This window comes from Passer domesticus, chromosome 16 (genome assembly GCF_036417665.1).
Source record: "Passer domesticus isolate bPasDom1 chromosome 16, bPasDom1.hap1, whole genome shotgun sequence".
Taxonomy (NCBI): Eukaryota; Metazoa; Chordata; class Aves; order Passeriformes; family Passeridae; genus Passer; species Passer domesticus.
The window spans coordinates 4,815,995-4,958,004 of record NC_087489.1 but is presented as its reverse complement, the minus strand read 5'-3'; the positions used below and the strand labels follow the sequence as shown (position 1 = coordinate 4,958,004).

Here is a 142,010-nt window from a genome sequence, read left to right as displayed (position 1 = left end):
TTTGCATGCAGAAAAAAAAAAAAAAAGCCCAAAGGGTTTTTTTAAAATCTTACATCTGAAAGGTACATTTTGTCCTGCCCCAGTAGTCTGTGGGACTGAGTTAAAATGTGGGTTTTTATTAGATGAATTGCATCATTAAATTACATTATAAAAACTAAAAATGCACCATTAATTTTCAAAACCAATAGTAAATACATCTCATTTCTGATACATGATTCTGCATTTAATTTTTGCCCTGGGCCACGTTTTTCTAACAGGCTCACTGTCTTCCATTATGCAGACTACACAAATGGAGCTAAATTGCTGGAGTTGTGGGGAAGGAGATATTGGTCAAATGTCTAATGTGAAAATAAATGAATTTCTAATCAGCTGTTGCAAAAAGAAAAATTACTTTTTGATCTCGGCTCAGCCAAGCAAGAATCTACCTAGCCCAAGTAATAAGATCCAATGGAATTGTGTAAGATGCATAGAGAGACAAAAGGCTGGACAGACAGACAGCCACGGCAGTAAATGAGCTTCGTGCAGTCAGTTCTGTGTGAGCAGCATTTCTTAATTAAATGCACAAAGAAATTTCCCCTGGACTGGAGCCTCACTGCTGCAGGGTCCTCACCAGCAATGCAGCTGCTCCCTGAGCACCCACGGATCCCTCAGGGTGGGAGTGTTGGAGGGAGCGTGTCTGTGTGTCTGTCTGCACGGCCATGGGACAGCAAGGGTGGGAGCAGTACAGAAACAACCACCCCAAAACTTTTACATGAGCAGTTAAGCCAGACCTTGCAGAAGGTGCCACAAGCCTGGCAGAGGCCAAGGACGTGCCTGTGCTCAGGGGCTGCTGCTGGCTCTGATGCCACATTTCTCCCTGCTGGGAAAGCTCCCTGTCAGCCAAGCAGGAGTGGGTTCCAAACCAGCCCACAGCACAGAGCTATAAACATCTTCTGGCCTAAATTGTCCCTTGGAATGGGTCCTGTGCCCCCAAATGCACCAAATCTGGCAGAAGGTATTCCCAAAGCCAGCTGGGTGGCCCCATCAATCTCCGGTTCAGGTGGAAATTCATTGGGTGATGTCCCCACCCCAAAGGGCTGTGTTTGCATTCCCAGGGAATGCAGACCAGGAGCAGGGGAGCTGGCACCCAGAGGAGCTGGCCACAGCTCAGAGGATTTCTGCTCCAGATTACTCCCATGGTCCAAATGCCCCTTAGTGGCTGCAGTCACATGCTTGAGGAACATTTCCCATTTCATTGGTTTTAGAGGAATTTAGGTCAGACACTCAGAGATGTGAAATCAAACCAAAATCATAGAAACACAGAATGGTTTGGGTTGGAAGGGACCTTAAAGATCATCTAGTTCCAACCCCTGTAAGTGGAGATAGCCAAGAGTTTTGCTTCAGAAGTGCCTCCCTGATCCAAAGCACACCCCAGTTTTAGGGTTACCCAGAAAGCCCCTGGCTGCCAACATCTCTTTGCAACCAAACACAAAGGAGACATCACTGAAAGTTTGGAGAAATGAAGAATTTAATTCCTTCAGAAGACAGGCAAGGATGACTTGACTCACAGCTTTGAACAGCCAAGTCCCTCAGAAGTGTTTTATGAGTTGTATTTCTCTGCCTCCACCTAACACTACTAAAAATTACTGGGTTTTTTAATGGTATGAATGGAACCCACCCAGTAAAATTGATAAAAGCTGTGGTGGTCAGGACTACAGCTGCAGTATTATGCAGCAATGTTATAAGATAGTTATGGCTCAGTATCATTTTACACATAAAGAGGATGAATCCTGCTTTTTGTAGGAAAGGCACAGAATAACTGCACAGAATTAGAGCACTATATAGTTAAATATTGTAAATAGTTTATGATTTATATTATTAATACTTTTTGTTAAAGTAATGATGAGGGGCCAATGCAGAATGAGCAAATAAATCCCTTTATGGTCTCAAGAGAAAGGCCAGGCTGCACAGGAGGAGGGAAGGGAGAACATGGATCAAACACAACTGCAGTCCACAATGTTTCTAACATTTTGTGCTGTTTTATGGAGCTGGAATAAATAAAAATTTATGGAATCCCAAGAAGAGAAGATGAGAATCAGAAACCAAAAAGAAGAAAAGGGTGTGTATAGAAAATTTAAAGACATCTGCTGCTGTGTTTCTTTTTTACTTGAATATTTATTTTTAATAGAAACTCAAGTTGGTGCACAAGTCAGGTGTTACTGGGAGCTCTGTCTCCCCCATCAGCCAGATGAGTGATGATTCCTTACCCTCTTAAGTTAACAACCACCTCCTGCTCTCCATCCCCCCACCATGCCAGGCAGCAGCACGATGCACCATTTTTATAATCTGCTAATGGATGAAAAATATTTACCACATTACCCTGAGGTAACCTTGTCAAACCACGACAGGAGCCACATTGCCCCGCACATCCCCGTTTAAAAACTTCTGTGCCCAGTTAATTAACATGCAACCATTTTTCAGGAGCCAGTGGTGGGAGTGGAACAGCACAGAAATGCATGTTCTTGCCCTGTGAAAATGTTCAGGGTTAAAGGAAAGAAGCGTTTTCTGTACCTGGGTGAGAAATCTTTAAAAAGAAAGAAAAAGCAGCGAGTCACAGCCTGCCAGTCCCAGCAGGCAGGGAGCTGGAGAGAAGGAGCTGCTGCTCAGTCCAGAGAGCCCTCCCCTGGCTGTCAGCTCTGCTCACTGCTTTAACAAATGAGCTCAGGATTTTAAACCATCAGATACTTACTGTAAAATTCAGAGAGAAGTAGAAAGCAGTGGTTTTGCCCCAAAACGGTCAATAGCCTCTGACAGCAGAACTCTGGAACAGCCTGCCCTGAGCATCTGAACCTGCCAGACCTCCTGCCCCAGGGAGGCTTCTCTGGGTTAAGGCAGAAGCCTAATTCAAGGCAATCCTCTGTCTATGAAACCTTCCAACTGAAGGTATTACTCAAATTGATAGATTCCTGGGGGGAAAAATACAAACAAAACAAAAAACCAAACACAAAAACAAAAAACAAACAAAAAAAGAAGAAAAAACAAAGAAAACACACACACAAAAACCCCCCAAAAAACCAAACCAAACCAAAACAAAACAACCCTACCTGTTACAAATTATCAGTGTTTTCTTCAAACTAGTTTTAACTAAAATATCTCAGACTTGCTCTGAGGATGAAGGAGGCTGACAGGACCCCAGAGGTGGCAGGAAGCAACCCAAGAGCTGGGACAAATAAAGCGAGGACTTCTGTAAGGAATGAGGAAAATAGTGGCCAAGGCCATTTCTGTGGGCTACCAAGGGACCTATGGGAGTTATTACAGTTGCTGCTTTCTGGAAAAGACATTCCAAAGTTTTACTTTCAGCTAGACTCCCCACCTGACAATATGACCAGCTTAAACATTTTTCATCCTGATAGCTCTATTTTAGCCTTATCTTCTCCTTTTATGCTCATCATATCCATTTGCAATACATTTTTCCCCATCTTTTTGACATAGAGACATTTCCATTCTTGTAGCCTTGCTAGCGTTGCTGTCAATTTGCTCCCTTTCATTTTCTTTTTAATCATAGATAAATTAATATTGCCATTTCCTATTATCCAAACTGATAATAGGGATAATTGTGGAAAGACTCCTAGTGGAACAAAAACCAACTTTTCTTTTCTTGGAACACACAAATCCTTTCCACCAGGGACATAAAGGTGCTGTACACTCAAAGAGCCTAAACCCCCAGGGTCAGTGGCCTCTTGCACAAGGCAGGGCCCCTCATTGCAGGCACTGTTTGTCCGTGGAAGGATTTGCAGAATCTGTCCCTTTCAGCTCACACTTGAACAGATCCCTTCCCAAATTCCCATGTCACTATTGGATTTTTGTTAATGCAATGCTACCAAACACATACAGCTGATTCCACATCCATTTCCCGAGCAGGAGCCTCTAGATCACTGGAGAGATTTTTTAAAGCAGACTCTTTGTTTTTAGAGTGCATATTAATTACCCTTAAGCAGGTGCAAAATCAACCTGTTCATTACTGTTTCTTCAAATCCTTAATGGTAGTTGCAAGGAAATAAATCCAGTTAATGCAATAAAAGGATTTATTGTCATCTAAATTTATGCCAACAGTTTAATCATAACACCTTTCCATCTGACACACTTCCTCGAGAACAATTTGGCCCACAATTTGTCAGCACGAAAATGGCCTTGTATAAATGCTGGGAGAAAATAAATGCTAATACGTGGCACAGTCTTTCATTCTTCTAATTGCCCAGGGAGTTTAAGGGAGACAGACTTATTTACTCACTATAGGAAGTGTGCTGTAATAAATTATCACTATTACAAGACTAAGTTAGTCCCTGACAGTGACAGAAGCAAGGGTGGAAGGGAAGCTGGGGAGGTGTGGGTATCCTGTGCTGGGTAGGGGGTGTGTGAGGGCACAAACATCCACTGGACATCCACAGTGGCTCCAGCACAAAGGGTTAATGACCAGGATCCACACAGGAGCCCTGGGAGACATTCCTTGCATTTTAAAGGGATTCTCACAGGCTGTAAGATGAGTATCTTCCTCCCAGCTTGCTCACTTGCTGAAGGATTCCTGACCCTCTCCTATCACCACACCCATGGCTGTGCAGCAGCACACATTAATTAATTTAATTAATTTTAATCGTGGCAGCTCCCAGCCCTGGCATTCCCTTTGGCCAAGGCTGGAGGTGACAGCTCTCAGGGACAAGGGGAATGCCACCCTCTGCTGAGGGTCACCTGCACCAGTGCCCTGTTTGCAGCATCTGCCTCCTTGCCACTGGGAGGCAGGACCAGGGCAGTGCTCTGAGCACAGATCTCCTCTGCCAGAGCCTGCAGGGCTGAGCTCATGGTGAGGAGAGCAGCCCCTCCATGTGAATCCAGGCATGTGTGAACTTCTCAGCTCTACTGGCGAGTGTCTTGAGAAGTTGATCTGCCCACAGGCACCTCAGCCCTTTGTGAGCTCTTTCAGATGACACCCAGGCCCCATAAATAACAGCAGGTGCCTCAGCAAACCAGCAGGGAGGTGAGGGAAGAGCAGAAACAAGCAAAGACAAACTCAATGTTCCCATGCCAGACATCTCCTCCTGGGGTCCCTAATGAATGCCAAAGACCCCAAGCCTGTCCTTGAAATGAGATTTGCCTATTGCCATAGCAACAGGCTGGTGTTGGCACAACACAGGCAAGTTTAGGTATTTCCCTCTGTTATTATTATTACTTTATTTTCTCTCTTTTTCTTTTTTTCCCCCCCTGCTTCTTTTGCTTGTGTCCCTCTCTACAAAGACTCCCTCATTTCTCTGAAACAAATTGCCTGCAGCTTGCTTTCCCATACATCACAGAGTGGGGACCAGGCCTTATCAACACTGCTCTGCTTTTCCCATCTATTACCCGGTTTGTTTGCACTTTTATCCCATCGTCCTTGCACAAGGGAGAAAACATCCATCATCCATACATCTGCCAGCTGTCACGGGGCTGTCAGCACGGTGACAGCCAACATGACAAAACTGTTGTAACGCTGCACCAGTGCTGGGGCTGAGTTGAGATTAAACAGGCAGAAAAGAAAAGAAAAAAAAGAGGTAAAAATTTAAAAGTAAATTTAGCTACAGAGAGCAAAAGCAAAAGATTAGGAACTGCACTTTGTGCAAAGAGAAGAGGGGAGTGAGGAGAAAGCAGCAAAGAGGGAGGTGAGTCTGAGTAGCAGAGTGAGGATTGTTTTAAAAGAGGTTTCAGAGAGCTGGTAAAGCAGAGGGAAGCTGAGATGTGTGTTTGTTACCTGGCTCAGATGAACATTCCTGAACCACAAGTGGGGTGCACAGCACTTCACCCTGTGTTGTCAAATCTCCTGCAGGAATGTGGCTCAACTCAGGGGGTCAGTGCCAGACCCCAGGTGACACAGGAGGGACACAGCAGCCCCCACACAGCAAATCACAGGGTTAGGGATCTTTGCTGCTGCTTTGGTTTTTGTCTCCAGCACTTTGAACAGAGCTGTAGGTCCCCCTTCCATGGCCATTTCCTTCCTCACAATTCCCTTGTAGCTGTGCAGAGCCCTTCCCAAACCTCTGAGCCAGAGTGGGAGGGCTGTGACCCAAACCCTAAGGAGAGCACTTTTCGTTGAAGCATTCCATGTCTTTAGCATGACTACAGCCCCAGTGACATGAAAATGCTTTAGAAAGCTGGAGTTAACTCCTTCTCATCAGAGCACGAGTTATACCAACAGAAAACCTTTGGCTAGTACAGCTGTACCCAACATTTCCTAACTACTGTCCAGCCATGCCCTGCTTTGAGTTCCTGGAGGGATCAAGGCATGCTGAGCATGTCTACTCATTCACTCCTCTCTGTTGTACCTTTTCCTCACCACCATTCAGAACAAGATGTGCTTCACCTCTGTCACCCCATCAGCCACAATAGGAATAAAAACCATTTATAAATCCTCGGGATGCTCTTGTGCTAAAGTGAAGAGAAAATCACCATCCATGTGGCCAGGGGCTGATCCTAAGGTTGTTAAAGACACCTTCTCCTGAAACACTCAAATGGCAACAGGTCAGAGACACAGAGCAGCTCTGATGTGCTCTGAACAGAGAATGCACAGCACTCCTAGCACCAGGAGTGCAGAGTCCAAGCCAGTTTGAGTCCAGACCTGTAGATATTTCTTTTCTGGTGATATAAAAATAGAGCTGGAAAACTTGCCCATGTTTATCTTTAACTCATTTATTCACAAAATACAGTCTGAAGTCCATGGTCTGGGAATATTAATTTAGCAAATGGAGAATTTAGCTTGCACTTACTTTTCAGAGAGTTTTGTTTCACAACCAAAACACCATTCCCTCATGAGATGTGCCTTTTCTGGTTTTGTTTTTTCAGGACTTCTGAGTGAAAAGTGTTGAATTGAGCTTTAACCCACTCTTGATGCCAATGAAAAGAGTTGCAGCTCCAGCCTCCCAAATCTGCAGCACGTGAAGCCAAGCCCACTCTGGGAGCAGCACCACATTCCCTCAGGAAGGTTTTTTCCCAAAATCAGTAATCAGCCTGGGCTTCTCCAGCTGGGAATGGGATGGCCAGACAAGACAAGGGTAGGAATCTTTAAGCTCATGGGTGCCATGGGGCAGGTGAAGGGATGGAGACAGAGCACAGCTCCTTGCAAGGCACAAAGTGGGGCAGCAGGTGAAGGGAGGCAAGAAAGGAGTCTAAAAGCAGGAAAAAAGGAGCCTTTTTTTTTTTCCATCACACCACATGTTACAGAAGGGAAGTAATGAATGTACATATGTTCAACTCAATAAATTCACAGAGGGAAAAATCCATCAAGGGCCATTAACAAATGTGTTCCCTTTGGCTCATAAGTTCCCATATAATAGATTGCTGGAAGGATATATTGAGGGAAATATGTGCATACACAGTTAGAGCATTCCACTTCCAGCCACAGTGGACCACAGGTCTGAGGCAGAACAGCCATTTTATACCAGTTTTCAAATGTCTTATTTGTACTATATAATTTTTTTAATTCCTTTGAAACAAAAATTATTTGATTTGATCTAAAAACAATCTTTCTTCCAATTTACAAATCAAATACATAATCCAAATCTCTTGAGAGCCCTTAAATATATTGAGGTGAATAAAAAAGGAAAAGCAAAAAAGGAGTAGATCATTCAAGACTGCAAAGTCCAAGTCAGAACTGAGGTGAGAACTCATTCACTGGTCCTGTCAGATTTACAGTTAACAAAGCTCTTGTTCAATGTTTCCATCTAAGCAAGGCCATCTCATCTTCTTGTGCTTTCTTATATTCAGGGATATGCAGAGCGGATCAAAGTGGACCAAGAAAATGCACTTTTGTTTTGAGAACAAAAATCTTATTTATTTTTTAAAAAATGTAAATAGTTTTTATCATACCCCAACTCAGCATTGATTTAAGCAAAACCTTCTCAAAAAACCAGTCAAGATTATTTAGCCATGGAAACATTAACAAAGGTTATGGATAAGAAGAGGAGAACCTGGATAATCTCTTTCCCCACGCCCTGGTGGCTCCACTTCCTCAGCACCAGGAGGCTCAAACTCAGCCAAGCACTGTCAACATTTAGCTTAGAATTCAGGGTTTCTTCCAATTTCCCTCTGGTTTGGGACTACAACTAACCATAATTTAGCCAAGGCAGTGCCTGACACTGCAGCTCTGCAGGAAATAAGGATTGTTATGGTTAAGAAAGCATGGAAAAGCTTGTGTGTTCCTTTCCCCAACTACTTTCGTGTTTCTGCTAAATAAAAATCCATTTTTATTCTTAAGGGAGCTGAGCAGAGAGATGTTGTTTTACGTCCTGCTTTTTGCCAGTGATGATGTATGTCCCTTTTACAAACTTATCTCTGGGTTTTTGCTCAGTTTATAAGCTAGGAGCAATCTTTCTTTCCTAAAGCTTCCTTCTCTCACAGTCTGGAGGAACCTTGAGATTTCCTGCTGGTGATTTAAAGGGCTATAATACGCGCAGGCTAGATTTGTTTTAGTGTCCATAAAACTCAAAAATTTCATAAAACAATTGGTGAAAATAAAATTACCAAAAAATGATGTACTGCCAGCAGACTGTATAATAGTTACGGGGGAAATGGAGAATATGATTCACTGGGGTATAAAAATGACAATGTATTTATTGCAGTGCAGTGACAAGAAACTAATTTGTCCCTTTTACTTTTCAGACAGGACTTGAATTCTGATTTTTCTCCTTTCCTTCTGTGGCAATGTGCCCACGGGCTGGGGGGACAGTGACAGCTGTGGCCACAATGCCAGTTACTGTGCCATTGCAAGGAGAAATGTCCAGGGGGTTGCTCTGTAGAGCTAAAAACTCAAGGAAAGTGTAGAAATGTTAACTACAAGCAAACACCTTTGGCTAAAATAAGTAATTGTTCAAGTGTTAACCCAGAAATTGATCTATTTATGTGGCTGAAATAGAGTTAATTCTCCCAAAACCATTTTCTTTTCTTGTTTAAATCAAACTTCTCCTGTGTCCCTGATGTTTTCCTCCTTTGGCTTCTCCAGAAGGTCACAGGAAAAACAAGCAGACTTCAAAAAACTCAGAGTGAAGGCACAAGCAGCAAGAGAGGGATTTGTCTTGAGGAACCACACCTTTTTCTATCCTTAAATTGTGCAATATTCAGCTTCTTCCTACCCTGCAACCTTTGGACAGTTTATCCCCTTTTGCTTTGGAATGGGGAGCTGGAAAATCTCATTAAAACACAGATTCAGAATTAGATCTGGAAACATGGAAAGCAGGTTGAGTCCTTGAAAAAAATGAAACTATGCAATGTAAAGTATACAGCAACCAAAAAGTGCATCTGGTGTTTCTGAACGAAAAATTCTTGGGGGAATGGATACACAGTAAAATTTGAACATGCTACAGAAAATTCAGCACCAGGAAGTGGAGATCTATGGCACAATCAAGTTAAATATGCTGGGAGTATCATCTTCACCTTCCTTTTTGGGGGATATTTTGGGGGGTCTCTCTTGTTTCAGCTGTGCTACCTTGTGTAAGCAAACTTTTAAAAAATCAGGTCCTGTAGAGCAGAGAAATTCCCTCAAACCTTGGGCTGCAGGGAGAGGCTCTGCCCATGCCACAGCAGGGTTATTTATGTCTAAATATCCCTTTCCTGTTGATCACAGAGGTGAGCCTGATGGCTCTGCTCTGTGTCCCAGTGACACTTCAAGTCCATGTCATAAAGTGCTTCTGCTGGCAGTCCCTGCTCTGGAAAGCCCCAAAGAGAACAGGATTGATTCCAGGATTGTATAAACAGTGGGTTTTATGAGGCAAGCAAAGCAGCTGAACACATTGCCCAGGTCATTGTCCTAAAATGCACCATAAAAGTGCTCTAAATTCTCTCTGTTTTGGGGATGGAGTAGAAAGTTCACTTCTTCCCCTCTAGCTAGCACAGGTCTCTGAAGTTAATAAGTTTCTGTGGATTATAAAACCCCAGAATTGGATTTCAGCACAATATCAATTTTTTGTTTCATTCTGTGCTATTAAATATATTTATTTTTGTGAGCCCCCTTACTCTCCTCAGCCCCCAGAAATAAAGGGCCCATCCTGCCATTTGCTCCTGGCCCATAATGCCATAACTTGGCTCCCTCCAAATCCTGCCAAGAGCTCCTGAGAGGGGCTCTGGACCAGCTGAACGTGGGCTGATTACAGGCTGATGGTCTGGGGATAGCTCCAAATGTGGGATCATAACCTCAGGAAATACAATAACTGTCTGACAGCAGCACTGCCTCTGGAAAAGGCCCTGCACACCAGCCTGAACACACATTTTCCTTGGGAAGTATGGCATGGTTCTTAGCATTTCTCCAATCTCTATTTAAATCAGCGAGGACCAGAAGAAGAGAATCTCCTGGCATCTCACCAAGCAAAGCCAGAGCACTGCACCCACCTTGTCTCCTAAACTGTGTGATTTGGGCTCGTGTTGGCCATTTCAGCACTGCCATGGACAGCAGAGCATTAGAGCCAGCTCCAGTGGGGTTGGAGTGGCAGGAAGAGATGGATCACTCACAGCAGGGTGAGAAAACACATTCTGCTGTGCACAGCTTTGTTGCAGTAAGGTAGAAAAATTCTAAAAGAAAGGCCTCACAGAATTAGGCTTACTCTGTTAGATCAGTAGCTAGCGGTTTGCAAGTTCCCACGTGGAAACAATCCTGGTGTGAGCAGTTTGTTAACATAACAATCCATTCCTGGGTGACAAACAGCTAGCACCCACATAAACGTTAAATCTGTCCCATAAGAATCAGTGAAGGAAATATGTAAACAATTTACGAATAGAGAGATGGTCAAGAACAATACCTTTTACTAACCAATAGAGTAATTGGCAAGAAAGCTACTAACCAATTGGAGTCACACAGGAGGTCTGTAAAACTGCACAAAAAAGGAGAACATACAGCAATAAAAAAAAGCCTTTGAGATGCTGCTTGGTGTGTGTCCTAGGGTGACGTTATGATGCTTGTATCCCCAATTGTGTGTTCTGTTTATGCTGGATGTTATATTCTGTGCCTTCAAGACTGGCTCTGAGAGTGAAGGCAGGGAGAAGAAGCAGCACAGGGTTTTGTTATCAGCCTGCACTCACTCTTTTGCATGCTGCTGGAACACAGAACTCCATGGAGTTGTCTGGGCACAGATGGGGCAGAACTTGGCACTTTGTGGCATTCACATTTTCTGGAGAAATCCCTTCACCCAGATTTTTTCTCCTGGGAAACTGAGAAGCCTCGGAGGAAAATGAAAACAATAATTATCTAATTTACTTCTCCTGTGTTGTGCTCCATTGGAATATGTTTGGGGATTGTTCACCCACAGGTGATTGTTTCATTGGATTCTGCTGTGAGTTGTTTTCACTCTTTGGTCAATCAGTGCCAAGCTGTGTCAGGACTCTGGAGAGAGTCTCCAGTTTTCATTATTATCTCTTTAACCTTTTGTAAGTAGCCTTTCTGTATTCTTTAGTATAGTATAATTTAGTATTCTTTAATATAATATAGTATCTTAATAAATTAGCCTTCTGAGAACATGAAGTCAGATTGATCATTCCTTCATTCTTCTGGAGGCAACTCAAATACAATAGCAGCACTTTGCTTTTTAGTTAGTTTGGTTAGCTGAGGCAGAGAAGTTCCCTGGACTTTTTTTTCTCCTTTCCCTTTTCTGGGAACTGTTTGAACCTCCTCCAGACTGGGACATGGGAACACCGAGAGCTTGCACTTTGTGGCCCACCAGGGCCCGCTCTGGGCAGCAGCCTTTCCCAGTGCCAGAGGGATTGATAACAGAGCGACCACGCACAGGAGAGACTTTCTGAATTTGTCATCTCTTCAGAGCAGTGAATGAGTTTTGGTATTGCTCATTTTCTGTGCTTTGCCCGTTAAATGAACAGGATTTTTTCCACTTCTCCCTGAGGAAATCCTTTCCAAACTGGTTGTGGGGAGCGGCCGTGTGGATTTGCTTTCTGGAAGGGGTCCCCTTTGGAGGTTTTCTCCCAAATTTGCCCTAAATCAGGATAAACAATTGCCTCCCAATGTGTGGCTCAAGAAAGTAGAAAAAACCCTGTTCTGATTGCATTTTGGTTGCAATTACTCTCTATTGGGATAAGGCAGTTAGTAGCCATGTTGTTTGAATTCATAATAGCTCTTGGGGTGGAGGCCTGCATGTTTTTCTGGTCCCTAGGTTTTTTTGAGGTCTTAATACCTCTATGGTCCCTAGGTTTATTTTGTTGTCCAGGAATAGCTCCAGTATTGTCCCTCATACATAGTTTTTGCAGTAGAGAGGCAGTGACCAGAATAGCTATTGGGCTGGGCTTGGTGGTAATGACTTGTAGGAAGTTTATAAAGGTCCTGGGGTCTGTTCCAGGTATGAATGGTTCATGGCCATGGTTATGCACCCAGTTTGTTAGAGGAGGAGCAGGGGATGAGGCTTTTCAGCCTTTGCTTTCCTTCTGCTCCTCTGAATCTCTTACATCCCTATTAGAGAATGTTCAGTTTCCCCCGAATGTTGAAGAGACCATCTTTCTGGTATTTAATCTGCTAAGCTTCCCCTGTACAGTCTGCAGCTTCTCTAGAATGAGGGCTGAGATTTCTAGAGGGGCTGATGAGCCCTTTCAAAGCAAGAATACGAAGAATTTAAAGAGCTAACCAAGAAAAAAACAGATGAAACTGGAACCAGAGCTTCAATCCCTTCAGAAAGCAAACCAGCATCTTGAAAACATTCTGGAGGCCACCAAAGCACACAAGCACTTGAGAAGTCTCTCAAGCTACATAGAGAAAGCCTCAAGAGCATAAGCACTCCAACTTGTTCTTTCCAGCTAAGGTCTCACCTTGTGCCACTAAAAAACCCAGATTATAAATTTGAGGATTTTCAGCATTCTGAAGAGATGATGGATGACATTCTAAAAGAGCCAGTTCCTCCAGAGATGAGTGTACAAGCACATGAAGCCATTGCTGAGGAGCTCAAGGTGGCACAGGAGTGTCACTGTCAAAATCCCTTCACCAGGATTTCTTCTCCTGGGAAGCTGAGAAACCTCAGAAGAGGATGAAAACAATAATTATCCGATTACTTTAGAATGTAGTCTGAAGATCGTTTACCAACAGGTACTTGTTTGATTGGTTCCATGTGAATTGTTTTTTCTTAATGACCAATTACCATCAGCTGTGTTGGACTCTGAGTCTCACAAGTTTTTATCATTCATTCTTGTTAAGCTTCTGATGTATCCTTTCTCTATAGTTTAGTATAGTTTCTTTTCATAAAATATCATAATATAATAATAAATCAACCTTCTGAGAACATAGAGGAAAGCAAGAATATGAAACTCCAGCAGCATATTAATAAATTGGAGCATCACTCTGCACAGAGTGCCTAGCCAGGTAGAGGCTAGGGAAAACCTTGTTTTTTGGACTGTGTGGATTCATTGGCCTGGCACATCGGAACCACAAGAATATAAAGCTTTAGTTGATACTGCTGTGCAGTGCACATTAATCCCATCCAGACATGTGGGGACAGAAACTGTTTCTATTGCTGGCATGACAGGGGGATCACAGGATTTTACTTTGGTGGAAGCTGATGTGAGCCTGACTGGAAATGAGTGGAAGAAACATCCTATTGTGACTGGCCCAGAGGCCCCATGTATTTTGGGGATAGATTATCTCCAAAGTGGGTATTTCAAAGATCCAAAAGGACTCAGGTGGGCATTTGGGATAGCAGCTGTAGTGACAGAGGGCATCCAGCAATTGAACACCTTGCCTGGACTGTCCAAGAATCCATCTCTCTCTAGTATAACACACTTTAAGATTATTTAGGCAGAGAATCTGGTGCTTGACATTTCAAAGCAGCTTGGAATCACAGAATTACAAAATCACTAAGGTTGGAAAGGACCTGTTGAGAGCACCAAGTCCAGCCATTAACCCAGCACTGCCAAGTCCACCACCAAACCACCACGAGAGGCACCACAGCTGCCTCTGTCAGAGCCTCTCCCTCATATAAAGACACTTCAGGACTGCACACATTTCCTCCTCACATTTTCTCCTTAGACAAGAGGTGCAGGATTTTCCTCTTACCAAATTGCTTGGCAGACATGTTTATTCTGTCATTGTCCTTGAGATTTTATTCATTTATCTGCTAAGTTTGATTCTATTTTCCACCATAGTCCTATGAGATGAAAACTTAATTGAGGCTCTTTCCTCAGCTGTAACCTGATCAGAGAGCAGATCACACTTGGCACAGGTTGCTTTTGCCAAAAGTGACTTATAAACTGGGGGGAGGCCTACAGTGTTAGCTTGTGTGTGAATTGCCATCCACACTGCTAACCGCATTTGATCTAAAATTTGAGGAAAAGAGAGTTTTTAAAATTAATTAATTCAGCTGCAATACACAGAAGGCAAGAGTCAAAAAGCTGGATATTGGCCACAGAAGACGAGTCCAGGTGAAGCTGATATCCTCACAAGTACTCTGCAAACACTCCAGAGCAATTTATAAAAGCACCTGCTTTGCCTGCAGCAAACCAAGCTTCTGACCCTCCCAAACTTTCAATCCTGTTGTGGCAAAACTTTTGCCCAGCTAGCAGGCATAGGGAGCTGTTTTGTGACTATTTCTAAGCAATGCAGAGATTTAGTCACCCATTGTTAGGGGTTTTTTCCATTACGTTTAGATAGTTTTGATTTTGGATTAAGGATTTTGGTTTTAACATTTGCTAAATTACAGACGAACCCCAATAAAGCTCCTTGCACAAAAGCATGAAGCTTTCAAACAATTAACATTTTTCTGAGATAAAGCAGTTTGGAGCATTTTAGAGGTAAATTCACTATTTCTCATGGCTGAAAATAAATCAGTCTGTGCTAGCATGTCTCTTGCTCTCCAGAACAATAAAAATAAAAGCACAGAACAATAAAAATTTAAGTTTAAAGACATTTTCACAGTTCTCAGCAAAGCCAGGAGAGCTGGCTTTAAACCCAGAGTCAGCACAGACCTGTGAGGAACCCTGGCAGGGCAGCAGTGTTGGTTCCCCCATTCTCCTCAGCCCACATCAGATTCTCTCCCTCTTCTCACTGAAGAAACTTTCAAAATTACATTTGTTCTTTTTTTTTTTTTTTTGCTCTGCTGGCCAAGGAGAACACTGGTGCACAGGTGTTATCAGATCAGCACAGATCATGGATGTACACAGTTTCTGTATCTGATGGAGGAGTTGGTAATTAGTACTAAAGCAATAAAAAGGGGCTTATTACCAAAAATCACAGGTAGCCCCTGCCTCACTGAGTATCTCACAGTGTTTTTCTGGAGGTTTTAACTTTCCCCTGCACAAACTTTTCAAGAAGTATTTTGGGATTACAGCCAAATACCCACAGCCCAAGCACACAGGCAGGTAACTCAGTGCAAATGAAACCATTGCAGGGAGGCAGGTGAGGAAGGAAGAGCTGGGGGTGACATCCCAGGCAGTCCCTGAGCCCATCTGCCCCCACTGCTGAGGCCAGACAAACCAGCTCAGGCAGGGAACATCCCCATTCCCCACCTGTCACTGCCCCAAACACTCCCTTCCCTGACACAGAAATAACCAGCAGCCTGTGGCAGGTCTGTCTGTGGTGGGTGCTCTGCACAGAGAGGTGCAATTGTGAAATTCCCCCCAGTGCTCCAACACTTGGCTGCCCTTTCCTGCTCCCTCCTCTCCCCTCCAAGAAGTTTCTTTTCAAATGTTATTGTATTTGCACCATTAATGTCACCATCTGAGCTCCTCAACCTGCACACAGCAGCCCTTAGAGCGTGGATTTATTATCCAAATGCCAAGAGTCTTGTTATCTCTAATGAACTTTGGGAAGCAGGAGGACTTGTGCATGATGGTCTGGGTTTATTTACCCAGCTGGCATCTTTTAACTACTGAAAAATGTTACCCCTTTAAATCATGCAGCCCCAGATATGTGTGTCTGCTTAAAGCTGGTAACTCTGCTGACAGAACACGTGGTGACCCTTCCCCAGCACAGATGAAGACTTTCAGATATTAAACAGGATCCAGTTTCTTCGCCTGGAATCACTTTCACAGCCAGAAGTCTGAATTATGCTAGTCCAAAGATGGGAAATCTGTGAATTTGCACTGGAGATGAATTTCCTGAAAGAGCAGGAATACATGCATGTGGACACTGAGATAAGCAAGCCATCCACTTCACTTTACTACAAAAATGAGCTGTATATTTTGATCACTTAATAATTTCTCCCATTCAAACAACTTGATTAATTTAACCTCTTTGCAGCAGCAAGTCTTGCTATCCCACAGATCCCAATTCCACAAAATATGAGGCAGCTTTGTGGTTGAGCAGGTAAGTGACACACTGGATGTGTCACATCATAAACATTGGCTTTGCTCAAAAACTGTGAACTTAATACTTTGGTTCGCACATGCAAACTATTAGTTTGGGATATGGAATACTGCTGCACACAACTTTAAACTTTATAGAAGAAAAAACTTTCATACCAGCAGGGTTTTATAGTCCCAATTTTCATCTGAAGTACTTGACATAGAGGCGTGAACACAGCTGAAACAAATTCACTTAAGATGTTACACACTTCCCTCAGATTGCACATGTGTTTAAGGGTTCTGCTGGGCTATGGACCAAAAATCCAGTCATGGAAATCCTTCTGGTTCGCTCTGAAATTGTGTTTTAGTACTTCTGGCCCGTCCACACAGAGGCTGAAGTTTCTGACAGAGGTCTGCAAAAGCGGAGATAATGTTCTCCACAAAATTCCCCCATTTACATGGTGGGGCAAGGCCAGCTGCAGAGCAGAAAAAAGGTGGTGGGAAATGTCCCATTCCAGCAATACCCCCCAAGTTCAGCCTGTTTCTCTTCTGAAACCAAAAACTTTGGAGATCAAAAACTCTTCTGCAGAGATGGCAGGTACCACAGCTTCCTCACCAAGTGAAAGAGGAGAACAGCATTTCTGTGAGCAGAAACAGCTCGCAAAGAAATTTCTGTGGACAATTAACTGCACCAACTCTGTTTTCTTCACAAGTCTTTACAACCCAGCAGGCTACTCTGACACACAGCAAGTCTTCAGCTACCTCTGTTTGTCCATACAAAGTGTAACATTGTTGAAAAAAAAAATAGAGACAGAAAAAATAATTTATACCATTTTCATGCCTGTAAGAAAACAAACAAGCCCCAAAACCAGGACTGGCATAGTTATGGCTTTTTGGATAATAACAGTTCTTTTTTGATCACAGTCGTCACCCAGCCACCACCATATCCAAACCACTCAAGGTCTCACCACCTCTTGCTCATCCCTTTAGATGCCAAGGTGCATTTCCTCAATTCCAGTAGCAGAAGTTCCTACAGCCACTTCCAACTGGACATGAATTCATCATGAAAAGTCATTTGCAAGCCCAGCATTCTTTGGCTTGCATTGGATGTGGAGCAAGTGAAGCATCACAGGAGGAAAGAAGTTTCAAATATTTTTGTTGTAGTTGATGGTAGCTGCTTGCCAATTCTTTACATTACACACAACTTTCCAAATGAAAAAAGAGAATAAAGTGAACACCTCCATATATATAATGATGTGTATATAAATTTATTGTGAGTATATTGTCCACCCTGAAAAAAAAAAAAAAAAGGACATAAGTAGCTCAAAAATTAATTTGGGTTGTTGTGCTTTTTTCACTTAAGTCTTTCTTTGTCTTCTAGTCCCTGAGTCTTTACAGTGGAGCCAGATCACATTTTAAAGCCATTCTCACAAACCACAGTTACTAGAAATGCTTCAAACAAAAGCCAAGATTCTCTTGCAGTCCCTTGCCTTCAGGACCTGGGATAATAAACACAAACCCAAATATCCCAAGGCTCAGTAAAAGCACAGGAACAAGCAGCACTGTCTCCATTTCAATGTTAAAGGTATTAAAAGCCCTGGTCACTAGAGGGTATAAACCAAACACTACAGGATCTGTGAGTGGAGATCCTATTACTCAGATGGGTTTGTGAAGCTCTAATTTTATAGCTAAAACTAGAAAAATAAATATGTCCTGCAGAGTGTTACTGGTAACTCACCCGTGGCCAGGGATCCTCCCATCTGGGCAGAGGCAGCTGTGCCAGCTGGGTGTGAGCTCCAGAGGCTCAGCTTGGCTTTTTGGGATGCAAGATCCAGGCTGGTCCTCTCTTGGACTTCATTGGCCAACTTCAAGAATTCTGACTGGTTTTCTTCCAACTCCTCAGCTTCTCTTGAAAAACAACAGAGGAAAAAATTGGGGGAGGATTTAGAACAAGATGGGTATCTGGGAAGAGTTTAAAAGCCTCAGGTAAATGAAATGGGAGTTGGCACACTCAGGTTTTATCATCAATTTCACCTTCACATAAAGTTTTACAGCTGCAGATGACCCAGCCAGCTGCCCTGTGCCCCTTGCCATGGGCGTGCAGGAGGTGCCCTGCTCCCACATCTCCTGCCTTTGCACAGGTGATTATTGACCCAGCTGAGGTGAAAACCTTGGGTCAGTTCACTGTAAGAGACGAGCAGAGCTCTGCAGGGATGGGGATTTGTCCATTTGGGATGTGAATTCAGGACTAAATTCTGCACCCTGGTGTGACAAACACCAGGCCCTGAGCATCACTTCCCACCACAGCCAGGGATGTGCCTGGGCTCAGCCACGTGGAGGGACTGTCCCCGCTCTTGTCAGTTGTTACCTGACTGACCCTGTGCCCACTGCCAGGGGTGGAATCACTGTGCACCAGCTGCCTCAGGCACTATGAGATGGACTGAGGGTTCAAAGCAGCTGATTGCAGGAGTTTGGGGAAAGAGCCAGTCCTTTCCAGCACACTGCTCTGCTGGCTGAGCTCAGAGCTGGAGCAGAGTGAAGCCATTGCCAGTAAAACCCAGCTGGCTCTCCCTGGCACTGATGGTGTGTTCAGCAGCATTAACCCCCTCCTGATCAATGGCTGACTCCAAAGGACAGCCCCTTCCCTAGAGGATCTCCAAGACCTCTGCCACCATTAATGCCTTTCACAGGATTCTCCTCTCCCCTTTAAAAGGAACAAACACAAGTTAGGAGGAGGCCAATGCTGCAGCACCATCCAAGGGAACGAGCTGGGAAGGAAAGACAAGAGCCCTGACTCGCAGCTCTGAGCTGCAGGTCAGAGTTTCAGAGGCTCAGCTCATGGCAATAAACATCCAGCCCTCCAGACTGGGTTACCCCCTGAGTATCCTCAAAGTGCTAAAAATAAATCTGAAAAATAAAAGCTCCTGCTGGGTGCACCAAAACACAACAGGCATCAAATTGCATTAGAATGTTTATATTGAGGGAAATTGCATCCTGCAAACTTAAATTATCTCTCTCCTCCCTCTCCCCTCCCACCTGCCACAGCCCATTTCCTATTATATTTTTCTAACAAACCAATAGATGCTTGAAATCATGGAAAGCCATAAAGAATTGGAATCAAATTAAGTCTACATTCTAACTGCATTAGGTGCTGTCAAGCATAGTTTACTCACTCTTCACAGTTCTATCTAGAGGCTAAACAATTTTGTACCCTTTCTCTACTAATCAAAACTGATTACTCTGATAATGGACCCCTGACGCTGAACACTTTATGAAGGTAAATTATGCCATATCGAACAGGAAGGGGAATGGAAAAATCACCCAGAGATAAATAGGCCTAAAGATGCATATATTGATCTCCCACTCATTCCTTCTCTCTCTCTCAATGTCTCTATGGCTAAAGGTTCAATCAATACTTCCAGTGCTGTAATGCCATCTTTTATAATCCCATCATAATTGGCCGTTCCCATCGCATGCCCTCAGATTGGCTTGAGCTGGGGCCTTTTAGAGCTGGGATCTTTTGTTCCTTTCCTTCCCAGATCAGGTAAGTGAAGGGGCAGATTAAACCTGGCCCCAGAGGTCTCTGAACCAGGACCTGCCTGCACACCGGGGCAAGGGGAGAGCAGGGATGTTCAGCCACGAGCTGGAATGGCTGGGAAATTCAGCCAACAATCTTCCCATTCCTTCACCAAGGAATGCTCAAGTACAAGCAGCTCTTATGCTTGAACACATTGATTTTTGACTGTGAGAGACAATACACCTTCACTCTTCTGGATCTTCAAAACCCTTCCTGTCCCCAGAGGAAAGGATGGCTTTGCTTTACAAGGTTTATCAGTTAACAGAGCAAGCTGCTCAAGGGAAAAGAAATGCTGATTTGATGCCTACCCACCATGAATTTCAATAGTTCTGGACTATTCTGTCAGAGGACAAAGAACAGAACTGCTTCCCAGCCCTGTCCAAGCCTCAGAGGTCCCCTGGGGTAGATTTATGGTTCTCAGGGATCAGGGTGTTACAGAGAGCACAGCACACACCTCTAAAGGGGAAAGGTCTCTGAGAGGGTTTGTTTTTACTGTGGAAAACCTGTGTTTGGTTACACTAGGTCTGGCTGTACTGGTTTCCAAACACCCTCCAAAGCTTCTCCTTGATATGCCACCAGAACAAAGTCACATTATGCTGGGGTAGGACCCCTCTGGTTTTGATCCATCCTCCTTCTCATTCCACTGTAAGAAGATGCTATGCTTTCACTGAAACCAAGAGCTTCCCAAAGGGTGGTTTCAGCTGCTGGGTTCACTGCTCCCTCCCCAGGGCAGAGGCACAAGTGCTGGACTGTCTTGCAAGGGCCCCACCTCACTGAGCACAGCTCTGCTCAACAGTGGAAACCTCTCTGTCAGAACAGCCCAAGATCCCCCACAGCCACAGAGGGCAATATAAGCATGAAATTCTCTATAATCACAGGTTAGGGCATGATGTGAGCTTGTGCAGATGTCAAGAAACCTCTTCTTGGGAATCAGGTGGCAAAAAAATAAGTAGAAAGATAAAACAAACCAGCAAAACTGCATAAAAGCACATGCTCCACAGAATAAAAATGAGCCTTGATAAAATTCCTGAATTGCATCTATAAATATCCCATGGAATTCCTTCACTGCACCTATAAATATTCCACATGTAACTCACATGTGAGACAGAGCCAGGTTATAAGTTGTGCAGCTTTCTTTGTCTGAGATGTTTAAGTATCACACAAAACAAGGGGAAGATTTGTGGCATCACATACAAATTCTGCTAGACAAGGTACAAACTGTTCTTTGCTACCTGGACATGGCCAAAGGATTCCACCCCCCTTATTAATTCAGAAATTTAGACTGCTGCGAGTGTTTAAAGACATCACAATGAACTTGATGAAACACAAATAAATATTAACAAAAGCTTGGCTGAACAGATACTGGGCTAAATCTTCTGACCTATCCAGACTTCTTATTTGTGTATAGTAAGAATGAATACCCCACTCTCCCCCCTCACAAAATGTCCTGTCTTCTCCTCACCCATGTAAATAAATCTCCAGGAGGCCAAAATATTTGCATTTCACTAGAACGGGATCCCTGACCCCAAATTACACCACAGGAAAGCACAGGGAGGATCCCTGTGGGAAGTCAGCAGGACCACTCTGGGAACCTCTTGATCAAGAGGAAAAAAGGAAGCAGTGCTCTCTGAAGGCAGGTTACTGCACACACACACACACACAAAATAAAAAGGATGCATCAGGGTTCTGTTTCCCACCATGGTTACACCCAGCCCACACAAGGCCATGGAATATCCTAACAAAACCATCATGCCTCAGGGGCAGATGTGCTTTACTGAACACCAATGTGCTCCACCAGTGGAAGGGTTGTTGCAGAGCTACATCTGCTCTTTGGGTAAAGATTGCTGCCCTGAAAAATCCACAGTTATCTTCGGCTCCAAGAAAAGAAAGTTACTGCTACAAAGAGTTTGATTTGTTAAAGTAACTCTTGAAACAATCGGGAGATTTTGCTTATCAAGGATGAGCACAGCAGCTTGGATCACACCTCAGAAGGCCTGTAACACCTCCTCAGGTCTCACAGGGAAATGGCTCACTTCAGAACAACTGTGGGCTTATTTGTCAGATTATGTCCTTTAATGATTTAGACATGGGGTAATTGAGAGGTGTTTTAAAAATTTTTATTCTATATTTAGACTCATGTGAAGGGTGAGACAATACAGATGTTATCATTTATGCTATTACAATTAGAAGCCAACTATTTTTTAATTACAATACACTATAAGTGTTTCTTGGCCTGTTAGTTTTGGCCAAGAAATATTTTCACTAACATCTTTATTTTCACTAATAACCTAGAGCAAGGGATTTACTTGTGTTTCCACATTTATTGGGAAATATTTAGAAATTCAATATTTAGAAATTAAAACATGAATAACTGGCACTCAGAGGTGAAAACAACCTTAAATCTCACCGCAGTCCCCTCCCAAGCAAACAGCACACACCAGCAGCTGGGGCTGCCCTGGATGCTCAGCAAGGTCGTGTCCTCCTCTCCAGGATGGGATCCCCATCCCACAAATCCCCCTGCAGCACCCCTTCCCTGCAGCCCTCCTCCATTACTCACCCACTGGAAGCAAATGCAAGGAGCAATGATAATTAGACAAGTACAAAGAGAGGGTGGTGCTGGGCACGGTGCCTCCCCCTCTAGACCTGGAAGTCCCCATGCCCACAGGACTCCAGGGCTGGCACATCAGCCCCTGCCCAGCTCCTCGTGTCCCTCAGCTTCTCCTGGGACTGGAGCTCAGGGAAAGGCTCCACGTGAGCAGCACAGGAGGAGGTGGCTCAGCTTTGGGAGGGGGCACAGATAAAGCAGTTATGGGATGGAGCCCGGCTCCAGAGGGGCTGTGGCACAGCCACACCCTCACCTGCACCTCTCAACACCTGCAGACAAGCTGAGTGGGATGTCTGAGCTGCATGGAAAAGTGGGTGCTTGAAAGGCAAGGAAAAATTCTTTATTTTAAGAGTGGATGTAACAAAACCCCTGTGGGATCCCGCTAGCAGAGTTAACTTCAGGTATTTAGGGAGAAAAGCCTTCTGCTCTTGGGTGCAGGAGCACCTTCCTGCACCTGGGCTGCTCCAGGGTCATCTCCCTCATAATATTCCCTGTCTGCCCAAGCCCCTCACCCGATTTCCTAGGGAATAAAATTATGAATTTAACAGGCTCAGTAGAATATAAAACTCAACAGGGTGGGCAAGAAATACCTGTGCACCCCACAGTCACATGCCCAGAATCACTGAGCTTTTAAAAACCTTCTGGTTGAAGGAAAACATCTGAAAACACCAAAAGTAACACAATTGTACCTTTCTGAAGGGCCAGAGGTGCAAAGGGTTGTGGTGGGGTTTTCCTTTTTTCCCCACTACATGCTCGAACTTGTAAGGCTGGAATATCCAACAGAAAAGAAAAATCCCAAAACAGACACCAGTTTTTCTATCACATGAAGGGGTGGGGAAATGGGGAGAGGAAGAAGTCAATCATTTTCTAAACCTTTGCAAAAGTATTTCATGAAGAAATGAAATACTCCATTTTATACCCTGCAAATGTAATCAATTTTTCTCTCCAAAGTTCTTATTTAAGATTTTTTATGAGGCTTAGCAATCACATATTGATTTAATTAAATTAATCTCTATTTGCTGGCTGATCTGACCTTGCTGTTTATAAAATGGGCAATGTCCCAGTTAAATTTTGCAAACATTTCTAGTGATAACCCTACCCACAAAAAAAGGAAAAATACAAAATAAAAACAACAACACAAAAAATAACCAACAAACAAAAAAAACCACAGTCTTCTGGGTTTAGGGTCTTCCAAGAGGATTTTAAGGTGCAGTTGTTTCTGCTACCACAGAAACCTGGTTAATCCAGCAATTCCTTTAACCTCTCTTTCCTACAGCTGAGCAACATAAATCCCATCTCCTCTGTCAGCTTCCTTTCTGGACTCTCCTGTTCCCCAGAATTCCCTCCTCTGGGGCCTGGCAGTTCCTGAGCTGAAGTTATTCACAGCACAAATGCTTTCAGGGCTCTACATCATCACCACTGCAGGGACCTCACGTCCACCCTCACTTAGCAAGCCAGTATTTATTTCATCTTCCCTTCCTGCTTTGCTCCACAAGGGAGAGGGGCAAAAGCCAGAGGAAAGACAGAAGACAGGGGAAGTTATCTTTCATAAAAAAACTAACAAAAGGGTGGAGTTTTTCCTTTTCTTTCCCAAGGAGCTCTGTTTTCCCAGTATTCAACCACGATAAAGGCAGGTAAAAGTGCACCAAGATAACAGTTCATGTGAACAGATAATGGTGCAAATGCTGGGATAACTAAAATAGCTCAACAAAATAACCTAATCAGACCCTCTCTGTTGTTTCTGACTGGTTCTGGGACACTGCCCTTCCTAGACACACCAAGAACTGGAATAAAAGGGAATTTGAGCATTGAAGAGGTCAGGCAGAATATTTAGTTCCTAACTCACCTATTTCTAAAGTGTGTGAAACAGCAAAGGTTTTGCTAGAAGACAAAAATAATAAACAAAAGGAGCTATTCTAATTTACTGGGTTTTTTTCATTGCACAGATGCACATCTAAGAATTATTTACTCAAAATCCACACACCTGCAAGGGACTAGCTGGACCTGTATCAAACCTTTAAGTTAGGTATTTCCCAGCAGAGAACATCCACTCAGGAACTGCACCCATTAAAAACAGGAGAGGTGAAAAGACTCTCCTGATCCCTCTAATTCCAAGAAGTGGGGGGGTTTCCTTCTTATTTAACATGCAACACCAAGACTCAAAAATAAAGTTATTCCATTCCCCCCTGTAGCCAACCACACAGCCTCATTCATTTCCTCTGGTGCCTTATCCAGGCAACACTTTTAAACATTTGCTCTTTTTACATCTCTCCTTTCACACTGTCTGCTCACCATTAGAAGTCTTTTTGAAGTGTCTTGGGGTTGGAACATTTGGACAGTTCCCAACACACAGCGGTGCCCAAACATCTTCTTATCCAGCTCTGGGACAAGTTTTAGTTCATGAGGTGGTCAAGGATGGCTGCAGGTTGTGCCCACACCAACACAACAAGCTGACCTGAGCCTATTTCAAACAGGAAATGAGAGCATTAAGTCCTCCAGGCACAATTTCAGGGATTTTAAGTGGGAGGAGGCAGGGAATAAACTGTTAATTTAATTATTGTTCCCATTAGAAATGCCTGTGTCCTGGCAGAGGCCTGTCCTCACCTGTTTCTCTCAGCCAGTGCAGTTAGAGAAAACCAAGGAGCACAAATCACCTGGTCTTCCCTGTGAGAACTGATTCAGGCTTGTGCTTTGAGGGTGTTGAGGCAAATGTGCACAGGTGTCACCACAGGTGCTCAGGTGACCAGACTGACCCATTAAGGGCCATGACCCAAAGCTCAGGTGGTTCTGCAGTTGTCCTGGCAGAGCTGCTGTCCCTCCCCAGCATCACAGGCTCCTTTTTTTTCTCTCCCTACAAAATCCACTCAGTTTTCAAATAACACAGCCAGCCTCATGCCTCTCCTCCATGCCTCCCAACAAAGCTGCTTTGTCTCCTTTGCACTTAACAAGACAAAGAAGATGGTTAACAAGAACTTTTGCAGATATGTTTTATTTTTATTTTTAAGACCTTCAGAAGCCAACTCATCTGCTCTCATGGGCTTCTTGCTGATATGTCTCACTTTATTAGTGACTTTGGCCTTGAGTGTCTCAGCTGTTTGATCAATACTGCAGGGGGTCAGTGATATTTTCTCACTTTTAGTGTCTCACTGCCTTTAACTCTGTCACCTGATGAACAGCACTACCCCTGGAACGCTTATCTCGTATCGATTTTCTCCAGGCTCCTGCTGCATTTCCAGCTGTCCCACCATTTCCCTCCCTGTCACCACATGCCCATTTAATGTTAACTTATCCCCTTTCTCCTAGGCTTTTCATTCTTATGGGGTCTTTTGCCTCCCCCCCTGCCCAACAGCAGATTGTCAAAAAAACAATTTCCTTTTTTCACCTGACTCATTGTTATCCTTCAGCCGTTCATTGTTTGTCAGCGGGTGCCCGGGGCTGGGCTCAGAGAGGGGCTGAGTTGAAGCAGATGTTTGAAATCCCCCTGCCCCAGCCACACCACCCAGCCTGGGCTGGAGGGCTCAGATTTACCATTAAAAGTTTGTCTCCCTCACCAACAGAACTTTTCCTCTCAGCTCAGAAAGCAAAACAAAATTATTTTTGCACAGCGAGGTAGAACAAGCAGCACTGGTTAATACGTTCTAAATGACACTAATTTAAAGGCCAAAGCTGGTTTTGGGGAGTACTGGAAAGCAGAGCCCTCCTTAGGAGTGGGAGTGTTTAATTCCACTGTACCTGGCCACAGGATGGAGAAATCTCTCCAGCCACGCCTCTGGAAGCAGAGAACTGCTTTCAAAACTAGCAAGGTGCTGCCTGAAAAGAATCAACTCATTCCATTCCCAGCATCTGAGAAATTTACCCTCAAAGAACCACTCCTCCTCATTTCCAGAACTCTGGCCTTTCTGCCTTGTTCATTTGCTCATATTTGGTGAGGGCAGAGTACTGTTCACATCTTAAGAGGAGACTGAGGGAATAATTTCTAGTAAGAGAACCTTTGAAACATACCTCAATTTAGAAATATCTAAAAGCAAACCAAAGTAACTCATCTAGAATAAAAAAAAAATTAAAAAAAGAAAAATCATAATATCTAAACCAGTGCTCCTGATTTCACATTCCAACAGAAAAATAAAAAGCAAAATAAGTTTCACCTGATACTTGACATATGAAAGTTCAGTTTATTAAGGAAAAAGGAGCAATGATTTACACAGTTCTATTTTCAGTGCCATAGGTGGGAGTCCATTGGTTTCAGCAGAGCAGATCTAACAGGTTTCCGTGTTGTTTCCCTGTTACCAGTTCTGATCTTCAGCCTTTCACTGAGCTCAGGGCTGGAGAGATGGTAAAAGGCAATTTCTTGCCATGTTCAACTTTTAGTGTATGTCACTGTCTTGAATTGCACCATTTTTAGGCAAATAACACAGTAAATCTCAAGGAAACTATTCCACTACCTGAATTAACATAGGAACTGTCCTCTGCAGTACTTAACCCAACATCTTCCTGATTTTTACCTTTTGGAATGTATGTATTCAATGAACACACCCCCTTTAACAGCTGAGTATCCTACCACAGGTTCAAATGCTGCCAAGGAGATCTGGGCACTGAGCAGTGAGTGGGCTTGGATCATTCCCACATCCAAGAATTAACCAGAAGGGAGAATTCATGTGTAGCCCAGGCAGGTGAAGCCATCCATTCGTAGCCCACCCCTCACTCAGGCAGCTGGGGCTCGAGGTGGAGCAGGAGCTCACCACCGTGCAGTGAAGCAGCAGGACTGCCCAGAGCACGCTGAGAGCCAGCAATTTACCAGGGAAGGGTTTCACAGGAGCTTGTTCCCCACTGGGGCTGTGGGAAAGGAACCCCGGGCACGCAGCACACTGTGCCCAGCAGGACAGGCAGAGCCCCAGGGAGTGGAACAAGAGAGCAATGGTGAGTGCTGCTGCCATCACCTGCCACCAGTGCAAGGATGCTCCACAGATCCTGGCCTCCCAGCTCCCTTCTACAGCAGCCATTCAGTCCTAAAGGAAGTACTGGACAGGTCTCACCCTCTCTTTTTCTCCTCTGGTGGGTGAGAGCAACACACACACTCGTGACTGGGGGGCAGCTTGTCCCTCTCTTGCCCATTCAAACCCCTGGGGTCTTCCTGTGCCTTCCTCCGAGCCATCCCAGAGGATGGAGCTGCATGGCTGAAGGGCCACCTGCAGGTGCCTGTCCCACACTGAGCCTTCCCTGAGCTGCCGTGCCCCCTGCCCAGCCCTCCAGTCCCTGCCATTAGCCCCTGATTTAATGCACACGTGCTTTTTTATTCATCTAACAGGTTTATTCCTTTGTCAGGTGCATCCTCACGTGGGAGCGCTGCGCTGGGACGGACACAGCGGGATTTATTGCGCTAACAGGTTTGTTCCTGGAGCAGCTATTCCTTTCTGCAGGCTCCCGAGCACCGGGGAGGCAGGAGGCTCCTGCTCAGAGCGAGCCTGCATTGCCCTCCTGCGGCCAGCACCCGGCTCCCGGAGCCCGCACATTAATCATAGCAGCAGGAGTGTAAAATTCAATTTTACCTCTCCATTCATTCTGAGATGAGTTGAAGGCCGGCCTTGTACATATAAACCACACTTTACTTCATCAGAGCCCTGGTAACAAATGGAGTGTCTTCTTCGGGGAGTTTAACCATCAAAAAGCAGCGCGCCGTTTAATTCCACGCGTGCCGAGGGTCAGAGAAGGAGCTCTTGGCATCAGCAAATGCTTCAGCCCTCAGCTGTGCAGTAAACTATGTTTTAGAGATTGTTCCTCAATACGAAATGATCAGTCCATTTATCTGCTAAAGCAGCCTGTCTCTTTGTTCAGTCTCCCAATATTTTTTCCGCTGACCTGATCTGGACAATAAACCAAAGTCATCTTAAGATATTCACTGTTCAATTTGTTACTTGAGTGGCTCTGGGTCTGCCTGGCCCTGCTGGCAGCATCCTGGGCTCCCCAGCCTTCCCCACTGACCCCAGTGCCTGTGCCAGGCACCCCTGGTCTGCACCAGCTCATGGGGCTGGGCTCTGATCCCAGCCCCGCCGTGTCCCAAACCCCCAGCCAGATGCTCTGCCCTGCATTCCTCCCACACCAAACACACCACAGCACTTGTAGAAGGATTTAGGGCTCTCTGTGAAGCTGCTTTTGCACAGCTGCAGCCACAGTCTTTCCCCAGATTGCTGTGATGCTGGTTTCCTTTATGAGGAGGAGCTCATCTGTGCTCAGGGGGTGCCCAAGTCTCCTCTTTGCACCCTGGGCCCTCTCCTGGAGCTGGTGACCCACCATAGTTTGAGTGAATGCATCTGAGCCAACATGCAGGGCAGGAATTCATCACTCACCTCCTCCTATAGCTGGAATTTTAACAGTTTTGCAGCAGTGTGGTGCAGGCGCTCACCATCCTCACACTTCTTTGCACACTCACTGGCAAAGGCCAGTGAAATGGACTGTGTCCCTCTGTCCCCCACCCTCAGGAGGGGATGTAACTCGTGCACAGCCAAACCACTGCTGGCCATCAGCATCTCACTGGTGCCTGAGTTCTGGGCTTCCAGTGTTAGAACTGCTTTGCCTCTCTCTACATCACTTTATGATGAAGCTTTCAGAAGCTGAGTTCCACAAGAGGTTTCACAGTGCCTGAGAGAGCTGAGCTGGCTCTGGCACTACCACCTCTAACTCACTTTTCCCTGGCTATCTCAGGCATCTCAGTTAGCAGACTGGGTGCACCTTATCCTTTGGCATCAGCAGTCCCTCTGCACTGCGTGGAGGATCAGACACCCACACCAGGCTGTGCTGTCCACTCAGGAGCCAGACACCCCAAAGTCAGCCCTCACAGCTCCTGACTCACGCCCTGAGCCCTTTCATGCAGGCACCTGTAAATAACTAATGCAGGTTTACACTGCAGTGATGAGGGATTTAATCTTTAAAGATGTTAAAAGAGCTTCCAAACCACTGAACCATCCTGGCTGCGCAGACAAGACACTGCCTGGCAAAGCTGCTCCTCATAATTATTAATTTTAATTCACTTGCCATTTTTCATGTTGTGTATGCCCCGTGTTGCTCATGAGGAGCTCCATATCATCTGTCCACGTAAGCAGCAAGATTTTAACAGCAGCCTGCTGACTGCAGCTTGCTCAATGCTTCCCAGCTAGGCTGTGCCACGCCAAGCCTTCAGCCAAAACAACACCAGCCTGCAGGAGCAAATGAGAGATGCTGGAAGTCTCTAGAAGGACATTTTCATTCCACTGCAAAGGCCCAGTGAGTTGGACTGTTGTCGGGGTGTGTGTGTGCAGAGCACAGCTTGGGGAGCCACACCTCAACAGCTGGGCAGTGGCAGACAGTGCCATAAGCTTCATTTGTGTTTTTTTTCACTGAAAACTTTCATTTAAAACATTTTTGATCCTTTTTCCCAAGGAAGATCCTGATCCTTTATCCATGTTTTGAAGTTTCATCCTGCTTCTTTCACAGTTTTTTGAACAGAAAGGGAGGGGGGAGGAAGCTTCCTTTGCAGATCTGCATCTTTCTGCAGTGGAAAAGCACAGCAAGGAGAGCGATGTGGCAAAATACTTTCTGCCACTCAGCCAGAGAGAGTGAAGTGAGGAAAAAAGTGCAACTGAAATCAAGCACAGCATTTAAAGATCAGTCAGCACTGAGAAATATCAGATGTCAGCAATCTGCTCCTTCCAGCTTTAGAAAGAAGAGTTTTCTCTCAAACTGTCTCAGCCAGTTTTGGCGACAAAATTCCAAACATGCAAACCCACTTGCCAAAACCATTTTTGCCTTCCAGAAAGCATAGAGTTTGTGGGTGTCAATAAATCTGACAGACACTGCAGCCTCCTACTGCTGTGGGAGATAAAATTTCACCCGTATTTACACTTCAGTAAAATGAACTACAAGTGGATTTACCCAGAGAGAGACAAAGTCAACAGCAAAATTCACATGTTCCAGTTCCTTGTTTCCAACCAAAAAGTGATTCCAGAATAAAACTCTGGAGGGAGGAGGAGAATAGTCAATGTTTATCTACCAGCTTTGGTAAAAATACACCAAGCAGCCTGCTCCAAAGTGGAGGATAGTGGCTCTGGAGTCCTTGAAGGTGTTTTTCCCTGGAGAGCCCCCCTGGGGAAGAGCTGTGATGGTGACAGGCACTGTGCCTGCCCCTGTGGCTGTGCCCTGGGCACAGCTGTCAGGCTCAGCTCCACTCTCCTCTCACTGCAGCTGATGCAGGAATTCTGGCAAAGCCTAGAACTCCTGTCTTGCCAGAAGTTATTGCTTGCTTAGGTACAAGGGCTCCTGGAAAGTTTCCAAACCCTAATGGGAACTTCACTCAAATGACTGAGTAGTGGGTTCCCACATATTTCAGCCTCCCCAGTCCCTGAGATTTCCTTCTACAATACATCTTCCCTCTGTATTCCACTCCTCACTCTCACAAGACAACCTTTAAATAGACTCAAGAGGACTTTGTGACAAAGGGACAAGAGTTAGGAGGTGTCTGTGAACAGCTTTGGATGGAGAGCAGCAGGAGGACATGGAGCAGATCCAGAGCAGCAGCTGCTCTTACCAACGTGTACCACCCCTGCTGCCTTCATTCCCTGTTCAATGATGAGTGCTCCCACTTGGACCTCCTCACTCCTCTTCACAAGCCTTGCTTGTGGTACAGCACATCCTCAGGAGGCCTCCAAATGGGGCTGAAATGGAAAGGTGCAATGATGTGGACACCAAGGGCACCAATACCCACAGAGTGACCTGCACAGAGTGGGTTTCACAGCACTACCCTGCTGCAAATCCTGACCCCAACATGGCACCAGTGGGGACAATCTGAGCAGGGGTTCATGAGGTTTGAATGGGGCCATTTGCCACTTAGAGAATTCACTGAAAATTAGCCTTTTCCATAGATGTTTTGGGGACAGGATGAGGAACAGAACATAACATGAGTCTGGACAGCTGCTTGGAATCAGTGCTAGGGGATGTGGACTTTACAAACATCACCATGTGGGCACCCTTGGCCAGACAAAGGGGCAGTGGCAGCCTGGTTCCTCTCTGCTCAGCAGGAGAGATGTGCCCTGCTGCCAACAAGCACACACACACACACACACACACAAACACACACTCACCAGGACTGTCTCCTTCTCTCCATGGTGAGCCCTGCAAGGCAGATCAGGTGTCCAAACCCTGCACTGACTCCCTGCCATGATGGTGTTCAGCCAGGCAAGCTCTGAGGGCAGGGTTTGTGCCAGAGCCAGGAATGACCTCCTCTGGAAACACCCCACTGCAGCAGGTCTCCTGCATACAGCTGCAGGGGGAATCACTTTCTGCTTCTCTAGCTGAACCAAGAGGCTTCAAGGCCTCTCTGATGGATCCCTCACCACTGTAACACACTGCTTTCCCACCTGTGAGATGCAAAGGGTTAAATCAGCAGCAGCTGCAATTTCCAAAATGACAGATTTTGAGTAAGCCAAGACTTGTTCAACAGTGCTGCAGTTCTGACACAACCCCCCTCCCTGTGCCAGGCTGCCCAGCATCCCCAGGGAGCTGCAAAGAGCCTTCCTGGTGTCCTGGCTGCTCTGACAGCTCCTAATGGCCACCACTATTTCACACTGGATTTACACCCAGAGCTGCCTCTGTGATGGATGCCTCCCACCAGCACTGCCCCAGCCTGTGCCAGCACAGCAGGGCACAGGCTGATCCTGCTCCCTGTGGCAGGACTGACCATGATCCTGGCTCTTCCAGGTCCCAGCAGAGTCCCTTCCCTGCCCTGGCTGCAGCAGGGTCTTTGCCTGGTGTCTCCCCAGACACCAAAGGGAGAAGCAGCAGGAGTTCCACAAAACCTGGCTCATGGAAGATGTTTCCTGACATCAAAACATTCCCTGTCTGACAGGGTCCTCTCTCTGCCAACAGGCATCTGCAATAAACAATCTATTTCTTGGCTGGAGGAAGCCAAGAAGCTTTTGTGATTTGCTGCTCTCTGTCCTGCTCTCTCTCCTGTAAGGTTTGGCTTTTCCAAGCAGTACAGGATGGAAAGTCTGCCAGGATCTGGTGGCTGATCCCTGCTCAGGTGGGAGACCTTGAAGGGAGCCCTGCAGGCAGAGGCAGCACAAGCAAAGCAGGACTCACTGCAGGGACCCCCTCCCACCTCCAGGCATCTGTGGGAGGACAGAAACAGCCCAAGGACAGGAAACATCCTCCTCTGACTGCTTCTGCCTCAGCTTTGTGCTGAATCTCCCCTTGTGCCTCTGCCTGCAGCACCCAGCCTGGGAGGAGAGCACAGGGAGCAACCCTGGACCTGGGAGAGCAAGGAAGCAGCAAGGGGGGATGTGCAGCTGCAGCCAGCTCCTGATCCCACCCTGAGCTCAGCAGCAGGGATTTCCTGGAGTGCTGCTCCTGATGCTCTGTGCACTGCAGGAACTGTAAGGGACAATTCAAATAAATCTGCAAGACAAGTTAAATGCATTTAGTTATTTTAAATTCTAGCTATTATTCTAGGAAGCAGAAAAGAGGGATTTTTTTTTTCTAGGAATTTTTTGATTGTTCATAATTGGCAACACAGCCAAATTCAACCTCTCCATCTCCCAGCCTTGCACATCCACAGCCCTGCAAAGCCAATTTTGGAATGGAGCAGGAAGATACTCCTGCACCCTCTGAGACAAATCACATCTGCCATGCTGCCACAAACAAAACAGGGGGATTTGTTAGTTTGGTTTGGGCTTTTGGGGTTTTTTTTGCACTAAACAATGTTAATGTTGTTTATTACAATAGTGGCTAGAATCCAACACAGCTCAAAGATTCCTTTGTAGTGAATATGAAGTGTGGACAAGCTGCCATTTTCTATGACTCAGGGTGTAAGTGAAAGAACCACTACAGAATGTCCTGGTTGGGAATTTCGGGGGTTTTTTAGGGTATTTTGTTTGTTTGCTTTTAAACCAGCATGACATTAGTGGAAAAACCTCTGGGTTTTTCACTAATCTCTGCACCTCAAATACTGCCTTTATCCCACAGCCACCGACAGATTTGTCCTTTACCCTTTCTCATCCCACTTACCATTAAACTAATTAAATGTTAAAACTAAATCATAAGGGAAACTTTTGAAGAATTGGCAAATTAGTTTTTCCCCAAGATACTTTTTGAAACCGGTGCCTGCCATCTACTGGCACTTTTCTCAAAATGCAGCCAAAAACTGGGTATAAGAACCGTTTTTCCACAAGCTACTTTTGTTCATCTTGCAACTTGTTTATTCCAAGCCCCAGCAAAGTCACTTACTCTAAATGCTGAGTTGGGGTGTCGACTTTCTTTGCCAATTGTTGATTGTATGATCACTTGATACAGATGACAGTTATGAATTTAGAGTAATAAACCTGTTTCCAAGCTGTTTGCAGTAAAATTGCCTGAGCCCAGTGACAATTACCAGAATCCTGGGATGAGCAGTTATCTATGACACTGATGCTCCCAAAAGAAGGGATTCTGAAAGGCTCTCTGCTTCCCTGCTCTCTTCTCTCCCTCTTTCCCTACAACCCAAGGCTCCCAGCTTTTAATTACTTGTCTCTTCAGATTAACCAGAAAGAGCTGTGACTGTTTTCCCATTAGTTTATCAGAATTACTTTTACTCCACAAGGTGGGAAACATATTTCAATTAATATTTTCTTGGCTGAATCTTTCCAGTCTAATTTGATTTTCTTCTAGAGCTGACAATACTGAAGTCCTGAGTAGAAACCCTGGCAGCACTTTCTAAGGGGCTTGAGGTGTGCACCTTTTTTCACCCCACAATCATTTGATGTCAATGGGTAGCAAATTTACTTTTTAAAAAAATCTGTCTCCTTGCCAGCAGTGGAATGACTTCTATTCCAAGCAGTATTTTGATTCAACAGACTGATATTTTAACCTCATTCTCTAAAAACCAGGGTTCAAATCCTTATATGTTTCCTAAACTCCTGACAACCATCTTCAAATGACTCCCACCTTCCCCACAAGAGCCTGTTAATGCAGCAGAGCCACCACCAAGGCAGTGAGCCACCTCCTTACACCAAGCTATTTAAAGCAGAATGCTCTGTACTAATCTAGCAGGGAGCTGGAGGCCAAACCTTTACAAAATAAAGAGATTTTCAGGGGTTTTTTTTAAGTTTTCTGTCTTCCAACACCTTTCAAGGGCCCACATCTCTGATACCAGCAGTGTTTCTCTTGGTCTGGATCCTAATAATACTTGTTCTTAGCCTGCATCTCTAGTGTAGGGTCTGCCTCTTCTGGGGGTGGTGATAACTCAAGTTTGTAAAACTGCTGAAAAGTCTCAATTTTTTGTTTGTTTGTTTGTTTATAAAGACCTACTGCACTCATTCTTACATAACTACAATGTTTCACAGTGTGTGACAAAGCTTGCACATCCCTGGGTTCTGACCTCAGCAGGAATCACAATCATTCCTAGAGGAGATTCTGCAGCTGTGCAGCCAGGTAAAAGAACATCTGGACAAGACAGGTCTCCAGAGCCACCCAAAATTCTCAGAGCTAGCAAATGCAGTGGCCACCCACTGCAGCCCAGCCCAACACACCCACCCAGCACCCCCTGCTCAGGCCCAAGTGATGCACTCCCAAACTTCCTCAATTCAACAGTTTTATTTTTCTTAAGAATACTTCCAGAGGACAGAGAAACACAGACAATTGACAAGTCTTCTTATTCAGTTCTTTCTCCAATCCTTTAAGAGAAAAAAATCCTGCAAATTAAATCTTTTTAGTGAGTTCCAACACTGCTCTCAGCTCTGGCTAGGAGACAGTCCCTGCCCCGAGGAGCTTCCAGTCTAACAGAGTGATACAAAGGTGAGGGGCACAGGGACAACAAGGAGGAAGGTGACACAGTTTTTATGCTGCTGGTGCCATTCCTGGAGACTGGTACATGTGTTTGTGCTGGCAGTCAGGATGGACACACTGAGGAGACCACACAGTGCACGTGGCACAACGTGCTCTCTCTGCAGGGATTTGGAAGGGACAAGGTAAAAAGCTCTCAAGAAAGTTTTCAAGGCAGTCCTGTGATGAGGAAGGCATTTGTTCTATATAGAAATTTTTGCCTATTTACATCTTTTTTTTAAGAAGAAAATAAAACATTTAAAATGCCAAAAAACACATTCATCAAATCAGTTGAATTACAAAAATAAAATTTTCAAGCGATGTCTTTCGAAAATAAATATCAATAGGTAAAAATGGAAATAAATAAATACATGTATCCAAGCTGTCTTGTTAAAACACAAACAAGCATAATTCCTTACTGAAAAGTAGCCATGGAATCCCAATTAAAGCAGCAACTGTTCAGAGCATCCTTCTCAGTAACAGAGGAAAATGAGTCCCAAGCCTCAAGCAGCAAAGAACAGATTTGTAATAAATGAAATATAAAGGACTGTGTTCTTTATAGGAAAGTATAGAACATTTCCTTCTTTGCTGATCAACAGAGGCTAAAAAACAGTCTTCCATGATATTCCCCAATGAAATTTACTGGTATTTCCAACCAGTGGAAGGTTATAATTTTTTCTCTCATAGGATAAAAAAAGAAAAGCCCTGTCTGTGAACTTGATTGATTGATTGTGAACATACATATTTAGTCCCCTGATTGAGCAGAAAATTAATCCATCTTAAAAATACTGAGCTGCTCTTTCTCCCCCTCCCCAAACAGCAACTCCCATGAGCAGAACCCAGACATGTCAGTCCTTGGGGACTGCTCAGCACAGTGAGCTGGGCCAGCTCCGCCTCGGGCAGGACACTTTTACTGCTTGGGAGCACAAGCTGCACCAGTTTAGGATGGTCCAACAGGAGATGCATGTTTCCATGGCAGCACCTTGCATTTCAAGGGGTAGTTGATTGCCCTGAGCTCCTGCTGGCAGGAGCCAGGCTCAGTTTGGCCGGTGTAAGTCACAGTGCTCTGGGTGACAGGAGGCAGGGTACCCTACTCCCCACGCTCATAAGGCAGTACCACTCCAGGAAATCTGTTTCTTTCTTGAAGGTTTCAGGTTTTTTGTGGTCCTTTATGTCCTCTTACTTTTTAAGTTGTTTTTCTACCTATTTAAAAGGAGCAACATGCCCAGATTAACAACAGAGGTCAAGTAGGCAAAGATTAAAATGTCCACAATGCAAGCTCTAGGTTTACAATGTACTGGTCATGCATAAACCCCTACAGATCCTGGCAGGCATTTAAACATTTAGGTTGATGGAAGATCAAATTGCTAATGAACTGACTGCTGAATGGACTGTAGCCAGCTTGAAATCACTGGTAGGTTCTGCTTCTGATGTCACAACAACTGAAGTCATGTCAGTGGTCATCTACTTTAGCCCTTTTTGCTTTCAAGGAAAGATGCTGCAAGAAAAGAAAAGAACAAAAAAACTGCTTAGCAGATCCACCAAAATTAGGAAAATAATCAACTACAATGATTTCTATCCTTAATCATAATTTAAATAAATTCTAACACAAATATCCACACCTCTCCAAGCTCTGCTAGTTACTGACATAACTAAAATAAACCCATTAAATAAAAACCCACATGTACCCCAAAGTGATATTCTGGCTTGTAATAAAATACCTCCTACTTTTTCTGTACTAGCTGCAAGCACAGGAACAATTTCCCACTGGAAGCAATTTTCCAGGTGTAAAAAAAGATGTGCTCCCAACAATACATCTGCAAAAACCACCAGGAGAATGTACGTGAAGAACAAGATTTTAACAACTGTATTAATCCTGAAGTTGCACTGGATCTTTGGAACCTCTGTGCCCTTAAAGACCAATAAATGTGGAATAAAATATGACAGGAGTTCTGCAAAACTTGGAATGAGAAATAACAGACCAAGATCAAGCTGTAGAACAATATTTTTTAACATAGTCCTATTCAGTGGTAATTTGTTTGTAACTTGACAAAGGAATAAAACCTTTCCTTCCTAGCACAAAGATGTATCCTTCAGTAGAAAAAGGGTCTGAGTATCTATAAATTAACATAAACGTGTGATTTGCAACAGTTCACTTATTCAAATTTCACATGTATGACTCAAAGTTTTACACAAGATAAATATTTTTAATTTTCAAACATTTTATAAGGACACCCAAGACTCTTGGCTGATATGGATAACTGACCAGGCTGGAAGAGAGAATTTTCCTCAAAACCAGTACCATCCTTGAGAGCTACCATTTATTTTAGGATGAAAGCAATGATTTGATAATACTGCAAACTAACTTCACTTGATCAAAAGGTAAAAGACTTGGTGAAGATTGGATTTTGATGTAATTTCCTAGAATATCTACAGCAGTAGTAGCACTACCCTGAAAAACATGTTCCCTCATTCAAGACAAGTCCATTTTGCTACCACCTACCTAAAGGAAAACCTCACCCCAAACTTCAGCCCATGGAGAGGTCACAACAGGATTTTGTGTGGGTGTGGGCTGCTAAATGTAAATTGTGTGACAACTGTAAATATGTGAGTCAAAGGACTAATTATCACAGGAGCAGATTTGATACAACATTGGCTCAGCTCCTCTTCACACCATGTCTGCAGATCATCTCCCAGCAGCTGAAGGCTCTGCCCCACAGGGGCATCACTGCCTTTGTCAAATGTCTTATAGGAAAAAGGCAGAAAATATTCAGCTACTTAGTAAGTCCATTTATAGATGGGAATTGTCTAGATAATTGAGACAAATTATCCAAGATGAACATAAAAAGCCCCTCTCTTGAGTCAGTCACATGAACAGATGCCAAACTGGTGGGAACTGTAACCCACAGAGGTGTCCTAAGGTGCTCCCTGCAGCACAGGATTCTCCATTTTGACAAAACCCCAAGGAAGTAAAGAAAATAAACATCAGATTCTCCAAGACGTCAAATAGTGAAGCAGATGTATAAATTAGAAACACACCACCTTTTTCATAGGTCTGATATGCAAATGCATTTTTTCATTCAGATTTGGAAATATTTCATTAATTTAAAATATAAAGCCCAGTAGATATTAATGTCCCATGAGAAATTCAAATACAAGATCAATTTGGTAATCTGCACAGTATTTATAGGCTATGTGGTACCAACAGCCCCAGCTGAACTAACATTTAGATAATATTTAATACCAATTCAGTTCTCAGAATGACCAGTAAATAAATCTGGATTGACAGATTCACATGAGACAGTCAATAGAGGCTGATGACAACTACTAAAAGATACTTATAAATAAAAGGTATCTGTATCACACACAGCAATTTGCAATAAAGCTTTGCACAAACAGCAGCCATTCTTTGCCATTTCACATTTGAACAGATCAGAGCTCAAAAAAAAAAAAAAAGGCTCAGGATTTTCACAAACATTTGCAAAACATGCAAAGGCTCTCCTAAAATTATTATGCAAAGTGTGACCACTGCCTACCTACAGTGCTGCTCAGGGAAATGCTACCAAGGGCCTGCATTGAAGTGCAGAATGGCTGAAGGCTTCACTTCCCAATGTGATATGATGGTAAATGCAACTTTACCAGCAAATGGATCTCATGTTGTAACTCTGAGATCCACTGGCTGGATCATAGGGAAAAACATTTCATGCATCAACTTATTATCCTCTTCCTTTATATTAAAACCACTACAAAGACCAGAGCCAACTTAATTTCTGTCCCATTAGACCACAGCAAAACAGAAACCCTGAGAAAGTTCAGACACAAGAGCTGCTCTGCAGCAATGGTACCGTTTGGCCTTTATGCCGATTCCGTACCGTTCCTTGCTGGTAAAAGTGAGGTGCCAGCTCCAGCAGCCAGGAGGATTCAACAGCTGTCACATCTCTCATGTAGTATTTAGCAGTCTGTATGACTTCATTGTAGACTACCCTGGGAGAAAGGAGACAAAAATGAATAGTGTTTGCTGTCAAGCAATGAGGGAGAGCAGATTAACACATACTTAGACATATTTCACATACGTGCTGCCAGAGGTGGCACTTTCAGAGTGACAAGAGAGTCCTTAAGCTGTAATTCAGCCTCTTGCCTCTTTCTCTGTGGTTGTTCAGAATCGTCGACATTAAAAAATCTTCAGATTGCCATGAAAACACCCTCACATACTACCTGACTATATGGGTGCAAGGTATACATGAAAGAATGTTTCTTATAATAGGGTCAAGGGGGACTCACAACTGATGCTTTGGAAGACAGAATATTAATTACTCTGTGATATCATAAGGGAAAATGTCCAAAGCACCAAAACCCTGCACCCACAACAAGGAGGGCACAAACCCCAGCATGACTACCCCTGGCGCCAGTCTGCAGACAGGTGAGATAAGCATCAGAGGAAGAAATCAGCTTTAACTCCTGCCAGAACATCTCCTGGGAAGAGATTTAGGAACATCCAACCATGTGGACTCATCCCCACTGCCAGCACAGTCAGGATGCCAACATGGACAATCTATTTCTGAGGTCATCTTCAGTAGGTAAGGTCTTTTACCCCAAGGAAGTGCAAACCCTTGCACTGAAGGGGCAGCTACCAAATCCTTAAGTCACCATCTGCCTTCCACACACAACAGAGCTGCAAACACCTGAGGTTTGTGGTTTCTCATTAATTGGTATTTAGCTCTCAAAAGCAAAGAGCAAAGAGTCCAAAATTCTCTTTGTCAAGTGCGTCCTGAGATGTGGCAACTAACACAGCTAAAAATAAATCAGAGGAAAACAAACCAGAATGAAAACACATTTCCTATATACTTTTAGCAGAGAGAGAACTGAAGCCCTCAACAGAGGATGATTCCCCTGGCTGCAGCAGCACTGAAATTTAGGCTGCTGACTAAGTTAACTCCTATGTGACAGGATGCCATGACACCAGGCCAAGCTTATCCTTCTAAGTCTCAGCAGCAGGCAGTGCAGGATGGAAGTTCAAATACTCAGGCTGATCATGCTGACCTGAGAGCTCCACAAACATTTCTGTTTGTTATCTGAGGACCTTTTGCCTGCAAATGGAATGACCATGACCCAGCTGATGGGAAGCACAGCCAGTTCTTTCCTCAATCTGCAGGACAGCCATAACTTTTCACATCATGATTTTATGTGTAAGCCCTTTCCCTAAAATCCATTTGCCATTTCTGCAGCACCTGTTTGACAGGGTATTTCTTTAATAGGCTTAATAAAAGTAAATTAACCCTAGCTCTGTTTAGGTACAGAGACTACTTGGAGAACAATTTGCAGTGCAAGATGTGACAAAGATGTGATGCCCGCTAAACCTGGCTCTGCTTTCCAACCTCTGCAGGTTTCTTTGACAGTTAAACATCACTCTATTCCCCTTATTTATTTGGATACTCCCAAAAAAGTTGCAAAGGAAATGCCACTTGGATTCTCCCTGTGGGAACTACGACTTTCTACATCTATTCCTCCACTGATGGGGAGATCCAATTCAATTTGGATGGTGCAAATCCCTTAAAAAAACCCCAAAGAAGAGAAAGCAGCTCTAACTTACCAGCGTGGAGGTTTCTCTGCATACAGCACTGAGCTGGGGTGGATATGAAGCTCGTGGTCATCACGGATAGTCCTTGAAAGCAAGATACTATTTCAGATTGTGCCTCTCTTTATTGCTTAACATTTGGTTCCTTTCTGCCCCAGTATGAATGCTTAATAAAGGCAAGAATGAAAGGGCTGGAGTAAATTAACATTTGCATTTAATGAACAGATAAAACCAGGCTTAAATGCTGGAGAAAGGAACAATCAATAATTTGATGTCCTAAAAGAGTTTTACCTACATTAAATGAAAAAGTAGCATTTCAGGCTTTTACTCAGTGCTCTGGGAGTGCTGTAGCACTATTGCACAACTGTACTTGCTTAACTTAAAGCAATCTAATGCCTACTGGTAGCAGTTTCCCACTATTAATAATTTTAGTTCTATTTGCCAAGGAGAAGAGATAAACACTGAGGCAGTTTTCAAATACAGAACTTCAAATATTTAGTACACTGATTGCCACATGTTCCTAATTGCAAATTAGAAGAAACATCTGCTTGTTGATTCAACTTAGATTTATTCATCAGGGGAGCTTTCCAACCAAGCACCAGTTGTAGTGAAACTGTACATAGTCACCTGTAAGCTCCTGTGGAGTGGAATTTAGCTGCATTAGCAAAGAACCCAGAAACTATGCACCTCAAAACAGGATCTGGATCACCTGGAAAGAAGAATTTTTCTGTAAGATGAGTCAATGGAAAGGTAAAAGTCCCTAAAATACCACTTAATCATCTCAAACAACTTTTCAGAGTGTATCAGGCTTTGACAGCAAAGGCAGGAGAGCAGACAAACCCTGCAATTCCTTTTGACTCCAATTTCACAGCAAAGCAAAAATTGCTGCCTGAAAAACTAATGTTGCCACCTGTGTCTCCATGAAGAGTTTCACAGTCCCTAAAGCAGCCCAGTGTGACAGCTGAGCATTGAAGGCTGATTTTTCAGAGCAGAGAGAGACAAGAGCTAAGAACCAGCCCTGGCACCTGTGCACACACAGCACAGCTGGAAAGCACATCCCAAAGGCTGAACAGCATTTTGAACAAAAATGGCCTTTTTGAAAAGACAAAGAGGGAACAGGGTGACCTATTTATGAGTCTTTTGGAAAATCTGTCCATTAAATAGATAATCACTGGTTTAAACTTTTGCTGGAAATCTCAACTAATGAAGACTGGACTACAATTCAATTGTGCAAATAGGCTAAAGTACTCATCTGCAGCCATTTTTAGGAGAAAAATCTGGTCTAAATTAACATTATTTTGAGGCCAGGATAAAAATACTCCAAAGGTTACAAGAAAAGCAGGGAGCAGACTGACAGTTTGGAAACTACCTTCGTTATGTACTGGATAAGAGCTTAAAAACAATCACCTTCACTGGACTTCTTTGGCACTTTAAAGCGGACGAGAAGTTTTTTCAGCTGCTCTCTTACAACAGAAGCTCTCACAAGCCCTTTGTAGTTCAGAAAGTGCTCCTGACACCACTGGGAGCTCTTGCTGTGCTGTACAGTGAGAAGAGAAAAAAAATCTCAATGAGATACCATCAGCAAAGCAAACCCAACCTCTTTTGGATAGCCTTGTTCTGTTTTAATTCTGGTCTCCTACAACACATTTCTTGTGGTCTTCCCTGAAAATTACCTATTTACAGAGCAACTAACAAGGGTATGTAGCACTAGTAACTAAAAAACGTGCCTCAAACAACTTGTAAAGAACAGCAGATCAAATGCTATGGGTTATTTTTAAACAGATGTGCTTCATTTCTTCATATGTGGTGAAAGAGAAGAGCATCAGTCATTCCATTTAATTCTCTCAGATCATAAACTCATCTGTTTTCAACCTCAAAATGTAAACAACCTTTTCAGTGCTGTTTTCATTGGTCTGCTCTCTGCAAAGAGCTGCTTCTCCAGAAAGCAGCACTCCCTCCAAGAGCCCTTGCATCTGACTGTTTCTAAGAGAATTAACACAGATACAAAATGTGAAGGGCAACATTTCAGTTGGTGCCTGCCTGGCTGCTTTGTGGCTGGTTAAAAATAGTCATGTTTGAACACTTGGGTGGTTATACTGCTTCAACTCAGTACTGCTGCAAGTATTTTGTTACAGAAGTGGTTTATATCAGCAAAATATACTTCTCCCAAATAGGTGAAGCAACTTCAAAACTATTAAACAAACCTCAGCTTACAGAGCAGTACTAAGGTTGGGGTTAGACCTCAGGAAATGATGATCAATTAGGTAATTTAACACTAAAAAAAAGACTGCTAGATTTAAATGCAGATTACCATCAGTAAAACATGGGAAAAATACTAATTTCATTGGAAATTTGGACATTTGTTTTTCCCCAAGCCCCAAGACCAAATCCCTGTCTCCTTGAAAACACAGCTGTCTACCCTTGAGATTTCAATGCTGTACCCCAATAAAATTCTATTTTACTCCCTGTTCAGAGGAACTGTGGAAGATCTGTGGCAAACTGTGACCAGAGAGTCTTTTAATGTAGACTTATCACTTGATAGGCTTGCTAAGTCCTCAGCTTTGAGGACCTTTTGTATCCAGAACTTCCAGATTCAGAAGTGAGAACCTCAGCTTCCTCCTGTTCCTGCAAATCCATATCCACTTGAACTGACTTACTTTGACAAAGGCTTCATAAACATTCAGCATGGTCAGATGATCACCTTCCTCCACAGCAAACTTCCTGTGTTGCCTGGCCTGCAGAACAAGAAATACCATTTTATAGGCAGATTGATTTTTGCTGAAATCATGTCTGTCATGCCCAGTTCCTTTCAGTTCTGTATTTCCTGGGGACTGTAAAATTCTTACCATCTAGGGCAGCTCCTCTGGGCAATAGCAATGCTTTCTAGTCCCCCTAAACTCAGGAACACTTCTAAAACTGAAATTGGAAAAATGACCAGCACAAGAATCTCCATTCATTAAAAATAGGCTATTAAGAATTTGCTACATCCTTCCTGTTTTGTTCAGCTCAAAAGGAAATGGTGTGTGGGAAGGTTTTGGGGGATTTTTTTTGCAAACCCTTCCACAGACCAATATTGGTTTACAACCTTTCATGTTCCTGTACCTCAGAAGGAGGATTTTAGCACTACTAAATACTCCAAGGTTCCCCCTGTTATTTGGTTTCTTCTTTTACCTACAACAAACAGATACAATTCCAGACCTTATTTTATTTTCACACAAAGTTGCAGTCTGTAATAGGCACCAGTAAAATACTTGCCAGAAGTCCAGAAATGTGGAACCAACAAACAGAAAAGGAGACACAACTGAACTTACAGCCTGGTTTTTTTGATTTGGAGGGATCACAAAGATGTTTTGAATCTGCATCATGGCAGCAATTGTCAAAATCTCTTGGGAGCAGCCAAAATTTCCTGAAGAGTAAATGAAGAAATTCAATAAAATAAATCTTCCATTCAACTTACCCCACAGAGAATAAAATTAAAAAGAAGCAGAATATGTTTTTATGGTCTTTAAAACAAAAAAACCAAACTCCTGTATTTTTTTCATATAACAGTGAATGTTTTCAGTGGAAAACAAGAAGCAAATGTTAAACTTATTAGACTGTGAAATGTCTTAGACTAATTATTTAATAGAGATTTGTCAATTCTTTTCACTGCAGACCACACCAAGATGAAGTATGGTTTGAGCTTAGCAAATGTCTAGCAATGCATTACAACTACATGACTGTGAAGAAACTGATCTTTTTCCTCCCACCTGATTCCAGAAGCATCTTTGCAAACATAGGATTCAAAGGAAACTCTGCTATTCTCATTCCAAGAGGCTCTGTCAATCGGCAGTGCATGTCCAAACCTGCAGCACATTAAGAAATGTAGCTGGGACACAGGCAAAACAGCACAGCAAGGCTTCTTTTACACTGAAACTGCACTAAAGAGCAGAATTACAAGCTAAAACATAGCAAATGCAACTTAGAGTTGCTGAATGTATATTACACTAAGCTTAAAGGCAATCCATTATAGCCATTTACTCTCCCATGGGTCACCAGATTTATTTTCAACAATACTTGAACACACAAGTTTTTTTTTTAATTTTGACCAAGTTTCACTCTTATTGTCAATAATTTAAAAAAAACCTGCAGTCCAAGTCAATGCCATGGCCAGAGGGGATATTAGCTGTTAGACCTCTGATCCTCTTTTTAAATATTCAGTAACATCTTTGTTCATGGGGGTGTAAAGCAGATGAGAATGAAAATGGGGAGAAACATGGAACAGGCATTATTGCAGGAACAGGAAGCACTGCTGATGGAAGGGTGTCATTTTTCTAAGCACATTTACTTAGGTCACGGAGAAAAATAATGTATTATTGACTTAACAAGAGATGCACAGCTGATAAAGCTTTTCTACAGTTTAGTCTGGCTCATGTATCATCCACTCAACTGCCAGTCAAGTTCCAGCTGCAGCTTTTTCCCTGGAGATGGCACAGGAGGGAGGCCTGACAGCTTGATCTGTGATGGCCAGAGCAACCCAGAGCAACCCTGCACATTTACCATTTTAGAGGTTTGGCTCCCTCCAGTCAAACCCCTGCAGCAAGCGTGACCCAGGCAAAGCACAGGTCACAGTCCAACTCTGAGCTTTATGCTGAGATTTCAGAGAAAGATTTAAGTGGAAAAGCCTTTCCTTTGCAAGAGGACATAGAATTTTAAAAATGCAATACACAGTGAACAATAATAAGGAATAAAAGCTTGCTAAGAAAAGCAGCAAAGAGTGAAAACCGAAAGAGAAAACTTCAAGAGGCTAAGTTGTATGAGGTATGACAAAGAGGTAAAGCACAAGAGAAAGGCTACACAAGCAGGGGTGAGTGAGAGCCCAGTAGCAGGACTTTGGGGCACTGCAGGTTGCATAACCAACCACAGCAAAGAGACCTGAGGAAACACAAGCACAGCTCTCACATTATATAAACACATTATTTGTCAGACTGTGTGCTGGTAACAAAGCCACAGCTGCACTGCAGCTCTGTTTCACAGAGAAAAGCAAAACCACAACTCAGGTCAAGGAATGAGATCTCCTATAACTCATGTCAGCATATCTTAACCCACAGATCCCTCCAGCCAGTGTTTATTTTATTATTTGATATGCTACCAACTCATGACAACGTAGTAATTCACTCACACACTCCTACACTGTCCAACACAACAAGGCTTTTCACATAATGTCAGTGTTTTCCACAGACACAGGCACCAAAGGCAGCTTTTGTGCAATGGTGAACTAACATATTTAAACACTAAGTCACAGCACCTGCAAAAATTAAGGTATGATAGTTTTCATTTGACTAATGCCATATGAGAAGTTTCAGTTCTACCACAACTAATAGCTTAGATAGGTTTTCATCTACAAAAAGACAACTGCATTCCTAAGTAGGAAAAAGGAGAAATTTCCAAATATTTATGCACCACTTTCTACAGGTGCACCAAGCCAAAATCCTTTGGCTTCTGCTGCATGCTACAAACATCAATACAATCTGGCATAATCTATATATGGGTTGTGCACAGATCTATTTGTAGTAATAAGCTTGAATATAGCCTGCAATGGATACTAGTTTGGAACAGGTGAAAGTTTCCTTCAAATAATCCTGAAAGCAATCAGTGAATCCACATATATACAGGAAATTAAATATCTTGGAAAAAGATATTACAAAGATTTTAATTAGATATGCCCAGGAGAGATTATTCAAGTACCATGGCACTAAAATGTTTCAAGTAACAACCACTGGTGTGTGACAGGCTGAGGGATTAAAACTATCCTTTTGAACTTAGTTAAAGTGGCTGCTTCTGATAGGTGACAACTCTCAAACAAATCTTTAACAAAGACCTGAAATAACCCTAAAAATAAATCCACTTTTTGTCTGCTTATTTACTTCTTAAATTATGCTTAAAACCAATAAACTCCAACTGACAACTCAGGCTCTCAAAAGGGCATCAAAGGAGAAGTCTGAGGAGAGATGTAATCAGTTTGCACCACTGTAAAAATAACCCCTCTACAAACAGTGAAGTGTTTATTCAACACAGCTATCTCAGCCTTAGGAGCATCTGCCCTGCACGAGTTGGCACCACGCTGGCACAACAGGGGCCTGACCCCAAACTGCCTTTTTGAATGTGGCTGCAATGCCAATGATGAAATTCATGTTCCTACTTGCACAAGAGAAATTTAATCCTCACTGCACCTGCAAATGCTTGAGCAGCTTCATCTCTGCACTTTTATATAAAATCTTCATAATAAACCACTTAAAACTTAACTTCACCTTAAATTTCAGCAAAAACTGAAGAGTGTATCTCACACATTTCCTTCCATCTGAAACACTAAGATCAGCACTTCTCTGTTCTGCTACAAAGCTGTGCAGCCAAGAGAATAAGAGCTCTTTGAAGCTACACGAGCAGAACACTTATGCCAAAACATCACCCATCTAATCAGTGAGTTTATTGAACTTTCCTCTCCATTTCCCTAAGGTGGTTTTGGCTGTGAATTCATCCTTGCAACACATTCCTGAGCCACTGTGAAGGTCCTTGTTCCAAGCTTGCAGAGGTTGCCAAGAACCAAGGGTCTTAAGTGAAACCCTCCTTTGCGAGATGGAGCAGAACCAGCACAGGGCAAAATCCTGGCCAAGCAGAGCTACAGCTCCATGAGAATAAAAAGAGAGCAGACTGCCACAAGTTACAGCACAGCATCTGTGAGTGGTCTAAAAAGAGCCACAAACCTCTGGAAGCTTCCAAAACTTACACAATCTCCTTTATGCTGCCTCATGTTTACATTATGGAGCAAACATTGTCAACTTTGAATTAGCTACAAACAAGGAGCTGAAGTCAAACACAGCTTAGTTTTGACTACTTGGCCTCCCATCAAGTTTCTGTTTTGTTTAGTTTATTGCATTCAAAAAGATTACACAGCTGTCAAAAAAAACTCAACAATATAACAGTTCTTCCTATAAACAAAATTAGGCAGCAGGCATCCCACTCACCACACAAAAAGGAGTTGAAAACTGTGTATAAAAACATATTACTGCAGTGTGATCTGAGTGTTAAAAGCATCCAACAGCAACATAATGAAAAGAAGCAGAATGAACACACTTAGAATCAAAGATTATCTCAAGTTGGAAAGGACCCACCCATAAGGCTCAAGTCCAAGTCCCTGCTCCTCACAGAACCACCTAAAACCAAACCATATGCCAACAGTGTTGTTCAGACTCCAATGAACTGGAGAACAAGCTGTGATTAGTAACACAGAGAACAGAATTTTTAAAAAGATACTCTTTTCAGTAGCTAAATAGTAGAAAAGTACTTTGAATTATGTTCTCAAGATCTGTCAGTCTAATATTTTCTTTTCATTACAAGTTTGTTACATTAACAAGGTTTTTGTTAATGGTTGTATCCTGCAATCACAGCTAATAGAATCAGAATAGTTCACTTGCTGTGGGTTTGAACTTTGCCTCAGCTGCAGGACCAACAGCACAAACATGAAGAGCATTACACTACAGCAAGTGTAATGCCTTTCAGCCCCAGCCCATCCTGAATCCAGAGCAGAGAACAGACTGGAATTCATTTTAAAAATTATAATTAAATTAGCTCTTAATAACTTCTGTCAGTAAAACCCTCAAAATCATAGCAAGGAGGCAGTTTGAAAATTACCCAAACTCTCTGTGGGGTTTCATGCACAGCCTCCAGAGACTGAGCTCTCCCAAATTCAGGCATCACATTTGACTCACGATGCTTAGGCAGAGTTCCAGCACACACACAGCAAGATCAGATAATGACTGCAACGTGTTAACAGGAAAATTTATAATATACACACTATGCTTTTCAAAGTCCCACTAAGGAATGAAGTTGCAATTCTATCAACCTTGATAAAGTCTGGGTTATTACAGTCAAACCTTTGCTACAACTTTTTCTATTTATATCTGCAAATGTTACATGTTTCCATTGCTGGCACAGTAACATGAAACAGAAGTCCACCACACCAAGTCTTAGGTATGTAACAATCTGTCTAACTGGATGCAGGTAAAGTTAGTGTCTAACTCCTCTACTGGTCTAATTAGTGTCCAAACTCCATTTTTATCTTCATACCACTCCGTAAGGACTGAAGGAACACAAAGAGGATCTGTCAGGGAAAAAACACCCTCATCAGCTCAGAGCCCTGTCCCTAGCAAGGACAAAGAGGTGGTTTCCTCTCATGAAATTGCAATGAAATACAGATAAGATAGCTATAAAATACTCATTTACCCAATCTAAATAGTTAAATTCTAGTTTAAATTCCATTGCTGCTGTTTGCTTGCTTACCCATCTGAAAAAGAAAAGACAGTAAATCCAAAAGAGACTGAGGTACACTCTGTAAACCCACCAAGAAAAAGTTTCCACCAGTCACAGCTGTGTTTCTCCTTTCTCAAAGCACAGTTCTGAAATGCAATTTTTATTAATGTCCATCTAACACCAAATACAAATTACAGGTTTTTTTCCACAACTCCTGCAATATAGCTACAAATAAAGCAAAGCATTAAAATCTCACCTCCTAAAGCATACAGCAACTCCAAAGCTTGCACCATGGACTGTGCAGGGGGTGGCTGTGAAGAGAAAATGTGCATTCATTGAAGTTATCAGCACAGAACATGAATTCATAGATCTTTCTCTTCTGCAAAATCCTTAACTACCAACTCTGCTGCAAAATGAACAAAGAGCTCTCACACTCTTTCTCCCTCATAAATTCAGTGCAAAGGGACTGCAGTTACAATTCCACAGAACCTCACAGTTTGTCTTTTTAAGACTCTGCTGACTTCTCAAAAATTGAAACATCAAACTCTGGAATACAAATGGTTGTTTCTAAGTGGTCACACACATTATTTGCACTATTGGTTCCCAGGAACACACTTTGCTGCCTGCCAGGGATGATATTAAAAGATTTTAAAATCATAGAAAATTCGGGGAGTTAGAAAGAAAGTTAGGCTTAGTAGGCCCTGGGAAAATGTTAAAGGTAGGCCCTGGGAAGTGTTAGGCCTTGTATTTGCAAGATCATGTGAAACTGCACCTGTGTAGTCAGTGTATGATAAATGATATAACTTTAGATGTGATTAGATATCATTATTGTTTAAAGAATCATAAAAAACTATGTGAGGGGTTTGAGGGGGATCACAAGAAATCCATGCTTGGATGAAATCAATGTATACAATAGAACTAGGTAAGTTTAATAATTAATATGTAAGTTATATAACGATAGAATATAAAACATGTTCAGCTCAAAACCATGTTGGAGTCAGATTGGGTCTGTGTACCCCTGACACCCAGAGCTCTTTAATAAAAGCACCTGCATATAATCATTCTGTGATTATGTGTTCCTGAACGCTAACAGGGACACCGAGCTACACTTTCCAAACCAGCAGGGCAATGGTGAATGGTGGTGTGGGCTACCCCCAAGTCACCCCCTGATCTCTCTTCAGCCCAAGGGAAGCTGGCAGCCTTCAGAGCCCAGGACTCACCGAAAGGAAGGGGAACCTGAGCACGTTGTCAATGCCCAAAGCCTTGAGCTGCAGGATGACAGGGGCCAGGTTGCTGCGCTGCATCTCCGGCACCGTGGACTTGGGCAGCTTCTCAAAGTCCTCCTCTGTGGGGGAGAAAAACACAGCTGAGCTGCAGCTCCCCTTCTGTGCAGTCACCACGACAGAATCACACCCATTTCAAGTTCATATTATCACATATGGATAATTAACAGCTGTTAAAAGACAATCTCTATCCTAAAGATAATCTTTCTCCAATTACTTTATTTTACATTATTTTTATCTAAATAAATTCAATGGTTTTGGCTACAGTTTTGATTTTGTAGTTCACCCACTCACATTTCAATTTGAAATGTTATAAATTCTTCACAGAAGTCTGGAAATGTTTTGTTTGTCTTCTGTTTAATGTTTTTGTCAGAAAATAAAAGGCAGGGTGCAATACTACAAAAAAGGCATTTTTTTAAAGAGACATGGAAAAGTTTCAAAGCAGCATGCTTTCAGTACAAGAACACTATTTTTGTAACTACTCAAACAGTTTAAAATATATATTTTAAATAAAGATTAAGGATGGAAAAACAATTTATTTAACAATGCCTTTTTAAAACCATGTTCACTATAAAGTCCGAGTATGGAAAAATACTCCATGTAAGGATAAAACACTCCAATAACCACTAACTGCAGTAAAAAAAACAGGGCACATCCTACATCATTTTCACCCAAACTATTTTCATTTCTACAGAACCCTTTTCTATCTCAAACATTCCCTAGGACAAAGACAGTGCTGTTTCTCTGCTGCTGTTCACTCTGCACTTACTTCCTTTCTTTTTTATTTTTTCCTCCTTTGAACACTTCTTAAAGCACTCCCTAGACCAGCTCTTGAGCACACAAAAATATCTTCAGTGTAGTCATGGTTTCTCCAGTAAAACACTCACAAAGCTATGTAAGCTTGGGATATTGTGCAGCACATATTGTCTCCTGATTCTTACTGGATACATATAAATTCAGGGCATAAATCATGGCTTGGTTTAATGTGGCAACTGCTGGCAAGCACATACACATTTAAAGGAAAATGCTTCATCTCCAACATCTCAGAGCTCCAGTAAAACCAGAGGGGGCCTGAAGCCCATCAGCAAAGGGAGTGTTCAGCTGCAAAGCCTTTTCTCATTAAGCAGCTGAGAACAGACACTTTGACTGCAGCTCTCTGGATAGTGTGAGGTGGCCAAGAGATTTATTTGTAACAGCAATTTTTGTGCACTGCCAGGGTCATTGATTCAAGGGAAGACTTTGGTGTTGGCAGCTATTCCTAGGAAAAAAAGAGACATGAAGTTTTCTCTGAGTTACCTAAAAGATTTCCAGAGCCCTTTTGTTAAATGCAAGGTCTATAAAGACTTCAGTCAGAGAAGAGAGCTTATAATACTGGTAAGTATTAAAAGCTGAAACTGCTCAGAAACCAAAATCCTTAAAGACCAAACTTCTTCATAAGCTCACCACTTTTAAGAGCTGCATTAACATTTCGTGTTTCTAGCTGCTGACTGCCCCATTTGTGCTTCTGAGTCATAAAAAGATTCAGTTTCTAACACCTAGCACATAAGAACAAGGTATTTCTAAACTAGACAGAGGAACAACTGTGGGATCAGAAAAACAGAAACTTCCACAGATACTAAAGAATTTGATTTACAGCCTTAGAAGAAGCTTAAATTGACGTAAAAATCCAATACACAGATATTAAAAAGAACAATCATAAACTTATGTTTCTATAGTTGTAAGTAAGAATATACCTTAAGTGAGAAACTGTATTGATAAGACAGTGGAGGATTTATAATGTAGGGGTGAGGTTATATAGATTATATATATGTAGTGTAGAGGTTATATAGAATAAGTTAAGAGTCTAGAAGTTATAATAGAAACGTGTATACATACAACAGCAGCCTATTAGACAAAAGTATCTGCAGTGCAGTAGAAATAAGTAAAAGTGGTAAGTTAAAAACACAAAATAAACCTTATAACATCTGTCCATTAAACTAGAAAGTATATAAACAGTTATAAATATATAACTAGGAAGTTATGTATTACCTTGTAAGGAAGAAACTTGTGACTACTCTTGAACTGTAACCAGCTACTTACTCTCACAAATCTCACAACCTCTAAAACTAATTTATCTAAATAATAAATCGCTCTTAACCCAAAAGTAATCCCATTCCTTCGTTAGTAACAGCAACAACGATAACCAACAAAGGGAAATACTGTTCTCTGGATGAAAACGAACCAGCCCAGCCTTTCCCCTGTCCCACACTGCACGAGCAGCCCGGTGCCCGCAGGGAGGGCAGGGCTGCTGACCTGTGCAGAGCCGAGTGCCCGCAGGGAGGGCAGGGCTGCTGCCCTGTGCAGAGCCGGGTGCCCGCAGGGAGGGCAGGGCTGCTGCCCTGTGCAGAGCCGGGTGCCCGCAGGGAGGGCAGGGCTGCTGCCCTGTGCAGAGCCGGGTGCCCGCAGGGAGGGCAGGGCTGCTGCCCTGTGCAGAGCCGGGTGCCCGCAGGGAGGGCAGGGCTGCTGATCTGTGTAGAGCCGGGTGCCCGCAGGGAGGGCAGGGCTGCTGACCTGTGTAGAGCCGGGTGCCCGCAGGGAGGGCAGGGCTGCTGACCTGTGTAGAGCCGGGTGCCCGCAGGGAGGGCAGGGCTGCTGACCTGTGTAGAGCCGGTAGCACTTCCCGGAGCGGTTGCGGCCGGCGCGCCCCGCCCGCTGCTTGGCCGAGGCTTTGGACACGGGCACCACCACCAGGCACTCGATGGCCGTCTTGGGGTTGTAGGCTCGCAGCTTCACAAAGCCGCAGTCGATGACAAAGGCGATGCCGTGCACGGTGATGGAGGTCTCAGCAATGTTGGTGGCAACGATCACCTGCAGGCACAGAGAGGATCCTGTGAGCCCAGCCACGACAGGCCCAGGACACTCAGGAGCACAAAAAGATAAAGTACAAGCAGCAGCAGGAGTTGTCAGCTTGAAATAAGCCCAGTTTGCACAGTTCTCACAGCTTCACCATCGCTTTCTTATTCAAATTTATTCTCTCTTCATAAAAGAAGAGCTTGGCAGTGTTTGCAGAGAAAATCTTTGGCAGTGTTTGCAGAGAAAAAGATGAACTGACTGTAAATCAAGTGTTCTTATGTAGCAAACTAAATGTTTTCTTTCTGCTTCTCAGTTACACTGAGCTATTCCTTGTACAATGAGGTGGGGATAGGAGGGGAACAGGATGATTAAGAGCTCCACATTCAGCATTCCTGCAGGGATTCATTTATATATGTATGCCCTAAAATAATAAAAAATAATTGTTCCCAGACAACAGTGGGAAATCTAATGTTTTTAAATTAAAAAGTAAATTTTGAAAGTTAACTGACTAATGTCATATCCTGGAGAGAAGTATTTACATGAAATGTTCTTCAATGGCAGATGAACAATTTCACTTGTCAAAGCAGGTACAAGAATTACAAGTCACCTTGGTGTAGTTTTGTCAGCTTCTTTCAGCCCCAACACAGGCTGTGCATATGCAGAAAGCACTATTCACATCCAATTATATACTTCTGTGACATTAAGTGTCCAAACAAGACTTGCAGAAGTCAAAACAGAGCTTTTTTTTTCCACTAAAATCAAGTAAGTTTGAACTTGTTCTTTACATGAAAATATAGCACTTACCCACTCTGTCACTAATTTTACTACTACTGGTGGAAAACAGTCATGGACATTTAGATCACAAAAAGAAAGTAAAAGGTAAAAGCAAAGGAGTTCAGAGGGTAAGAAAACAAATACAAACTTGTATGGAGACACTTAAAAATTGCAGAGTTGATGAGGCAGAGAGTTGGAACTGACACATCTAGGAGTGATCAAAGATGATAAGGGAAGCCAGGGAACATGTTCTTGGTTCCCAGTCTGAAAGCTGGCAGGCACTGATGGGAGATGCAGAAAGCCTCCCTCAAAGCAGCATCTGCAATAGTCCCATGATGTGAACCTGATAAATGCAATCTGTGTGCTGCAGACACCTTTCTGGGTGGTGGAAATGGAGACAGACACCAGAGCTCACCTTCCTGACAGTGTGAGGGACTCTCTCAAACACTTTCAGCTGCTCAGCAGAAGGCAGCCCAGCATACATGGGCAGAACACGGAGGTGCTTCTTCATCCCAGTGCGAGCCAGGGCCCGAGCCTGTTCTATGAGCATGGAAACAACAGTCTCCACTTCCTCCTGCAGCCAGAGCAGCACAGGGCACACAGTGAGAGAGGTGGCACTGCAACAGCATATTCCTGTCACCTAGATACAGAAACTGCACCAAATAATACCATTGTAATTGTCCAAACTCTAGGACTTTGACTAGCTCACTCCATGCTCTAATATTCTTAAGATACATTGCTATTAATAACAAATAAAGCCTTATATACATGTTTGTGTTCACTGTTATTTAAGTCAATGTCATATCACAAACACATGAGCAAAATCATGGGGAAAGACTGAACCAAGCTTAAGAGGGAAGCAAGTTAATTTTCATGTCTATCTCAACTGGTGAGAGCAAAATGGGAGGCCAAAATATTTTGGCAGAGCAGAATGCTGTGGGCCTGGATCAGGAATGGCACAGGAACAGCACTGACACCTCTTGCTCAGCTTCATGTTTAATCTCAGCTGTGGCATCTCACTCTTAAAGACAGAAAACAAAATGTTCAAACACTGCCTAATGAAATACCAAATTCATATGTCAAAAGTTAAATCAATAAAGGGGGTGAGGAATTGCTTTTGAAAATATGCAAGATGTTACTGAAGCTCTTCAAGGTAGCTCCTCTCTGGAGAAATGAGTTGCCTCCCATTTGCTCTTCCCAGCTGCAAAGCGAGCTGACAAGCACAAATAGAGCAGAAGAGACCAGTACATTTTGATCTCATGGCAATTTGTTTTTCTGTCAAACACTTCAGATGTTAAGCCTAACAAATGGAAATTCCATTTGCCCTAACTATTAATGATGACTCACTGTCAATTTAACAATTGGATATGTGTGACTTGCACTAGCAAACCACACAGAATTCCACTCACTAACAAGGCTGAGAAATACAGCATTAAATGACAAAAACTATCATCCATCACGAGCTTTGATAAATTCAGGCCATATACTGTCTTCACATCTTTGGGACTGGCCTAGTTTTGCTCCCATCAATAGAGAAATGCTTGTCATCTTTACTGAGAATAAAGTAAGCACAACTAAGGAAAACCTCAGGAGACTGAGACAGCTTTGCAAAGCTCACAATACAGCACTGTAAAGCAAAAAAAAATTGCTTATGTCTATACCTGACCAGTTAAAAATGCCAGTATATCACCATCATTCTCCATCTGGTGAATTTTCATTGTAGTTTCCACAGTTGATTTGATATAGTCAGGAACAGGGCTATGGGGAGAGAAAACAGCAGAGACATGAGCAGAAAAATAGGTACAGACTCCTCTCCAGCAGGGACAAACAGAGCAGCTTTGGGACAGCAGAGCCCTAACCTAGACAAAATGATAGCACAGTTGCACAGTGTCACTACTGCCAAGACCAGACAGGAACACACCTCTGCAGGTAAAAGATGTCCACTGGAAACGTCCTCCCCTCAACAGTGAGGATCACACTGGTGTCTTTGCTGGGGTCACCGGTATCATTTTGATTAAAGAAATCTCTGAATTTCTACATTAAAATAAAAACAAACACTTTCAGTTTGATATTTAAAGGAATGGTGAGAAAAACCTGAAGACATGAAGAAGTTAAATTACTACTGCTTGGATGTTTACTTGATCAATATGACAGTGTCAATTGAAAAATATCAAAATTTGATTTTGTTGCCTTCTATTCTGTCTGGGGTTCAGGCATTTAGCACAAATAGTGTTGCAATGTCTCATTACTTTGAGAAGTAAAATTTTGAAAGGGAAATAAAATTAATTATATCACCCGCTACATCTGGAAAAAAAAGATAAACTCTTAACTGCAAGTTAATCTATCAAATTAGCAAAGTCAAAGCTGAGAAGAACTTAGAAATAATTGGTGCAAAAAGGTTTGTGTGGGGCCTGCATATTCTCATCCATTTTTGGGTGAGTGAGTAAATTTTACAGCACTTACTGAACACCAAGATTTCACTTTGTAAAAGCAGAGTTAGACATTATTTATGAAAGTTTTTGATTTATGCATTGTGAGACACCTTCATAAATTTAGATCTATTGTCATGAAGTATTTTCAATAAATAACAACAAAAGATGGAACTTAAGAACCCATATAATTCATGTCAACTTTTATGAGCATTGCAGAGATAACCATCAACTCTCTGTATTAAAAAAAATATTTATATAGTCATACCAATCATTTTGCTCATATTAACTCATTTTAGATTGTCATCTATTTGAAATGTGGTTTCTAGCTGTTAAAATTTTGTATTGTAATGTACAGAATAGAGAGCAGTGCAAACATCACCAAAGCACAGCATCTACCAACATTCATGGCATATGGTATTTGTCACTGAAGGACATCTCTGTGTGCCCACACCTTCAGTGCCACATGCAAGCTCTCAGCACCACATCTTATTAAAGACAGAGCAGTTAGGAAAAGTGGAGAAGAGGAAAGAACATGATATAGGAGATGGAAGAGCTGCCATAGCAGGAGAGACTGAAAAGGTGTGCTCGGGGAGCACAAGGCTGAGAAGACACAGCTGAAGTTTACAGAATCAAAGGTGACAAAGTAAATGTAAAGCTGGTTTTGGGGGTGGTTTTTTTAAACACAAATCCCCAGTACAAGAACTGGGAGATCCTTGATGAAACTAACAGGTTTGAAAGAATTAGCCCAAGTACTTCATTATACAGCAGGTGGCAAACTCCTGAAAATTACTCATGGTGTGCTGGAGATTCAAAGACAAATGAACAAACAGCAGGTCCATAAACACATAGCAGAGGGAGGCAGCAGGCAGGTGCTGACTAATATCTGTACTACAACTGCTGCAGATGCTGAGGCAGCTCAGGCTGAACAGACCCACAGCAGGTGCACAGCCTCACGTGCCCTCCCTAAACAGCACCTCCTGTTGCTGCTGCTACAAGCAGAGCACAAGGCTGAGTAAAACACTGCTCAGCTCTAAGAGTTCCTCTTCTCTTCCTACTCAAAATTAAATTAATGATGTTTTTACTAAGTTTACATAAGTGTCCACAGGCCACAAGTGAATCAGGGATCTAGTAACATCTCACTGAAATTAAATCTATTAATTTATCACTTATTTTTTACTTGTCTATAGTTGCCTCAGATTATTTCTATCAGCAAAACTGAGCTAAATCAACATCTCTTAATAAATTAAGCCAAGAGAACATATTTCTGTAAAGAATACAAATAAGGAGAAAAAAGATATCAGTACATAAAAAGCAGATTCATATTTAAATTCACATCCAAAACAGTTTGCTAAGAGAACATGAAAACCAAAAAGAGCAACTAACTACAGCAGATTTTTTCCTGCAACCACTCAAGCAGCACAGAGGATAAGCTGTACATGAATAGCAGTGGAGGTGTCACCTAATGTCACCTGATTTCAACCCAAATCTCTGAGCAGTACCTCGGCATCCAAGGTGGCTGAAGCCACAATCAGGCGAAGATCCCCACGCTTCTTCTGAACCTGGGAGAGACCAACAACACCCAGAGTTAAAACTGAAATACAAGACTAGAGTAAAGATTTAGAGAATCCAGATTGCCAGAAACCTCTCTGTAAAACTACTTTAAACCACAAGACAGGTGATGAATGAAGCAGCCATATCACCCCACAGGTCTAAGAACCCAATGACTGTTTGGAGTTTTATGTATTTATTTTAAGGGCATTCAGTCAGTTATTTTAATTTACTCTTGATTTCTGGTGGGTGTCAGATCTTTAGCAGGCTGAAAGTCAGCAACAAGCCCCAATCAGATCATTTCACGTGATCAGCAGCAGCAGAATCAACAGTGTATTTTTGGAACTATCAGCTAAGGAGATATTTCAGCATCAGAGAAAAGAGACAGAGGATCTTCAATGTCAGATGACCAAAGTAAATAGCTGGGTATGTACAACAGGCTGCAGGATAAATGAAGAAGCAGCAATCACACTCCCTAAATGAGGAAGCAGCAATCACACTCCCTCAATTACCAGCCATCAGGATCAGAGGTTGAATGAAAAGGATGAAAATTAAAACAGTTACAGAGAGCTGTATTAAAATTACCAAAGTAAAATTACAGAATTACAGTGAATTAAAAAAGAATTACCTTTTTTAGCAAGCCAATGGCAATGTCTGTATAAAGAGTCCTTTCATGAGCTTCATCCAGCATGAGAACACTGTGAAAAAAACAGAAAAGTAAGGTTTCAGAAATCACTTGACTGACACTAGAATCAGTGTCTCCCTGTCTTCTAGAAACACCATTATTTGAAATCTGCTGCTGGACTATTACTGTTCACAGCCACTTACAGAATTGGGGAAGTTCAAAAAGCTTGCAGCAGCAAAGCAGGGAGAAAAATGTACCTGACATCACATGGGACATACACACTGTTCTCTATTCAGGCTAGTTTTTGGAAAGGAGTAGAAGAAAAAAAGTCTGTACTGCACAGGTTTTCTGGATATCAGAAAAGTCTGTTTGTTGTTGATTTTTAAAATTAGTATAAGGTAGAAAAAATAATTTTAAATTAGGAAATTAAACAATTCAGACTCCATAAGGCCCCCTTAGCTTTCATCTCAAAACTACAGGATCAAATCCTGCTGGTTTTGGTGTTGCAATGAACAGCTAACAACAACATGCTGTTGATAAAAACTGTTGTTTTTACAACATAAAGAAGTCAGACTTCTACAATAATTTTCACTTTTTTGATATTTAATTTTTAATAGCCACTAATAATTTATAAAAACTGCTATCATAATTGCTTGGAAAAAGCAGGTTTTTACCAAGTTTTACCAAATTTCTGAAGAAAGCACTCATTCTATGTTTTCTTACCTGTATCTTGTTAATAAAGGATCAGCCATCATTTCCCTCACCAGCATACCATCAGTTAGAAACTAGAAGTAAATTAAATTTAAAAAAATGTAAAACATCCTTATCATATAGTCTCCACTAACTGTGATTTTTATTGATGCTTTTGTAGGCTTTTGCCTGAATGTTTCTTGGCCTTTAATTTTCTAATGATCTATCAAATTACACTGTGATTGCAACTGTGGTCTTGAACTAAGTAAGAACTGATGGTAAAATCCTCCAAATTTCCAACTCTAAATGAATAATCATGCTTAAAAAATTAAATTCAGCTCTATTTAAGGAACAAATATCTCCATTTCTTTCACTGTAAAAGAACACCAGCCTCTGAAAAAAAATCACAAAGCCAATTGTCTCATTCACCATCATTGCTATTCCAGCACAACTAAAGCAAGTCCTCTTCTGCAGAAACACAAGCAACACTCACATTGCTCACAGCACTGAAAAACAGCTGTAATGTTGCTATTTAATCCACCAAATTATCTCTCAGCCTACTCATCTTGGGTTTTATCTGTGGTTTTAATCAAAATCTATTGTTAGAGGAGGATACTTTTAATCTGTGATTCACTGCAGCCTTTCCCTATGACTTTGAGTGACACACAGGTCACACCAGCACTGTACCAACAGCTGGCCATACCCTGAAATTGTCCTCTAGATTTAAAATGGTGCTTGACTATCAGAATAGAATAGATACTAACTTTATTAAGGTTTGGATTGCCACAGCCATTTCAAGCACAGTTTTGGGGTACCCACCTGGGAAAACGAAATGTTACCTATTCTCTTGAGTGGGCATCACAAGGTTCTGATTAATTTTGCAAAAATACTTGAAGAGTTTCAACTAATCCCTTCAGAGTAACCACATTCTGTTTGTGTTTCACCTTAATTCTTGTAGCCTGAGGGTCTGTGCAGTCATCAAAGCGGATACAATATCCAACCTCATGTCCCAGCACTGCACCTCTCTCATCAGCAACTCGGCCTGCAACCTGAGAAAAGAGATCCTCATAAGCAACAAACAGCTCAGCACCCTTCAGCCTTGTGTCATTCCAAACCACAAAGACACCTAAAGACACAATAAAACTCCACAATACATGAATTAGTCCCTGCAGAAATCCAACCACAAGTTAGTGTCAGTCATTTGAATGACACTCTAACCCATACCTACAGGCAGTGAATTCATGATTTCACTTGGAATCTTATCCTCCCTGTCATTTTCAGCCCAAGAACTCAGAATAATTGTCAATCTGGGTAATGCAAGCAGAAGTGCAGGAATTTCTAAACTATGTGCTTTTTATCTTTGCAGCTACCTATCTTTATTTCTAACAACCCCCATGCTCTGCATGGGAGAGGAGATAAGTCGCCTATTAAAATAAAATATCATTTTCAGTTCAGGACAAAGCAATAAATCATCAGTTATATTTCCCATCTCCAGTAACAGCCACAGTCCAGGCAGTCTGCAACAACAGTCTCAAAGAAAAACCCTGCTGTGTGCATGTACTAAGCCTGAATGGAATAATCTTTCTATTTTAGGCTTAAAAATGCCGCATTAAGACATGAAAGAGAAAAGAGAAGTGAGTTTGCTGTGAGAAATCATTGCAGCACTCACAACATCTCCTGTAGAACTTGTGCTCTGTCAGCTGGATGCCCTATGAAGGAGAAAAGGGAGGACACTGCAGGCAGACTGCCCAAAGCATAGGATGCAGAGCACTGCTAGAGACTGTCCCCTTAGCCAGGCTGGATCTGGTCAAGGAATACTGGATTCTACAGTATTTACCAAGGTACATGCTGGTGTGTTGGAGATACCATTTACTATATTAGACAGAACAGGCAAAATGAGGGTTACAAAATGGCACCTCAGCTCTCTGTAAAAAAAGAATGCTGCAGCAGAAACTTCACTCAAATGAGAGCCTGGCAGCAGCTGTGAAGACAAAGGAGCAGTGGATGCTTTCTGTGCACGCTGCTACCAGAGAGAAGTCATTGCCCTCAGCATCTCCTTTTCCCCCTCGCAGCACATCCAGATGGTGTTAAGACAAAATATGTATATGCAAAAATTTCCTACAATAAAACTTTTTCTCCTTCTGCCTGACATTTTTACAAGGAGAAACCAAAAAACCCACACCCCATAAAAACAACAAAAACAAACAGAGAAAAAAATATTCAAAATCTAGTTATGAATTGCTAGGAAGAGGTACACAACCTCTTGTTCCTTCCACTGGCTGCATAACCATATGCAGATTTACATCACTGTTTCACCTTGTGAAAGAATTTGAGGGTCACACAAGCACAGTTCTAGTCCTGAGTCAATCACAGCTCAGCCCTAACTTCTGCACACAGTTCTGCTGACACAGTCAATTTTACTTCAAAGCTTCTACATCTGCAGTCCTGGAATGCTGAAATGTTGGCCAGACCCACTAATCAGGCTGAATTTGGTGTGTAACACCAGCAGATCTTAGAGAAAGACAAGCAGAAATATCTTTTCCTTCAGGAGCTTGTGCAGATTCCTGCTATCAGCCAAACCTGCTGATAAACTGGAGGTAGAATGCCAACAGACTGGGAGGACGGGGACACTCACCGAAACAGCAGCGACGCGACGGGGCTGTGTCACCCCAACAACTCTTCCTTCAGCTGTCCAGCCAGCCTCTGCCAGGTACTGCAAACAGAGGGGATAACAGAGACACTGGTCATGCTGTGGTTACACCAAGGTGTTAGCTCCTCACACTCTACCTGGTTCTGCTCAATATTCCATGTAAAATTACCTGGTTCTGCTCAATATTCCATGTAAAATCCCCTGAAGGACTACCTGATTTCAGCAACCTAACAGACACTTACTTGTGGAATCTGTGTTGATTTCCCACATCCTGTTTCCCCAATAATCACCAGGGTCTGGTAGTTCTCCACTAGGTAAAGTATGTGATTTCTTAGCTGAAAGAGAAGATGACATTTAAACATAAAAAGCAGATTGTACAAAAATAGGAAAACTATTAAAATTACAATATTTACATATCTGGCAGATGAAGAAACTTCTTGTTACATGGAGTTCACTGCCAAAAGCTAAACAGTCCTTTAAAATCTATAAATGACATGTACAGCATATAGTAAATAACATCCATCAACAAAGCCCTTAGAACTGACATTTACAGTTGCCAAACAGGACAATAAATTCCAGTAAATAGAGAGCAAAGCCATAAATTTGTTATTTATGTTGCAAAGTGATTTTATACTGTTCTTTCAAAAAAAAAAATAAAAGACACAAGAACCAGGAATCATACATTGCATTTAATGTATCAAAAAGAACTCCTGTACCTTAAAAACAGGCAGCTTTTGCCTTTGCTGTTCAATGGAGAGGGAAGCATAAGGGTTGTAGATGACAGTGACAGCGCTGCTCTCAGCAGGGCTCTGCCTCTCCTCCGAGACACTGACACCAGGACCTTCTGAGCCTACACAACAGGAGGGAATTTGAACTGGAACAACACACTTCTGCCTGGTGTATCACAATACAGCCAAAATAAATATGTTGCATACAAACAGGAATCATGGGTGGCAGCACATTAAAAAAAACAAACAAGTTTTCTGTGAAAGCAATGGAAATATTACCTTACAATAAAAAGGGATATGCCACTCACTTCAACTTCAGGAACTGAAACTTAACTTATTCCTGCTGCAAATTATCACAAAACTACTGACATCTGAAACTGTGGAATCACTCAAGTGAACCAGAAACAAAAACTCATCTCAGTAACAGAAAGGGTCATCTCCAGCTGCAGATTCAACGGGAAAGTCTGAGAGCAAAGAGGAGGCTTCCCCTGTTTTGTAGGATTTCCTTGCTTGTACTTCTCCCACTGTTACAAGGTTAGTCCTTTTCAGAGCTGCCAAGCAGTCTTACCACAAATCAATAATCACTGTTCTCCCTGGTGTTAACCACGGCTATTCCCACCCATGGCCAGGATTTCACTCCTCCCTCAGAACTCCTGGGGATTCCCCTGCACACTTCACACTCCCTGCAGACCCCGCAAAGGGCAGCACACCCACAAACCACGCACTCCATCCCCTCCCCTGCCCCCCCGTACCGGGCAGCACCAGCTGGAGCCACACACACCCCCTGGGCTTTGGCAGTGAGGGGACAGCCATGTCCCCACTGCCCTCACTGAATCATCACGGTTGGAAAAGACCTTCACCACCACCCAGCCCAACACCACCCTGCACCGCCGCTGTAACCCCCAAACCACATCACCCAGCGCCAGCCTCAGACGCCCCTTAAAAACCCTCACGGATGGTGACTCCACCACCTCCCTGGGCAAATTATTCCAATGCCTGACCACCCGAAGAGTGAAATAAAAATCATAATAGCTGATGGGAACCTGCGGTGTCTCAGTTTAAGGCTGTTTCCCCCGGTTCTCTGCCGGCAGACACCGCAGAAGGGACCGGCTCGCACCCCAGCACAGCCTCCTGTCAGCAGCGAGCGACGAGGTCACCCCTAAACCTCCTCTTCTGGAGACTAAGCAAACCCAGCTGCCCCCGCCGCTCCTCGCAAGACACGTTCTCGAGTCCTTTCAGAGCCTCACTGCCCTTCACTGTAAATGCGCCAGCGACCCCAAAGAGCCGAGAGGGGCAGCGCCGCGCCCCTCACCGCGGCCAGGCAGCTCGCAGCTCTGCCCCCCACACCCCTCACCGCGGCCAGCAGGGCTCCATTCCCCCCAGCCCCCAGCGCGGGCAGCCCGCGGCGGGGCTCGGGGCCCCGCACCCCCACACGCCTCACCCGGCTTCCAAAACTTCACCGGCCCCACGGGCGCCGCCATCTTGGGGTGAGAGGGCGGCCGGAAGCCGCGCGCGGCGCCCACGTGACGCGGGGCGCGTTGCCATGGAGACCGCGCCCCCCCCACCCTCTCCCTCACGATGCGGTGCCCGAATGTGTCCGCCGGTGCCGACCTGCCCTCCTTCCCTTGCCCTCCTTCCCTCTGCCCTTCTTCCCTCACAAGGCAAAGATCTGCAGCCCAGAGACGCCGCAGTTACTGTTATCACCCACTAACAGCCAGTGTCCGGCAAACTGCTGCGCGGAAGGGTGTGCTGGCCGCGGCTGTGCGAGGAGCAGCGGAGTGTGAGGGAGTGAGGCGCAAAGCGGCACCAGGGCAGGGCCTGGCACACAGAGCCCGGGGCTGCCCCTGGGTCCCTGGCAGTGTCCAAGGCCAGGCTGGACACTGGGGCTTGGAGCAGCCTGGGATGGTGAAAGGTGTCGCTGCCCATGGCAGGGCAACCCCTGAGATGAGATCTGCGTTTAGGTCTTTTCCAGCCCAACTCCCTCTATGGTCACCTTTGGGATCATATGGGATTTAACGGGGTCGAAAGATCACTGTCCAAAATCTCTGCTCATTAATTAATTAGAGCTGATTCCTTCTCCAGTGAAGGATGCCGCCACACTACCCCCACCACAGCTGCTGCACTTTACACCAGGCAGCAGAAGGACAAGAAAGAAAATTATCCCACTAATAGTGAATAGATAGTGCTGTGCCCCAGCACAGCTGCCTACAGCCTGTTTAAACCACAAACACATCCATGAAAGCCCATTGAAATTACTATTACTTAATGTAGGCTTTGAGTTAATTAAGTAGAAGCTAAAGGAAATACAAAAAATAGAAAGCCCAAACTGTTTCTAGTAAGTTTAATAATACTGTCATATATTCATCCTTATGGGAAAGTAAAAATCTAATCACATCTTATATTCTTATAACTTCCCACGCTAGCAGTGCAGTTATGGTGATTAACACAAACTGCACCTCACAACACCCACCCTCCCTGGTCACTTGTTATGCTGAGTAACCACATGTAAAAGAGGTTATTAAGTTATAATTATGATGTTCTTTAAGGTTCTAAGTATATGTTTCAATGTACTTTTGATACTAAGTCCACCCTATCAAAAATAAACGCAACTCGCAGTATTTTGTATCATCAATATATTAGTAATTATTGAGAAAAAATCCCACATGGAAAGAGCTGCCAATTAAAATAATGAGATGAATAACAAAGTGGAGAAGTTATGCTTGAGAAAATATATACAGAAAATTATTATGAAAATAAGACTGCACAAACAGCATTTTGCATAGAGTCCAACATTGTATGGGGTTTGCCTTTATGGAAAATATAGCTAAGAATAAAATTATGTGTTTCAAACTTCTTTACATCTGGATGGAAGTTAATAGTATGAAGCTATCAACTACTGAATATTTACAGATTAGGAGAGTCAGAATGATTACATTTCCATGACTGTCAGTGCAGAAGAAAGAGAGCCCAGATTAGTTGCACACTAATCAGTACCTTTTTGCAATGTACATTTTTGTAAGATCCATCTGTCCAGTTTAATGTCACCTTGCTGCTGTTTAGCTGAAATTCCTCTGCCAAGTTTTAACCTTCCCCTCTGAAGCCCAGAACCCACAAGACACTCACACACGCACATATCTGAGTATTTTGCAGTACAAGAGCCACAAGAACTATTGAGAAATGAGAAATCTTTGTTTTGGCTAATAAGTATCTGCATTGGCAGGCTGCTGGAACTTCAGGACCTCAATGTGCAGCTGTTTGGGAGGATAGCTTATTCATTTGAGGGTGATTTTTTTCCCCTCCAGAAATGAATGGATTAAAAAATAATAATAAAAAATTGAGCTTCCAAAAGACCTTAAAAAATGGTTCTGTCACTGACTTCTGTGTCATTGCATTTCTGGTGGAATTAGGACTTTTGTGAACAGGAAGCAGCTTGACAGATTTCAGATCTGCCCAGCTTTTCCCACCAGAGAGCAGAAGCAGCCACAAAGATAACAAAAAGTCTGTCTGGTAATGCCAAGGAATTGGTCTCATTTGGCTCTCCTACAAACATAGTGGGTCCTTTAGAATACTATCACTTGCACACATTTACTGCATGATGTCCAGCAATCCAAACAATCTAATATAAAGGCATTTGAAATTCAGTCCCTGCTAAAGCCTTGCCTGCTGACACATTAGCTCATTCTGCCTGCCAGCGTAGTTTCATATGAAGAAAATGTAACAGTGGAGGAGTAGCAGTGTGGTACTGACCTACTAGCTTCTAGATTAGGGTTACTCCTGGTTTGTGTCATGAACCAGTTGGTGGAGAGTTTGTACAAGACCAAGACTGACTTCAGAGCCTGCTTTCATCTTGGAACAGACTTTCAAGCAATATGAATTTCAATACCTAGATTTCTTAACCAAAAAAAAAGGGTTGAGCTACTGAGCTATGACACTGACAACCCATCAGCTTAAAACATGCATGAACAGGTTGAGAAATGAAAATTTAACAGAATAGCAGAAGTCAATAACAGATTTATAGTATTCTTCAAACAGCCACAATTCCAGTTTCACTTTCTCTCAGTCTGAGCTTTCTTTGCCAGCTGCTCTCACAAACACACTGCAAGACAGTGCTGGACAGGGATGGACGGACGTGGTTCCTGAGGTTCTGCTGCTTGCCCTGCATGAACATGCCGTTCATCTCTCTATGATCCAGTGTGGCCTCATAACCAGGGAGCCATTCCTCTTAGTCAGCGGGGGAGAGGTGTGCATCGTGTTATTTGGGCTGTACACGGCCTCCCTGGAGGCGTGCAGCCAGCTCCTCTTCCTCTTCAGATCTCCTACAAATGCTCTCAGATACAAAAATTCCATTCTCAGGAAGTGTTCCCTGGTCATGTCTCTGGAAGCCAATGTTATCCTGAAGAGCTGGTCCCACACCCTGTTCTTCTTGCAGCCAGAAAACTCTTTGAGGTTGATAGGCTTTGACCGTGAATGAAGAATCCGAAATTCCAGGTCAAAGTGTGCAACTGCAGGGCCTGACAGGATCAAAATGTTACTGCTGTTCAGCTTCCCATCTGTCCACGTAAAACTAGCAAAGGAAGAGTGAGAAAATGATGAGTTAATTCAAAATAATCAGTAAAGAAAGTATTCACTGGAAATTCTCCTACATCATATTTAGTTATGTTGTTCTTACAACCCAACTGAGGAGCAGTGGGCTCTTTTAAGAATAAATGTTGGTCATAAAATCTGATAAGGAAAGCTATTCTTCAGCATTGCTAATTTTCCTTTCCATGGAGAGAAATCATGTAAAGCAAGAGAAAGAAATTGGCACTTGCCTGTAGGAGCCTGTGGTCACTCTAATGCCATCAATTAACATGAACTTTTCACGGACTTTTCCAATGATTTTGACGCCCGACCTGGTGCAGTACGTGCTCCCCGTGATAATCCGAACCCTCATCAACTGTTAAACACACAGCAAGAGTCAGGTGGGCTGCAAGGCTCAGAGATTGCATTCAAAGGAGCAACACAGCAACAACCATCCCTGATGAACTGTGCACTGGCACAAGAGTCACCCACTAGGAAGCAAGTGAGGGTTTTGTCTTGTTTGTGTAGGCAAAGAGGTGACATGAAGGGGCAAACCCATAAACTGACTGTGCAGAATGGGACTGTGAAAATTCCTGTCACCTAATCACCAGGATGCAAATTCCACAGACTCCTGAGAACCTGCTTCTCCCTCAGCCTTCAAAGTCTCGACAAGCCCAAGCAACTCCAGTCATGCTTTAGGAACTGGACATTCCTCCTGCATTTCCTTGAACATTCAATTAGTATTTGTTCTCAGAAAGCAGCTGTAACATCCAATTACAAAGGTTTCAGATTTTCTATTAATTACTGTCCTATGTAGGAATAGTTAAATCTTCCAAGATAGAGGATAGAGCTGGAGCTACATAACACCCATTTTAAGTTGTGGCAGCAGGTGTAATAATTTCTTCTTCTGACAGCTTAAAGATTACAGTCACAAGAGGATCAGTTCCCTACTCCTACAAATATGACAAAGCTCACCTTTTCCTGTTCAAGGTCAACTCCCAGATCCTTGCACATTTTTAGAAAGTGGGAAAATGAAGACTGATCTAGAAGGATATACACTTTAACTTGCCGTTGGCTACAGGCTTCCAAGAGGTCTGTGAAGATATCAGTGTCTGTGAAGGAATCCATGACCAGGGCAATCATCTGAAAGGAGTTTCAGAAGAAACCATTAGGCTGTTTCTACAGCATTGCAAAGGAGAGAGCACATGAGAAATTTGAGTTTCAAATTAAATGCTCCCCCCTGCCTTTTTTTCAGGTGGTTATGAAGCATGGTACAGTCATCTGTGATACAGAGTATTCTTCCTCACCCTGAGATAAAACTAGACCACTGGTTTTGCCCTGTGTTAGGCAAATTTGATCTCTTCCCAAGCAAGAGTTTTTTGGGGGTTTTTTTCTTGAGAACAGATATCTCTTTCCTCAAAAGCATTGCCAGAAGAAAAAGTTAATGCTACAGTTTTTCCATCTTCCAACTTTTCAAATATAAAAAGAAACAGTAAGCAAACCCAAAACCACCAGTGTCTGACTGCTCTTTATATCTCAGCTCTCTGTTTATAAAAGTCAGGTTTGTCTTGACCTTATTATTCAGATTCTCGTATTTCAACTCAAGATCTGAATAAAACATCCCTTGAAGAGCCAGCTCCTACGCCCGCAGATCTTCCCCATGGACTGAACCCCAGGATTTGCCGTGGATCCTCAGCAGGATGGGGAAGCAACGGCTATTTCAGAGAGCCGGGAATGGGCACCCACGGGTGCCAACTCCGAGGGAACCTCAGCGGCACCCAGAGAGCCCGGACCCGGTTTTCAGCACTGGGAGGGGGAAAAGCTGACAAATTATGAACCTGATTGAAAAATAACTACAGAAGATGGTGGAAAAGACATAAAGCAATACGAAACAGCAGAGTAAATAAAAACGGAAGAGTATATAAGTAAGAGTATGTAAGAGTTAGAGGGGAAGGACGAGGTGGCCCCGGGCAGGGCAGAGCCGGGGCGCTCCCCGGGCACTCACTCGCTCACTCACTCGCTCACTGACCTGTCGGGCGGAGCGGATCTGGCGCCGCACCGCCTCCTTGCAGCCGTAGATGCTGTCCCCGCAGCCGGGCTGGAAATGCGCCTCCACCCGCGTGAGCCCGCGGAAGGCGCCGCTGGCGAAGCCCGGCCAGCCCAGCTCCAGCGCGGGCGGCTCCAGGTCCGAGCGCTCGGGGAAGTAGGTGAGCGACGAGGCGTCCAGCGAGGCTCCGGCCGAGCCCTCGGCCGCCGGCTCCGGGCCCGCGGCGGGCGGCAGCGCGGCCCGGGCGATGTCCTGCACCTCGGGCTCCGACAGGAAGGGCGGCAGCTGCTCCCGCCGCAGGAAAGCGCGCAGCGCCTCGGGGCCGCCCGCCACCAGCTCCTCCAGCGCCAGCCGCTGCGCCTCGCTGTACGGCCCGGCCGGCGGCGGCCAGCGCCCCGAGCCCTCCTCCAGGCACTGCGACGCGTTGGCCATGGCCGGAGCGCCCCGGCGCTGCCACGGCTCTTTATAGCGCTCCGCGGGCTCCTCCCGGCCGCTCGCCCACGGCTGTCACGGGTGGCACAGCCCGCAGCCTTCCCCACGCCCAGGGAAGAGCCAGCCTCGGAGGGGAAAGGATCGGCCAAGCCCTGGTCCTGCTGCCCAGCCCGGATCAAAAGGCTGCTCCTAAGGTTGGACAGGGCATATGGCCCCAGCCGGAACGGACCAAGTTCCGACGAAGTGACTTAGTCACCCCGATTTAAAATGCCAAATAAACAGAAAACAAAGCTCAGCGATGATCAGATGAAAGCCCCGTGGCAAAAAGGAGTTTATTTGTAAACTGTTTCTTGTTCCTGTTAGAGTACCTTGACAGCAGCACGGTATAATAAAGTTAAAAAGCACATAAAGCAAACAAGTGATTTTACATACATTCAAGAGCTGTAGGACTTCAGCTGTCAAAAATACAACTCGATATTAGCTTTGAAGGTGTAATCTTGGCTCCTTCCCTGCAACTTGGTTTAGTGGCAGTGTTCCAGATCCACAAATCAAGCAATAAAGTACCTTATCATTTTGAACAAGTGCAGACAAAACTTTTTTCCCTACCTCCAGCTTCAGTGAAGGAGTGGCTGCTTAGAAATCCAAGTAATATAAGCAGCAAAACTTCTTTGTCCATAGAGATTTCAGACAGAAATGCCAAAGTTAGTTACTCTCAACACTTGCAGCCTTTTTGAGTTATGGATATTTTTATTCATTCATTCATTTATTCATTCATTCATTCAATATTCAAGCCAACAGGTGAAATGTGCCACCTACTGGACACACATGTCCCTAAATAAAAAAATACATAACCCAGACTCCGATTTGATTTGGCAGAATTCAGTGTGGTTGGTCACTGAAGTACTGAGATGCAGGTTTGAAGAAAAAGGGTACAGGCCAGATCTCAGGGAGACTGCACACACTGCTCAGGTAAGAGACCCAGCAAGAACAGACATGCACAGAAATCTGCAAGCAGATAAAGGCTTTGCAAGCAACCAAACCTCACATCCACTCAATATTGGAAGTATCTTCAAAAACCAGAGTGGCACTTTAGCTCCTCAAACTGAGTTAGTAGTGGAAAAATTATAGAGCAGGAAAGAGTATTTCAGACAGCACAGTTAAAAAGAGAAAAATGTTTGTTTAATTCCTACAGTAACTTGTAAATTAACATTACCCAACATAACCCATAACGTTCTGTAGTGCATTTGTCAGTTTACTTTTGAACAGGGGCTTTGTCACATGCCCTCAGTGATTGTCTTGCCTTGGAGTTCACTGCAAAGAAGGAACCACACACATGCACACACATATATATTTCTATAGCTCTAAACAAAGGCACAAGAGCATGACCAAACTAGAGGGCTAGTTAGCTCATTCTCTTTCAGAAGGCTTAAACAATGGAAAAATAATATAGTTGAAGATAACCTGCAACTGTTTCAACAGACTCCTTGCAACTTTAGTGGAAGAGTAACATATATACCACAGAAGTTAGAATAAAATCAGCTTTATGGCTCTTTGTAAAAGCTGATTCCTCTCCTGTCAAAGATAAAGTAGAAATAAAAGCCAATATTGAAAAAAAAAGATTGAGAATTCTTGATATAAGACAGATCTCCAAAGCTACTCTGAGCAAGTTCAGTGTGACTCAGATTTTTCCAAGTTTACATAAATTAAAACTAGGGCATTAGCAACCCCAGAAAGCAGTAACAAGTTCAGTTTTGATGTTAAATACCCATAATTAAAATGATCTTCACCACTAATGCAAGAGGAACTTCTAAATTGTTACAATCTGATGTCTCTTTTTCGTCACTTACATTGCATAGTATAAAACAAAGTGCTGGAGAGTAGTGTATTAAAAAAGTATTAAAGAATTAAAAGTGCTGGACAGAAGTGAAAGAATCTTTAGGTGCAAAGTGACAGCAACTTGAGCCTGGGGTTTGTCTGTTGTGTGGTCGGGGATCATTTATTGAGGGAGAAGAGCGAGGCGTCGCGCAGGCTGCGCAGGCTGGCGCTGATGTCGCGCCTCTGCTTCAGGCTGCACCCGCCAGGGTACTGGCTCACGTAGCTGGCAGGGACACGGCCCCGCCGGGACAGGATATCCACCATGTGGCTCAGCTTCGACCTGATGGTGGAGTAGTGGAACTGCCTCTCTTTGTGCAGTTTTTGGAAATATTGTGCCCTGTGACTACTGGAATATTCAAAGGAGCGGAGAGAGGATATTGAGCCTGTAGAGCTTGCAAGAGAGCACTGGGACGATGATGAAGACAATGATTGCAGACTAGAACTGGATACGGCCTTTGCAGACAGAAAATACTCTTCTTTTGAGAACTTTCTGGGAAGGAGGGGTGTTTCTGTGCCCTCCTCTTCCTTTGTCTGTGTCACTGCAGTCTTCAGCAAAATGGATGTCTGAGTGCCTGTCACTCTGGCCGTGACAGAAGCCTGAGTGCCAGTGTCTGCTGTGGCAGTGCTGGCCTGAGTGGCTGCGTTGCATTTGGTCACAGCTGCCATCTCTTCCCATGGGCCAGTTTGAGTTGATGCATTTCTCTGTTCCACTGAGGCCACTTGATTGCTGAACAACTCCTCTTCACACAGGCAAGAATGCTGCAGGTTACAAAGCTTTCCTGCAGGAGTATATTCAGTTTGATCTGCTTTTTCCAGCAATTTCTTTGGAGTGCTAGACAGTCTGGCAAATTCTGCTCTCAAGTTGCCTTCCACAGTATAATCTTTGGAGGATTCTGTTCTGGTCAGCAGGTGATCAAACATGCCACTGTTCCTGCAGCTGGACGGTCGCTTTGGGCTGATGGGCAGGGACTGGGCATACAGAATCCTGAACTGGAGGTCAAAGTGTTCAACCACTTGACCTGACAACACCAGCAAGTTGCTGCTGTTCAGCTTCCCATCAGACCATGTGAAACTGTTGAAACAAAACCAAGATTCACAATTAATCTCCAGTGCATTTCAACAATACAGCTACAGACATCAAGACTCAGCTTAAAAATGAAGATATGGTAAGAAGTCAACAGACTATTCATTTCTGCACGAAGAACTCTATTTAGCCATGGCCAAGCTCTCTGCTAGCAACAAGTTGAGTAAACCAGTTTTCCGAAGGTGTTTTCAGATTTGTGTCAGCCCCACTTTGACCCAGCTAGTCCATGTGCCATTGGCACTCATTAACACCGGGCAAACAGCAAAGTTAATACATCCTGTTGCAGCAAATCTCCGTTTCTACAGCTTCACTGGGCACCAGCAGACCCCAATACTTGCCTGTAGGAGCCTGTTGCCACTCTAATGCCATCAATTAACATGAACTTCTCCTTGGCTTTCCCGACAATTTTGGCACCTGACCTCATGTAGTACGTGCTCCCTGTGAGAGTTCGCACTCTCATCATCTGGTTCAGAAAAGAAAGGAAAAAAGTGGCATCAAATTTAAGGTAACTTCCAAAAACTTAAGCACAGTATGGAAGATAGGAATTAAAGGAACTTTTTTATACAGTCTGTGTATGAGTGTTTTTAGTCACACAGTGTTAAATTCCTGTTAGATTAGGTGAGAACAGTCAGTTCCAGTTAGTTACTGCCAGGAAGGCAGGAGTGCTTTTACCTCTCCAGAGAAACTTTTATTGCCGTGAACATAAGCCTATCCAAGCCAAACCATAACACAGCCATGTCCGTTTATATTTACAGCAGCTAAACAAATCACCTGGCTCACATTACCCAAACCCTTTTAAAAGTATTAGGAAAGACAGCAGATGATACCAGAGCTATACCACCCTTTAGCTTCCCACGTTTCTGTTTTCCTTAGCAAGCAGTTCCTTGAGCCAAAGAATAAAGCTATTTAAACATTGCGAAATTAAATCCCTGAAAATTGCTGCATCCTCAGGACAGGGATCCCAGTGCACACAGCACATGAGGCTGGTGCACATCATGGTTGTAGCTCCTACATATGGACAACAGACAGGTTGCTTTAGCCTTTAAGGCAGTCTGATGCTTTATAGAAAGGTTTCTTTGATATGCATAAACTGTACCACAAAAATAAAAACAAACCACACTGACTCCAGTTCAGAACTTACACTTTCCTGCTCAGGACAAACTCCCAAATTGTTGCACATTTCCAAGAAATGGGGTACAAAGTCCTGGTCAAGAAGGATGTAGACAGGGACTTGGCGGTTGTTATAGGCATCCTGAAGGTCACTGAAGATCTCAATGTCTGTGAAGGAATCCATCACAAGGGCAATCACCTGCAAGGAAAGCCACGCCACTTACTCAAGGGACTTATTTTACACAAGACCACTGCCTCCCCCAGCCATTTTCTCCTGCTGTTATCATCAGGGCCTCATGCACATCTCCTTGTCCTGCTGCACAGGCTCTAGCAAGCTCTAAAAGATTTCTGTATTTCCACAACACTTCTGTAAATTCATTGTGCCTCAGCATGCAAAACATAGGCCTGAAGAGGTTTTTCGCGTCTGCTGCTTTTGTACACTTTCACATCCTCCTTTCCTACACAATTCCCTGTAGTGTGGCCAGAGTGGGGAAGCTATCACAGCAGAATCTGGACTCCAGACAAGCCATCTCCACACCTGTTCTTCCTGTGTTTCAGGGAGCTACAGGAGAATTAGCTTGAATGGCCTCCTTGCTGTCAGAGCCCACAAACCCCAGCTGACCTCCAGGTTCTTCCTGGTTTCTATATTCTTACTGAGTTTCTATCCCTCCACTCACCCAACAGTTCTTTCAAAAAGGCAAACCCTAAAATGGAATATCTCATATATGAACCATCTCTCCAACTAATTCAGAGCCACCTCACACACTGATTTGGTGCTTGAGTTCTCACCCTTCCAAACCACTTCTGTGTAGGGACACAAAGGCATAAAAGATTCAACTTTATGACTGAATTTTCCACTTTTCTATTAAACCAGCATAAAGAACAATGAGAATACAACAACTGTGGGTACCTGGCACCTGCCCTTATCAGATGGAGGCTGCTGCAGCACACCCAAGGTGTAAAAGCATGCAACACAGCTGCTGTGTGTGGCACAGCCTGTACTCACAGGAAACCTTTCCCACAGGAACAGGCTGAGCTCTGCATTCCCACCTCTGTCCTGCTCCCTAAGGGTCTGGTTCTGTTTGGCTGAGTTCTGACATATAACATGCACAAGCACATGGGTACTTGTAGATAAAGTTACTTTATGTTGGTGCTTCTTGTTGTGTCCTGAGCCTCTTGCCACCCAATCACTCAACTAAGTGTTGAAGAAGATTAAAAACCAATAAGATGCTTTTGACAAGACCAGACAAGTAAGAAAACCAACCCTGAAAACAAAACAATTCACACTAAATCCTTGGGAACACTGATGCCTTCATATGACAGCTCAATTCACAGCATATTTGAGTTCTAGTCCCAGAATTAGCAGCTTGAAAAGAAGTACAGCTTTGCCTAAAATCTTTAGAGGAAAGAGAGAAAACCCTTTTCTCTACTCATCCATTCAGGATGGCAAGGACAAGATCACAGCAGTCACTTAACTAACTGCATTTGAGTGCATTAATTAGGGAAGATATTATGCAGCATCTGAAATTTTCCCAGTCATCACATTAACTTGAGGAACTCAGAAATGATTGAGAAGTATCACACAGAATCTGACATTCAGTAATCTTAGGGTGTCAAAAATGTCCATTTATGTCCACAAAAATGCTCCCTGGATCAGGCACAGCCACAAACGGGGCAGGAGCAGCTTGCTCTGGGCTCAGAGTGAGGGAAGGTGTTTGTCAGGATGCTGCAAGAACAATATCACAAACAATACAGCTTTTGGGGGGAATAAATACCTTTATAGTGTTTATTCGAGTTACCAGAGTGGTCTCATATACCTGTAGGGATTGTTTGAGAACAGAGCTTCCTCTGTGACCGTTTCTGGCAAGGAGCCCGTCGTTCATGTCATCCTCACACACTCCCTAAGCCTCTGCCCTCGCAAGGGAGTAGAGACTAAGCTCGGTTCTCATTCAGGGTGTGCCGTGCACGTTACACAAAGAGACAGGGGTTGCTTCATCTGGCCACCCAAAAAGGAAGCTACACATTTAAATTTTAGCTGAGCCAATGGAATGGCTGCTAAGGAGAAGGGTGGTTCCCGGCTGGGGATTGCAGTTGCAGGCTATAAACTCCGGGAATGCAATGAGTTACAGGGAACAGTTACAAGTTCCTACGCCACGTGGTTTTCAAGTACTGCGCATCGGAACAAAAGCGTTCACTCCTGCAGGGAGAAAGTCCTGTCAAAAGCAGTTCTGTACGTCACTTAGTGAGCTAAGGAAGGAAAATACAATCACAGTGTTATATCTATAGGTAACCTTCTCTTATAGAAGAGGTTTATTCTGTGTCACACCCTTTAAAGGACAGTAGCATGTTTCTGCAAGGGCAGCTTTCTCGCAGAAAATATCAGTGGGGAATCTTGAATAGGAGACCTTTTGCTCCCAGTGAAAGCAGGGTCAGCTGGATCCAGCGGCTGTGCTGGCCAGGGCAGCAGCGCTGCGGAACGAGGAGATCTTGGGGCATCACCCAGAGCACCCGGGAAAGGGAGAGCTCGCAGATGCAGCAAACAGAGTGTCACTTTCTCTGTATTTTCGAGCTTGTCCTCCTTAATGACACTGTCTGCTCGACAAGGGTTTTAAAGCCACTTGGATGCGCTCCGTGTCCCATGGCGACGAGCGACGGTGCCGATCCTTGGTGCGCTCGCAGACCCAGGGGAGAGGGGCTCCGGGCAGGGCAGAGCGGAGCCCTCCCCGGGCACTCACTCGCTCACTCACTCGCTCACTGACCTGTCGGGCGGAGCGGATCTGGCGCCGCACCGCCTCCTTGCAGCCGTAGATGCTGTCCCCGCAGCCGGGCTGGAAATGCGCCTCCACCCGCGTGAGCCCGCGGAAGGCGCCGCTGGCGAAGCCCGGCCAGCCCAGCTCCAGCGCGGGCGGCTCCAGGTCCGAGCGCTCGGGGAAGTAGGTGAGCGACGAGGCGTCCAGCGAGGCTCCGGCCGAGCCCTCGGCCGCCGGCTCCGGGCCCGCGGCGGGCGGCAGCGCGGCCCGGGCGATGTCCTGCACCTCGGGCTCCGACAGGAAGGGCGGCAGCTGCTCCCGCCGCAGGAAAGCGCGCAGCGCCTCGGGGCCGCCCGCCACCAGCTCCTCCAGCGCCAGCCGCTGCGCCTCGCTGTACGGCCCGGCCGGCGGCGGCCAGCGCCCCGAGCCCTCCTCCAGGCACTGCGACGCGTTGGCCATGGCCGGAGCGCGGCCCCGAGCCCGCCGGGCGCTTTGTGGCGAGTTTGAATCCAAACAGCGCGGCCGCCGCCGGAGCCTTCCCCGCCCCGCGCCGCCGTTGGCTGCGGCAGGGCGGCACCGCCTCCCCCGGGCGGGACCGGGACAGGGCTCCCGGCCGGGGACAGCCCTGCCCGAGCCCTGCCGGCCCTCAGTGGAGCCGGGACAGCCCTGCCCGAGCCCTGCTGCTCTTCAAGTGAGTTCCCGGCCGGGGACAGCCCTACCCGAGCCCCGCCGGCCCTCAGTGGAGCCGGGACAGCCCTTCCCCAGCTCTGCAGGCCTTTAGTGGAGCTCCCAGCTGGAGACAACGCTGCCCGAGCCCTGCTGCCCTTTAATGGAACCGGGATAGCTCTGCCCGGGCCCTACTGTCCCTCAGTGGAGCCGGGACAGCCCTTTCCCAGCTCTGCTGTCCTTCAGTGGAGCTCCCAGCTGGAGACAGCCCTGCCCGAGCCCTGCTGCCCTTCAGGGGAGCCAGGACAGCCCTGCTCGAGCCCTGCTGTCCTTCAATGGTGCCGGGATAGCCCTGCTCGAGTTCTGCAGGCCTTCAATGGAGCTCCCCGGCCGGGAACAGCTCTGCCCGAGCCCTGCTGCCTTTCAATGGAGATCCCGGCTGGGGACAGCCCTGCCCGAGCCCCGCTGCCCTTCAGAGGACGGGCAGGGATCGCGGAGCTTTTGCCCTGAACAGAATCAAACGCCTCTGAGAAGGGCGCTCGTACAGATGCGTGCTAATAAATGCTGGAGGTAAAGCCTTGAACGCCCCACAGAAGGCAGGCACAGCTTTGGCTGTCCAGCTTGTCTCCAGCTCCAACTGCCTCCACTTCACAGAACCACGGAATATTCTGCGCTGGAAGGGATCCCCAAGCCGCATCAAAGTCCGATTTCTGGCCATGCACAGGGCAGCACCAAGAATGGCACCATGGCCCTGACAGCATTGTCCAAACACTTCCTGAGCTCTGCATTTGAAACAAAAGTTACACCAACCCACTGCCTAGATTTCCTCTTCTAGACATCCCCTGGCTATAGACAGCTCAGAGGCAGCTATATTTAACAGAGTACAAAACTCAAACCAATTAAAAACCAAACAAAAAAAAATCCTCAGTAGCATTTTTGTATTATTAAAAGAAATTTAATATAATTTTTAAATTAAAAAATTCAGTCTCTCTATTAAAGACACTGAGTCAGGTGCTAATACTGTCAAACACTCTTTTGGCATGAGTTTTACATAAAGTTTAAGATTTTATGCATTGCTTCAACATGTTAAGAAACCATCTTCATACTTACAGTAGCAATAAAGTCAATTCCATACAATATCAAATATCCTTTTTTAAAAAAAGTTTTAAATATATTAGACTCTGATTGCCAAAATGCCATTTTATACACAAAGCTGCTAATACAATATACAGTTCTTACATTATTTTTTTTTTCTTCACATAAAATACATTTCATCAAGTTTTATCTGTACATCGTTTACTACTGATCAATGGAATTACGAGTTATTGCAGAAGGCTTGCCATCATCTCCTACTGTCCTGTACACGCAGCAGTCCCGCCTGGACCAGGCTTATCCACACTCCTGTAACCTCACACTGCAATCTAAAGGCTGAAGAATGGTGGTGGCAATGCTAAGGCTGCATCTGCACTGTTTAAAAACCCGTGTCTCCCCTCCAGCTGTGGGTGGGGATCGTTGCATTGCTGTAGCTTTGGGAACAGGTGTCTCGAGCAGAGTCTCCTCTGCTACAGCTTTCCTGGTTGAAATACAGCAAAGTGTTCTAGGCCATAATTGTGTCATGGCAGATGTTGCCCGGAGAGCCCAGTGGTACTTGAATTGTGTGAGGGAACTGAGAAGCAGTTTGGCCAACATGAAAATAGAGTAAAGGTGAAGAAAAAACAGGGAGAATTGTTTTGTCCCACAGACATGGGCAAAACAAAACAAGAAATGTAAATGTGTTCTGGTGTAAGAGGTGACACCTTGCTGCTGCAAGCATGTTCTGGATTCTGCTTGTAGAGAACTGACACACCAAAGCAGTCAACATGATTTGTTAAAATACAAAGAAGCCCCTGTACATTTCCTTTCTGTGTATTTAGGAAGAGAGAAGTGGCAATCATGAGAGAAATTGAAAGAGTAAATAATAATGTCACAATCTGGCATGCTCTGGACTGTTATCCCCTTGCAAAATTCTCCAAGTTAAAGATCAGCAAGAACTGTATAGCCACCACAAACCTTCCAGAGACGAGTTACCTTTAGCAAGTATAAGGCACAGAAATAACCCAGGTGTAGGGAGAAACCTTCCAGCAGACAAACAGTTCATCCATGGCTCACTGGAGACCAGTGCTATTGCTACCTCAGGATATTCCCTTTTCCATGGTAACAGATTTAGTTTCAGCAGGGATGATGGGGGTAATCAGAGCTCCAAGACTGAAGGAAAAAGACACTAGACAGAAGTTATAATGTCACTTGGGAGCTTTTAAGGGGCTTCAACCCCATGAAGTAAGATCCTGCTCAATAAACTCAAGAATTCACTGCCTCCACTGAGTATTGCACGGAGTCATTATTGCTATTGCCCTGCCATGCTCTTCTCCTTCCCTACCAGGAGTTCTTCATCCAGGTGGTTCTTCAACCACACCTCCAAGATGGCACAGAATCACCTCAGCTAGAGTCAGTTCTTTCCAAAATTGGGAGGGTCTTAAGATTCAGGAGCACCAAAGCAGTGAAATTAGGTGGGCTGAAACTGCATCATGTGGTATGTGAAACACAGATCCAGGTCTGATTTCAAACAGATCCCAGCAATGGGACTTAAGCCCTCATCTAACATTTCCGTGCTGGGGCTTCCTTGTCTGAGCCCACCAAAGTAGAGACATTGTTTTGAAAAACATCTTTTTCTCCATCTAACAAATTTCTTTCAACGTGGAATGTAAAACTGCTCTCATCAACCACTAGAAACAGTACAAATTCAGCACACAGGAAAATGTGAGGAGAAGGTAGGGTTATGCTCATGCAGCTCTGCCTGCAACAGACCTGTCAGTACATTCACATTCTCAGATCTTTGCACAGTCTCTATGAACAACTACAACCTTTGGCTCACTGGAACTGAACTGGGACTCTAATCTGGCCTTGAATCTGTAATTAGATATTTATTGATCTCAAAAACATTAAATATATCATAAAAACCTCAAATGCTGCTCTAATAAACTAAGATATGCTAGTCACAACATGATTTCTAGGTTCTACAGATTTTCAGCCACATTAAGAGCCCATGAAACAGCCAAGTGCCCTCTGCTCTGTACCTCAGAGCTTTCCTGTAGGATGGCCTTTAAAACACACATATATCAAATACCCACTATTGTTGTAATACTGCTAAATTTTACAGTGAAAAGTGTTATTCCTAGAGGTAGGCTGCTACAATGCCCATGTAGAGAATCTGTGTGGTTTTTATTCCCCCAAAAGCCTGTTATTCTCCACAAAATAGTCCACCAGAAGCAAATTAATTATCCACCTTACGGAATCCCTCATCCCAGACCTACAACCAACAGCTCTGCCAGTGCTGCACAGGCAGTGACCATTACATCCCAAATGTCACCACACAGAAGCATGAATCCATTTCAAGCCATTCTTCAACAGCTTTCCAGCTCACACCCTGGTGCAACTTCAGCCCACAGCCATGCTAGGTAAACACTTGGCAGGGCTGTGAAACATATCCTTCAAAATTTATCCATTACTGTCTCTTGCCATTAATAACTCTCCTGTCTGGTTAAGAATGGATTACATTTGATCAGACACCACTAGACTTCACAGCTAGGATGATGAGTTCCCAGAGTTTTACTTATGTGAAATACCAGTGGAAGCCAAAAAGCTGTTTGTCTAAAATGGACTGGTTTCCTGCAGTTTTAATGTATTAATAGCTCTCAGTGAAAAGAAGCCTCAAGCTACTGCATTCGGTGATCTCCTTTTCATTTCCTTGGAATTAGGCAGGGTTCAATACACTTGCTAGCACAAAGTTGCTCTGAGAAGGAAAAGGGCCCTACTCCTCCTTTGCTGGGAGGGAAGGCAACATCTGGGCCCAAATTTTGCACCATATACAACCTAGTAGATAGCGGCACCAAAATTTGTTAGAGTGAGTTCAGAAATCTCATCAGGATGGATGTGGAGAGACAAACCTCACCACCATGGGAGAAGAGAGGCACCTGAAAGAATCATCTCCCCAGTTCTGAACAACAGCCAGGCCACACTTGGTGTTATTCCAGAATAATTTACTCAATGTAATCAGAAGATCCACTGTTAACCACACACAGATGCAGTAAAGTCTTTCCAGTTACCAAATCATCCTCTTGCTACTAGAGAATGACTTTAAAAATCCCTTAAGGTCAAGCACAAGAAGCATTTTCTAGTTCTATAATTAGCATATGTTTCAACAATGGAGGGAGCCTAACTTCTCTGAATGCTTCAAGCTCTGCCTTTAGCAGAACTGGTGTTTTAAGCGAGTCAGATCAACTGCTACCAATTTCTAGGCTGCACCTAAAACTGGAGAGGAAAGAGAATTCTATCTTCTTACAATTCAAACCATTGAATTGTCAGCCTGGTACCTCACAGGTCCAAAGGTGTCTCCTGGACAGCGTGGCAGTGGTGGTGACACACAGCCACCTCTGCTGCCTTGAGGAGCCCAGAGCCCTGCAGGGGAATGTATCCAGCCCCAGCAATGGGTGGGTTTATGGGGGCAGAGGGTAGCACTTAACAGTCACTGGCAGCCTCAGCCAACTTTTTATAGCCTAGAAAGAAGTTAAGGCTGTGAGGATCCCCACAAAGGGAGAGTACATGTGAAAGGGAATATTGATGTCTAACAGGTGCCAGATAAAAGGAACATGGGTGGAAGGTGCATTTGCTGTTGCTTGGCTGAAGGACAACTACGTGAGCTGGATTTAATCCACTGAGCCTTACAGAGACCCAAACAGGTTTATGTCTTCAGAGTTTGGAATTTAAGCTGCCCAAGAAGACACATATATATTCATGCAGGCAAACAGTTACGTGTGTGACAGCCCCTCTGTGCAGAGGAGTTAGAGATTTACAGTTATTCCTTAGCTACAGCTGAAGCGTGGCCAGTTCCTCAGAGCTGTCCCACAGCTCCCCCAGGTACACAAAGCCTGAACCTGCTGCAAAGCCAATGCCAAAGCCCCAGGTGACCCCAGGTGGGCTGTCAGATCTCACATGAACTGCACCAACACAGTGTTGGCACTGCAGCTGCTCCACAGCACAGAGGCTTTGTTAAGTGTCAGGCAACTCCCCCAGACACAGAGGCATTTAAACCTTCCTCTGCCAGCTGCTACCCACAGCTGACAGCTTCAGCAAGGGAGCTGGAAAACAGAACAGAACATCTCCTGTCCTGCTGCAGTGTTCAGCTACCACAGCAATGGTTACAGTTATTTCTCAGCCAAAGACTGCAGGTTAATGCAAGTGTCGTTCACATCTACGGGATTAGAAATGCTTTCATGGCCTTCCTGGGTTAGTGTTGGCAAGCCTTTCCTTCCCATCCCTCCTGAGCCCTGTGGTTCTGGAAATCCAGAAAAAATCAGAACACAAAGCATATTGCCCCTAATATCTGTGTTGAGCATACAGAGTAAACAAACAGAATCAATAGGAAAGTGAGATCAACAAAAGTCTTTTCAGTTTTAACAAATTAAGAGTCTAAATAGTACAAATAAGTTTTTTAAATTACTTATCCCAATATAGACCTTTGTCAGTATTTTATTGCAGTAAAATTCTATTGCCAGGGCCCCTTTATTGCAACATCAGTTTTAAAGCCTATTGAGTGAAGCCTGTTCCAGGGAGAGTTCTGCTTCAAACCTGATGGCAGTTTGCAGTGACGAGCTGGCACGAGCAGAACAGGACCCAGCCAGTGCACAGTTTGTGATGGTGAGCTGTCACTGCAAGGAGGTAACACCTTGCAAACTTCCTAAGTGCAGCATCTGTGCTTGCTTGTTGCTTCAGCCCAGGAAGTGCTGGATCCAGCTGAGTGGAAAACAGCTCTGTCCACTCTTGAAAACCTCATGTGGGGGCTGACCTCTCCTCCAGGATATGTGCATCCCCCAAGAGTGAAAACACAGGTCTGAACTGTCACCTCCCAGCTGCTTGGTGACTTACAGCAAGAGGCTCAGACACAAAGATTTAAATTCAGATCCTTTCTTTGTTCCAAGGCATTTCATGACTTCCCAAGGATGGGGAGGGAGCATGCCATACCTTCTTCCCCAGGGAGCAAGACTCAGGAGACTCTTTTGACATCATACTGATGTCCATCCCTCCTAAGAGCCTTGCTCCACCTGCATTACTCATCCAGCTGCAACGGAAGTAATTGGCAGGGTAAAGTACAATTTGAGATGAACAAGGCTGCCACAGTCAGGATGTCCATAACCAAATTCTCCCTTTGAAATGCAAACAACCTGGCCACTGTGATAGATCCAACCAGCCCACCCACGTCTCGTGTCCTCTGGGGCGAGACACAGACCAGACTAGGAAATCCTGCAGCACCCGTGCACCTTCTCTTCCATCTCCTCCATGGGAGCTTTGAATTTCAAGAGGGGTGGATCACCACTGGACACTGTGTAGTACACTGAGGTCCCATTGGAGCTGTAGGGAGAAGTCCTGGATTCGATTAAGTGCGACTTGGCCTCGCCCACGTTCTCAGCAACTCCTGCCATGCCGGCACTGAAGTGGGTGCTGAGGAAGGGGTGCTGCAGGAGCTTGGCTGCAGCTCGCTGCCGCTTCAGTTCCGACAGCGTTTGGTGGTTGTGCTCCTTGTAGGTGCCCCAGAGCTGCGGGGCCTCGGGCAGCCCGGGGTTGCCGTAGGGCAGCACGTGCCCCGGGGTGCTCTCGGGGTCAGCGTGCATGCTCCAAATGTCCCCGTTGGAGAAGCTGTACTGGTAGGGGCTGGCAGATGCCATCAGTCCATTCTGCAGCGGGATCTCGCTGTCGCACTGGGTGCTTTTGTTCGCTAGCTCCGGGAGGAGGGAGGAGTTGTCCAGCACTGAATTCTGTAACAACGAGACATGAAAGAGCATTTTCCCCCATTCCCCATAGCAGGGTTCATCCCTGTGACAACCTCCTAAGTCTGCTCACACTCAGCCTTTCTACCAGACAGGTGCTGCAGCATAAATATTGAATTCCCCCACTAATGCTGTGAGCCCCACCCAGGAACTGTTTCCCAAACAGGAACCTTAACTCTGAAGGCCTCACACACACAAAAATAATATGCTTATCTACATAAAATGACAATAACTTAATTAAAAACAAGTCACTGCAAAGCAAGTTTACAATTCTTTTGTGCTTACCAGCTTGTGAGCTTTAAAATCAAAGGCAGGCACTATTTTTTGGAGCACCCTGGTTAATTTTTATCTCAAAAATATGTACGCACCTGTACATCCAAAACAGGCTTTCCACTTGAGTGAGACATCCCAGTATATCCCAAACAAGAATTTGGTCTTTTACTCACACCTGGTGGATGAAGTCTATAAATTTTTCAGCCACCTTCCACCCACTGCCACTGAACCTGTACCACCAGCACTCCTCAGTGACTCCCATGAAAGAGAAGAGGTTCCTTACAGGGTCTGTATTCTCCTGGTCAGACCGAGTCTCCCCAGTTTCTCCAATGAGACCCGAGTTTCTTCCTTCTTCTGCTGCCCCCAGCTGCTGCCACACCATGGCCTCCTTCTCACACTCCTTCCTGTAAAGGTTTGTCCTGTCCGAGAGGCTGGCCCTCCTCACCACCTTCCTGTGGGACAGGGGGCATCAAAGCTGTGAGCAGGATGTGACATTTCCTCTTAACCTGTAGCTCTTCTCACCTCCTCCTCACTCTTCCCAGCCTCTCCCTCTGGAATGGAACATGGATTCAGCTTCCTGGCACCCACGCAAAGCGAAGGCACTGCCGTGGACACTGAAGGTGGGAGGAATTTTAAGGAGCTCTAAACCGACACTGCAAATTTGTTTTAGAGCTCATGCAGGTCACCTTATGGACCTATTCTGCAACCAGCATAGTAAATGTAGAAGGAAACGGCCCATGGGCTGCTTAGGGAGCAGCAGTGGTGTGCAGGACTGCTTTGGTGTCTAGAAATATCTCCCAAAGGCCTCTGCAAACTGTGTCTCAGCACTGCATCTTGGCCATGTGACATACTACTGAAAAGCTCGAGTTAATCCTTAGTTGAAGCACTGATTTTCCAACACCAGTTTCAGCGCTTTAACAGGGTGAATTCTCACCATTTGGGCCTGTGCTGTGGGCAAGTCTCAAACCACACCAGCACAAAACCATTTCCCCCCCAAGAATTAGCACCTCTTCCTAGTGAAAAAACCACTCTTCAAAGGAGTTCTGCTTTCATCAACCAAAGTGAGCTACTGCCTTTCATGAGTTCATTCAGAAAGGACAGATGGGTCGCTCTCACCAACCTCAGGGAGCTCTGCAACCACACCTGGGTGGCCAGGCCAGTCCCCAGGTGACCTGCAGGGAAGAGCAGAACTCACCCCCGGCTGCCCGTGCTGGAGGTCCTGCGGCTCAGGGAGGATTTATGCCTCATCTGAGACTTCATGATCACATCGTGTTTGTGCTTCAGCTCCAGAAGCAGTACTTTGAATTCCTCCTCTTCACACAGATCTATGGCACACACAGAGCAAGCCCTTTGTCAGATATTCTCATTAACACCGCGTTACTAATTGTGCCTTCCTAGTTAGACACCCAGGTCTTAGGGCTGCACACAACAGCAGGGAGGCTTCCAAGCACAAGGGATAACACAGGAAACACACAGCAGGAGAACTTGGTGCTTGGGATATGCCTTCTTCCTTCTTTTTATGAGCAGGAAGAAGCATTTTCTGTAGTAAAGTGGTGCTTCAAAACTTCAGTTCCAGTTAAAGAGCTTTAACTTTGATTCTAAAAGGACACCTAAAAAATTATATTAATGCTTCTGAAAGCACCACGTGAGGACTCCAGCCATTTCTTAAACATTTCTTTCTTTAAGCTTCATAAACTCACCTATTGGCATCTCATCCAAAGATGTCCTGGCACTCAAACTAGCCCCATGGGACACAAGCAATTCAGCCATCTGCATCTAAAGAATGGAAAAAAAGCCAAGATGATAGAGGCATTTTAGGCAATTTAGCCTTTCCTCTCTAGAGCTGAAATGTTGGAATAAGATGAGAGGCAGGTTCAATTCGCCTCAAATAACTCTGGTATGCATGTGATGTTAAACACTGTTCCCACCATCCACCTGCACTGGCATGCTCTGCCTGAAATTTCTCACCAACCAGGTCTTTTTGGAGCCCTTGGGATCTCCTCTGATGCTGTCCAGAGAGCCCAGACCCAGCTCAGATTTATTCCATTTGTAGAGTACTCCACAGCAAATTTGTCCAAGAAGAAATGCCACCTTCACACGTGACACAGCAAACTCCTTACCTGTCCCCAGAAGGCAGCAGCATGCAGAGGTTCCCAGCCATCCCAGTCCTTAACATCCAGGCTTGCCCCCTGGTCAAGAAGCACTTCAGCTGCATGCAGATAACCATTGGCTGCAGCTATATGCAGCTAGGAGATAAGGAACAGAGCATGAGCCGCTTGCAAGGACCACAAATGATTTTATACACTCATTTTCAGAGGATTTTCTTGAATAATGTTTGAGCCTAGAGGTGGACAGGCAGCACATTTCACATTGGGCAGATGGCACCAGGTCGTTCCTGTTATTAAAGCTCAGTATTGCCTGCATGTAATTGTGTTTGGAGAGGAAATTGCTTAACAGTTCTTAGAATAACTTACATATATGGATGAGAAAAATAATGTATTCACATTTTATATCAGGGGCTTTTAAGTGCTTCCCAATCTTTAGGGAAAGCACCATCAAAACCCGAGCCTGCAATGCAGAACATTATCCACTCTAAGTTCTGCATTCCTCATGCCAGAAGAACATCTCTTCCCCACTGAAGTGCTGTGGATGTGATTTTTAAAAATCAAATTTACAGCCTGCTTTAGTCTGGACTCTCTCCGTGCAATTGCACTTCCAATCACACTGTAATTATTTTCACCATTTGAAAGTCGAAAACATTTTAAACCTTGGCTACTTTAACTTAAGGGAGGATAATTTTTCAGATATTGGATTCCAACTACAGCCAGCACTTTGGACACAATCAATAATGGTCTCTTTTGGTCCCCCAACTTCATGTCTCTGAAGATTTTCTTATTTGCAGTCTGCTGTTGCATCTCTGAGCAAAACATTGACCCATGCACTGCTCTGAAGGGATTAACTCCACTCAGAGCTCCTCCTGCTTCAGTTGTGCTAAAGGGGAAAATCAAAGCTTCTTTTCAAAACATTTTCATGAGGATGCCACCACATGGAGTTAAAACTTCATCTGGAAATAAATCCTGATGCTTTCTGGGAACTGAATTAATTTCTACATAAATTTTATGCCACTTTCTAAAGGCCACATGAATTAATAAGGAATCAGTTGGGGGGGGGATACAAAAGGGGGAGCCCAGAGGTCTGCTTAAATGTATGTATATAATCCTTGTTAAAGGGAAAAATGTGTTAAAAATAAGCTGCAATATAAACTTTATTCATCCAAGCTTACCTTCAGGGGAGCCTGCCCTCCCCTTACACCTCTGGTATATGCTGAAGGTGACATTTAGATGAAGAAACTGGAATGCACTGCCGTGGCCTGGCCCTCAAACACATGAACCAAATTCCTGTATATCAGTTATGTCTGGTCCCAAGCATTATGACCACGGTTGTATGAAATTCCCAGCACATATGACCTCATTACTGAACTTTCCCTAAGCTGGGACTGCTGTAAGACACGATTTAGGAGACACATTTGTGGGGTAAAAAGAACTAGGATAATTCAGCCTTCCCAGTCCCTGTGCAGACAAATCAGATGCCAGCTTGCTTTGTGCTGTACACTTGTCCTGGGTGCCCACCTCTGCCCAGGGCCAGGTGCCACCAGTGTGAACAAACAGTGGCCACTGACTCTGTGTGAGCCAGACAAAGCAGAAAGGGGGCAGGAAGTCTCCAGGGTTCTCAGTGCTGGATTCTGCTCCTGGGAAAACCAGAGGGCTCTCACATCTCCTCCACAGGAGTCCAACCAGCCCAGGAGAAGCAAGAGGTTACTGGGAATCTTCCAGGCCCAGTTCCCTGAAGGTCAGCAGATGTGTTATGTCCTGTAGGACTTCCCCTCTCAGTGACTTACACTCTCTGATTTTATGTAACTCCTGCTCCAGGGCAGGTTTCACAACCTCTGGGCTGAAGGAAAGCAAAACTGAAGGCGCTGCAGTTTCACTCACCAGCGTAGCACCTTGGGCATCTGTCCTGTTCAGGTCTTGGCCAGTGGCAAGTATGTCATGAATGTCACAGATCATGACCTGCTCTGGAGCAGCTCGCATCTCATTGATCCTTTCCTGGGTAATCCCTGTTAAAATTCCAGTTAGAAAAAGGACAGTTGGAAAGGTTGAGTAAAATAAGATTTAGGATCCTGGTTGATATGACCCCACATCCTTCACCCTCGTGATCTTTAGGAATCAGAATAACCAGACAGAGTCAGGATCCAAGAAATTATGCCAGGAGCAGCTCTCTGCTTTTCTCCAGAGGCAAATCAAGAGCTGAGAAAGAGGGTAATTTTTAGTACCACATTGACCCATTTCTGTGTTTTACATAAACTCAGTCTCCTTACCTTGATAGGCCATGCAAGTCTCAATGACATCCAGGGTTGGCTCATCTTCACAGAGGTCGTATGGCATGTTGCCATCTGCATTGACTGCCAACAGGTCTGCTCCACTGCAAGGGGAAAACTGAGTTACACCAGCAAGGACTCAGGCATCCTGGAGCAGACAGTGCCAAACACTGGGATAAATGCTTAGGAAAAACTAACTGGGATTTGATAGCTGCCCAAATGCCACCAAGGTACATATGAGATAAGAAAGACTTGAAGCAAAGCTGTGGAGAAGATTAATTCCAGAATGGATGAAAGGCAGCACACTACACCTCCTTCCTGAGTCAGTAATGGCCTCTGTTCCACATCTGCTCTGTTTTTATAACCCTCATCCAAAAATTTCCTAACCCAAATGGGAACATCCTCCAAGGGATGCTTGACTGGATCCTCTTCTCTCCTTCATTATACAGTCAAAGAAAAGCCAGATTTTCAATGCTTATCTCCCAGATGACAGCACCACAGGGAGAAGTCTCCCTCCCAGAGGAAGAAGCAGCAGGCACAGCTGTGCGAGGCAGCAGGTCAACACTCCCGAAGCACCAGCACTCTGGGAAAGGGAGGAGAGGGCTCCATACACAGGCACAACTATCTGCTCCAGGCAGGGTGCACCACAGGTGCTCATGAAACAGCTCCAAACACATCTGGTTTCCTCCTCCTTGCTGGCAAGTCTAGGAAGACTTGAGCTTTAGGGACTTGGTCAAGCACCCGGTCACCACTGGGGATCAAATATTGCAGGAAGTTTACTGATCACTAATTAAGACCCAGGGAGACAGGTCACAGAGTTCACCCAGGTGTTACACAAGCACACTGCTGCCCTCCTACACCAGGGTCTGCATCACTGGGGCTGGAAGATCTGAAGTGCTGTTTAGGAGCTTGAGGGTGGATCCTGCTGGCTGCTCCAGCTTCTACCCCCACAGTGATCACAGTTCCACAGGCACACCAGAATGCAGGCAAAAAGAGGCAAATTTTGGCCCAGTCTCCAGAAGTTTCACAAAACTGAGCCTAGTCACCCAGTATTTTATTGTCTCCTGAGCTTGTCTTCCTCTTTCACTCCCTTCTCCCCCAAACAGGGAGGACCCCCACAAGCAGCCTGAAAGCAGGGAATCATCACCACTGCTGCAATCTCCCAAGGTCCTAAGCAGTCTCAGTTTCCATCCACAGAAGCTGTGGGTAGAATGAGACCTGTAGAAAGGACAGACACAAAAAGCCACCTACTGCTGGATGAGGATCTTCACCAGGTTGATGTGCCCACACGTGGCTGCTGCGTGCAGTGGAGTCCACAGCTCGTTGTCCTTGGCGTTGACGTTGGCCCCGTGGTTGAGGAGGAGCTTGACTATGTCCTCATAGTTGTCTATGCAGCACTGGGGAGGAAGAAATGCAGACAGATTGGGGTTTTTTAAACTTTGGGAACATAAGGGTTCACACCTGCTCAGCTGTAAAATAATAAAGAGCACCTGGACATGGGGACCTGCTTTATCCTGCACTGCTTGGCAAGGAGCATCTCCAGCAGACTTAAAACACCAAACTGAGCCCCAGCAGGTCAAAGAGGCAGAGCACCTACACTAGGCAGACCAAAGGGTCACTGGTGTTTTCCAAAGGGCCTTCTGGTGTGGGGGCAGAACCAGCAGGGATTAACAGCAAACACACTCACAGTTTCTATTCCACTGGGTCTTCCATATTCAAGAGCAAACATAGAAGAAATTCAATGTAACCAGTATAACCACATACCAAAGGATGAGCTGACAAGCTGACATTGCCTTTTCTTAGGGAGAATCCCACACACTGGCATGTGATGAGCAAGAGTCTTCTCAGGAGCTCACGCTACCTACCACAGTTACCTGGGGAGGCACAAATTGGATTCCCAGAATTATGGGGCACTTTGCAGGGCACTTTTCACTTCCTGGAAAAAGCAGCTTCCTTCCTGCATTTAGAGTATAGCCCAGCAGGCCAGAAGGGCCTCAACCTCCTTCCTTAGGTGAAGGTGGAATTTGCTCTTTGATCCACCTCTTGTTCACCTTTAGACATGAATGTGCATGTGATAAAGACATTAAAATAAGATTTATTCTTGTGCAAGAAGGCTGTTTGTGGTCTGTGCATTGCTGCAGACCCACACAGCTCAGCACACAGCACGGGCTGTTAATGGGGCTGAATTCCAACACACAACAAACATTTCAGCAGCTGAGTGACAAGGACCTTTCAGGTATTTCTATTTTGTTCACTATTTGTACATGGAAGTGGGGTTAAAGTCATGCCTGTCACACAGCCAAGTTATCACAGAAGTGGAAGGAAGTCACATTCACTGGAAGGAATGCTAATGTGCCCACTGAGGGGCTTCTCTGTGCTCAGGGATTCAGTTCATTCCAGAGGATACAAAGCTCCCATCAGAACTCCCAAATGCACCTTTACAACCTCTCAGTGGGTAAGGTGGGATTCTCCAGGGTTTAGAACCTGGGTGGGAAAGAAGGAGGCTGTCAGTGCCTCTCTGAGTGCAGGATAACATCTCTTTGGAGAGGTGATGGTGGTGGGACCTTTTGTTCTTCCAGGAGCCAGTTTGCATTTTTAAACAAACATTCATCCAGCTTTGAAGAGAGCAGGCAACTGGCAAAAGAATCCAAAATCCCAAGTCAATGGGAGCATTCAGAGCAGGGAGTTATGGCCAGAAAGCCCTGAGTGCTCGTGTGACAACCACGCCACTGTTGTTTGAGGCAGTGGAGGCGGCAGCTGCCAGGCACGGCCAGTCCCACGTGCCTGAGAAAGAATAGAAAAGCCCTTATGGAAACAGCACAGGGGCTCCAAGGAAGGCCACAGACCTACACACCACTACAGCAAGTCTGTATTTCATTGGTGATCAGCTACTGCCATCTCATACTGACTTTGGAAGCCCCTGAGCCTACAGTGAGCAGCAGCAGATTCCTCAGACATCTTGTGCATCATTTATTTAAATTACTTTCAAAACTCATGGATTGTCAAGGTCTCTAAATTTGAGTTTATCTGTTATGAGAATTTAGAGCCCAGTACTACAAAAATTAAAGAGTGAGGGAAATGCTGTTCACATGTGAAGTCCAGCCCTGACTCCTGAGCTCTTACTATCACTGAATAAAATCTGGGATACAGCAAGAAAAGGATTTGATCTCAGCTTGCTCCCCAAGAAACCAGATCTCTAGCACAACATGGTGAAGTTTCACTGCTTTAACAGAGGACAAAAAAAAGAAATCTAAGAGGTCTCCCTGTTGCACCTGGCCAGGCTGGCTGAGTGGGCAGCAGGGAGGTGGGAGCTGCTGCCACGCCTCACCTGATGCAGCGCAGTTAATCCATCCTCATTGCACAGGTCGGGGCTGATGTTGCTCTTCAGCAGGTAACACACTGCAAGGCAAGGACAGAGGAGAGTCAGAGCAGCCACCCTGGTGCTCCCAGCCAGCCCTGGACAGCTCAAGGCAAGGCAATTCACACCATCATTGTGGGCAGAGTGCTGGCTTGTCACCGCAGTGAGAGCAGAGCCTGCCTGGCTTTATCCAGCAGAGAGCACCAGCACACAATCTTCCCCCAACTTCCTTCCAAAGGAGACTCAGCACAGTTACAATTTTCATTCAGTTGTGCTGGAACAGTCTCCATTTTTGCCGTGTGCTTCACAATGCCTGAGAATGCAACCTCTGCACTCTGTGGCCCAGGAGAGCCCAAAGGGGATTTTGGGGTCCCGAGTTACAACCACAGAAGAGATTCCTCCCACCATGAGAGGGATGAGCCTTGCCTCAAGAAGTGATCTATCCATTCAGGGCCCTGCCACACTGAATACACCAGGGCTGCTTTGGACACTTCACTTGAGCTGCTGGGTGTTTGGAGAAAGCTTCCCAGAGGCTTTAGTTTTTAATCACTGCTTTGGGGGAAAAGGTAACATTTATTCCATTAAAGTGAAAATTTCTGAAACACATGAGAAGTCATTAGCCCCTAGGTGAAAAACATGCACAGGGCAACAGCAACAAGGTTGGCAGAGGGCATAAATTAACAGCAATACCAGAAACTCTTCAAATTCAATGCTGCTGACACATCTTGATGATCCATGCCCATTTTCTGTTGTTTCCTTGCTCACTCCCTGTTTTCTCTCCAGAGATTTCACTACCTAATGCTTTTCCTACGTCAAATGTCACTGACAGCACAAGCCAGAGCATCAAAATCATCTCCCCAGGGCCAGAGCAGCAACAGATATTCACATCACATCTGATTTGATGGCAGGCATGCAAGCCCTGAGTGAAACCAGAGCTGCACAGCCAGGAACACTGACAGAGCTAAAAGGGCAATAACTTTCCCCAGAGCTGGCAATCAAAACCACTAAAGGCTGCTCACTCCAAAGCATCCTGCAGCCTCTGATCCCTGAGCTGCTGTCAGAGGGAGCTCTTTCCCCAGCACATCCACAGGGAGAACCATCTGCAGGGTGTCCCTGGGGACAGAGCACTTCTGGCACGCAAAACAGAACATGGAAAACACACCCACCATGACATCAGTGATGATTTATGAGGCTTTGTTTAAAAGATCTGGAAAAGGCACTTGCAAGAAAGGCAAATCGAAAGCAAAGTGAAATTTAGATTGGAAGCCACTGCTCTGACGTTATCACAAAGGAAGGCAAAACCAGACAGAAGTGAAATAAAACACTTCACAGAGCTGTTTCACCCAACACAAAATGAATGCTTGGATTTACTTTTGCTGGAAATAATTTCAAGGCATTGACACCTGCTCGATGAAACTGCTGCAAAAAAGCAGAATGCAGCAAAGACAAAACTCATCCAGCACCACAGTGAATCCAAAAGCCTTTTTGGTTTTTTTTTCCAGCTCAAAGGCCAGTGCAGGAAGCCCACGCCTACACTGGACTCACAGCCCCTACACTTGCATGCTTAACAGTAATAAGAGCACTGAACCTCAGCCAGTATATCCAATTTAATGACTCTGCTTCTACTGTTTCTGGCCAGCCCTGAGCTCCTGCTCTCCTAATCCAAGCTGAGTGATACACGAGTCATTCACCAGTGGGTCTGCTTGTCTCTTATTTACTTTGGATGCTCTGCCATTAGGGTTTTAATTCAATCTCAGTCAGTTAAGTGCCATTGTGTACTAATGACACACAGCTCCATAATCATGTTTTGCCTGATTACGGAGATTTGGACAAGTAGATGCTGGCAAATTAACCTTGTAAATGCTGTCTCTCCATGGAAAGAAGCAGCAGCATAAATCCCAGCTTGTTACAGGGTTTTGTGTCAAAGGCACTGTGATCATGGCTTGACAGAGCTTGCAAGAGGCCCTGAAGGGTTAAGATTCAGAGAAGTTTTAATCTTACCCTAAAGAAGCTTTGAATTCTTCACTAACCCCTGCAGCAGTCATGTACCCAGTGCACCTCCCCTTGGCTCCCTTCTGCCCTCAGGACAGGCTCACCTTATTTCCCAGTACTTCCCAACACACTAAAGACTGACACCAGAAAAGGGCTCAGAAAAGTCAGATCATGCAGCCAGGTGTGGATGTGGTACCATTGAGTCCAGGCAAACAAGGCATGAAGAGATCAGACTGCTTTCTGTCCAGTCCTAAGCTGAACATTGCATGTCAGGGCTCAGGACATGCATTTCAGGGCTCGGGGCAGCAGGGCCAGGCAGAAACAAGCCCTCACTCCTGGCCACCAGCCCCAGTTCACAGCAGAACACAGCCCCATTCCAGCCCAGCAGCCTCAGTTCACAGCAGAACACAGCCCCATTCCAGCCCAGCAGCCCCAGTTCCCAGCAGAACACAGCCCCATTCCTGCCCAGCAGCCCCAGTTCCCAGCAGAACACAGCCCCATTCCAGCCCAGCAGTCCCAGTTCCCAGCAGAACACAGCCCCATTCCTGCCCAGCAGCCCCAGTTCCCAGCAGAACACGGCCCCATTCCAGCCCAGCAGCCCCAGTTCACAGCAGAACACAGCCCCATTCCAGCCCAGCAGCAGGGCATGGGGTGGCAAAGAGCAGCTTCATCACCCCGTGTCCCTGTGAGCTGCAGAGGAACATGGAGGGAAGGAGGACATGGACACTTTCTCCATGCCCAGTACGCAGGAACAGCCCTTCCCAAACAGCCAGGAAGAACAAGTCCTCCTTTCTGATAAACTTCAGGAGAAAATGTGCATTTGTGGGTTACCCAGTGCCCTAAGAATAGGAAAGGGGGGGCTCATCTGTGCTGCTGTGCAGTGCTGGAAGCTGGACCCTCACCTGTCGCAGTGCCACCAATCTGCTCTGCTTCTTCACACACAACTTAAGTGACAGGGCCCTGAGCGTGCCAAACGCTTCTCTCTTCAAGCCCTGCTGGTGTCACACGCTTCTCTGCAGAGCCCAACACCTTCTCCCCCACCTCCAGGCATGACTGATGCTGTACAGGTAGGAAGCAAACCCTTCAGCTCCCAAGGACACAGATTAATCACCCAGTGCCAGCTGATCCCTTCTGTCAGCTCAAGCCTCAGCCTGCGCTCGTGGAAAGACAATCCCCAATGCTCATGGAACAGCACAGAAATGAGCCCTCTGCAAGCCCCTGAGCCCCACAGAAGGGGCTCTTTGGGGTCACATCAGCGTGGTCAGCAGCATCAGGCTCCACGCTAACACCATGATTAACTTCTTAGAGAGCTCAGGGCCAAAAGCGCTGAGCTCCGTCAGAGCTGCGCGCTGCGCGTGGGCGGAGGCAGGTGGGGAGCAGGGGCTGGGTGCGTGGAGATCCTTCACTGCACAAGTTGTGGGAAGCAGTTCCAAAAGCACAGCAAATGAAGGAATGAAAATGATGGCAATAAGAGCTGGGTGAACAAATTGTTGTGAATAATTCATTGCAAATTGTATTAACTGAGCGATCACTCAAATGTATTTTCCATTATTCTCCTTGCTCTGCCTATAATTGAAACTCTCACACACCAAGATGGTGTACATTAATCTTCAATTTCTATTTTATCATTCACATCTGTGCTGTGTTAAATGGAAAAAGCTCCCACAACAGCTGTAAAAATACAGCCTCGGTTTTAAGCCTCCCTCCATCAGATGTCCCGGGGCAGCCTTAGAAAATTCTCCTCCCCAAACATAGCAAACCACTTCTCAGGAGTTTGTTTTCCTCCCAGCCTCACTTATTCCCCCCAAAAATGAAAAAGCAGGGGAAAGGCAAAAACAACACTGCAAAGGTCCTACGGAAAATTCAACACGAGGCAATGGACTCTCCAGCCTGAAGAGATGTTGCAGTGCTATCATTTTTTACTGCTGTTACTTCTCACTGAGTTTACACTAGAAGCTGCCTTCCAGAAAAGTTCCTAAACCAGATGAAGGAAAAAAAGCCTCTGTTAGTGCAGTTTCCCCAAAGTCAATAAGGTACACCATAAAATCCTGGATACTGTTACACTCCCATCCATACCAAGCACTTGCATACCTCAAGCATTAATAACTCATAAGAGAAAAAGCCAGCTGGAACTGATATGGATACCGTGGAGGGATTAAAAAAACCCAAACCAACAGACACCTTCCTGATAGGAGGTCCTGATTCCTCCCAAAAATATATAATGGCAGACTGCCTCTACTGGCAAGCAGGCTTACCTGTGTGCTCCAAATTTACATACACACACAGGCCATTACTTGGTAAAAATCCAGGTTTGTCTCAATCTTTTTTACTCAACAATTTCTGTTTGAAATCATCCAAACTCTTCAAGTTCCCCTTTTGGTGAACCAGGAACTTTCAGGCCACCTTTAAAAGCTGAGGTCTCTATAACAGTACAATAATTTCTGTATGTTCACACAATTTCACTGCATAAAATGAAGTTTCACTCGGGTTAATAAACCATTTTTAGGCATTGCTCCAAGTCCCTTTCACCCAAATGCAGCTCTAGTCAGAGACCCAGCGTAGCAGAAGCTCCTTCCAGCATTATTTGTAGTGACATACACACAGGGGTGTTGGCAAATGTCTGCGAAGACTGATCCCAGCCTGCCAGGCATGGGACTGTGGAGGAGCTCAGCTACTTCAAAGCTGCATGTTTACTGCTGTGGTTGTGCAGGGATATTTATTACACAGGAGAAACAATGCCAGGAAAACAGCACTGAAGCTGTGAGTGCTCTGCCAGCTCCCTAGCCCAGCATACAATGACACTCACATTTTACAACATATCTAAACTGAGCAATAACAGGATGAACTCACTCAGCCTTATCCTCCACTCCCTGCAATGTACAACTGATAGCCCATGCTGGTCCATTGATAAACTCCCTAAAGCTTTCTGAAAGACAGAAAAACCCCTCAGAAAGCAAAATGCCACACTCAGCTTCAAACACAGAGTACACCTAAAAATAAATATGGCCCAGTTTGCCTGCTGAGCCAGCGACTGAGACGTCCCATCCTGATTGATCACTGAGCTTTCTCAGCAAGGTTCAAAGCCTGTTAAACACTTCCCACCCAGTTTATAGCCAGGCACACACACTGCTTCTAATATACCCACAGAATCTGGCAAGTCTGGAGAGAGGCCAGCAGAGCCCCATCTGCTTGGTGCCACATTCAGGGCAGGCACACTGCACGCAGCCACACTCATCCAGGGGCTGCTTCTCTCAAGGAAAATCCATTTCTGACTTTGATGCTTCTCTCAAGGAAAATCTATTTCTGACTTTGAAGCTTCTTACTTAAGAGGGCACAGCCCTCCTCAGCCCCGAGGAGCCTGTTTTTCACAGCAGGCTCCTCTTGCATGGTTGGGGGCCTGGCTTATAGAAGCTTTATTCTGACAGCAAGTCAACAAGTTGTACATTTATTTAATGCATAGAGTCCAATTATTTCTCCTCCTGTTTGTACATATTTCAGTCCATTTTTGCTTTATGCTTTCACCCTTACCCATCACTGCAGCACCACAGCAACAAGAGCAATGCTACAAAGTGACAACCTCCTACAGCTGCTTCTCGGATGGATGGGCCACAGCCTGGCCCCCCCACCCTTCTGCATCCCACATTTTTCTTGTTCTGCATGCAGGACTTCAAGCTCTGATAATCCACTTAGTGCTAGTGATGATAAAGCATCTTTCCTCAATGGCTGCCATCCACCTGGGATTACTGGGATAAGGAAACGTGCAAGTTACCCATCTGCAGCCACAGTGCTTGAAGGGCGTAGCAGAAACAAAGCCAAATTTATTTCAACTGGGAAAATAAAAATTAGAGGGTGCTGCCATCTGACACACCTTTCTAAGGATGTAGTGTCATGCTCAAAAGTATCCTGATCCTCTTCTCATGTCAGGCTAACAGTGAAATTGGTCCACACTGGAAATGTTAAACACATAAAGCAAAATTAAAGTCAAAGGTTACTTCCCTGGTTTCCCATTTGTCATCTGGTATTGGAAGAATAAATAAATCATTTTGGGATGGTTTTTAAACAGATGATGGGATTTGAAAGGGATGAGTGTTTTATATAACCTTTGGGCTCAGCTGCCTTCAGCAGGATTGCTGTGGGCAGGGAGCCAGGAAAGCAGATTCCCCAATATCACTGTGACAGAAACACCTGGGCTGCAGCAGAGCCTCCTGTCTCTTTACGAGGCACTTCAGAGCAGTTATTTGAACAGTCCTGATTTAAAGAGCACTAAAAAATATATTAACTCAGACTTTGGGAGGCATGGACCAAGCAACCCAAGGCCAAGTTTCCCACGGATGACTCAGGAGCCTGGCACCAGCAGAGCAGTGCTGGCTTTCAGGGTGTGAGAGCTCCCAAGGGAATGGTCCTGCTGTGGTGGAACCACACGAGTCAGTGGCCTGAGCAGGGAACACCACCACAAAGAGAGGGATGATGGACAGCCACGGTCTCCAGCAGCAGCTCCAGGGGCACCTGCACCCCCCATCTCCTGAGCTCACACCTGACATTTTGGGTTTGGTGGGCCCAAGTAGGTGAGCAACAGATCTCATTTTAATCTGAACTTCAGGCAGAGAGAGACACAAAGGGCACCTACAGAGCCAGCAACTCAACCAGGAGCTCCTGTTCTCCTACTCCTCTGGCTGCTTCCAGCTTTCTTCCTACAAAAAGCACTTGGAAGTCATGACAACACAAGCAAATCCATTCAGACAACACAAAATCAACACTAAATGTGCCTTTTATCTGAGCAGCACAGGATCTCACTTGTATATGAGTTCAGAAGCAACTTTTGATGTGTTGGACCAAAATCCATCTACTGAGACATGGAGCACTCATCACCTGTCTGTACTAATCTTGTTAGAAATTAAGTCTGTCAGGGTACTAAAAAGGAAATGCATCATAAAAATTAATTTGCTTTAATAGAAATGACAGCCTGAGAAGTGTTTAGATAAAAGGGAGCAGTGGTGTTAGGAGGGAAACTTCTGCAGCTGTCTGTGAAGAGCTTCCCCAGCCACATTAACACAATAACCTAACAGGTGATCAGAGGAGCAGGATTGCAAAGGCCCCCTCCAACCTCCACACAGAGCCAGACTGTCAGGATTTGCAAGAGGATACTCTGATGTGCTCTGTGTAGCAGGAAATAGCTCCTATTGCCACTTGAAAGTGCTCTTAGGTTCCAGAGCCAACAGCCTCTGCCCCAGCTCGTGTTTCAGGCATCCTATGGCCTCACTAAGCAGCTGTATGCTGACCTGAACCACAGGAACGTTTTTAAGAGTTTCAATTATAAAACAGGAAACTTTCTACTTAGACTAACGGAAAAGAGGTTGTGCTGGAGGGTGGGGAAATACAGATCTGCTTTTTGAGCTGCCCTGAGCTCATACTGAACAATTCCCTGCAGTGCCAGCCTGCTGACCACATCCCAGGAGCTCGTGGCAGGCTGGGCTCTCTTCCTCTGCCCAGGACCCTTGTTCTGTGTTTCTCTAACCACTCTCTGCCCTTCAGAGGGCCCTGGTCTGTTCCCTCCATCTGCTCTGGCTGTTTCAGTACCTGCTCCACTCTGACCTCAAACAATCCTGCCTTTTGGGGGTTTTCCCCTCTTCACCTCCAAAGCTGTCTCTTTTTGTACAAAAAGTACAGTGCCCAGTGGGGATGGAGATGTTTCAGAGTTACAGCCCCACATCACACCCTCGGGGCTGCTCCCAGGGATGGCTGCACCCCTGGCCCTGCTGTAAACGTCCTGCTGTGCCAGGACAGTGCCACAGCAGCAGCTGCTGCCAGCCCAGATGTGCCTCACACCATTACCCCCCTGGGAGACCACAGGGGACTTGCCAGCAGTAAAAGAGTAATCTGCTAAAACCTCAGCTCCTTGGCAGTGTTTCTAACTGGAAATGCCGTGCTGCCGCTCAGTGTGGGAAGGGAAATGTCTACAAAAGCAGAAAATCACCTCCCCACACCCCCTTTTCTAATATCAGATAAAGACTGAATATGGTTTCATTTTAAAAAACAAACTTTACAGAAAAAACTTTCATGCAAGTTTAGCAGCAACCTGAACTTTACCAGAGAAGCACTGGAAACCCTTTTGCTTTTGCAACCTGTGATTATTCAGCAGGAAATTTTACACATTTCAGAGATCTGAATTTCAACAGCACTTCCATCCAAAGATCTCCCAAAGTGCAGCTGCCTGTAGTGGAGTGAGCTCCAGGCTATCTCCTGGATTTTCCAATCAGTTTTTGCCTTGTTTCACAGCTGTGACATCTCAGCCCAAGTTAGACCAAGGCTCTGGAGGCTCAGGGCCTTTCTTTGCCAAGCTGACAGTGACAGTCCATGGCATTGTCCTGTGACACTGCCCTTGAGCCCAGGTCCCAGCTCTGCCCTTTAAGCACAAGAAAACTCCACTCTCCCCCATCCTTTCTGCTGTTCAGCCAAGAGAAATTGGACAAAGCAGCTGAAACCTCAGTGCTAACAGCAATTTTTTATCCCTACTCTCACATGCCCAAGTCCAAGTTTGCAATTTTTAAGGGCTGATCAAATCTTACTATTCCCCCAGACTTTGCAACCACTTCTCTCTGAACCTTCATTTCAGCACCTGTCACACAGACAAATCACACAGCCCACAATTTATTCTTTGTATTAATAAAGCAGTGCATCCAAATTTGCTCTCCAGGTCAAACACCCCCAATCCCAAAGCAATCCCCAAAGTCCAGTGTCCCTTGGTTTCCAACAAACTCTTGTCAGAGAAGCCAACTTAACCTTAATGATGCGACCAGCATCACCAGAGGCATTCAGCACTGCAGGGAAACCAGCTCATACATGTGAGAGTGGAATCAAAAGTTAGCACCTGAGCTTGACAGAAATGCAGGTTTTTCACAGCTACAGTGGTGCTTGCAATAAATGAGACAGAGACTGCAAAAAAGCCTTCAAATTTGGTGAAAACAAGCAGGCACACAGCCACACAGCCTGGCCTGGTCTGTAACCTGACTGTGAGTGCTGAGCACACAGATCACCTTGTTTTGATAATTATCTCATCTGTTCCATCACACAAAGCTGAAAACTCTCTCAAACAACTTCTGCCACAAGCTCCACATGATTTCTGCTTGGGGAAGGAGAAGATGAGTGTTCCCAGGCAGGGGATGCAGTGCAGCTCTGTGGCTGCTGGGAGGCCCACGGGAGGCAGCTCCAGAGCTTGACAGGCCATTCAGACCTTAGAAAGGCACAAAAAAGCCCAAGTGGCTGTCTTCACCCATCCCTGCCCTGTGCACAGACACCAAAGGGCAGCCCCATGTGAACTCAGGACAGCTTTTGCCGCCAGCTCTCCTCTGCTGAGCTTGCAGCACTTTGATGCAGAGAAGAAAGGAACTGAGCATGGCGCTGGCAGCACTTTCCTTTTTCCTCTCACTTTCAAAAGCCATCTCCATCAGCTTCAATCTTTCATCTGCACAATGCAGCCTGAACTCAGCAAACCCCTTCAGATCAGTGATGGGCAGGGAGAAAAGCTCTCCATTTCCTGGCAGGGTAACAAGGATGCTCCCTCGAGCAAGGAGAGGTTTGGGGTCCAAACCTACAGCAGCCCAGAGTGGAGCTCTGAGCTCAGGACTCCACCAGCCTTTGGGGCAGTCTGAGAGCCTTTTGCTTAACATAAAGAGGAAAAGAACTGAAAGTCTCCTCCAGAAAGGGCTTTGTCTTAGTGCTTCAGGCCAGGTCACTGATGTGAAACGAGCACTTCAGTCTCTATGCATACACTGATTTATTTATTTTCAATTCACTGCTTTGTGTTTACATGCTGAGCTTATTATAATTATATGTATTATGCATTATCTGAATATATTATTGTAATATATATTAACAAAATACATAGCTCAAACCACCAAATTAAAAAACACGTCATTCCTGCAGCTCCTACACAGCTTTAAAGCACCCCACTTATCAGAGCAGTATCTCTGCACATTGAAGCCACAGCTCCTTGATGCTGGGAACAAGGAGTTACAGGCAACAGCAGGGAGCAGAGAGAGCACAATATATCCTACTTAGAATCATAGCATTGCTAAGGCTGGAAAAAGACTTTTAAGATCATCAAGTCCAACCATCTGTTGACTTCCCTCCCTTCGTCCCTGTGTGAGGACTCTTATCCTGGGATAAAAGACAAGTCTCCATGTCAGAATTGTAAGTGAAACGCCTCCCCCAGCCTCTGCAGCAAGAGGCAGCTCAGAGGAATTCTAGTTTTCCTTTCTGCACCAGTGGAGAACAGCTTCAGTTTGCCAAAGTATATCACATTTCCCAATAAAATGGCAGTTTGCAAAATAATTAACAGCCATTAAAATTCCCCATTAAGTTTTGCCACTAGCAACAGCAGGACCATTCTCCTCCCAGCAGCAGTGAAAACTCTGCTTATTTCTGTAGTAAACCCCGTGTTGTTAATGAGCCATTTTATCCCATCCTGTTTGTTTCTAAAAGCTCCCTCACCAGCAGATCCCTCTTATCGGGGAGCTTTTCATTACATATTTAACACTACAAGATCCTGAGTGCCAGGGACCACCTTTGAGCTGTCACAGAGCAGGAATGGTGACATCCATCTTCTGGGCATGAATGGCAGACCGCTCTGAGCTCACTGCTCCCCTTACACTGAGGAGTAAAGGGGGAGTAAAGGAGCCTCCTTATGTCTCCTGCCATGCTGCTTGAGGAGAACAGGCTACATGATCAAATTAACTAAAATAACCCCAATTTTGAGCATTAAGGCAAAAGGAAATCCAGGATCCAGCTTTGCATCCTCCCCCATCAATTCTGCAGTCTAATATTTTGACTTGAACATTTACAGGAACAACAAAATGCTTTAGTAGCTCAACCCACCTGGGTAAGTTCATTAAAGTAATTAATGCTGAAGTGGCTGCTTACAGCTCTGCTGACAGCACTAATTACAGACTGCAGAGGTGGATCCCAGTGACAGCAAAGGGGACCAGGAGCTGGCACGAGATGGGCAGATGAGCAGCCCTGTGCCATCCATAAGTGTGGGCTGGACCCAGCACTCCCCTGTTCCTCCTGCTCCTAACCCCAAAATTCAGCATCTCCAGCACCATCAGAGTGTAACTGAGCAACTCCTGCAGCTTCTGCTGTTTTTCTGCAGACCAACACCCAGCAGAAGAGACCTGGAGCATCCCCCTAAACCCCTTTTTGAGAGCAAGCCCTTCATTAACAGGAGTAGGGCTGGCTAGCCAAGGTGACAGGGCCCTTGCAGACCCTCATGAGGAGAGCAATCCAAGTGTTCTGGATCCTGGAGACATCATGGACCATTTAGTCTCCTGTGAAATGAAGGGAGAGGGTTGTACTGTCCTTCACTAAACCAGGGGTAGAACATTCCTCACACAAGAAATCTTGTCCTGAATGCATGGGCAGAGCCCCCCAGATGCTCAGTGAGCCTTGTGCCAAGAGCACCTGGGTCTGTTTTGGGAGATGCAGGAGATCTGATCCTCATTGCTACATCTGTGATCAAGCACAAGATCCCTCCCCAGCTGTTTTTGGTTCACCTTTGTCAGGGAAAAACACAGGCTTAGAGAAAATTATTATTAAAGAGAATTATTATTTTTCCCGTCAGTTGTTTGTAAGAAATGCTTTTGATGTTTCCCACATTTCACAGGCTGAGGCAATCCCACTCCATCAGCACCCAGTTAGTGCTACAACAGAGGAATCCTGTTTCTTTCTGTTCATCTGATCACAAAGAATCATTCCCAGGGAAAGGAGCCCACCCCACCAGGAGCACCCAAGGAGGCTGGATCTCACACGAGCAACTGCAACCAGTACAGTTGTATAATGGAAACCTGACCTACAAACCCTGAACCAAATTCTACTTGTCCCCCTTTGAGAAGTGAGCACGTGAAGGCTGCACACATCTTCTGCCAGCTCCCACAGCTGTAATCCCAGCTTGGCTCCACATCCCAACAGGACTGTGACCTCTCCTTCATCCAGCACAGCTGTCAGGAAGAGGACCACCAGCAAAAAGTGAGTTAAAAATGGGCCCTGGTTGCATAAATTGCATCATCTGTGCTATCTACAACTCGGGGATGGATGTGGTTTGGTGGCCAAGCTCCTGGGTTGAAGGGCACACAAAGAACAGCTGGTGCTGCCTCTCCCACCAAGCAGGGCACCAGCAGCACCGGAGCAAGGGACAGTCCCCAGCACATCCCTCATTGAGCCCACAGCCTGCCTGGGGACAGAACAGCTGTGTGGTGATCAAGGTGACAGCCAGGTGACACAGAGAGGTTTCGGGACAGGCAGCATTAACCTCTTAGCTGCTGGAGCCTTGCTCTCCACTGCAACCCCAGCGCCTCAGGAGGGCTCTTTCTCTTCACAGACCCAATACCCAGATTGTTTGAGGTGTTTTCTGCCTGTGATGCACGGCAGCATCAAAGACATTAAGAAGAATATATTGCACCAGAGAGTCTAACAAATAACACACCCATAAAAGCAGAGATGAAAGCTCAGCACATGCAGGCAAATCACAGCAGCTGGGAACTGCAGAGTCAACCTGGGAACGGGACAAGAGCAAGGCAAACCCATCTCCTCCTCCACCCCAGCACCAGCCAGGTGGGAACATGGACAGACCTGAGCCCCAGAGAGCTCAGCAAGATGTACAAACCTTCCCTTGGGTTTCTGTACTGCAGTAAAATTCCACAAAGCATTAAAAGGAGGTTCTTCAAAGGACTGTGAAAGGAGCAGGAGCTCTCATAAGGACGTCCTTACACTGTCAGCAGTTTTGAGATGCTTTGCAACCATCTGATCCCTCCTTCCCCATGCAGCATATTTAATATTTAAACCAAGGAGTTTCTTCAGAGAGTGGACTAGATTTGAATGACAAGGTTTCCTAGCTCCCTGGCTGGAAATCCCTTCTTTTCCTACAGTCTTGCTGAAAATAAGGAGAAGTTTGCACATTCCCAGCAGTGATGGACAGGGGCCAGGCTGTGCTGACCCACTGACCAGTCCTACTTGGCCACACTCCTGGGCCAGCTCTCCGTGTCCATGGACAGCATCTCCCCTCACAGGTGACACTGCCCCTCACCAGGAAAACAGCTGGATAAAAGCTGCAATGTTGGACTTATCCCAAGAGAAAAACCAGCCCAGTCTGCAGTCAGAAGGGGCTCCATGAGCCAGTGGGGAAGATGCTCCTTCACCCCACCTGCCTTTCCCCGTGGGCAGTTTGAGCGTGTTACAGACACCAGAGCACACTGAGAGAGGTTTTAGCCATCACATGTAACCCCAGTGCATAACAACTCGCTGAACACCTGATTTACTTAATGACTGTAGCAGCAGCCTCACAAAACGTGGGTGATTCCAGAAGTACTCAGTGCTCTGCTGCTGCTCCCGTTGGCAGCCAAGCCCCAGAGCAAGGCAGGAACACTGAGATTTCCCCCAGCTGCTCTTATCTTGTCTCACAGTGCTGGAAACTGGGATCTACTGAGAGCAAACAAACAAGCCATGGCATTCATGAACTCTGCTGTAAATCACCTGCAGGGACAGGCTCTTCATGTAGGAGTGACAAGGAAGATGTGTCTGCTATGGTTTTACAGCACATCAGCATAGAAAATGGTTTTATGTCCCCAAAAGCAGGTGATTAAAATTCCAAGATGCCACAGATTTTAATCCTGAGCTAATTTTTCCGCTCTTCTATGCTGTATCATACATCACCGCCATCAAGAGAGAAGAACTCTCAAAAATCAGATTTCCTGAAGCTAGAGTACAAGAAAATTATGTTTTCTACAGCAAATCAGTTCAACAGAGGCTCAATAAAACATGATTGATAATTAGTGTTTTCTTTTTGGCAGCTAGTAGCAATTGTCTTCTCCTTAAGCCTAGTGCATTTGCCAATTTAAAACTAATCTGTCCAAAAATGAAACAAAACATCTGCCAAAAAAAATTCCCAGTGAATATTGGTTAAGACTTACAAAGTTCCACAGCAGAGTGTCACCTGCTACAGCATCAGACAACTCAACAGTAATTAGGGTAGAGCTGAGACAGCCTTGTGGAAAGAGCCATCAGGCAAATGGAAAATGGATGGGAATAGCTAAATCAGTTTAGATTTCCTTAACAGAGGTAGATCAAAAGAAAACTAACCCGATTAGAAGGGAGAGAGACACTGATCCAGATTCATGGAGCAAAGCAGAACAGCTATAAAGTGATATTTATGCCTGTTTTCCTTTCTAGGGCTGCATAAAGCATCAGCACGTACCAGTAGATCTGGCCCAGATTTATGGGCTAAGGGTAGACCCTTTTAAACAAGGACAGCTTCTCTTCTCCAGTTTACTTTCCCAGTTAAGCAACTGTCCAAAAAAAAAAAAAAAATTAAAATAGGCCATTAAAAAAACCTCCCAAACTCAATTAAATAGAGTGGGTGACAGTGAGTGCCTGCTGGCAGTGCCATTCTCCCTGCTCGGGGCACCTTGTCCTGCTTGCAGCAGGGCAGGGATGCTTTGCCAGAGCCCAGCTTTGGGCACAGCCCACATCAGACAGCCCCAGCTCTGGTGCCAGCCCTGGCTGTGGCCAGGACAGGTCTGCAGTGTGGCTCTGTGGTCCCTGACACCAGGCAGGCACCTCAGTGCTGCTGTTGGGATGCTGCAGCACTGAACATTGCAGAATACAACACACACACCCCCAGGAGCACCGTGCTGCCTTCCCAAGGACAGGCTGACACTGACCCTGCTCCCTGCCCCAGCCACCACCTCCTGCAGCAAACCTCTGCTGCACAGAGCTGCCACCTCTGCTGCCCAGGGGCTCACCTCAGCTGAAGGCAGCTGCTCAGTGACTTTGGGGATGCCCAGGCTCCTCATCAGCCACCCCCAGCACCCTGTGCCATGCCCAGCTCAGGCACAGCCTCCTCCTCAGCCCAAAGTGCCTTTGCAGCAGCACCCACCCTCTGCCAGGGCAAGAAGCTCCATGGGGCCACTCCTGCTGTCCCCAAACCCCACAGGAACGACTCCCTGCCCACAGATAATGACAGCACAAAAGCTCCCTGCCACCAGCAGTCCCAGAGAAGGCCACCCTGGCAGTGTCCCCACATGCTCTTGGCAGCCCTGCAGCTTTCCAGAGTTGTGAGTGTCCCGGGGGATGTGTAAGCACAGGTACACAGCATTTTTCCAAAGCAAACGCACTCCCAAGCCTGTGACACTTTGGCTCAGGTTAAACACCCATGCCCCCAGGGCAGGGTTTTACAGCATCGCTCTACACCACAAATGGTGCTGATCTGAAGGGGTTTTTGTTGCTGAGGAGGCTGTGCCAGAGCCAGGGCAGGCTGCAGCACTCCCCCTGCTCTGACAGCGACACCTCCAGCCTCCCTCTCACCCCCTCCACAGGCACTTCCACCAGCAATCCCTCTCACAGCTCAGTGCCTCATCCTGCTGGCTTCTACTCAGCTGTGGGGAATTCAGACACCCCAACAAGAGCAAAGGGATGCCCAAAATAAAAGAGCCCAAAGTCTTCTCATATTTTAGCAAGAGATAAACACAGCTGAGACTTTGCATGAGTCCCACCTCCCTGCACACTCCTGTCAGATGCCACCTGGCACCTCCCAAGGAGCTGACACTGATTGGATGTTATTAGGATTATTGAACATAGAAGCTGGTTTGGGACAGGGCAAAACTAACTCTGCCCACTGCAGTGCCAGCAAACACCCTTCTTGTGCCCTCCAGTCCCAGGACCTCGGGTGACCAAGCTGTTCTTGCCATGCCCCAGTCACACAGGAACCAGTGCTGGGCTCTTCATCTCACAACTCATCCTGCTGGGCTTGGAGCCTCTCTGGCTGTGGCACCTCAGGCTGCTCCATGCAGAGCTCCTGGCAGAGGGAGCAGCAGAGACAAACGAGACAACAGAGAGCAGCTGACAAAGGAGGCACAGCCCTGAGCAGCACGGGACAAGGAGCAGCTTGACCAGATGTGAGCAGCTCGGGGGGTAGGTAAACAGGATCCCCACTTCTTTCCTGTTCCACGGCTGGAAAACCCACAGGCCCTTCCTGCAGGAAGGGAAGGAGGAGGGTGGGGAGCCCACAGCACTGGGGTCAGCTTCCCAAACTGGGAACTGGCTGTCCCAGGGAGCCACTCCTGCCCATGGCACACACAAGATGTTTCCACTGCTGCTGGGAACTCCTGGTTCTGATCAGGGTGATCCCTGAGGACTCAAAAGGCCATGTCAATATATTTTAATACCACGGGGCAGTGATTAATGGGGTGCTCTGTACAGCAGCAGCCAGCAGGAAGCAGCTGAGTGTTCTTCACGTGGACTCTGTGTCCTGTGGAGCACAGTGCTTCAGGTGACCCAACCAAACTGATTGCAACAAAGGCAAAACACCCAAATATCTTCAGAGGTCTGTGCCAAAATGCTCAGGGATCCCCAGGAAGTGCCCAGTCAGTGGCAGCTGAAGGTGCTCCCATGAGAGCACCAGGACAGCTGAGTGAGCAGGGTGTTTGTGGAAGCTTTGAACCCCACAGAATGACATGAGGTGGCCACACCTCTCCTCAGCATCCTTGCCCTGCTCAGGGTACAGCTCCTTCCACCTCCGCCTGCAATCCAAGCTGTCAATCCCACCTCACAGCAGAAAAACCAGCCAACAAATATTGCCCTTGAGCTACAAGACAAGTCTCTGGATGTAAGCAAAGCAAGAAATATTTCCTGTTCACTTGCTCCCTGTAGGGTAACTGACAGATCAATGCTGCAAACATTCCCATTACTGAGCACATGGCAAATCCTAGAGCACTGATTGAGACAGTGCAATGATGAGCCAAGCCTTGAATTAATGCTACAGATCCAGTGCTGACCTGTACTCAGATGAACCTTTCCTGGCTCTGAAGAGTGGCAGAAAATTGCCACAAATGAGAGTAATTTGGGTCAGGGGACAGAGCAGCAGCTTTTTCATAGCTATTTCACAACTGCATGATTGAAGTTATGAGAAATAAATTTCCTATGAAAGCACAAGGAATCCTGCTTAGGTGCCTTTTCAGATGAAATTTTAAACCCAGTTGCCCTTCTAATGAAAGCAAAATGGACTTCCAGCACCTCTCCATGACCCACTGCCACCTCCCAAACCAGACATGCTGTGGTTTTGGCACAGCATCCAGCAGCAGGTTGGAAGCTGGCTGGTTGCAGCCCAGACTGGAACTCATATCACATTCAGGCCTTGCATCACTGTTGTGACAGCATCAGCTTTAGGAGGAAAGAAACCCCAGTGCTAACTGCCTGACAGGCAGGAGGATGTCACTGCAGATCCACGGGGACTGTCCTCCTTCACTGGAGCTCTGGCTCTTTCTAACTCCTGGTATTTCAGGCTGTTAGACCAAAATTTTAATTAAAACAAGAGGCCCATTTAAGCTCTCTTGGAGCCCTGCTCTAGCCTTGCTAATTAAAGACAAAACTGACAGGATCTGAAATGATAAAATAAACCAGGTCTGAAAAGTTTGAGGGGCACAGGACGAGTCTGAGCTCTAAGTAGGTTGAAGTTTGCTCTGTGTGGGAGCACTGAGTGCTGCCAGCCCCAGGTTCCTGAGGAAGGTCCTGGTCTCTGTGGAGCTGATGGGCTCTGCAGAGGGTGAATCACAGTACCCAGGTCAGATCTCACCTGCCTCCCCTGACAGCACACAAGATCTGAAGCCAAGGCTGGCAGACAGGAGTTCTCTCCAGGTCGCTCACACGAGTGGAATGGTGCTCTTCACTGCAGGGTCCCTGCTCCTCTCCACCCCAAGAGGCTGGGCTGGGATGGGTTTCCAGGTGAATTCCTTGGCCCAAGTCACTGGGCAAACCACAAACACCCTGCAGCAATGAAACCTCAGTGCTCTGTTCCTGTGCAGTTTTCATTCAACATTATTGAATAGGGTAAAACTTTGCTGTTATTGATAACAATGGGTTTGACACAGAGAATCCTTCAGATCAGATAATTTAAAAGACCATGAATACACCAAGCCATGGTGTCTCAGTCCTCATCACTGCAACCAGAACCATGGAAGTGGCAGCACTCACCTCTAACCCTTGCTGCTCCAAATGGAAATGCTTTGGAGGTGCCACAATCTTTCCCACCCATAAAACATGGATATGTCCAGACAGATGCAGGTGTAACCCAGGATAAAACAGAAATTGTGTGCAGGCAACTCTGCCATGGACACCATCAGCTGCCAACCAGGCTAGAACAGGGCTGGTGCAAGCAAGGCAAAAATGAGAGGTTAATTCCTGCTCTACTATTCCCCTTTTTTAGAGTTGAACTCTACAGCAGTAGCCCTTAGGACAAAAAAATGTGAGTGTTGTTTTGTTTGGTGGGTGGGTTGCTTGGGGTTTTATTACGGAGGAGGATTGTGGTTAGCAGCTTTTTTACTAAAAGGATTTCTCTTGTCAGCCCAGGTAAGGGCAGACAAAGATAAATGAGACTTTGGAAGTTTCCCACTACATTTCAGAGCTTGATGCTCTTAACTCAAGGCAGGGACCTTTTTGCTGCTTTGAAAGCAAAGCCCAGCACAATGCACAAAACCACCAGGGAAATGTGAATTAAGGCCTAGCTTGAAAACTTTGGCCAAACTGAGAAATGCTGTGAACTGTTATAAAAAGGTATTCAGAGCAGGAGAAACACCCCAGAGTACCTAAAGCCCATCTCCCACATGAGTGGCACTTGCAGTCAGCCTACCTCACTCTATCCAGGGAATCCAGAGGCCAAACCCAGCAACAAACAATTGCAAATTGCAGGGAGCTCAGTGGAAACTGCATCTGCTGGCTCGGAGCTGCACAGGGGCTCTTGTTCCCCGAATTAAAAGGGAGTGCAAGGTGCTTGATTGCATCTTGGCTCTTGATTACAAATGCACCAGCAGCCAGAATTAAACAGTTGGCTTCCTGGCCTATTTAGCATCCTTTAGTGCTGGGTTAGAGGGTGGGCAAGGCTTAGGAGGTGTTTTTATACACCAGCAACTGATTTTTAAAATTTTTTTTTCTCAGGACACTCACAGCGAATGACAACGTTTCCCAAAGATCTGGCCAAGCTCCAGAGGAAAAAACAAGCAGTGGAAGTGTCTGTAGGAGCAGCTCTGCACTAGGCTATAAGGCACTGCCTGAATCAGCTGCCATAGCAACTGCTATTAAAGAAAGAATTAGAGCATTCTTCACGGAAGTAGGAAAACTCCCAGTCAATAAGTGTAAGGATGAGATGCAAAGCAAAACAAAAAAAAAAATGCACAACTGAATGAGAAGCAGGGCTACTTGCCCAGGTAGATGTGCTCTGGTGTTGTGGAGATGCCTATAAATACACTAAGATACCTAACTCCACCCTCATTAGCAAGCATTTTAGATACAGTTGATCCTGCCTTGGGGCAGGAGGTGGATTACATGACCTCCTGAGGGCCTCTCAACCTCTATTTTCCATGATTCTAGGAGGGAGAAATCTACACCAGCTGAGCTGAGCTGGCCTCACTCCAGAAAGGCAGGAATTTAAATCTGGGGAAAAAAAATAGATTTAATCCACTTTTCAAGTTCTCCTTGACCAGGAGAAAGAGGCAGAAAGCAGAGCCTGCAACCACAGGTTAGAGGCAAGGAAATGCATTTTCAGCTCTACCAGGGCTAAAGCAGCAACATCAGGTTTCACCCTGCAAGAAGGATTCACCCCCAGAAGTATTCATTTCCCCTCCAACATTCATTTGCAAAGAACAATCAGGCACGTGGCCTGTGGTTTTGGTTGTGGGCTGTTGTACAAAATACACTTGAAAACAGAATGATGCTGCAAAAGGCCAGCAAGCTCTCAGGAGCAATCAGGCTCATGGCCCACAGCCCTTGGTGGAACTGGATCAGACCCCACAGCAGGACAGAGCCTTGGCTCTCAGAGCCCACAGCCAAGGACAGAAAGCAGACAAAATTCTCCTCTGGGTTGTGCTGCTCACTGCACAGAAGACACCAGAGTCCCTGATGGAGCTGCTGTTTATGCTCTCTGATTCCTCGCTACTGGAGTGGGACAAAATATCAGAATAAGTCATGTGAGACTCCATTTTCTTCATGTGGAAAAGCCTATTTTTTTATTCACACAACTCATTTTATGTTCTTTTTACAGAACTTCTGTGCAACTGTAATTGGTTAATCATTTTCTTGCCAGTTACTCTATTGGTTAGTAAAAGGTATTGTTCTTGTCCATCAGATCTCTCTAGTCTTAAATTGTTTACATATTTCCTTCACTGATTTTTGCAGGATGAATTTAATGTTTATGTAGGTGCTAGCTGTTTTTCACCTAGGAATAAATTGTTATGTTAATGAACTGTTCACACCAAGATTGTTTTCACATGGGAACTTGCAAAGTTCTGGCTGCACTTAGAAGAAATGACAGGCCAGCCATCAATCTAACCGAGCAGGCCTGATTTTATGAAGCCTTTCTTTGATAATTTTCTACCTGACTGCAACAACAAAACACACCATGAATTGGAGCATAGGAAACAACACGCACCTGGAAGGCAGCCAGGCAGGCAAGAAACACTCTGCCTGCAAGAAAAACCCCCATGTCCCATCTCCTGGGGCAAGGTCCTGGCTGGGCTGTAGTGCCAGCCCTTGCAGCTGTCATCCCATGAGCAGGAGCCAGGTGTGCTGCTCCCAGTGCTCCATCCCAGTTCTCCATTCCAGTGTCTGTCCATCCATCCATCCATCCATCCATCCCAGTGCTCCATCCATCCATCCATCCATCCATCCATCCATCCATCCATCCATCCATCCATCCCAGTGCTCCATCCCACTGCATCCATCCATCCATCCATCCCGGTGCTCCATCCCACTGCATCCATCCATCCATCCATCCCAAGCCATGCCTTGGCCCCCCTCGTGCACATGGCAGGCAGGAAGGAAACACAAGGACAGCCAAGCTGGGAAGTTACAGGCCAGAAAGAGCCACTGACATATCAGCAAAAGTGGCAGATTTGGAAGTCCTGGCTTTGACATTTGGCAGCCCTGCAGACAGCAGGGAAGAAGCAGGCATGCCAGGCTGCCTCCACGTCACAGGAAGCAGAGCAGCCAGGACAGGGAAGGGAAAGGTTAAATGGCACTGACTTAGCACCTGTAGGCAGGGACCTCTCCAGGCACCTGGCTGATTTAAGGCCCCATTGATAATCTGCCCTGGGCTCACCAAAGCCTGACGTTCCTGTTCTGAGCCCTCCCTGCTGTGATTTGGCTGGGCAGGGTTCAGAGCAGATGGTGACCTGACATATCCTACCTGCTGCACCTTGCAGCACCACCTGAGCAGGGCCAGCCTCTCCTCACTACTGCCCAGATCTCCTTGGGAGGCAGAACACTCCTCACACACACCAACACCACCGATAAACCAAGGACATGTCCAGTTTGTGTTTAGGTGCACAAGCAACCAAGGAGACACTGAGTTTCTCCTCCAAAACACTCTGCAGCCAAATGTTGGAAGATGATTAAGTGGTTTATGCTACCGCTTGTAAGAAACAAAATCTTGACAACAGCGATTGGCCAATTCCTGTTTGATTAAAAACACCTTAAACCCAAACAGAATTCTTACTGCAGTTTGAATCCAATGTTTATTCATTACTCTGTAATCCTATTACAAAAATACACTAGAAATATTTTCAGTGGGATCAGAAATGGTGGGAGGCAGCACACCCCTTTTAAAAGCCAGAAAATGAAATTATGTGGAAATTACCAACTTTTGGGAAATAAAATAAGTATTTCTGATCAAACTTTTTTATTTAAAGAAAAACTGTCAAATGATTTGGCGAAGTTGACTGCAGATTTGGGGAGGGAGAGGGCCAGATTCCAGGAAAACGTTAGGTGGACTTTCAGTGTTCATTTCAAGACAGGAAAATTGGCATTTGAAGCTCTTACAGACATAATTTCCCCACTTGACTGAATTTCAGAGAGTAGGGGGAAAATTTTTTAAAATATTTACTTGTTATGACAACAGAGAAAGTTGCCGATTCAATATTGCTCATGCTCCCAGATGCCTCTAGTTATCTGCCATATGCAAATCACCCCATGTTGGCATCACATCCAAATTGCATGAAAAAGCCAAGTTAAAATGTGGCCAAATACGTGAATCTGCTTTTGGAAGACATACCAACCCCCATTAACAAAATTAACAAAATTCATCATTGCCAAGGGCTCCCACACTCAGCTTCCTAAAGAGGACAGCTCTCATTTCCACACCCAGTGAGTTTAAAACTCAAGAAATGCCTTTGTTATTAAAAAGAAACTTTTCATTTCTGATTGAAACCATTCCCAAATACCCAGATAGACACTCAGCCTGATGGTGATAAGAGATCTTTTCTTTTCAGAGCCCTTCAAAGGACACAAAACCCACAGGAAAAACCTTCTCAGACAGATAAATGCACTTACTCACAGACCTGGACACAGGAACCCCACGAAAAAAAGCTTCAGGAGATTAATAATGTGGGTGGAAAATTAAGGCACCTCATAAAGGGTTTGAAGTAACAAGGGAACAGATCACATCAGATTGGAAAGGTTAAAGAAAGCAATTTATAGACACTAATTAGGGCCTCTTTTAAAAGTGCCTTTGCAAATGACAAGGTTGGGTTTATTCCAGAGGTGCAAAGGGAGCGCGGTGGGAGCTGCTCGGGGATGCTCCCTGAAGGTGCGTGAACCATGCTGGGCACACAGGAACAGGAGATTTGGGATGGCACAGAGGGATGCAGGGGGATGTGTTGATGGGAGTAAGTTGCTTTCTCCTCATGGAAACCTTCCCCACACAGTGAGCTCCAAGCTTATGCCCTCTGCCCTGTCACTGTTTCAGCAAATGCCAAGTCCAAGGTCACCAAAGCTGAGTTTTTCTTCACTTTCAGGCCGACCAGCCATGAGGATCTGCACAGTTAAACTCCTGCAGAAGTGCTGCTTTGTGCAAAACTCGAGCTCTGATAAGGTTTTGCTTGCAGGATGAAGTGCCAGGAGGTGGGAGCTGAAGACTCTGCAGCGATGCCGGGGGCAGTGGGTGCCCGTGGGAGGCAGCTCTCACCCAAGAGCAGGAGAAACCAGGGCACCTCTGGCACTGCTGGAAGGTAAATCAATCCTTGGGGTCTCTATTTCTCTGCTGGCTCCTTGAAGGAGCCCAGCTCACCCTGAAGCCAATGCCAGCACCTGCAGTTTGAGTCATTCAAGCAGGAGCTCCCACCACGAACAGCCCAGGTGTGCAAAGGGAGCTCCAGACAGCAAATGCCACATGTTTGTACAAGCAGACACTTCACCCACCTCTGGGATCTGAGTTTTTTTCAGTTTACAGAACATCAGCTTGTCTCCCATGCTCTGGGGCTACTTTTAGAAAAGCTCAGTGAAGTAGAAAGAGCTGGACATGACAGCCCCGGCTGCTTTTGGGGCCAAGGTGCTGCCCTGGGAATGGCAGGACCAGCCTCCTCTCCATGGTTTCAGCCCATCACCTCACAGAACAGCCTCAAAGGGCCACAGCCCTCAGCAATTTCTTATCTTCTCAAATCCTTTGCCATCACTAGAGTAGCTCATAAAGCATTCCTTCATTGCATTGTAAAACAACTCTGCAGCCATTGGAACAGCCCAGAGGCTGCATCCAGCACCACACCCCTGTAAGCCCTGTGTGGGCTGGGGGTCCTCCCTTTGCACCATCCCTTTTTGTAACCAGCTGGGACTGAGCCCAGAGCTGGGTGAGACTGGAGCACATTTCCAAGTGAAATGGAGATGGTGTGGGATGCCCCTCCCCAGCATTCCCACAGAGGGGCACGGACCAGCTCCGGTCTGGCAGCTGGGAGTGCTCAGGGCTCCCACCTCAGACTCACCCATGAGCTGCCTGGAGCTACCCCAGCTTCCCAAAGTGAAGGTCCAGGCAGCACCCTGCAGCCCAGGGGCCCTGCTGCCCTCAGCCTGGGGTCACTGCTGTCACCTCGCTGTCCCCAGCGTGGCTGCCCGCTCTCATCTGCCACCAGCGTGTTTGCAGTGTGCTCCCTGCCCCTCTTCTGTCAGCAGACATCCAAGGGAGCTTTTAATAGCAGCTTGTTTGTAAACCTGGGATGTTTTGACAGATCTGTTGCAGAAGATGAGAGGAACAAGCAGACAGGAGCCATCACCCCTTCGCAGCTCCTGCCCACGCTGATGGTCTCCAGGGGCCCCTGCCTTCAGTCCTGCTTGGCCACCACACTGAGACCATGGAGCCACAGAACAGCTGAGGCTGGAGAAGCCCTCCAGGATCATCGAGTCCAGCCATTCTCCCAGCACTGCCAAGGCCACCAGTAAGCCATGGCCCCAGGTGCCACATGGATGCATCTTTGAAATCCCTCCAGGGATGGTTACTCAACCACTGCACTGGGCAGCCTGTGCCAGGGCTGGACAACCCTTTGGGTGAAGAAATCTTTCCTAATTACCAATCTAAACCTACCCTGGGGTGCAACTTGAGGCCATTTCATCTTGCCTTTCACATGTCACCTGGCACACAGTAGCTCTCTCAATTACACCTGAGCAAGAGGTAGGCAAAGGACAGTGAAAGCAGCAGGTCCATGAGCTCAGGACCCCTGAAGAGCAGGGCTGGGTTCTGCACCCACCAGCTCCATCCTACAGCACTCAACAATCACCTCAGGAGGTGGTCAAACACACCACAGCCTCAGACATCATCTGGACAAAGAGCCAACTCAGCACCCAACTCCACTTTCTCCTCCCTGATTCCATTGCACAGCACCTACCACCATCCCCTCTCCCACCTTGGGGGTGAGAATGATAAAAATAAACAGAGAAGTCACAAGGAATGGAAATGGCACAGCCACCCAGAGGCAGCTCAGAGGTGACACGTGCCAGCTGCGCCCCCAGCTCCAACCTTCCCCACACTGACTTATCAACTTCTTAATCATTTATACTTCACCTCCCCCTCCACAGCCCACATGGAAACAAAAGATGATTCATATATCAAAATAATCACCTGGGACCTCCAAAAGCCCACGAGTTTCCACACTTTCTTGATAAAGAATTTTGCACCTGGGTTTGACTCTGTCCCCTCCTCCCTTTATACTGGTCCCACACCACAGAGGGGGCAGAGCTGGCACAGAACCTGCCCACACACTACTTGTAGGACTTAAATTAATTGAGAACAAAACAAATTCACTGTAAAAACTTGAGGCATCTGAAAAATCCAGCTACTTGGGAAGAACCTATGTCCTGGGAGTACTGTCCCTTGTCCTCTCCAGAGGGTGGGGACATTCATTTTCTGTCAGCAGGGAAGTGGCTTTTTAACATTTGGGTTTTATCACCAGCATCACATTGGAAAGAGCAGCTGCTGGTTCAAGCCCACAACCTGGGCTTGCCCACAGGAAGAGGGGAACAGGATTATGGTGCCAAAAGAGACCTGCAGTGATGGATTTTCCCTCACAGAAGGAAAAGAGTGAAGCTGGGAGCTGGAAGATCAACTCTGCAGCTTCAGCAGTGAAGTATCCACGTCCACACGTGGTGCAAGAGCACTGTCCACAGGAGCCTGCCACCAGAACACTGGTGTCCCAGGGTGAGCACAGGCCAGCACTGCCTGCTCGCTGCCCTCAGGGAGCGCAGCCACCCTAAACCAGGGCCCCGACCCCAAACACCTCCACCATTCCTGCCTCCCTCACAAAACGAGAGTGCATCTGTAGGACAGACAGTGAGGAGCTTTCCTCCTTCCAAACAGCCCAGATCCCAAACCAGAGAGAGCTGAAAGCAAAACTACAATGCTGGCCTCTTGCAGAGCCATCACACCGCCAGCCACAGCGCTGAGCAGAGGCACCACTGCACACTAAAGGAAGATGATGAAACTCTCATCACCTGTCCCAACGCTGTGAGCTGCCACTGGCAGCTGAACAGGGGGGTAAAAAACCCAAACCAGAACCTGCCAGCACAGGCAGAGGTGATACAAGTCCCAGAGCTGTCCCTCAGGCAATGCCAGCAGTCACAGCTGGCTTCACTGTTGGAGCCCTCCTAGAAGAGCACAGCAGCTCAGAGTGAGAGACACGGGGCCACTGAGGCAGAGAGCTGGAGAGAGCTATGAAACCTCTGAAGCAAGGAAGGAACAAATAAAAGCCTGCATTTCCAGGGCATTATCACAGGTCTGCTATCCCAGGGAGGTCACAAATGCTCAAAGAACCAGAGCCACAGCAGGGCTTGGCAAATGCAGTGACAGTGCCCAGGCAGGGTCACCACTGTCCATGCTCTGTTTCCAAACAGGAGCAAAACACACACAAGGACAGGTTACAGTGCAGAAAAGGCTTGCTCAGAAACAGGGACATGACTTTGGGGAGATTCTTCACCAGACAAGACGAGGTCCTTGCCTTCCACCCACGTACCAGGCAAGGACACACTGCCTCACCACCTTCCAGGGTGCTGGAAACTAGAGCAGAATTCTCCAGCAGAGATGCTCAACTGGCCAGGTTTCCTAAGCACCCTCCTCTGCCATGCCAAAGGATCAGGAAGATCACACCGATTTTTCTATGCAGAGCACCAACCCCAAAGGCTGCTCCAGCTCTCCTGCAAGAGATATTTTCACTCCTCTGCAGAGAAGCACTCTCTGGCTCCCCAGAGCTCACAGGTTTTCCCCCCCGTGCTGTGCTGAGGCTAATGGTTATTGACTTTTAGACATATTTTCTCCTCCTCCCTTCAGATTTTGTAGCAGAAGCAAAGCACTTTCATCCACTTTGAAATTGCACAATTAAACCAATTTGGGAACGATTTGCAGGTCTGTTCTTCAGGAAGCACTAAGCAAAGCTGTGCTTCCCAGCATTTTGGGAAAAAATTCATACATTCACCTAGCTCTGAATGCATGCCCTCATGCAGGGAAAGTGAAGAGATTCACACTGACATGTAAATCCCTGCGACAGACTCCTCTAAAACCACAGAGAGGCACACCCAGAAGGCAAGGAAGTGTTTCACACCTCCTGTAAGTAGGAAGTGTGAGAAGGAAAGAGATGAAAACTGCCTTCCTTCACCCAAACCTCAGTCACAATTCCTGCCCTATCCTGGCACTCATGCACCCACTCCCGATGCCAGCCAAGGTAACGCTGGTGTCACACGGGGCTTTGGGGACCTCAGAGCTGTGTCAGAGATGGCAACGCTGCAGAGCCCAACACCACACCAAGGGCAGCCCGTGGGTGGCAGCACAGATGCCTCTGCACACCACAGAGGGCTCCACACCACCTGGAGCTCCCAGGCAGCCAGACAAAACCTGCCAGGCACCAGCGCCATACCTTCCTCCACGTCATTCCTCAGAGAAGCCTCCAGCAGAGCCACGCTGGCTTCAAAAGACACCTTCTTTCTGTTCACGGCATTTCTCTTCTTTTCATGCTTCCTCTTCTTGTGCTGCATCTCCTTCTCATACTGGGCCCACTTCTTCAGCTGCTGAGCCCTCCGTTTCTGGGCTGCCCGCAGCCTCTCCAGCGTGGGCACCTTGTCCAGCAGCTGCAGCTCGGTCAGGAGGTCCACGTGGGCATCCATGGCTTCTGCCCAGAGAGGGGAGGGGGAGGATGTCCCAGGGGGAAGGGATGTCCCACCACAGCTCCTCTGATGGCAGCCTCCTGCTGCTATACCAGCATCCTGAGGCCGAGCTGGGGAGGGCCCATGGCAGAGTCGGGGGAGAAGGTGGTGGGAACCTGAAATGAGGAGAAAAGCAGGAGAGATCAGGTGTCGTCAAGCACATGAGTTCAGCCTGCTGGAAAACACCACAGGCAACATCTACCACCTCAAAAGGCAGCTGAGTTAACTGTGCTTTAATTGCTTTGATTGCTTTAATTGTTCTTACCAGCCTTGGTGATTTCCCCCTTCCCTCACTCTAAACATCCCAGCAAAACCCTCTTGATTAAGCAGAAGTTCCACTGTGCAGCTCGTTCATGTTTACTGCTCACATTTACCCTCTCCTACAATCAGAATAAAGTCTTAATGAGCAAAGATCTTCCACATGTTGGATACCATTTGTCAGACAACTTGGGAGCAGTTTGAGTACTGAGATCCCATCCTTCCCTGGGCTGGTCCTCCCCACCACCTCTGTTCCAGGTGTCCCCACCCCACAGTCCTGCTCCAATGCACACCAGCAGCCACCTCCCTGAGGCATTTCAGCCTGAGCAGCCAGGCACAGCTCAGAGGGCACCAAGCTGCAGTGCCCAGGGCAGTCACAGACACCAGACAGGGCCATTTAACCCAGACATAACCCAGAGGCTGGACTGGACGTATCTGGGGCTATCTGTCTGGTGGCCCGAGGCCAGGCAGGTTTGACCAGAGGAACTCTACCCACCAGGAGCATCATCTGTGCTGCTCTGCCTCATCCATCCAGCCCAGCTGAGGACAGATGGACAGAGCTGGCTCTGAGGTATTAACAACACTTGAACCACCTCAGCTCTTAAAAACATGGGGGTTGCATTCATTTCCCTCTTCCTTCAGGTTTTCTCCTCACCACACACTGAATCACTGGTTTTGCTGTTCAGGGTCCACAAGCAATGAGAGCAGTCAGTTCACAGCTCCTGACCCTTGGTGTGACCACAACAAAAACCTCTGAGCAGGGCTACCCTGCACAGGAGGAGGAGACAGACCAGATTTCAAGAGATGTCCAACAGGTGCATTTGAAATAAAGCCAAAAACACAAGCAAACTAAATTTATCCTTTCCAATCAGACCTGTGCAAAAGCACATTGAATGCAAAACCCAGGTAAGCAGCAAATAACCAGGTATGAGATGAGAGCTCGTGTGGTTCAGCCAGCTCGGAGAGGACAAAAAAAAAAAGAAAGTGTTGATGGGAAAGGGTGACTGAGGAACTGAAATATTCACAAGCATCTGAGAAAGCCTCAATAAGACAGATGAAGTTCAATTCCGCTGCTGCAAAAGAGAGGAATCAACAGCCTTGTCAGCACTGGATGCAGAGAATCTATGGGGAAAATAGCAGAGGAGACACAGCTGGACCCAGCTGAGAGCTGTGGTGAGGATACCAAACCTTACCCAGCCAGGTGGGGCAGGAAAAGCCACAGCTCATCCCTGCCAGAGGGTGAAGCAGCCCATGGAGGAGACTCTGAGGGGCTGCAGCACATCCATCACATCCCAAGGAATCCTGGCTGAGGCATCCACCCCTACTAAACACTGCTCCAGACCTTCCACAGGGCTTTGACCTTACCTATAAATATCTGGGCAGACAGAGCAAGACACGCCATTTCCTCCAAGAGATAATTGGTTTGGGAACTGAAAACAAACAAACTCAGCCAGAGCACACAGACAGGGCCAGGCAGCTGCTTTATCCAGCAAATGGCCAAGGACAGCTTCAGCAGCACCTGCAAACCTTATTTTGAAGGCTTCAGGATAGACCTCAACAGAAAAAAAAAAAAAACCTGCTTAATCCCACAAGAATTTAAGAATGCAAAAAATTGCTGTAGTTCCACGCAGGAACAAACCCAAATCCTTGCAAAGTTTTTCATAAGGGAGCTACTGACTCAAAATCCAAACTCAATTCATTTGCTTGAGATGGAAAATACCAACTTGTGGCTTTAGCACGGCACTGGAAAGCAAGAAAAGGGTGTCATGGCTCCTCCACAGCACTCACAACTCTCCCTGACCCCTGCCCACAGCCCCCACGGGCTGGGATTCAGCACAATCCCCAGAAACCCCACGGAAAATGCATGAATGCACTTCCCAAGAAGCTTTTCTTTTGGGACAGACGCATTTCCCCACGCAGGCGCTGGGCTGGAAAGCTCTTCAGCACCTCTGGTGAACTCAGCTCCTGCCCCTGGCAAGCATTCCTGGGAAGTATCTTTGTTGGCAATCTCAGCCTCTGCTGCAGCAGCACAGCCTGCAGATCTGAAGCCCCAGTTACAATACCTCGAAGGAGGGGAGATAAGGGCAGGAAATGCCTCTCGGAATACAGCACAGGCACTCCCACCTCGCTCCTTTTCCAGGCCACTTCTGCCATTGTTTGCTTAGAGATGAACAAATATTTTCCAAAACATACCTGGAGTACATATGAGGACCTAATTCTGCAGGATTATTAAAGCAGGAAACTTTATTTCAGCATTTCACAAGATCAGCTGGAAGTTTTCGTGTGGGTTTAGGACTGCACCTTGGAAAGTGCAATTTATAAATAAGTAAAGGACAAGTGTAGCTGGGCTTGCCCATGTTTCAGCTTTCCTGCATGCACCTTGTCCTCCAGCAGCTCCTCTGCTCTCACAACAGAAGAAGTGGGGGATTCAGGTGGTCTGCAAAGGGGAGTGGAATGCAGAGGGGAGATCCACGGACATCAAGACATGTCTGGAAGTACCAAAGGCCAGCATGTCTTCAATCCAACCAGAAAACAAAGCTCCTCTAAAGGAGCTAAAAAGGTCACCCTGAGAGCTCTTCCTGAAGACCTCAGCTTCTCCCAGACATAATTCCCTCACTCTCACAGACCCCAGAGCACCAGAAAAGACTCTGGCCCCACAGCTCTGGCTGCCTGTTTTCCAGTGACCTGGTTCCTTCCCTGTACCTAAAGAATTGGCACATGGACTTGTGGCACAAACAGGTCAGGCTAACTATAGCACAGGTTCAGGCCCCAGCACTTGTTTACCTGCAAAGTGACACAGAAGTGCCTGTGTGGGTGTCTGTGGCTTGCAAGGCATCACACTTTGGTTTCTGTTTTATTTAAAGAAGCAGAGGGGGCAGGAAGAAAGCACCATTCCTCGTGTGGGACCGAGCTGAGCAGTTTCCATGAGCTCAGCAGAACTGGTGCCACCACGCTGAGCACATCCTGCCTCACACACACAGCCCCTGGCCCTGCAGGGACAATGGGGACTATTTTGGGGGCCAAAAGGAAGGCAAGGCACTGGTGCCATCCCCCTCCTCCTGGAACTGCAGCAGGGAAAGGCTCACTCTGACCAGAGATTGGCTCCTGAGAAAGGCAGACAAGTGCTGGCCAACACCATCCTGGGGTTTTAGGTAAATTTGCATTTCCTGTGTGTTTTGTATCACCTGACTCAGCCCAAAAGGACTCTCAAGGCAAGGTTACTCACTGTTCATACAAGAAGAGACAGAAGTTCACTGAAGTGGGAGTTGACTGAGTCAGGGGTTGCAGCTTGTGCCACCAAACCTGTCTGAAGGCGTTTCACAAACACACACACACTCCTTCCCATTTCACACCTTGAGGTTGGCACCTGCATCCCTCAAAGGTCAAAACCAAAGGTACTCATTTCCTCCACCAGCACACACTCAGAGCTGCCCCCCTGACCTTCCTACTCAGCATTCAACCACAGACAGCTTTCCCTAACACTGCTGAGGCTGGAGCTGGGTCTGTAAAAGCAGCCATGCTGCTGAGTGAGGCTGGAGAGGCTCCTCATCTCCCCTCCTGATGATGAAGCTGGAGCTGAGACCTGCAAATCCTCTGTCACATCTTCCCAAGGCAGCAGTTAGAGCACAGCATGACACTGATGCAGAACACAAACACTCACAGAAGTCCTTCACTTAAGTGTCATCAACTGATTTCAGTTTTATTGCACTTTTAAAAAAACAAAAAAGAACACCCACAAACCATGGAAGAGCAACCCTTGAATGGTACACTTTGAAGTGAAAGACTGGGGATTTTTTAAAGCTTTCAAGCAAAGGGAAAGCAGAAAGACCCAGAGCAGCCATTTCTGAAGCTAAGGAGATTGTTTCCAGCCACGGGATTGCTCGTGGTGAGACACCCACAGGACTGGGCCGGATGGTCAGGTGAGGTGTCTGCAGCACAAAGTCAAGTCAGTGGCATGAGCAGACAGAAATAGCCCTCTCCTCCCCACACCAAGCTAATCTCTCCACTGGAATTGGAAACCAAGCACCAAAGCCTACAGCAGGGATCTGAGTGCATAAGCAGCCAGCAGAAGAGGTGGTGCCTGATTTATTTATTTTATTAGCATCAACACCTGCACCATGGCAAGGTGAGCAGTTGCCAAATTCACCTTTTCTGCTCACTGCAAGGCCAAGGCCAACCTGTGTGCTCCTGTCCCTTGAAATGCAAGGTGACCAGCCCACTGCAGCCCTGCTGCTGAACCCCTCCTCTGGCACCAAGGAGAACTCACAGCCTTTTCCTTTGGGCATCACCTTCAGCACTGTCCCTGCTCAGGGACACAGGCCAGCCAAAGATGTGTGTCCTGCATGGCTGCTCCTGCTGCTGGCCAGGATCTTCCCAGGGTCTGGAGGAAGCAGCAGAGCAGCTCTTCACCCCTTGGTCCCCAGTGAGGCAGGAGAGCCCAAAAGCCAAACACAGCCAGAAAGCCACTGAGAGGAGGAGACAGCCCAAGGGTCAGGCAGGAACAGCAGGGAAAGGCAGGCACAGGAGCTCAGCCACCCCCAGGGAGGACAAGAGGGCTCAGGGATGTGTCCTGTCCCTCCTTCCCACAGCCCAGCCTGGCTGGGAAGGGCAACAGTGTCCCCCCCAACCCTTCCCAGGGGAACACTCTCCAGGACATTTCCTGAGCCATGTCCCACAGAGCACGGACCTACAGCAGCTCTGCCCAGGCAATCCCCACCCCACCCCACACATGTGAGCTGCTCTCAGCTGCTGCACCTCCAGAAGATGGGAAACAAACCCCTCTCCTGCCCTGCTGATGGGAACAGGAGCTCTGTGCTGGACAGGAGCTCCTGGGGTTTGTGTGGTTTATTTGTTTAATTCATAGAGATCAAGAGGGTCTTTCATGCTTAGACCACCACAGCCTAAAACTGTTTTTTACGAAACTGCCTCTGTCACTTCCTGCCTTTTGGGAAAGCATTTCATTGGAGCACCATCAATAAGGACACTGCACTGAGCCCCACTGTCACAGCCTCACACACCTACAGCTGGGATCTGGCCAGAGGGGGGGACACCAACAGTGACCACAGGGCAAAGGGGAAGGGGACTTCAAATCACAAGAGCTATTCCTCCACTGAATCACAGCCCCAAACCACTCATTTTCACCTGCAAGGCCACAGGACACAGTCCCATTTCCTACAGAGCCATATTTCCAGCCTCCTGAAGGCTTTCCTTTTTTCCTGAAGCCTAAATGTTTATTTCTCCATATCACCCTGCCAGGCAGGTTGTACCATGTCCCTTGTATGGGTCCCCGTGCATGGTGTGACACAGGTGGGCACTGACACTGCCTCCTCTGGCCATCAGGGCTGGTGGCAAGGCTGAAACCTGCCCACAGCCCAAGGCAGCACAGCAAACAACAGCTGGACACACACCTCAGCCAGCACCCACAGTAATCTGCACCAAACCCTTCTGCAGAGCTCAAGAGCATCCACAGGTGAGCAGATGAACACAGATCAAAGTCACTGCAAGAGCCACATCACCACCTCAGCATTGTTATTTCTAGACCTGTTCTTCTGCCATAAGGTGTTGGTGGAACCCACAAGCCCCTCAGTGCTACTGTGAGAGCTCTGGCTGTTGCTTTTGATGGCAAATTCATCTGATTCTCTCTGTGTTGTGCTGTGAGCCCCACAGCACCCACAGGTTAACCACACGGAGGAGTGAAAATTATGAAAACTGTTGCTGCCTGATTTAATTTCACTGGTATCTTAGAAGTAAACAGCTCCTTTCCTCACTCAGGGCTTCAGCTACACTTTAAGCAGCAGATGCTCAGCACTACCAGAAGAATGGTTCCTCCTGAGAGAATGACAGGGAAAGTGACAGGAAACATCACTTAAAAAAAAAAAATATATATGTATTTCAGCCAGGACCCCTTAAGGAACACAACTCCTACATCTACCCTGGAGTGCTGGTGGGGAAGAGCAGATACAGAAATATTCTGGGTGAGAGATCTCATCAGAAATTAGGAGAGATTCTTGGCTTTCCCACAGGTTTCTTGTATGCAAAGTAAGTAACTTAATCTGTGCCCCAATTACCTTCTTAAAGTGAAGATACTGTTTTACCATCTGCAGCAAAGGAACTTTCACTGCTGCCTGCTGCAAATGTGGTGAAGGTGCATCATTGTAAATATTTTTCTAGCTTGATGGAAAGCTCAAAATTTCAAGCTAAATTCTGCTCCAGAGAATTAAAAAGATTTTGGCTTGGCTGCTTTATCTTTAATTCCAGATAATCTCTCTGTCTTCAATGAGCTCCTTCCCAGCAAAGGGAATAAAATACAAGCAAAAAGGAAAAAAAGTGAAGCAGAAAGTAAAAAAAAAAAATCTCTTTGGAATCAACACTGGTAACAGAAAATTTTCAGTGCCTCTTTCTTTTCTCCTCCCAACTGTTCCACTCCTAACAATACTGGCAGTTGTTTGAGGAAAGCCCCTCAGTATTTTCACTATATATTTCCTGTAAACACCCAACACAGCACAATATACATTCTTTTTCCTAGCAATATTTCAGCTTAGGCTTCCTTAAAAAATAATAATTTTAAAACCCCTCCTGTGCCAAGCAGTCCTGCCCCAGACCAGGGCAGTGAGGAGCAGCCCAGACCTGGGGCTGGTGCCCAGAACAGAGGGCTGAGAGCTCTGTCTGGGGGCTCAGCAGGGCAGGGCTTTGAGCACAGCTCACCCACAGGATTTAGGAACAAACCAGAGCATTAAAGCTAAACCAGCTCAGATCTCACTTCTCTCCACGTGGCTCCTGAGCAGAGCAGCTCCTGGAGCCCCATTCCAATTAAAGGGCAAATATTATCTATATGTTAGGAGAAGTTGTATAGATTTAAAGGTACGCTTCACCATCTCCCTTGTGTTATCAGGGGGTGGCCTGGGACATTTAGGAGGGTTGGCTTGTTGTTATGGCAACAGCTGACCTCCAATCAAGGTGTAGATGTCCACCACTGGGCAGTGAAGGAGTCAATGGACAAATTTGGGAGGGGCTAAAGGGTTAAAGGCAGAACATCCATTTTTTGGATGAGCACATGGTGGGAAAAATCCTTTGCTCCCGGGGCTGTATGATTTTCTCTATTCAGTCTTCTGTTGTATTTTTGACAAGGTTTTAATAAACATTCTAAATGTTTTGGAAGTGTGTACCATTTCTCACACACCTTTCTGCATTAAGCTGCCCTTGCCTGGGGGTATTTCAAAACTAGAAGTTCCACGTGGATGGTTCTCCCACTCACTAACAGTTGGGGGTTTCTTCTCCCCTCTCTATTCCCCATCATCTTCCTCACCAGCCAAGCTCCACTCTGTGGCTCTTCCTCCACATCCAAGGGCAGAATGGGCTGTTCCAGCCCCAGTTTGAGATGTAGCTCTAATCCAGGCACTGGGAACAATTGGAGATGTAAAAACTGCTCAGCCCCCTTGTACTCCCCAAGGGGGACACCTGGGGTTCTCTCTGCTTTCAGGTTGCTCAGTGAATCAGTAAAAACAGACACCCTGGGCTCTTGGCTATGAAATTCCACGAGGAGAAGGGAAGGGGGCATTTCTGCCAGCTTGAAGTTGAAAATCTTAACATCGATTTCAAGTTGAGTTAAAAATCAGAAAGTTCAGGGCTCAGTTTCAACTCCAGCAGAGCAAGGCATTTTAACCCAGTGCCACAGAGAAACCCCTCAACAGCACTCACTAATTGTCCTGATTGCTTTTCTCCCTGCGCTGAGGGCTGAGCACACGGAACCAGGAGCAGAGCTCTCCCCTCTGACCGTGCCCCAGACAGCACAGACGGCTCCAGGGAAGATGATGCTCGAAGACAAGGAAATTTTATTCCTTCAAGAATGCAGCACACACCACTCCCCTCTCCCCTTTGCTCCCCTTAGCAGAAAAGTGTCTGCTAACAAAATTTATCTGCAGCATCAGAGGAGCAGCAGGATCCCTGCCCTTAGGCAAAGAAAGAAGGATCAGAATGGGATTTCTGTGCAAACATGAAGCCAATCCCAACTTCCCTCGTAGGAGAGCAGCCCCATCCTCTGAGCCAGGCAGTTAAATATTGAAGGAAAGGCATGCAGCAGCTCCGATTATGTGGAACAAAAATTAATTGAGGGCATAAGTCTCCGATTGGGCTCTCAATTTCTTTTTTCCACAGCACATTATATGGGAGTGGGGATTGCAATGCAGACACCTGCAGGGAAAGCAGCCCGACCCATCTGTGACAGTGATATTACCTCTTTTTATTTGTTTTTCTGGTTAGAGCTTCCATTTTTTATCAACCCTGCCACAGACAGATGTGTGGAGGCTTCCAAAACTGCATCCCTCTTCCTGACATTTTCAGCTACACATTGAGAGATCTGTAATTTGGAAAACAACAATTTTCCCTCAAAACAGGCTTGAAAATAAGACATGGGGAAAATCTAAAAAACAAAACAAAAAAGCAAACCCCAAGCTAATTTCCAACAGAATCTCAAAAACACCACTGGAAAAGCCCACACCCTTCCCTCAAGATATAAATTACAACCCTATTCACACTCGCACCCCACTCTTTTTAACAGAAATCCTTCCATTGTTTAAAGCCATTTACACATATTTTGGCCCACGGAAAAAAAAAATAATCCTAGGAACAGCCCTATTCTGGCACAGTAACAAGCTAGATAAGTGCCTGGATTTTCCACTTGCAGCTCCTGGGCACCTCAGGCCGTGCCAGTGGGATGTGCCAGCAGCAGGGCTCTTGCAGGGTCCCTGTGGACAGGGATGTGCCTTTCCCTGGGAATTCCCACTCCAGGCATCCCACCTGCCCCCATGCAGATGTGCACCCCAGGGCTGTGCCTTCTTACAGGGAGTTACCATCCAGTGGGACTGCATTCCTCAGTTTTTATTGATTTTTCTGGGGTTTTTGCCACCAGAAGTAATTCCTGCCTTGCTGATCCCTTTCCAAGGCAAAGGTGTGATTCTGTCACCTTTATGGCACCACGGTGACAAAGCCAGTGAGTGGCAGAATCTAAAAGCATTTGCTACACACCTGACAGGAGGAATATTGATTTTGTGGGAGATTTATGAGAGGATTCTCTTCCCAACCCATCTGATCCATCCATTTTAAACAGCGGTTGCATTTAATTACCACTAACAAAATGCTTTCAACTCTAAAGCTTATGGACATTATTGAGCACATCTATAACAATTCCAATAATCCTCAAAAGGTCTTAAAGTAACATACAAAGGCGCCCTCTGACCCATCCTGCATCCATCAGGGAGCCCTTACAGCTGCTCAGGGTAGTGTTACCCTCCTGCCTCTGCTCAGCAGGGACCAGCAGGGCGCCCACAGGCTCTGCTGGGAGAGTGAAGGGGTGAGACTTTGGGGAAAATTAATTACCCATGTGACAGTGTGGGATGCTTTGTTCCAGACAGCTCAAACATCTGGATTTGTTGTCTAGGGTTTAGCCCTCATACCTTAGTGAACTCCACGATGACTTCTTGACCTGCTAAACCACGCACGTGTCACCAAAAAATTCATCCTCCAGTTCCCCCAGATTCTGCAGGTCAAGGTTAGCCCCCAGCATGCAAGAAGGGGGCCCTGAGGCTGCTGATCCAACACTCACAGACCGGTTCAGGCCTCCTGCAGCACCCTATAGCTGCTATAGGGTACCAGGGCCAGCCCCACCATCAGCAGCACGCCTGGACCAGGGCAACCAGGCTATTTTCCCTGGAAGCCTGCAGGAATATTACAAGAGCATCTTCTAGAAAGTGGAACCACAACACTCGAAGAGGACAAAGGCTCCTTAAGATGCAGATGAGCAGAAAGCTGCACGGGAAAAGCAGCACCGCCTCTCACTTCCACCTCTGCCCGCCCCGCTCCAGAGGAACTCGCCTTATCTCACATGCAAGCCATGAGACTGAAACGAAATGTTTTGCTAGCAGAATGCTAACAAATGTTAGCACAGCTCTCTGTGGTGCCAACATCGCCAGTTTCAGTCTGAAATCAGACTCTGGGAGCAGCTTGCCATTGCCTTGCTTGCGAGGCAGATTTTCTGTTTCTGAAGAACCTTATTTTTAGGCGCAGCCATCAACCCGCACGTCACCATACGTGCCCTACTTTCTGTGCTTTCTGCATCTCCTCTTGGCCACAGGCAGGGTGGTTGTTGGCTTGACTTGCTGCTCTGACAATACAATTGCTCTGACATCTAGTTTAATCAAATATTTACCACTTACCAGTTTGAAAATAGGATTTCTGATACTTTAGATTAACTTGACTCGCGAGCATGGAAGCAGAATTGCTGGTACAGCTCTCCTCCTCACCAGTCCAGTTCTTGCTTTGCTTCTGCCATTTCTGGGATTACCAGCACGAGGCCTCTGCTGCCACATGCCAAGGAAAACCTTGGAAAATCTCAGCCACTGATAAGCCCAATGTTCAGCCACTCTTCTCTGCTGTCCCAATGTGCAAACAGTCAGACCTGTCCAGGAGAGATTCTTCCCTAAGATATCAAGATTTAGGGCCTCAGCTGGGAAGAATGGTTGCTCTTAGGGACTTTCTGGAGGGTTTCCTGGGCAGAGGTGCCAACCCTGCCATTTGGTAGGTACCTCACTTGAACATTTGTTCTGAGAAGAAATGTTCTTTGGATGGCAGAAAAACCAGTGCAGAAGTCAAATTCAGGTAACAAGGGCACTTTAAATCCTGAAAACTGATCTGATCCAGCAGATGGTGGGGATGACCCTTCTGCATCCCACTGAGAGCCCTGCTCCCACCCACTGCTTTGGGGGCTTAAGCAGAGCCCACACAGTACAAAACCCATTTAACTTCACATAGCAGATGAATTCTTGCTCGAAACCTCACTAGTAAAAAGCCAAGTCCTATACAAATCCCTAAATCTCAGCTTAGCCCCACCAAGGAGAGAAAAGGAAGGTATTACTGGACACCTCACAGCCAGCACAGGGCCCCCTCCTGCCTTCCTTCATCTTTCTCCTTGGAGGGGTATTTGACCTTTGAGCTGCTGTGCCAGTCATCAAGCAGAATCTGTGCCCATGAAATGCTGCCAAACTCCAAAATCACCACGTGGAGCACTTAGAGCAATGCCTCAGACTTGGGGTTTTCCCATATGGATCATTAAGAATGCCATAACATCATATGGAGCAGCTGGGATAAAATTAAGGCAACTGCTCCTGACGAATGAAGCTGTGCATCTCCATCCCTCCCTCCTAGGCTGTCCTCTCCCCTCTCTTCCAGAAATACCCAACCTGCAACTCCTGCCCCTCCCAGCTCAAGGGCAGAGCAGCAAGACACAGCAGACCCTCACCTACAAGAGCAAGCTCACAAGGAAGGTCTCCTGGCAACTCAGGGCGAGAGAAAAGCAGGGGGGAGTTGCTGCCAGCTTGTTTGTGTGCACTTAGGGTGGCATTCCCAACCCTGTAATTGTTGCATAATGAATTTAGCAATGGAGTTCAAGAGCTATGAATCATTCAGGCCAAGAAAGCATGAGTCAGCCCCCGAAGAATCAGGAGATGTTAAAATTACATACATTTCACTTGAGCTTGACAAATCCAGAGGAGCAATGTCCAGCACAACTCAAACCATCATGCCAACATCCTCACTGCTCCTCCTGATGGATACAAGACCAGAGCAAAGCCTTTGGCCACTGCAAATAATTTACCCCTGGCCAGCCCAGGTTATCAGCCTCAGCTCTGAAAAACCACCTGATGCTGCTCTTAGCTGCTGCTCACACTGACTCACCGAGAAAGGTGGCAAGCCTGAGAAAAGCTCTTTGCACAATCCTGACAGGGACTGAGCACTCGGGCTGCTCATTTCACTGAGTGTGACCTGCTCAGGAGCTGGATGGGGACAGGGGAGGACAGCAGAGGCGGCTGTGGGAGCTGGCAGTCAGGGTGTTGGAGCAAAGCACAGAGCTGGGGTGGGAAAGGAACACAGTCTCTGCAGGGCATTGAGAATGAAACAGGGCGGATTAACGACAGAGAAGGATGCCTGAATTTAGGAGTGTGTGGATGCAGGGAGACCTCCGGAAAAAGAAGGTGTTTTCCTGGCTCTGGTGGGGATCCTGCTTAAGCCATGCCCTGTATTTTGCATTTACAGGGCCTGCATATATGGAAGGAAAGTTCTCTTGAAGTGACATAGGGCGCAAATTCAAAGCAGAACAACTATTCTGGGTTAACTCCCCAGGTGGCTTCTTATTCTAGAGTGGCAGTGCCTTTTTCTAGTTTAATTCACTGTAAAAATAGATTAGGCCAATGGTTCTCATCTGCAAGGCCATGGTAGCTGGCCTGTTGCTTTTAGAGCATCCTTAATTGGAGCCTGGCTATGGGGACACGGGGGGCTCTGGGATGCAGATGTGGTACTCTCAATTTGGGAACATCATATTAACTTAAACCAGGAGAAAAACAACCACCTGCAGGAGTGCCTGCACAGCCACAGGGCTGTCCCTCAGCAGGTGCAGGGACACACAAGGCAGAGGACAGAGCCTGCAGTGCTCTCTGCCCACCACAAGCAAACAGCACTAGAGCAGCCCCACAGGCTGCCCTTTACAAGCACCCCAAGGCCTCCTTGGGAAGCCATTTTTGTTTGAGTTTCCTTTGAATGTACCATTTATCAAGCTTCCATTTAGCCCCGTTAATCACAGCCTATCAAGCTCTTTCAAATGCAAACACGGAAATGTACCCAGCAACTGCACTTCTCCCGTTTATCCTTCCCCTGCTGGAATTATGGAGGGCTACAAAGCAGGAATGCCAACCCACCTGTCTCATGCTTTTCAAGCACTTCCCATGGGATGAAATCAGCTGACTATTCTGGAAAAAAACAGACCGATCTCTTTCCCTGCCAGCTAAACATTCAAGGAGAGCAAACAATGTGTTGTGCAGGAGAAAGAGCATCCCTGTGAAAGTCAAGGGGAGAGGCAGATGGGCGGCTCCAGCAGCTCAGCACCTGCATCAGCACATGGATGCTGTCTCTGGAAGCAGGGACAGCCAAGCCAGCTTTGTCAAAGGCTGTGTATTTGTGTATTTCCTAGCTGGGCCTCTAGAGCCAGCGATCTCACAGCTCACTTAATCCCCGTCAAACGATACACCATTTTTTTTGCTTTGTTTGGGTATTAAGGCTTAGCCTTCCTCAAGCTATTCATTCTTGTTCCTCAGTGCCTACGTGGCTGTTAACCCCAGTGCTGACATGCTTCTGAGAGCTGCAAGGAGAAGCTCTGTCAGGAAGAGCCACATCACTCTGCAGGTGTCGTTTGTCCCAGACAGCAGTGCCAGGCCTGACTCAGTCCCGTGCCAGCAGCTCACTGACAAAACCTTGCCCACTGCCGTGAGACCAGGGCTGTTGCATTCACTCCTCTCACCTCCCCAAGTCTGACAGCTTTTCTGCTCCTTGCTCAGGCCAAGCCCAGCACTGCCCAGCAAAGTGGGAACTGTGCTGAATTCAGGGGCGAGGTGCAGGCGATCCCCACCCAGCCATACCTGCCCCTGGTGCTCCACGCTGAGCCTGCAGCTGAGCAGGACCTGACCTAGGCGTGGGCTTTGCCCTAATCAGAGCTGGACTCAGCTTGCTGCTGGTACCACCCTGCACCTCCACCCAGCCAGCAAAGCAGCCGGGCTCCGCTGTCCTTTCAGGAGCATCACCTTCAGAGAAAACCTGTAAAAATATAGTATCTCTCTATAGATAAAGGAAAAAACATGTTTGACAGTAAAAAGTGACAGTCCACAACTGTGCATGCCCTAAACAAGGCTCTGGCAAGCAGCAGAGCTGGTGTGGGGCAGCAGCAGAGCAGGGCTGTGGAGGCGAATGTGCAAGGGAGCGCTCAAGAAGACGACAAGGAGAGACAAGCAGATTAATAGAAGACGACAGATTTCTAGTAAGATTGTGATAAGCCTCTTGAAACTTCCCTAAAGGATGAGCCAGCTGGCAAGACCATCCTAGGAGGTGGTGTAAGTCGACTAACAGCCTTGCAAAAGCCACCAGCTGACCCCTTTCACACATCCCAGCTCACGCCTGCAGCTGCTTAAGCAAGGAAAGCTGAACAGGCCACACCTGGATGCCTCTACCCTGGCAGTCACTCACAATTCCAGCTCTCCTTGCAGAGAAGCCACTGGCCCTGAACAGTTTAGAGCAAGCAGTGAGGTCGGGCTGACCGCAGCACCGGCACAGCTCACTGCCCTGCTCTCCTCTCCCCAGCTGGCCACCAGCACGTTTCACTGCCCACGAGGGGTTAACCCCCACCCGTGTGCCCAGCACCGGGCCAGGAAGCTGCCAGGCATCTTTGGGAAGTGGCACATGGCTCCTGGAAAGGGCTTTGCCAGAGCAGGGATGGGAATGGCAGGGTGATGAGCATTATGCTTTGCTTTTCTTCCTAAATTCAGCTCTGCTGGGATCCCCCCAGAGCCAAGTCCTCCAAAAACATCACACCCCAGTGAGCAGGCTTGCCCTCCGAGGAGGAAGAGGAGAGGGCTATCCACAAGCCTGAAGAGTTAAGATTTTTATCCTTCAAAGGACAATACCCTCAAAATCTGCTGGAGGTGGAGTGGACACCACACCCAGGTATGGCCAAAAGGAGCTCACTGTGTCCCCTTGACAGTGCCACAACAATACCCTGTCACCATTCAAAACTAGAGCTTTCACCTGGAGCATCTTCCTCAGGATAATGAACAGTAGCAGCCAGTTTATTTGGTATCAGGCAAGTTTTTCTTCTTAGGCCAATTAGCTGCTGATATAATTTGCCCACCGAGGTCACTGAATCATCATTTAGCAGTTTCAAAGGAGATGAGATGAACTGCAGGCCAATTTCCCCCCTCCAGCTCAATGAGTGATTCAAAATGCAGTTAATGATAGTGGCTCATAAGTATCTGGCAGAGGATTTGAGAGAGCAATTTATTGCCCAAGAAGAGGTTGATCTCTTTCAGCCAAAGCAGCTCAGCTGGTGAAGATGTAGGACCTGATTTTGCCACCTTATTTGACAGTTGTTAAATACTTAAGAGCTGCTAAACTCAAGTCAGGCACAAGTAAAAGGAAAAGGGAGAAGAACTAAATTTAAGGTAAGGAAGGTCACAGTTAAAACTCACTTTGTCACCAGTGAGCAAGAGACCTTTTAAGGATGGGGAAAGGAACCAAGTAATAACCAACAAGACTTTCAGCACAAATCCTGCATTTTTGTGAGTTTATATAAGATAAAAATGAGACACCCCCTCATCCACAAAAGCTTCATTATTTGTCAACCTCAGGCTCCGTAACCAGTAAACACTGGTTGATGTTTTTCTTCTTGCTGGATGAAATGTGCCTAGAGGCAACAGGCATTTTATAAATTATTAAACCAAGGAAAAATAAGGTTCCAACAAAGTGACTGCAGAAGCAATGCAGAAGCACCGAGGAGCTGGTACAATTGGTACCAGCACATTTACACAGAGGCATTTTTCCTGCAACAACTGACTCAACAACAAGACATTGTTAGAAATGCACATCCTGGACACGTGGTCTTGATGGCAAAAAGAAGATGTGATATCTCAGCATTTCATCACATCCATCACGCATATCTGAAGTTCAACACTTTAAACCTTATTTTTCTTCTGAAATAGTCACTTATGTTTTCCAGTCAGAGGGAAAATTAGCTTTTTTATTTTTTCCAACTCCAACCTCATGAGAGATCTCAGGACATAAAGCAAAAGCCATGAAAATACTGTAATAAGAGTATTTTAATATCATCTGCCGTTTTTTATCCAACCCTTAGCATTGAGAAGGAAGAAAAACACATGAATGAAAAAAGTATTCTTCACTATCAGGGTTTTTAATACATTACATCTTTCACAACAAACACAATCCAGACTAAGTTCTGTTCCAGCCAGCAAAAACCCTTCTGCTTTCTGCCATAAGAGCACTTGGCCCTTCCATCTGTGAAAAACCACTTACCAGTAATGGCAGGGCTCAGGACAGCAGGTCAGGGGAGCCTGGGTCAAGGTGACAGCGAGGGCAGCCCCGGCAGCCGCTGCTCCCGAGGTTCCCGGAGGGTTTGTTAGGGAACAGGAGGGCTCACAAGTGGGTTTGCGTTTGGTTTTGGGTTTTTTCCCAGGTTTGTGAACCCTCTCCTTTCTCTGACAATTTGTGAAAAGCCACTTTTCCAGCTACTACTCTACTGCAGCTTGAAGCATCTTCCTCCTCCTCCTCCTCGAGCGGTTTTCACCGTGCAGAACAGATCTTTTCACGATAAGCAAGTAGAGAGATAAACCAGAATTTGGTGGCTTGTCTGTCCACCAAAAGCATCTCTACCACCACTGCCACCTCAAGCCCTGGAGCTGGAGAAGGGGCAGAAGTTCAGCCTGAAGTTCCCCGGGTCTGCCAGAGCCTGAAGGAGACTGTCCCCAAAAACCGGCACTTGCAACCCCGATGCCAATTTCAGCAATTACTGTTGCTTGTATTTATGCTACCTCGAGTAAATTTCTTCCACACCCCTTTCGTGCCAGAAGGGAGAGGAATTCCACACGCACCGAGCAAAACCCAGCCGCGAACAGCGCGGAACCTCCCCACGCACAGCGCCCGGTGACCGCGGCACAAACAGCGCCTCGACAAAAGCTCCGCGGAGCCAGAGCTGCCCCGGGAGGCGGAACCGCGTCCTCATCCATGTGCCACGGAAGGCGGCCGGGCTGAGCCGTGCCGGGCTGAGCCGTGCCGGGCTGAGCCGTGCCGGGCTGAGCCGTGCCGGGCTGCCCGAGGAAGGCAGAGTCTGCCCAGCCCGCTCCGAGCTGGAGTTACCCAAACTCCGCCGTGACTGCGGCGGGGACCGCACCCGCCCGCGGCACCCCCGCAGCATCCCCCGGGCCGGACCGAGCCGAGCCGGGCCGGGCCAGCCCCAACCCCGCTGCTCGCCCCCCGCACGGCCCCGGCCCCGCACTCACCGCGGAGCTCCGCGCAGCGGGCCCGGCTCCCGCAGCGCAGCAGGCGGAGGGAAGCGCAGGGAGGCAGCGGCGCCGCGCAGACCCGCTCCCCGCCCGCCTCCGGCCCCGGTTGCGGCCGCAGCTCCGCCCCGAGGCGGGGCCGGGGCCGGAGGCGGGCGGGGAGCGGCGCCCGCCCCGCAGGTGAAGCGCGGAGCATCCCCGGGGATGCTGCGGGAGCGGCCGCTGCGGGGCCGGGCAGCGAGGGCTCGCCCGCATGGGGCGGTTTCTGTCGCCGGGAGGAGTAATTAGGATAAATAAATAGATTTTTTTTTAAAATCTCATTGAATTTCGGTGGAAGGTCGCGCCCCTGCCTGCCTGCCCAGCTGCCTATGGATAAGATTTACCCCGACTTTTGGTTTAGCACAAGGTGAGGGATGCTGCTGTCCCCACTGAGGCTGGAAGGTGGATATGTGGTTTAGAAACTGTTTTGCCAGGGTTTTTGGCATAAGTATCTGAGCCCGGCAGCAGGTTCCTGTTTGCCACAGAGTGATTTGGTGTAAGGGATGGAGTCCCAGGAAATTTCCCAAAATCGCCCCAATGCAGTGTAACATCGCTTTAAAAACAGTGACTGATACCAAAACTAAATGCCATTCCTGAAGTGTGCCTTATGCCAATTTTATAGGCAGATAAGGGCCATTGCCAGGAGTCAAACCAGTCACTGGAACTGGGAGAGAAGCCAAGAAGCCTCCTGGGCAAGGGAGTGGCAATGGGGAGCCCACACTCACCCACTGGGAACAGAGCGGAGCAGATTCCTCATGCAGCTGTCAGATATTGTGTCTGGGATCAGTTGCATTTTCCAGGGTGAAATGGGTTTCAGAAGGTTTTGAGAATTAATCACCATGGACTCTATTTCTCCTTGGGAAAGAGCCTCCTCCCAGGCTGAACAGATCCACAGGGAGCAGGTCTGACACTGAGCTGTGAGGTTTCATCGAAACCCTTCTAGCCCAAGAGAGGCCTTTAGGTTCAAAATGTGAGTCAGTCCCTGAAACAGGACAAGGTGTAGGTAAGTGTTCACAGGTAATAAACCTGAATCTTTGCAATCGTACAGGAGTGTGAGACACCATCCACAGGGTGAAGGTCTAGCTAAGGTGGGAGCTTTCTCTGACATGTGACTGAGAGCTCTGTCCAGAATCCACTTATTACTACTGCAACGTGGCAGAACCCAGTTTAGGAGTCAGCAAGCGACCCACAGAGCCATGGCTTAACTGTAAAACTTGTCTTAGTGCTGCCTCTGTGTGTGCAAAAATCTGAAAACAAAGCTGATAAGAAGAAAGTGCATCTGTGTTCTCCTCCTCGCTGGATCCACAGAGATATAGGTGCAGGATGGATGGAATGGGAAAAGCTTTAGCCACGTTAGAGGTTAATTACAGCTCTGGGACTAGACTTAGATCAGCAGCCAGGACCTTGGCAGCCCTGGGCTGTGCAGGGTGGAGGCGGCTTTCCAAAGCCCGAGTCTGGCAGCAGGAGCCTTAGCCCAGGGCACTGGAGACCTCAGCAACTTTGCATCAGTCTCTGAAGTCCATAATTCAGTTGTCTGTTTATTGAAATTGTGTTGTAAGCACAGCTGCTTTCTGAGGCACGTATGGAAATGAAGGGGGAGTCTCATAAATGCCCTGGCTCTGCGCCAGACCAGTGAGTCAGCGTAAAGAGCTGAAACGCAGCTTAACAGCTACAAGATTAAAAAACCCTAAAATATCCTCAAAATTGTTCTCCCAATACACCCCCCCCCCTTTTCTGTTCAGTTTTGGGTATCAGCATTGTTATTGGGAAGATAAGGACAGCTACAGCCCAGCAGGATCTTGCAGTGCCCAGGGCCTGGGACTGGAGAAGGTGGAGACCTTCAGGGCTGAGCTCATCTGAGAGCCCGCAGGCATCTGCATCATCCTCCTTTCTGCTGGCAAATCAAAGCCTTTGCTTCAGTTGCCAATGCAAAGATTTGGAGCTAGAAAAGAAATACAATGTTTGTTTACTAATATAGTCAAAATTCACAGCATCAAGTTTTCTTTTTTTTTTTTCCCAGTACAAATAAAATTTTGCAGAGATCTAAGAAAAAAAAAGACATTTCAAAGGTGAACTTGCGCAAAAAGCACCACTATAACTTCCAGCAGTTCCAAAGACCCAGTTCCTAGATTCCTCTTCCTCATCCAGCTTTCAATCCAATTTTACAGGTAGCTTTGGTCACTCAAACTCCTTTCTTCAGGAAGCTCACTATTTGCTGGAAAGATTTCTCCCAGGCCTAAGAAGGGGATTTTTCTCTTGTGCTTCTATAGTATATGAGTTGCTCAGTGGCCAGAGGAGCCTCCTGGATTAAACAACCAGGTGGAAAGCTGCAGTGGCTGAAGGACACTGAGCAGCTCCTGATGCACAGAAGGAGCTGCTGTGGGCCGTGCTGGGAGTTTAAAGTGCAGAAGTGAGGTGACAGCAGAACGCCTGCCCTGCTCTGCAGGCATGCAGGGCACGTGTGGCTGGTCTCTGCTCCAGCGTGCAGGGCTGCTGTCAGCCTGTCAAACACACAGCTGGGCACAGCTGGGCTGCAGCCCCACACAGGGCTGAGGGTGCTGCTGTGTTTTCCTCTCCCCTCTTCAATTTGTGCTTCCGATCTCTGCAGTTTTAATGCTCTGGCAAAGTTCTCCTTTTGTGGTGTTTCAAGGTCTCCTGGTGTGACTCCAGCTCAGAGCTGCTGTCTGACAGTGAGCGAGCAGACCATGTCCTCACTTCAACCTGCTGCGAAGGAGCAAGAGCCTCTGCAGAGCAGAGCAACGTGTCCTCCCCTGCCTGCACATCCAAACACCTCCGGGAGTGCCCATGGGCACTCTGGCAGTGCAGTGACGGCTGGGGAGGAGGAACAAGTCATGAGACAACAAATGAAGGCAGAAGTTGGCCAGGGCTGTGGGCGCGGGCTGCGCCGAGCACTGCGGCTCACCCAGTGCAGGGGTGAAGCCAAGGGAGGCACAGAAAGCACTGGGAGGGTGCTGGGAAGGAAGGTGGGTAAAACAGAGATGGGGAACAAAAGGAAACGGGCAAACTTGCAGGTGAGGGCAGGATTTGAATGGAGATAGTGGGAGGAAATCAGTGGTGCAGCACAAGGGGAACTGCGGGGTGGTGGGAGGGGAGAGAGATCCAGCTGTGGGGTGTGGGTTCTCTAGAAAGCAACAGCAAGGGACAAGATAAGGAACTGATGTTCAGGCCAGACAGTTGCCAGTGGTGGAACAATATCATAGAGAAAGATTCATGAGTAAGAACACTGGCATTGATTATTTTCTGTTAAACAAACAAACAAACAACAAATTCAAGGGCTTGAAAAGTGCTGATGTCATGGGAAAGCTCTCAAAGGTCTCACACATGGAATAACCAGAGTCTGACTTAAAAAGGAAAATTAGATGAAGGAAATCAGTAAAAGAAGAGAGGACACAGGAGGGCACCAATGGAAAGGTGAAAGTAACAGCAGAATTGAGGGACTAAAAGAGATAGAGGAGTAGATCTGGGATATTCATGCTGATTTTAATAGAAGGTCAGGAGAGGATATCAGAGATTAACTGAGGAATAAATCAGGATGCAAAACCAAGGTGCATTATTCTGGTACAGCTGAATTAAAAACTGCTGTAGCAAGAAAAGTCAAAAATAACTGATATTTCATGTTCCAGCTTCAGATCAGTAAAAAACTCTGCAAACATTGGTGGGAGGGGCTGTGACCTTGAGGACATCACTCCACCTGCACCAGGAAAGTCCACATCAAACTGGGCAGTGAACTGGAACAAGGAATTCCCAACGCACCAACAAGCTCTCCAAGTGTATCCTCACCACTGCAGGAAAATTAAGACATGGGATGGTGCCAGTGGCAGTTTTTACCTTGTAAATAGACCAAAAGAAGAAAAAGGATTAATTGATCAATCCGCAGTATTTGTACAACACACCCTTATCACAGGCTGCCACTCGCTCCTCCTCTTCTGCAGGCACAAAGGCAGAACATTGAGCACCAGCCCCAGCACTCACCCAAGGCAGTGAAAGCTGCACTGTAACACCCAGGACTTTCCCAGCATGGTCACCTGCACACATAAGAGCCAGGAGCAGGTCTGGAGAGGAAAACCTCTGTAAACCCACAAAGAGCCAGGACCAGGCTGACCTATGAAGGATTTCAAGCCTTGGCAGGAGGGAAATATTACAGGCTGGTGGGCAAAGATCCACTTTGCAAGGTCACAAGTCAAAATCCCTGTGGTTAGGAGCTGCCTGCTTGCCCAGGGTGAAGCAGTGTCCCAGTTATTATCAGCCTGCTCCTCCTCATCCTCGGGCTGAAGGAATGGGCACTGCCTGCCCCACCTTGCCAGGGGTGCCAGAGCAGTCCCCTATTGTCAGGTGAGCACATCTGTGGGGTCACCAGAGTGCCTGGCATAAAATCCTCTGGGGTTTGCTTTGAGGGATTTGCTCTGGAGGTGGTTTCCTCCCCCCACTGTGCACAGGAGCTGCAGTGACAAGCAGGAATTGCACTGCAGCACAGCACAGCCCTGCAGCAGCCCTGGATTAATCTCACAGCTAACCCCAGCCTCTTCTCCAGTGCCTCCAATCCCTGCTGGGGCCTCCCTCCTGCTGCAGCAGAGCAGATGTTTGGTGAGTGCCATCTCCAGAAGTTTCTGGGAAGACCACACAGGCAGCTCCAGGCATTTCTCTCTGTCCATAGCTTGGGAGATGAAAACCTTTTACACAGCTATAACTTGTTTCCTTCCTCTCACCCTCCCACGACACTTTAATACCTGTTACTTACCTTCTTCACTGCATTTTGGGGAGATTAATCACAAATATCATCTCAAGGTGCAAACTTTGCACCTGGCTGGAAACTTTGAAGGTCAGCAGTAAGCTGGTTTATGTTTATTACAGACCAGAACAGGAAAGAACAACTCTGCTGGTGCTGCACAGGCTCACTGCACTGACACGTTGGCAATAGACTCATATCAGGGACTTTAAAGGTCACAGCTACTCATGAGGAGGGGAATCTCAAAATACAGTCCCCAAAAAGAGTGAATCAGAACACGACCCTCTGGCTACCTAAAGCCAGGCCATTCTGGACAGCTCTGATGTCAGTGATGAAGGCTTTTAGGAAGAAAATGTCACACCAGGCAGAGCAGGGTGCTTCTAAAATATCTCAGCAAAGGGCTACTGAAAGATGCTTTCGCATTTAGATGAGACAATGTTATTTTATTTGCAACTATCTTTCCTGATAGCATCCTTGGATTTCTCAGTTCCTGGCCTTGAGGAAATCTCCCAGCCCA

At 46.1% G+C, this 142,010-nt stretch overlaps 4 protein-coding genes and 1 long non-coding RNA gene across 12 annotated transcripts; all 5 read right to left on the bottom strand.

The window, feature by feature from the left end:
• Positions 1-15,032: 15,032 nt before the first annotated feature.
• On the bottom strand, positions 15,033-24,942 carry LOC135282236 (uncharacterized). 4 transcript variants are annotated; one of them, XR_010348514.1, is made up of 4 exons: positions 24,735-24,942; positions 17,999-18,168; positions 16,438-17,551; positions 15,033-16,074 (listed from the first exon to the last, which is right to left on the bottom strand). It is a non-coding gene; the product is annotated as an uncharacterized LOC135282236 (long non-coding RNA). The 4 variants fall into 4 exon arrangements; XR_010348515.1 differs by having other exon boundaries at positions 15,033-17,024; positions 17,232-17,551; positions 24,735-24,941; XR_010348512.1 differs by lacking the exon at positions 15,033-16,074 and having other exon boundaries at positions 16,112-17,551; positions 24,735-24,940.
• Positions 24,943-35,024: 10,082 nt separating this feature from the next.
• DHX35 (DEAH-box helicase 35) lies at positions 35,025-64,205 on the bottom strand. 2 transcript variants are annotated; one of them, XM_064390991.1, is made up of 22 exons: positions 64,135-64,205; positions 62,682-62,815; positions 62,208-62,300; positions 61,951-62,028; positions 60,260-60,364; positions 59,349-59,410; positions 58,629-58,698; positions 57,952-58,011; positions 55,942-56,054; positions 55,682-55,778; positions 54,436-54,594; positions 53,051-53,261; positions 50,352-50,476; positions 49,388-49,442; positions 44,592-44,687; positions 44,154-44,248; positions 43,500-43,577; positions 42,250-42,379; positions 41,470-41,551; positions 40,858-40,929; positions 39,113-39,251; positions 35,025-36,765 (listed from the first exon to the last, which is right to left on the bottom strand). In XM_064390991.1, the coding sequence occupies exons 1-22, from the start codon at positions 64,172-64,174 to the stop codon at positions 36,721-36,723; spliced, it is 2,139 nt and encodes a 712-aa protein (XP_064247061.1). In that variant the 5' UTR covers positions 64,175-64,205; the 3' UTR covers positions 35,025-36,720. The 2 variants fall into 2 exon arrangements, with proteins under 2 accessions (XP_064247061.1, XP_064247062.1); XM_064390992.1 differs by having other exon boundaries at positions 39,140-39,251.
• Positions 64,206-65,112: 907 nt separating this feature from the next.
• Positions 65,113-70,005, bottom strand: LOC135281808 (protein FAM83D-B-like). Of its 2 annotated transcripts, XM_064390995.1 has the most exons (4): positions 69,283-70,005; positions 68,229-68,396; positions 67,505-67,629; positions 65,113-67,257 (listed from the first exon to the last, which is right to left on the bottom strand). In XM_064390995.1, exons 1-4 carry the CDS (start codon positions 69,730-69,732, stop codon positions 66,867-66,869), a joined length of 1,134 nt encoding a protein of 377 aa, XP_064247065.1. In that variant the 5' UTR covers positions 69,733-70,005; the 3' UTR covers positions 65,113-66,866. The 2 variants fall into 2 exon arrangements, with proteins under 2 accessions (XP_064247065.1, XP_064247066.1); XM_064390996.1 differs by lacking the exon at positions 67,505-67,629 and having other exon boundaries at positions 67,072-67,257.
• Positions 70,006-70,034: 29 nt separating this feature from the next.
• Positions 70,035-77,041, bottom strand: LOC135281807 (protein FAM83D-B-like). The gene is made up of 4 exons (XM_064390994.1): positions 76,561-77,041; positions 73,833-74,000; positions 73,030-73,154; positions 70,035-72,679 (listed from the first exon to the last, which is right to left on the bottom strand). Exons 1-4 carry the CDS (start codon positions 77,008-77,010, stop codon positions 71,725-71,727), a joined length of 1,698 nt encoding a protein of 565 aa, XP_064247064.1. The 5' UTR covers positions 77,011-77,041; the 3' UTR covers positions 70,035-71,724.
• A 1,109-nt stretch (positions 77,042-78,150) lies between these two features.
• PPP1R16B (protein phosphatase 1 regulatory subunit 16B) lies at positions 78,151-136,766 on the bottom strand. 3 transcript variants are annotated; one of them, XM_064391296.1, is made up of 11 exons: positions 136,708-136,766; positions 119,281-119,682; positions 92,057-92,127; positions 89,980-90,125; positions 88,729-88,832; positions 88,343-88,467; positions 86,471-86,596; positions 86,051-86,126; positions 85,546-85,675; positions 84,634-84,802; positions 78,151-84,065 (listed from the first exon to the last, which is right to left on the bottom strand). In XM_064391296.1, exons 2-11 carry the CDS (start codon positions 119,525-119,527, stop codon positions 83,544-83,546), a joined length of 1,716 nt encoding a protein of 571 aa, XP_064247366.1. In that variant the 5' UTR covers positions 119,528-119,682; positions 136,708-136,766; the 3' UTR covers positions 78,151-83,543. The 3 variants fall into 3 exon arrangements, with proteins under 3 accessions (XP_064247366.1, XP_064247368.1, XP_064247367.1); XM_064391298.1 differs by lacking the exon at positions 136,708-136,766 and adding an exon at positions 136,240-136,258; XM_064391297.1 differs by lacking the exon at positions 136,708-136,766 and adding an exon at positions 119,832-119,946.
• Between the last annotated feature and the right edge of the window lie 5,244 nt (positions 136,767-142,010).

Coding starts and splice junctions, on each gene's coding strand:
- DHX35 (XM_064390991.1), bottom strand. CDS start 64,174: ATGGCGGCGCCCGTGGGGCCGGTGAAGTTTTGGAAGCCGG. Junction 49,443..50,351: donor TCAGGTTCCCCTTCCTTTCG/GTGAGTCCTGGG, acceptor TTCTCTTCACAG/CCACCCCCTGCACAGTCCAT. Junction 44,249..44,591: donor AAAGATGCTTCTGGAATCAG/GTGGGAGGAAAA, acceptor TTTACTCTTCAG/GAAATTTTGGCTGCTCCCAA.
- PPP1R16B (XM_064391296.1), bottom strand. CDS start 119,527: ATGGATGCCCACGTGGACCTCCTGACCGAGCTGCAGCTGCTGGACAAG. Junction 88,833..89,979: donor GTGAAGATCCTCATCCAGCA/GTAGGTGGCTTT, acceptor TTCCCCTTGCAG/TGGAGCAGACCTGTTGGCAG. Junction 85,676..86,050: donor TTTGGATGAGATGCCAATAG/GTGAGTTTATGA, acceptor TGTGTGCCATAG/ATCTGTGTGAAGAGGAGGAA.
- LOC135281808 (XM_064390995.1), bottom strand. CDS start 69,732: ATGGCCAACGCGTCGCAGTGCCTGGAGGAGGGCTCGGGGCGCTGGCCG. Junction 68,397..69,282: donor AGATCCGCTCCGCCCGACAG/GTCAGTGAGCGA, acceptor AACTCCTTTCAG/ATGATTGCCCTGGTCATGGA. Junction 67,258..67,504: donor GTGACCACAGGCTCCTACAG/GCAAGTGCCAAT, acceptor TTCCTTTGCTAG/TTTTACGTGGACAGATGGGA.
- LOC135281807 (XM_064390994.1), bottom strand. CDS start 77,010: ATGGCCAACGCGTCGCAGTGCCTGGAGGAGGGCTCGGGGCGCTGGCCG. Junction 74,001..76,560: donor AGATCCGCTCCGCCCGACAG/GTCAGTGAGCGA, acceptor CTTTCCTTGCAG/GTGATTGCCCTTGTGATGGA. Junction 72,680..73,029: donor GTGGCAACAGGCTCCTACAG/GCAAGTATTGGG, acceptor TTGTTTCAACAG/TTTCACATGGTCTGATGGGA.